At 41.2% G+C, this 141,791-nt stretch overlaps 1 protein-coding gene across 1 annotated transcript; it reads right to left on the minus strand.

Moving 5' to 3' along the window:
* Positions 1–1,540: 1,540 nt before the first annotated feature.
* On the minus strand, positions 1,541–116,464 carry LOC126456154 (uncharacterized). The gene is made up of 4 exons (XM_050091908.1): positions 116,081–116,464; positions 79,621–79,967; positions 1,630–1,789; positions 1,541–1,580 (listed from the first exon to the last, which is right to left on the minus strand). Exons 1-4 carry the CDS (start codon positions 116,443–116,445, stop codon positions 1,541–1,543), a joined length of 912 nt encoding a protein of 303 aa, XP_049947865.1. The 5' UTR covers positions 116,446–116,464.
* Positions 116,465–141,791: the final 25,327 nt, after the last annotated feature.

Consider the following 141,791-nt stretch of genomic DNA (forward strand, 5'->3'; position numbering starts at 1 on the left):
AAAGATAGAGCAACGTTATTCCATTAAGTATTGTGTTAAACTTGAGGAATCCGCGAATGTGGTGTTTGAGAAGTTGAAACACGTCTACAGGGCACATACCTTATCAAGAGCATAAGTTTCTCGCTGGCACAAATCATTTTTGGGAAGTCGAGAACACATTGAAGATGAACCTGATCAGGGAGGCCTTCAGCTTCAAAAACGGACGAAAACGTCGAAAGTGGGCGTGCTCCTATGAGCTCAGACTGGCATTTAACAATAAGGATGACTGGTGACATTTTAAACGTAAGCACTTTCACCGTACATCAAAGTTTGACCGAAATTTTGTACATGCTTTAGGTTTGTGCCAAAATTGTGCCGAAAAACTCATAGCTGAGGAGAAGCACAGTCGAAGAAACGTGTCAGTTGATCTTCTTCAGAGGCTTGCGAGTGACCACGAAGGATTCAGTTGTGTTGACACAGGTGATGAATCCTGGATTTTCGAGTACGATCCTGAGACAAAGTGAGGAAGAGTGGCACAATGAGACAGCTCCTCAACGGAAAAAAAACTCGAATGAGCAAGTGAAAAATAAAAACTATGCTGATTTGCTATTTGTAACAATAAGGGTAGCGTGAATAAAGAATTTATTGCACCGTGTATGTGAATGAAGACTTTCTCGTGTATACTGCTGATGAAATCTACTCGGGCTTCCATCCGGGTAGCTGCATCAAAATCCGCGACGTTTCGATTAGTGTCATTCTCATCATTTTCTGGCGAATATGATGAAAATGATGAGCATGACACCCATATAAACATTGCGGATTTTCGACGCAGCTACCCGGATGGAAGCCCGAGAAGATTTCATAAGTCAACCAAATATTTCACAAAGTTGTCCTTGAAAGGCTCAGGAAAAGGGTGACTCAAGTATGACTGGACATTGCAGACAAGTGGATACTGCATCAGTACAACGCCTCATGTTACATGGCCACTTCCACCACAGAATTTTTGACCTCAAAATGCATTCCTGTTGTTCCACACCCCCTATCCAACTGATCTGAGTATTTGCGTATTTTTACTTTTCTCGACTCCGGAGAATATTCAAAAGAATGTGAGGAGCGTGTCAAAGGATCTTCGGCTTGTAGTCTTTCGGCGGCGCTGTCAAGACTGTAAACGACTATTCCACTGGTATATAGCTTCTTAAGGGAAGGGAAAAATATTGGTGTTCGAAAAAAATAAAGACTTTGGGACATAAAAAAATCAGTATCATTACTTTCCTGACACATCTCGTCGAGCTGTTTCCGTACCTTAGCATGTTGGCGCTGCCTTCCCAGGAAGACACTTGGTTCCCAGTAAGGTCCAGGTGTAAAGTGCGGTTGCCCGGTCCGAGCTGGCTACAAGCGGGCATGGTGCGCAGACGGTTGTGGGCAAAGTTTAGATCGGCGGGCCCCTGGACGTGCAGCTTCGGGAACTCTCGCAGCAGGTTGTGCGACGCGTCGAGCAGCCGCAGGTCGCGCAGCTCCTTCAGAGCGGCGCCCAGCGAGGGCAGCGCGTTCCCCGACACGTCTAGCTTGCGGACGGCGCGCACGCCGCGGAACGCCGCCGCCTGCAGGCAGCAAAGGCCCGCGCCGCGCAGCACCAGCTGACGCAGGTGCGGCAGCGGCGGCAGCCAGCCCGACAGGCCGCCCACGCGCGACCCAGACACGTCCAGAACCTCCAGCCGCTCCAGGAGCGACAGGCCCGCCGGCAGTGGCCGCAGCAGCACGTTGTCCCGCAGTATCAGCTCCTCCACTCCGGGCATCATCACGTGAGCGTCTGTAAACGTAAAGGCGCCTGCCGCTGATGACTTGGAGTCACCGAGCGTAAGTTCAGCACCCTTAATGTCGACGCACAGTGGGCGTAAACGTAACGGAGCCGAAACGCAGGCGACATCACTGTGTAAGGTTGCGGGGGTTTATTATTTTTTGCTTGCTTATTCTTGAATTGAGGACACTGTGTGAGGTGAAATGACATGTTTAATGTCGCAATATTTCTCACCACGTTACAGCTTTTCACACCGTTTTCAACTCGCCAACATAAAAACAGCGCTATGGATAACGCATCTTGCCAACATCAAAAAGTGAAATAAGTTTATAAACAACAACGTTAAATATTAACTTTCTTTCTTTCTTTCACTGGTGCCATGTCCTGCGCTGACGCAGGGTCGGCATTGTTAGGAACGGATTTGGCAAGGTTAGTGGAAAGGGGTGGCCGGATGTCCTTCCTGCCGCCACCGTATACCCCCTGGGACAGAATTACTGTACCCCTGCTGTCTGCGTCTGGTGTAAGTCATGGAATAGTGCGAACATGTTCAGATGTCTGCGAGTCGTGTAACTGAGGCAGAACGTGGGGACCAGCCCGGTATTCACCTAGCGGGATGTGGAAAACCGCCTAAAAACCACATTCAGGCCCTCGTCGTTAATCCGCCGGGCGGATTCGATCCGGGGCCGGCGCGCCTACCCGAGTCCAGGAAGAAGCGCGTTAGCGCGCTCGGCTACCCTGGCGGATAACGTTAAGTATTAACTCTCTGAAAGAAAATTAATCTTAAGCACAATATTATGAAAGTTTAATTGGAAGTTTCTTTACATTAATCCTAAGCACAATAATTTGAAAGTTTAATTGGAGTTTAACTGGACTTTTCTTTACAAAACTGCTCTTACACATACGTTATGATGTTGGTCAGTACTACGAAAATCGTCCGATTCTGGTTCAAAGTTCGGTACTATTTAGGATAACAATCAAGTCTACAGTGGATGGTTAATCAAGTGACAAATTTGAGCGCAAGATTACCCAAGGCCACTCCGGTGGATGCAAGCTGGTGAGCCAATAAAGTTTACACTTCTGCGCGCAGTATTTACCTTCAGCTGCGACATGCTCTCTCCCACTGAAATTCCTACAAAACTAATCTGGCCTTTGCTTAACTTTCCAGCAGAAACTTTCCCTACGTTTCTCGTTATGCGAGAAAACGTGTACTCAGCCCTAGTCTTATTATGTGGCGATATATACGCGCACGGTTGGAGCAGCGTGCATATTATAGTGCCCTCTCAGTTCTCACAAGAACAATCAACTAATTTGGCTGGTTCGTTTCTCCACAGTTGGAGCTAAATGTTGCTATAGCTAATTTTAGCTGGATTGCAGCCGATGTGAATGCAGTGTCCACACCAATTTCTTCTCTGCATCGTACGGAGCGTTAAGCGCTCCGTTCTGCACTTGACTCCAGTTCAGAGAAGAGTCTCTACAAAATTTCTCTCTTGTCCTCTCATGGCAGAAGTGCCTCTCTCCACTTGGGTTCCTTTTCCACATCACAGCTTTTTTCGACCAATAGGAGCGTTCCTCTCATTTTGTAGAAACACCTTCTTCCAATCGTAACGTCCCTTCTATCAAACTGCATTGAAACTTCAGTAGTTCTCTCCTTCCAAGCGAGTTTCCGCCAATCGGACGTTTTGTGCCCGTTGTAGACGCCTAAAGTACACTGACCTTTCCGTTTATGACAGGCACTGGACGAAAATGCGTCACTTGCTTTTGTTCATCTCCCGTTGGAATTTCGAAACGCAGTTTTCTAAAGCTTCTTCTCCGCCCTTGTACCAATGCCCTCGCTACAGGCGGCCCTCCAGCTTGAATCACCTGGCCCAGGGTCGCTGTCCTCTTTCCTGCCACCCCTTTAAGTGGTTGCTGGCGTAACTCCCGCAGCGCGGTTTCGGTACGCCATTGTGGAGCTGGCCTTTCAAAAGTAAAAGCCACTCGACTCGCGTTCGCTGTTCTACCTTCTGCTCAAAGGCATGCATTGTATAGGAATGGTGTGTTAATTACTGTCGATTGACTACCATTCCTTTTTGCATTACCTATTGATAGGCAAATGTTCTCATAACTGTCGATTTACGTTAGGTGTCATCTTCACCTTCTCATTGAGATTTGTAAAGATCTCATGTAAGTTGCGAATCTGACCATTTATTCTGCCACCTTACAACTGTCATACGGTGGTTTGTTCACACTAAATGGAATGTCAACACAACGACACTCCACTCTACTGAATACTGAATACTGAACAGTGAAATGAGATTATGAGAAATCTGTGTTACTAAATGGCTAGAAAAATACGTAGTGCCAGTTGCAGGTCCCCTATGACGGCCATCATGGGCAACCAAAATTTTAACTTAAAGTATTGTTATACAAGGTGAACATTAATAAAACCGAGAAGCTGCAGTAATGGATTCCTGACTGGAAATGGAGAAAAAATGTCCTATGAATGTGTGTCCAGAAGCAGGCAGTGTGTGTGAAATGATAATAAATCCTCCCAGAATACAGTACAGAGCAACATCGCATCCACATCATAAAACTTGTTCGAAGTGGCCTCCATGGGACTGCAAGTGATAGGGATAGTAGTGGTTGTCATGCAGGATGCACATAATCACACTTACAGCATGTTGGCCTGCCAGTTGCCTGTGGCTTATACGAGGGTTCGTCTCAATGGCCTGTAGAACCCAGTTCTCCAAATCTGCTGTACACAGTGTGTGCCGCCTCCCTGCACGTTCGTCTATCTGAAAGGACCCCTGATCACTCAAACGCCTAAAACGAGTTATGTGATGTGGTTGTTGTCTGTGAGGGTACTTGTTTTGGTATAGCTGAGCTGCCTCTCGAACGTTTCCATATGCTTGGCCGTACACAAACACCATCTCGGCTTGTTCCCGATATCAATACCAGACTATTCCTGCTGCTTACAGCAGCTGCGTCAATCACACAGCCCGCAACACATAAGCAACATGTGACACATGTCAGAGGATCTGAAATTTGTCAGTGCCATCTACCGTGGCAACGATGCAGTTCTGGACACATGTTCATAAGACATTTTTTTCCTCAGTTTCCAGTGGGGAGTCTATCCCGTAGTTTTTCGTTTTTATCAATGTTCACCATTTATATACAGGGTATCCCAAGAAACCACCGACAAGCTGATTAGTTTTCAAGAAGGAACTGACATCCGGAAATGCACGGCTTGGGTGCTGGAGAACATCGAGCTCTGACATGGGTGTGTGTTCTACGTTACAATAACCCCACGAGAACCACATTACGCTGTCTACATTACAAATGGGTTTCAAACTGTACATGCTACAGCAATGCAGGTGGAGCTGAACCACACGCACACGAGTCAGTATGTGGGACTGTTTCTGAAGTGTTTCAGTCACTATGTAGACTCGAGCAGTAAGGTCCTCCGCTAACATTACAAGTACGTCGTACACCATATTCTTCATCGGTCCTGTTAGTCTGCTTGGCAGTAGCCATGGACCAATGATAACCAATTATTTTGGCCGATATGTAAATACTGATCCTGTGTTGGTCAGTTTCAATCACCTGTGCACACGGATTTTCTTCCACACAACCATGCATGACATGCAAGTTAATGTGCTATCTCTAGTAAACGTCCATTCATCTGTGAATAACACCAAGCTCGGTAATTTTAGACGGAGTATGCATTGTTGTAGATACTACGGCACAAACTAGAACTGTTGTCGGTAGTCCTCCATCCATACTGGCTGGGCTTTCTGCGGATGGTGTGGGTGGATGCCGTTGTTCATGGACAACATGCTACATGGCACTTTTGCCCGTGTTCAGTGCATGTGCCACCTAGCAAGTGCTTGTGGCTGGGTCCTCATCGAACATTGTCAGCACATCACCCACCAACATTGTGTTCCAGCCGATGGTGGACGACCTGCATCAGGTTTCAGTATATACCACACGACAAATAGTAGGTTGAGGATAGTATTTCGGAAGTACGAAGCACAAAGTGCTACTATTTTTCTCTACAATAGACACACCTCAGGCAGGAATACCTATGTGCAACTTTCCGGCTTCTCTGAGGCATCCCTCTATAGTCGCAAACATGGAATTATGTGCAGTACATGTGTTTGGAAAGCGTACCATATACAGTCTTGCAGCAGCTCTCCCATTGCAGTCCGCTTTGCCATACGCAAGCACCATGCTGGTCACTGCTGCTGGTACACATCACATTGCTGCCAACAACGTTATGCACTGGCAGACCACACAAGGTCCGCAGTAGGATGCGCACAAGGTCTGTGTGGAGGACTGTAGCGCATGTGCACGAATATTATTAGCCTCAGGTCGTCCACCCACAACACACAGATTTCTAAATAGTTGCATCCGTTCTGTATTCAAACACTAAAATGAATTCGAGCAGTCCGTCACAACCAATCTTTCTCATACTTCGGTGATCTCCAGCACCCAGACTCTGCATCCCCAGATATGGGTTCCTTTTTGAAAATAAATCAGTTTTTCTTCATGCTCAACACACTAAGCGCAGTCGGTTTTGTTTTCTGTGACACCCATTATACACTCCTGGAAATTGAAATAAGAACACCGTGAATTCATTTATTGACACATTCCTGGGGTCAGATACATCACATGATCACACTGACAGAACCACAGGCACTTAGACACAGGCAACAGAGCATGCACAATGTCGGCACTAGTACAGTGTATATCCACCTTTCGCAGCAATGCAGGCTGCTATTCTCCCATGGAGACGATCGTAGAGATGCTGGATGTAGTCCTGTGGAACGGCTTGCCATGCCATTTCCACCTGGCGCCTCAGTTGGACCAGCGTTCGTGCTGGACGTGCAGACCGCGTGAGACGACGCTTCATCCAGTCCCAAACATGCTCAGTGGGGGACAGATCCGGAGATCTTGCTGGCCAGGGTAGTTCACTTACACCTTCTAGAGCACGTTGGGTGGCACGGGATACATGCGGACGTGCATTGTCCTGTTGGAACAGCAAGTTCCCTTGCCGGTCTAGGAATGGTAGAACGATGGGTTCGATGACGGTTTGGATGTACCGTGCACTATTCAGTGTCCCCTCGACGATCACCAGTGGTGTACGGCCAGTGTAGGAGATCGCTCCTGAAACACGTATGTAACATAGCAGCGATGGTGAGGCACGTTAAAATCTTTGACCAGAGAGCCTATAATCGTGGTTAGTCTGCGCTTGACCGCGCGAGTGTTGCGAGCTGTTCGCTAGTTGTTGTCATGCAGAGCAGTACAGTGGTAGCCGTCATGTAGGCCAGTAATCTGTCAGTAGTCGTTGCGAGCAGTAGCTCAGTTCAGTTGCGTCCAGCAGTACGCGAGTAGTCGTCATGTAGAGTAGTACGCTAGTAGTCGTCATGCAGAGCACTCTGTCGGTAGTAGCAGCCCAGTGCGGTTGTGTGATGTAGTCTGTCGGCTATACTGGTCAAGATGCTGAATGAGGTATATTGTTAATTAAGGTAATCATCAGATAATGTAAAGTTTATTTATTGTAATTAATTTCCAACAAGTGCCCCAATAATAATTTTGATTTCAAAAGCAATTTTACAAAAAAAAAAAAATTTATTTAATTGAACTAACGATTTCGTTCCACTTCCCTTAAAGAAAAGTTTCAGTTTTCAGTTAAATTACAAAAAAAAAGAATATTATTATTTGCAATGCAGTTCCTCCAAGCCGTGCGCAAGAATAAGAGCAGAAATTTGACTAGCAGTTACAATGAGGTAAGAATTTAATTCTGATTTTTGCACAGGGCCAAAGACCGATATTTCGGTTTAATTGAATTATCATTATTACTGAGATTTTCTTATCACTGAATTGACTTTCATTATTTTCGTGACGAACTTATACTTGGGTCAGATTGCGATTCTCATTTTTTATTGTCATTAAATTTAATTGCTAGGGAGGTTACGTTTGGTTCCCATTCATTTATTATTTCTGTCTTTTTAAATTTCTGTGGGGGGTTACACTTAGCACAATGTCCATTAGCAATCTTAAATAATATTGTCACTCTTTAAAATTTTTGTGGGGAGGTTACACTTGGCGACACCCAGTCCAGGATCGTATTTCGTTGAGAGTCTTTTGAACAACAGTCAGATATCTGCTCTTATTTGCTTAAGTATAATTAGGATTTGGCGCTACGCTTTTACTAATTTTGTGACTTTCTTTCCACAGATCAACGACAATTCGTTTGCTCTGTTGTATTTGTGTGTTGTTTTTGCATTGTGCTTATTTGTTTTGTGAATATTTGTGACTATTGTAAAAATGCCGCGAAAGACTGTGAATAGTGTATCGCGAGGTATTACGAACGAAGTTACCGGCTCAAACGACTTTACCGATAGGACATGTGACACGCAGTGTAATGATGTCAATCCTGCGTTCACTAACAATCAGTGTATTCCAACCACTAATGATGACTTTTGTCTTAATGATGAACAAACGAACTCGGTTATGTCCTCTGTTGATTTGACGACAATCGATGACGCGGGACGCTCTATTGTAATGAGCGCTGCCCAGCTTAATACACCCGATTTGGAAAATTCAAGTAACGTACAGACAAATTTGTCTAATGAAAATGAACAGGATACACAAAGTACGACGGATTTATTTAATTCCGAAATAGGGACTGACAGTGTATGTTTAACTGGCAAACCTTTTTGTAAATCTCAGAATAACCAAATGGTTACAGAAAACGAGACAATTCCAGATCCACCACTAAACAGCACAGAGAATATAAACGCTAGTTTTGACTTGGTACGAATTATGAGAAGTTTGCTACAACAGCAAAGTGAGAAAATAGACAACAATTTCAAACAACAGAATGAAAAATTAGACAAACAAAGTGAAGATTTTAAACAACTTAGAGAACAGTATAAACAACTTAATGAAAAACTTGATGAGCAGAACAAACGACTGGAAGAAGAAAACAAACAATTTAGAGAACGGAACAAACAATTTTCTGAAAGTATTAAACAGCCGAGAGAAAAACACGATAACCTTAATGAACAGAACAAACAAGCTAGCGAACAGATTACAGGTGTTACCATGCAATGCCAGGACATTAAAGAACAATTACGTGTGAATACTAAGACTTGTGCTAATAACAGTAATGAAAAAGTTGGCACTGTTGCACAAGAATTAAGTAGCACACGTGTAGGCACAACAGAATCACATAAAGACGAGGTTAATGCAGTCACTGAACAATGTTCAGAAAACGCAACACTGATACACGAAATTAATGCAGTCACCGAACAATGCCCTAAAAACGCAGTACATATTCGCGACGAGGTTAATTTAGAGTCAGTGGAAGTTTCACACACTCCGAATACGGAAGTTGACGAGAAATTTGCACGACAGATTAGTCAAATTGACGAAAGTGTTACAGTAACAGAGTTGAAAACTATTTCAGTCACCAATACGTCACAGAATCCGCCACTTTGCGAACATTTGTCTGACTCACGCAGCGTGTATAATGTGAGCAATTTACAGAGACTACGAGACGTAAAATCCGAAAAGCCACGCGACTTAAAATCTGAAAAACTATGCAACTTGAAATCCGAAATGACACAGACGAACAGATCCTCACACAAACCTGAACGTATTTTCAAATTTAGAGACGAGAACGTTGATTACGAGCAGTTTTTATCCGCCAGAAAATGTAAAGAATTTAATAATGACAGAATACAGGTACACGCTTTGAACTGTATACGACAATTTATCTTTGTACATTCACCGCTATTACCTGTAATGCAGAAGCTAGCTTTGAATCTGATGCGACAATTTGCAATTGTATTTTCATCAGCATTGCCTATAATGCAGAAACTAGAATTAGCATGCAGAGAGCAATTTATTTCTGAATTTGTACCGCCATTACCTATAACACAAAAGCGGAAATTTATTTGCAGTGCGTAATAGACCTCAGGGGATTCATTACGCTTTAATGAATATGTGCCGTAGCGAGCATAGGGCCCCGAGCTGTAGTAGTGCTGTTTCATCTTTAGTTTTCTGCACTGCTGCCTTCTCTTCTACTATCCTTTATATCTATCCAAATTGCTCTTTAACTATTGCTCTACCTAGTATTAAGAAACGAGTAATGAAAACCGGATATGACAAATATTTTACCGAATGTGACAATTTTCAGTAGGCACTCCCGTAATGACAACTACCGCCGTAATTTTAATTACAGATAAAATCGTAATCATTAGTATGTGTAAAATTATTAGTAACAGGAACCACAATTTGGTAACAATAGACCTTTTCACCACAACAGCATGAAAGTCAGCCGCTTAGAATACCTAACCAACAATGCAGTCTACAAGGTCAACCAAACTTTAATGTTTCGCCGCGTGCACGTATAGTCCCAGCTCCAACAAATAGTAACGCATGGCAGCAAAGAAATAACTACGTACAGACAACACACCATTTCAATTCCTATCGCAATGCGCCATATAGAAATTACTATCATGACAGACGTAAAAATAACGAGCACAATTTTCAGCGTACATTTAATAACAGTCGATCTTATTAGCAGCAACAACATCAGCAACAACAAATAATCATGAATGAAACAGACAATAGGTGTCATCCATAGCGTAATACGTCAGTAAGAAATAACAGAGCAGTTCAAATAGTCGAAATGCCACAGCATCCTCCCTTAAATAATAACACGTACGATAAATTTTAACCAGATAGAGCACAGATTGCATATTACAGTAACGCAAACATTACTTTTGACACGCAGAATTTTGCTCACGAGAATGTTATTTGAAACATGCTTTGTTGAATGCTCCACTTTTATCGCACCCAGATCTTACTAGAATTTTTTCCATTGCCACTGACAGTTCCAATACCTCTTTAGGCGTACATATTTTCCAGGAAATTGAAGAAGATGGTTCAATAGTAATTAAAAACATCGCATTTGCAACTCGCATTCTGTCACCTGCTGAACGAAATTATTCTGTTACAGAACTTGAAACATTATGTGTTGTATGGGCTTTCACGAGATTTCGGCATTTTCTTTATGGCAGACATACCACCGTTTACACAGATCACAGAGCGATACAATTTTTACTTTCGGCTAAATTCACTCACGACAGATTAAGCAGATGGAAACTTTATTTACAGGAATTTAATTTTTCAATAGTTCACATTCCCGGCACACAAAATTTTATAGCAGACGCACTATCGCGTTCTCTGAGCAACAATCAGCAAGACGTAGCAACCAACTTCTGCAAAACAAATTTCAGTGTCATGTACATTCAGCAAGTTGCATTTGAAAATTTTATTTCATCGTCATTACAGGACATAGCACAAGAGCAAAATAAAGACAATGTGTGGAAAGAAATTAAACACCTTTGGCAAGATAAGAATAATGTTACGATTAGAAACCATTACACTGTACGCAATGACATTCTGTTTCGCCGCTCTCATCCTGACATCAACAATTGGTTATTATGCATTCCTGACGAACTGGTTAACAAATTAATTTGGTACACTCATTTAAGTTACGCACATTACGGAGCACGAAAATGTTTTCTTATACTGAGACAGAACTGTTATTTTACTAACATGGAGAAACGTATACGACGAGTTTTAGCGTCTTGTAAAATTTGCCAGAAAGCTAAATCAGACACCACTTCACATATTCCTCCATTATATCCCATTATACCTGTTAAATTAAGACATATGGCCGCAGTAGCTATTTTTGGTCCAATTCCGAGAACTAACAGAGGTTTTTGCTACATCTTTGTCGCTGTTGAGCTCACTTCAAAATTTGTTACTTTCACTCCATTACGCAAAGCTACTGCTAAAACTGTTTCGAAGGCATTTGTAAAACATTTTCTATCTCATGTAGGGCATGTGATGAGAGTAATTTCTGACAATGGATCTCAATTTCGTAGTAGCGTATGGACACGCATGTTACGAGCCAGAAACATTTCTCCGATCTATATATCCAAGTACCACGCTTCTTCGAACCCCTGTGAAAGATTAATGAAAGAAATTGGTAAACTGTGTAGAATATACTGCCACAAAAGACATATTGATTGGGATACACACATACTCTCATTCCAAGATGTAATTAATTGCATTCCAAATGAATCCACTATGCTATCTCCGTCTGTTATACTGAAAAACGTTGAACCACCAAACAAAATTAAAGAATTAGTAAACTTCCCTAAATGTCGTCGACTAAGACACCACGAAATAATTGACATTGCGCTGAACAACATCAAACGTGCCGCAGAGCGCCGGAGAAGACAGCAAAAACAGGTTCGTACACGCCGCGACTTTCACGTTGGACAGAAAATATTAGTACGTACACACTATTTATCCAGCAAATTAAAAGGTAAGTGCAGTAAATTTGAACTTCTATACGCAGGTCCATATCGGATTCGCAGCATCCCTCACCCCAATGTTGTACACGTCAAAACTTTGAGAACCAGAAAATCGAAAGGCAACCACCATATCTCAAACATTAAACCGTTTATTGAATGAAGACACTTTATGATTCAACACACTATGATGCCATTTACTAATGCAATTATATTCACATGACTAATTACTGATGATTATCGTATTTTTTCTTGGCAAGTGCCCGACAAGGTAAGGTTAGCAGGTCGCTTTTCTTGTCGTTACACATCAGACCGTGCACATTTTCCACTTTTTTTTGTGTATATGATTGTACTCCAGTTTTGTTTGTATGCACTGTGAAATAGTTAAGATATAACACACAGCAGTTGATTTTGACATTCATTTTGCCCTATGACATCTCAAGATCGTGACTGTTTTACATTTTTGCTGCTGCATTGTATTATTCTGTGTACATTTTTGTATCTGAACACTGTCAATGTCTTTGACATATTACGTTTTCTGTCATGTTATGCTGTATGGTTAATTGTGTCACCATAAACTAGTCATTATTTAGTGGGTATATGATTTAAATGCAGGACATTAATCTTTGTTCATCAATTTCAGAAAGAAATGATGCCTGTAAGAAATAAATTCAACAGAAATGGGAATTTCACCTACGGAATAAACGAAAGAAGATGCAATAACTTTATGAGGAAGAGTAAATGGATCAGGATTAACGAGCATTAACAAGAATATATTATACTCATCGTAGAATAGCAGTCTTAACTAATTTTTTCTTTCAGAATACAAGGTGATTGATGCAGGCTGTCAGACAGAACTACACATCTTAGTTTTAGTGATGAAATATGCTAGAGATAAGGAATAGTTGTGTAATGAGTAATGAAGTGATTTTTTTGCAGATGATAATGAATGCTGATGAATAATGATGAAGAATATGCTATTACGAATAATGAAGTTTTTCTTTACAGGTGATGATAATAATGAAGTTATGATAATGTGGATAATGAAGTGATTGATAATGAAGTTTTTCTTTACAGATGAGGATAATGTTGAAGTTATATTTAGGCTATGTAGTTATTTAAGTATTTGTTGCAGTTTGTTTTGACAGCAGGTGTTATATTGCATAGTAGGATGACGGAAAGTTTTGGAAAGGACAGCTATTGAACACATTTTTATACACATTTCACTACCTGTTAATTCGAAGTTCACTACTTTTCAGCATAGTGTGCGTTTCTTCTTTCAGGTCAATAATGCATTTTGTATTTTTTCCAGGAGAAGCTTTTCATGATACTTACTAAACCTGTTACTTATTATACCTGTTGTAGTACTTGCATTTTTATTTTTTACCCATTTGTGTTTATCATTTATAAATGTGATCACATATACTGCCTTGTTACATAACCTTGCTACAGCTGACTCATGACGAATGACGTTAACTATCCTCATTTACAGCAATAGGTCAAAGCAAATAGTGTTATGCCTCAGCAATTAATTATCGATCGCAACGCAATGCATTGCTAAAAGAGGTATTACCAGTCCCACATAATGTCACTAGTTTATGATAATTCTGAATAATACTGATCAACTCTGAATAGTATGTCACTTCAGTAATGACTTCTTAATGATAAAAAAATATATATATATAAAATAATGCTTTGTAACTGGTCAAGGACTGCCACTGTTTATTGTAATACGATTACCCATGATGCCAGCTAATGATTCTTACTATATTGGAATGACAAATGATTAATTAACTATGCTATGCTTTGTAACTGGAAAAGAATGCGACTGTTTAATAATGCTTTGTAATTAGGAAAAGAATATGATTCTTACTATATTGAAATGACAAATGATGCTATGCTTTATAATTAGAAGAAGGCTAATGATTCGTACTGTATTGGAATGATTAATTAATTATGCTATTCTTAATTATGCTTTGTAACTGGAAAAGAATATGATTCTTACTATAATGAAATGACAAATGATGCTATGCTTTGTAATTAGAAGAAGGTTAATGATTCTTACTGTATTGGAATGATTAATTAATTATGCTATTCTTAATTATGTTTTGTAACTGGAAAAGAATATGATTCTTACTATAATGAAATGACAAATGATGCTATGCTTTGTAATTAGAAGAAGGCTAATGATACTTACTGTATTGGAATGATTAATTAATTATGCTATTCTTAATTATGCTTTGTAACTGGAAAAGAATGTGATTCTTACTATATTGAAATGACAAATGATGCTATGCTTTGTTATTAGAAGAAGGCTAATGATTCTTAATTATGCTTTGTAACTGGAAAAGAATGCGACTGTTTAATAATGCTTTGTAATTAGGAGAAGGCTAATGATTCTTACTATATTGGAATGACAAATGATTAATTAACTATGCTATACTTAGTAACTGGAAAAGAATGCGATTATTTAATAATGCTTTGTAACTAGGAAAAGAAGGTTACTGATTCTATGTAAAACAATTAATGAACATTTTTCTGTAATACTACATACTTGGTACAGAAATGTTCAATAACTGGGCTATGAATGCCGCAAACTACTAATGTCCTTCACCTTATGAGCTAACTACCCTGAATTACTGCAATGTCCATTTGTCCTGTCTATCCTAGTGATCATGGAGCACTATATTTGGTTTGGCACTAATTCTACGTTGGTGTGCCTTGTAAGAGCGTGGTGTTGACACGACATGCTGTCCACCACCGTGAGCGATGAAGACGTTATTATGGTCCCACTGTTTGCTGTACCTAATGTACTGCCAAAATGAAAACATGGAACATTACTACGACAGTTCAGTGTCTTGGCTACACTGATAAATTCTGATGGGAAAAGAACTTCAAATTGTGTCACTTGGTGTTGTACTGCTGTGGAAAGATATGGACTTTCAGAACAGCTGTGTGCAATCTAAAGTGCTACAACCATGATGCAATCCTCCCTTTCCTATCCTAATTCTTGTCACATAGTGAAAATCATTTTTTTGCTAACGTCATTTATGTTCATGGCTATACATTTTTTTTTTTTTTTCGATTTGCTGAACTCCAGTGCGAGTACAGTTGTCACTTGTCGATATGATTTTTTGCCATTATGTTTATTTATTGCAAAAATGCCTAAATCATTTTTTCGATTTGTTCTGAAGTACAGTATATGTACACTCTTGTCTCTTATATTGTATATACATTTTTTATTTTAATGATATGTTCTGAACTACAGTGCATGTGCACTTATGTTAGGTGTTAATATGTTTTCTACTGAACTTCAGTGCCTGTGCATTTTTTCTCATTTTTCAATATGATTTGTACTCATTCTGTATGTTCAATACTTCAGTACATATGCACTTATGTCATTTGTTACTAATTGTATATACATTTCGTCAATTGCTAATATGTTCTCAACTCCAGTGCGAGTACACTCATGTCACTTATCAACACGATTTTCTGCCATTCTGTTTATTTGTTCTGAATATGCTAAAGAATTTCTTCAGTGCCTGTGCACTTTGTTTTCTGTCAAATAATTTGTATATACAGTTTTCTGATTTGCTACTATGTTTTGTACTCACATCCTGTCTTTGTCTGATATATTTTGTACTTGGTGCATGTGCACAACATTTAATTTATGTACTAAATTTGAATATTCTGTAAATTGTAAAAATTTCTTGCGATGGCAAGTCCAATTGACTCACCATCGCTGCCAAATTTTTGCCCCCCCAGTGGAGGGTTATGAAACACGTATGTAACATAGCAGCGATGGTGAGGCACGTTAAAATCTTTGACCAGAGAGCCTATAATCGTGGCTAGTCTGCGCTTGACCGCGCGAGTGTTGCGAGCTGTTCGCTAGTTGTTGTCATGCAGAGCAGTACAGTGGTAGCCGTCATGTAGGCCAGTACTCTGTCAGTAGTCGTTGCGAGCAGTAGCTCAGTTCAGTTGCGTCCAGCAGTACGCGAGTAGTCGTCATGTAGAGTAGTACGCTAGTAGTCGTCATGCAGAGCACTCTGTCGGTAGTAGCAGCCCAGTGCGGTTGTGTGATGTAGTCTGTCGGCAATACTGGTCAAGATGCTGAATGAGGTATATTGTTAATTAAGGTAATCATCAGATAATGTAAAGTTTATTTATTGTAATTAATTTCCAACAAGTGCCCCAATAATAATTTTGATTTCAAAAGCAATTTTACAAAAAAAAATTTATTTAATTGAACTAACGATTTCGTTCCACTTCCCTTAAAGAAAAGTTTCAGTTTTTAGTTAAATTACAAAAAAAAGAATATTATTATTTGCAATGCAGTTCCTCCAAGCCGTGCGCAAGAATACGAGCAGAAATTTGACTAGCAGTTACAATGAGGTAAGAATTTAATTCTGATTTTTGCACAGGGCCAAAGACCGATATTTCGGTTTAATTGAATTATCATTATTACTGAGATTTTCTTATCACTGAATTGACTTTCATTATTTTCGTGACGAACTTATACTTGGGTCAGATTGCGATTCTCATTTTTTATTGTCATTAAATTTAATTGCTAGGGAGGTTACGTTTGGTTCCCATTCATTTATTATTTCTGTCTTTTTAAATTTCTGTGGGGGGTTACACTTAGCGCAATGTCCATTAGCAATCTTAAATAATATTGTCACTCTTTAAAATTTTTGTGGGGAGTTTACACTCCCCACACCATGATGCCGGGTGTTGGCCCTGTGTGCCTCGGTCGTATGTAATCCTGATTGTGGCGCTCACCTGCACGGTGCCAAACACGCATACGACCATCATTGGCACCAAGGCAGAAGCGACTCTCATCGCTGAAAACGACACGTCTCCATTCGTCCCTCCATTCACGCCTGTCGCGACACCACTGGAGGCGGGCTGCACGATGTTGGGGAGTGAGCGGAAGACGGCCTAACGGTGTGCGGGACCGTAGCCCAGCTTCATGGAGACGGTTGCGAATGGTCCTCGCCGATACCCCAGGAGCAACAGTGTCCCTAATTTGCTGGGAAGTGGCGGTGCGGTCCCCTACGGCACTGCGTAGGATCCTACGGTCTTGGCGTGCATCCGTGCGTCGCTGCGGTCCGGTCCCAGGTCGACGGGCACGTGCACCTTCCGCCGACCACTGGCGACAACATCGATGTACTGTGGAGACCTCACGCCCCACGTGTTGAGCAATTCGGCGGTACGTCCACCCGGCCTCCCGCATGCCCACTATACGCCCTCGCTCAAAGTCCGTCAACTGCACATACGGTTCACGTCCACGCTGTCGCGGCATGTTACCAGTGTTAAAGACTGCGATGGAGCTCCGTATGCCACGGCAAACTGGCTGACACTGACGGCGGCGGTGCACAAATGCTGCGCAGCTAGCGCCATTCGACGGCCAACACCGCGGTTCCTGGTGTGCCCGCTGTGCCGTGCGTGTGATCATTGCTTGTACAGCCCTCTCGCAGTGTCCGGAGCAAGTATGGTGGGTCTGACACACCGGTGTCAATGTGTTCTTTTTTCCATTTCCAGGAGTGTATTTCGCACAGATTGTCCCAGTTGTGATGAATTAAACCGCTGGGCAATATTTTCCACTTTGTCTTTTATCTTAGCATTCATCTCTCAGTGATATGGAGATACGCGTTTCAAAATGTGGCTACAGTTTCAGGTTATCAGTTTCTGCTTCTCTCAGATTACCAATTGGAATTCACTGCAAATTGTTCGAACAATGCGCAGCGAGTTACTATCTTTAAAGTAGCGTAATAAATTGCCCATTAACGAAAAGATAACCACCTAATCATCAGGCTGTGATGTGACACAGTTTAAAATATTTTTAATCAACAATTTACCTATAGTTGCTTGACAAAAACTGCATAGCAAACACATGTGAATCCAAGATATGCCTTGTTTTATTTTTTTATGCTACAAGTAAAACTTATCTGTAACTCCAACAACTTCACTCCGTTCACATACAGTAAGTCTTTTCAGCAGCGCAGATTTCTGCCTTCCTTGAAGCAAATCAAGATGTATGTATGATTGTTTGCATAACACGGTGAAGAAACCTGCCACAAAGAGCCCATGACAAAGAACTGCGCCAATGAGTCTCAAGAAGGCATCACAGTGCTTAGTAAGCTTCTCAACAGGAATGTTGTAACATGAGCTATACATGTACATCACACGTGTTTTTTTCTTACTTTTTCTTTAATTTGTTCACCTCAGCCAGCCTTCGATACATACTGAATCACACACACACACACACACACACACACACACACACACACACACACACACACACACGATTTCCGAACGCCAAACCAATGTGTAACACACAACATGCATGCCTCCAGACAAATTTCCTGCCATGAGCTCCTTACATCGCTCCAGTTATGTGGAACTGATGATATCCAGTTACTTAACGTTGTTCTCAGAAATTTATTTGTAGCTCTAAGCATGACGCACAAAGAAAATACGCTACCATTACAGTTTCAGACATGTCCGGAAGAACAGATACCAACGACAGACTTCGCCTGCCTTACTTTCATAACTAAATGGAAATTTTTATGATACAGCTGCTTTGAGCATTGAAATAATTCAACAGCTGCACCTGAAAATTTGTGACCGGACAGGGAACTGAACCCCGTTGCCCCACTTCTCTAGAGCAGTTCCCTAAACTGCCCAGTCAATCAGACACGCCCCTCCCCCACAATCCAACTCAAATACCCAAGTGCTGCTCACCACTGATGTTGTGACCCCATTCATTTCCCCCCAGTGCTCACAGCTTCACTATATTCCCACAAATACATCCACGCTGGAAAAGTCATACTCCCATCAAGGCGTATCTACACAATTACATGTGTGGCGTATGTTCTTTCAGACCATTATAGAGAACTGGAGCATCTGCATTAGAGTCCTAGTACGGCTCAAATTTTGAGGTGCAGTTATTGAATTATTTCAATGCCCAAAGCAGCAACATTATACAAATTTGTCTTTAGTTACAAAATACGCTATGTCAGGCAAAAAAATGGTTCAAATGGCTCTGAGCACTATGGGACTTAACTTCAGAGGTCATCAGTCCCCTAGAACTTAGAACTACTTAAACCTAACTAACCTAAGGACATCACACATATCCATGCCCGAGGCAGGATTCGAACCTGCGACAGTAGCGGTCGCGCGGTTCCAGACTGTAGCGCCTAGAACCGCTCGGCCACTCCGGCCGGCTATGTCTGACAAATCATGTGGCAGTAAGTTTATGTACTTATATGCAAAGCAAAACAGGGTCACTGGTTTCACATAATTATTGTCATAATCTTTTAAGATGTATAATCTTACTTTAAAGTTTTAAAACCGTAACACAAATATGAAAGTTGGAAACTATATACACACAACAAAAAATGTTTTGCATAACCTCGGTTCCGAGAGTTCCGGAACCTGTATAGAAAATTGGAACGGAGATCAACATAAACGTCATTTCCGCCCTTTTTATCGCCCATGACAACCACACATTGCATGTTGCACTCCCATACAGCGAGACCTTCAGAGGTGGTGGTCCAGATTGCTGTACACACCGGTACCTCTAGTACCCAGTAGCACGTCGTCTTGCATTGATGCATGCGTGCATTCATTGTGGCATACTATCCACAAGTTCAACAAGGCACTGTTTGTCCAGATTGTCCCACTCCTCAACGTCGATTCGGTGTAGATCCCTCAGAGTGGTTGGTGTGTCACGTCGTCCATAAACAGCCCTTTTCGATCTATCCCAGGCACGTTCGATAGAGTTCATGTCTGGAGAACATGCTGGTCACTCTGGTCGAGCGATGTCGTTATCCTGAAGGAAGTAATTCACAAGATGTGCACGATGTAGCCGCGAATTTTTCGTCCATGAAGAAGAACGCCTGACCAATATGCTGCCGATATGGTTGCACTATCGGTCGGAGGATGGCATTCACGCGTCGTACAGTTGTTACAGCGCCTTCCATGCCTAACAACGGCGTACGTCAGCCCCACATAATCCACCCCAAAACATCAGGGAACCTCCACCTTGCTGCAATCGCTGGACAGGTGTTCAGCCTGACCGGCTTGCCTCCAAACACGTCTCCGACGATTGTCTGGTCGATAATCTATAGGTAGCGGTCATCCACTGCAGTAGTAGCCCTTAGGCGGCCTGAGCGAGGCTTGTCATTGAGAGTTACTGTCTCTCTGTATCTCCACCATGTCCGAACAACGTCGCTTAGGTTCACACCGAGACACCTGGACACTTCCCATGTTCAGACACCTTCCTGGCACACACTAACAATGCGGACGCGATCGGACCGCGGTATTGACCGTCTAGGCATTGTTGAACTTCATTCAACACGAGCTGTGTACTTCAGTCCTGGTGAAATGACTGGAACTGATCGGCTGTCGGACCCCCTCCGTGTAACAGGCGCTGCTCATGCATGGTTGTTTACATCTTTGGGCGGGTTTAGTGACGTCTCTGAACAGTCAAAGGGACTGTGCCCGTGATACAATATCCACAGTCAACGTCTATCTTCAGGAGTTCTGGGAACCGGGCGATGCAAAACTTTTTTTGATATATACAGTCTTGAGGAAGCGTAACACAAAGCGCACACATTACCCAAACTGTATACATCCAGTATTTGAAAATGTGAGTTAGCAGCTTCCAACAAACCTTCCACATAATTTCAAAGTATTCAGTATCTTTTTCTGGCTGAAACTCCCACAGAGAAAAACTGTTGCTTATTATATTTTCGATTATCGTGCCATAAATCTCAGTATTATTCACACCATCTTAATTTATTACTTCTTTTTACTAACCCTATTCCCAGCACGTTTTGCGGGTAGTATCCACATACACTGATCGGCCTCAACTTTCCATCGACCTACTACCGATATTAACCCACCCAGGTGATACCAGTATCAGCTAGCGTGGAATGACTGCTTCTCAGACACACGCATGATGCACGTAGTATCAGTGAACACGCTGTTCATGTGTAGAATGGGGAAGGCGCGTTTGACCGGAGGCAGATTGTGATGGCTTGGAGGATCGGCACGAGCGTTTCGGAAACTGCACGCCTTGACAGGTGTTCGAGGAGGATGTGCTGCTTGTCTTCAACACATGGCGAAACCAAGGTGAAACCATATCCAGACGTTGTGGGGTTGCGCATCCACCCCTCGTTACAGATGTCAGACGTTGTAGCTGGGCAGACTGGTAAAATAGGACAGGCGGCGAACTATGGGGGAACTAACATCAGACTTTAATGCTGGGCATAGTACAAGTGTGTCTGAACACGCAGTGCCCTGAACACTCCTAACGAGGGCCTCCGCAGCCGACGACCCATGCAGGTGCCAATGTTAACACGATGACAACGGTAACTACGACTGATATGCTGAAATGGGCACGTGAACATCGGCGCTGGACATTGGCGCAGTGGCATAGCGTTGCATGGTCTAATGAGTCCTGATACCTTCTTCATCACGCCGATGGGAGGGCGCAAACTCATCGTCTTCCAGGGAAACGATTCGTTGACACCTATACTACGTGATGCGGCAGCGGCTCCATCATGCTCTGGGGACCATTCTCGTGGGCATCCATGAATCCAGTGTTAATCGTGCACGACACCATGATGGCCAAGGAGTATCGTACACTGATTGCAGACTACGCACAGCCGATCATGACGATCATGGTTCCTGACGGCAGTGGCATTTACAGGAATTGGGTGAGTAGTGTGTGCAGAAATTTTGCAAACTCCCTCCAGCGCCCTATTTGTGCCTCGTTGCTTTCATTCCACGACACACCGTAACTGTTATCCGTTCCAGAGGTGGCAAACCAGTTATTAGGTAGGTGGACATAATGTTGTGGCTCCTCAGTGTATTTCGTTGAACATTTGTAATAAAATTATGTCATTGTATGACACATAGTTCCGCAGATAAGTTGTCACAAACACTGAGATGCGTGAAAAACCAGTTCTTTGTGTTTTATACTGCAGTTTGACTCTAAAGAATTGGTGGGTAGAGAGGGGGTCGCTGATGAAACACTATAGAAAAGGTAAAAAATGTACACAACTGTTGAGGCTGTTATACACTGATGAAAACATTATGTCCACTGCCCACTGGGTGGTTGTATGCTGTTTGGTGGCTCTGAGGTCCTGTGACGCGGTAAGAGAGGTATATGAGCGGAGAAAAGACGAATAGGGAATCGTTCTAGCGACGATAAGCGGTGCAAATGCGGAAATCCATCGACTTAAGCGACTTTGACAAAAGCCAGATTGTTGTGGCCCCGTGCATGGGAGGGAGCATGGAGGAAACGGCGAAGATGGTCGTCTGTTCGTGTCCGCGTGCTACTGTCATAAGGATCTGTGGAACGTGGTTGAAGAGTCACTACCGACTCGCGATCTTCGGACATTTGTTTAAAGAGTTTTCTGAGGTTTCTCCAGCAAGAGTGGTTGACATTATCAGAGTTTCAACCCCCACTTGCGTAATGGAATCGAGTCCATGGCCAGTCATTACCTGTTGCGCCAGCGTCAGAGCGTTTTTCCCTGATCGTTACCCCGGTGCTTCTACCCTTTTTACCCACGATGATCATTCACTGGAGCATGAGAATGCAGGATCCGTTTACCCTAAGGATTTTTCTTTCTTTTTTAAATTGTTGTCACGCTTGCGAATCTGTACGATTCCTCTGAACAAACGGGCGTGCTAGATTTTCTCCATAGCAAGAACCTACCTGTTAGCGTGTGTAAAACGTGCTCTGTCTCACACAGCAAATGCTCCACCACGGCCAATTTCTTTACTTGTAGTAATACTCCAAAGTCCTTAATGATAAATTCATTAGGTGTTTCATTTTATCTTTTCATTATTCGTGAACCTTAACATCCACCCATATGCATACTGGACCTGTAAGGTCTTTTTTGGTCCTGTGGAATACCCAATCAAAACGCACACACAGTTAACATATAACCATTTTCTCTCCAAATACAAGCCATTACTAGACGTTCAGGATCTATATGTACCACATTTCCATCCATAGGGCGACTGTCTACCTTTATCTTAAATTTATCTTCATACCACACCACAGAGGAGTTGTGTGCATCAACTCACTTATCTGATACAAGATGCACAGTCGTACAGAGCAGAAAAAACTACATTCGCTGAAGAAAATACTTAAGTAGAGAGAGCTTCGTGTACTGATACGACACAGGCACTGTCTGGGAAACAATATCCCTGCACACACGCTGTGTGGCACATTACCTTTAACTGCGAATTAACTAGATGTGTTAGCAGCAGTCTCAACCCCCCGAAAACTATTGCATCTGCAGCAATGGTTCAGAGAGCTCTAAACAAACTCAGACTGAAATCTTAAAAAGTAAAGGTAGTGCATAGTAGCGGATCTGTACCATTACTGACCCTCTGATTTATGACCTTTATGTAGTCAAACACCAACTGTCACTTTGAAGGTAACCTCATCACCATTCCCTCTCCCCACAGCCCACTTGTGTTCTTATCCAGTATTTATTTAGCAGTTAATAGCTATAATTTATGACACACAATGAAAACATTGTTTTATCTATATTTATGTAACCTTATCATAATTAGAATAAGTCATGACACGAAAATGGCTGACATTCTACGATATTGTTATCAGGCTGCCTAAGAGGAATCTGACACCAAGACATTACTTTCGGCATGTAAAAACAGTGGAAAATTAAAAAAAGAATCCATGTAGGATCTTTTCTACAGATAAGTACCGTTAAAAAATAGACATTGCAGATCACACACAAAACATCACCAAATTACACTAATATGCCAATTTTATAAAATGTCCTACAGTTGTGTTGTTAGTGCAATCACAAGGATAGGATAGGAACAATAACATTTCTGTTTAAACAGGTAAAACTGCGGGAGGGCGTCTTATATGGTCTGATGTATAAGTAAATCTATTGGCACCTTCACCGCCATGCCTCTACACTGGAGGCTTCGCTGGCCAGTGCCTCACCATTCCACCACATCCTGCATACCAGCCACCAGATGCTGCTTAAGTATGGTGTGATCATCAGTTTTAAACGTGATCTGATTTTATAAATGTAATATTCCCATCAATGAGACATTATTATTAACATTGCATCATCTGGACACACATGATATCCTTACAGTGTTGTCCTGTATGGAACTCTACACACATTCGGTCACAAACTGCAAGAAAAGGACCCCCTTTTATATTGTGGTATAGTTCTATTTGCCAATGTGTGATACATGATTTAGCATTATGTACATGCATTTTTTTAAGCAAGTATAACTAATGGAGTCACCACACAAGATTAGATATTAGAACTACTACTCACACAGAATCAGTCTCAAATGTCTGCATACAAAAATGCATACAGATTTGTTTCAGTTGTAGTAATAATTTTTATTCCATCCATATGATAACACAGGTGGCAAGGTATCATATCGAATCAGATGTGTAACACAGATTTTCACCATTCCATTAACAGTATATCCTCTCATCAATAGTAAATTGTATAGTAATGCCCCACATTTTAAGTTAGTAATAATTATGAATTTCTCTAAATAACATCTGCATGTAAAAAGAAAAAGTGGGATGATATGATGTGGCTAATCTGTAGAACAGTGCTAAAGCCACAGATAAATGTGAATTGTGGACAATGTTGTATTATCTGATGAAACAGAATATGTGGCAAATCTATATGAAAAGAAATCGTCTATGCAATGCCTGTCAGTTCTCTTTTAGAGTATTGCTGTATGATACTGCTTTTCCCTATATAATCGCCATTAACAAATGTTCCATTAAAACTGGAGTATTAGATATACAGAGCATATCCATCCCCAACTTTCACTTCCTGGTTTTTAAATGAAATTTGTTATTGGTTGCAGCACTTTAGCTTCTCATTCTTTAATAGTTACTGCACAGTTTTGTAGCTGTGTTGTGGATAAGCCACAAACAAATTAACTAAGTAAGGTGATTTTATTTACAATCAGAGATCTGTAATCATACTTGTATATTATGAAGAGCAATCTGTGTTTGCTTTGTACACATGCCATTACCTTCCACCCCAAAACACCTGCATGGGGGGGGGGATGTTGTGGTGTATATTGTATATGTATTGAACTTACATATTGTAGCCTATGTGTAGCAAAGGGACACATGGTACTAAGACCCAATCTATTTGTAAGATTTTTGATAATTGTCAACACATACAGAAATTAATGACTGTCTGGTAAGAGTCCTTCACTATAAAATGTGTGGAGTTGCAGGTCAGAGATGCATGTTTGGTACTAACACATTCAAAATGTACTTACAAGAAGAGAAGGAAACCATTCATAAAATAAAGCATTCGTGCTTTCTTAGTGAAAGAGCTTTGCCCCTTTCCCTCTGCAGAGAAGGAGGTAGTTTCTTGACTGCTCTGCAGGGAAAGAGAGTGAAGCTGATGTACTTTTAAAAAATTATGCATCTGCCAGTGCTGTGTATCATACAGAGACATGGTTAGAATTTTCAGTAGGTGTGGTATTCTACTACATATCTCTAAGGTTTTCGAACCAAGATTTTACTGCCAATAGTGTTGTGGGTTGGCAGGAGAGCCAACACCGGGTTACTAGAGGAAGCCGAAAGGCACGCGTTTTAGCTCACGCAGGCTGGCGTGAGGTCTGGAAGAGGACAAGGAAATTAGAATTTAGAAAAACGGACGTAGCTAGTGGCATACTTAACTTTAATCCATAAATGGTGAACGTCGCTCTTGACGGTACATGATTCAGTATCAATAGTAACTGGTAATGGCGCCTTGCTAGGTCGTAGCAAATGACGTAGCTGAAGGCTATGCTAACTATCGTCTCGGCAAATGAGAGCGTATTTTGTCAGTGAACCATCGCTAGCAAAGTCGGTTGTACAACTGGGGCGAGTGCTAGGAAGTCTCTCTAGACCTGCTGTGTGACGGCGCTCGGTCTGCAATCACTGATAGTGGCGACAAGCGGGTCCGACGTATACTAACGGACCGCGGCCGATTTAAAGGCTACCACCTAGCAAGTGTGGTGTCTTGCGGTGACACCACATTCCTCCCCCGCAAATCGGCGTATGGTTGTGGCATAAGGCTGCCGCCCGCCGTGGGGAGGACCCCATGTTGACGTATGCGACGAGGTGGGGAGCCTAACAACAGGCGAGGCTGTGCCACCCGCACCCTGCCATTCGGACCGCGGGGAGCTAGGAAACGCCTGAAAACCTGCTCCAGGGTGGACGCCAACATGCGGTGTATGCGCCCGCAGAGAGACAGGAGGGGCCAAAGGGTCGACCTCCATCGGGCCAGGGCACCCGATGGACGAAGACGACATAGGATCCGGAGCGAGCAAGAGTTCCATGTCGGTGGACAACTGGTCACGGGAAGCGATCGGCGGCGCGTGACGCAGGAAGGCGCCCGGCGGTTGCAGCGACGCGTCCACTGCGGGCGTCGCCGGCGGGAGAACAGGCAGCGGCTGCGGCGGGGCGTCGCAATGGGGCAAAATGGAAGGCAGCGTCGGTAACACCTGGGGCCGAGGCGAGCCAGTAGATGGGTCCCCAGGGCGCTGACCGGACGGCACCGTCGCTGAAAGCAGACGGGGAGTGGCAGATCCCGTACGACGACAGAGGTGCAGCTGATTGAAAAGCCGATGCATCTCACCAGAGGCCCCCAAAACCAGATACATAGCGCGGCCGAGGCAGCGAAGAATGCGCCCTTCGAGCCAACACCGTGAACCTCGATAGTGGCGGTAGTAGACAACGTCGCCTGGGGCAAAAGCAGGTGTCTACCGCTGCACAGGAACCTGATGCGGCGGATGTAGCAAAGACATCAAGGTTCGATGAGGGCGACCGTGGAGCAACTCAGCCGGCGAGCGACCATCTCGGGGCTGAGAGCGATATGAGGACAAAAAGAGCGATAACGCGTCCTCCCGAGAATGCGACTCTTTCAACTTCAACATCTGTGACTTGAAAGTCCTGACCAATCGTTCAGCGGCACCGTTTGACTGTGACGAAAACGGCGCGGACGTCAGATGTTGAATACCATTGGCCTTGCAGAATGACTGAAATTCTGCGGACATGAATTGTGGACCATTGTCGGAAACAATAGTCCGTGGAAGACCTTCAATGCAAAAGATAGCAGATAACGCTTGGATGGGGGCAGATGACGTCGTGGAAGACATCCGGACAACAAAAGGAAAATTACTGAATGAATCTACCACAACCAACCATCGAGCATTCCAGAATGGACCAGCAAAATCGATGTGTAAGCGTTGCCAAGGGGAAGTGGCTTTTGGCCATGCAAAGAATTTCCGCGGTGGTGCTGATTGTTGTTCGGCACACACCATGCAAGAAGAGCACAGATTCGTAATTGCGGCATCGATTCTGAACCAAGTACAGTGCTGACGAGCAAGTTGTTTCGTTCTCACTATACCCCAATGTCCTTGGTTGAGAAGCTGTAAGACAGAGGACTGTAACGAACTTGGGACCATGACCCTGGACTGATCATTATTAGAACGCAACAGCAAAACACCACGTCGTACAAAAAGTCTCCTTGTGAGCAAAAAATCGGCGAACCAACGGATCCCCGATCCGTGACTTTGACAAGGGCCATTGCGCAGCAACAAAACGCACAACGGTAGCAAGGACAGGGTCGGCAGCTGTGGCTGTAGCTACACGACGAAAATCAATCGGAAACGATTCGACCACGTCATCAGTTTCCGAACCAATGAACATGCAAGCAAGTTCGGAGGAATCGAACGCTCTATTGGCAGCAACAGGCAAATGGGACAACGCATCGGCGTTTCCATGCGTAGCAGTGGACCGATACAAGATATCGTAGCGGTACTGCGAGAGGAAAATAGACCAGCGAATGAATTTCTGCGCTGTACGTGGAGGTGCAGGCTTGGTCGGATGAAAAAGCGATGTCAAAGGTTTGTGGTCTGTGATGATGGTAAAGTGACGACCATACCAGAAATTATGAAACTTTGTAACACCAAATACGAGAGCCAATGCTTCTTTCTCGATCTGTGAATAATTTCTTTGTGCATACGAGAGCAATTTGGACGCAAAGGCAATAGGGCGATCGTGCGAACCATCTTTGTGCACAAGCACAGCACCAATCCCGAAATCCGATGCATCCACCATCAACAAAAGGGGCTTGCGGCTATCGAATGGCGTAAGGCAAGTATTGGAAAGCAACGCCGATTTCAACTGGCGAAAGGCGCGTTCGCATTCCGTCGTCCAGACGAACGGAACACCTTTACGGCGTGAGCGATGAAGCGGAGCTGAAATGGAAGAGGCCTGTGGAACATAGCGATGATAACAGTTAATTTTTCCCAGCACACTCTGTAGCTGCTTCAAATTCTGCGGCGAAGGCAAGTCTTGTATGGCACGGAGGTGCTCGGGAGTGGGATGTATGCCTTGGGCATTGAGTACATGTCCCAGGTAGGGTAACTCACGAGCAAAAAACACACAATTGTCCTTCCGCAAGCGAAGACCATTTTGTCGCAAGACCTGAAATAATGTTCTGAGATTGGCTAAATGTTCTTCTTCCGTCTTTTCGGAGATGACAATATCGTCCAGATAGTTTGCTGCAGTAGGGACCGACACACAAACAGTTTGTAGATATTGCTGAAACAATGCAGGGGCGGATGCACACCCGAATGGCAGTCGTTTGAATCGATACAAACCAAGATGCGTGTTAACCACCAAAACGCGCTGGGATTATTTGTCCACCGGTATTTGCAAGTACGCATCTGCTAGGTCCAACTTCGAAAAATATTTACCCGGGCACAGTTTGTCAAAAAGATCTTCCAGGCAGGGTAAAGGAAAAGTTGCAGTCACTAGTTGTGGATTTACTGTTGCCTTGAAGTCCACACAAAGTCTCAATTTTCCGGAAGGTTTTGGCAAAATTACTAAGGGTGATGCCCAGAGAGAAGCCTGCACATGTTCAATTACACCTTGTGATTCCGAATCGTGTAATGTTTTTGCGACCTCATCACGCAATGCGTGGGGAACATTGTGCACTCTGAAGAATTTTGGTTGCCCGTGTACTTTCAGTTCCAAATGGGCTTTATAGTTCTTAGCGCAACCGAGGCCCGGTGCAAAAATGTCTGAAAATTCTTCACAGAGATGAGAAACACTGTCGGAAGGCACAGTCTGGTTCATCAATAGGACCTGATTTACTATAGACAAGTTAAACAACTGAAATAAATCGAAACCGAAGAAGTTCACTGCAGAAGAAGAACAAAGGATGTGAAATGACACAAGTTTTGTTTGTCCCTTGTATGTTGCAAGAAGGCTGCACTGTCCTAACACAGGGATCTTGTGACTTGAATAGGTAGTTAACAGTTGCGGCACGCAACGGAGGTGTGCTCAGCAGTTTGTAAGTGTCTTGATTGATCAGTGAAACTGCAGCCCCGGTATCGAGCTGGAATGGTATCACTTTGCCGTTAATGTCCAAGTCCACAAAAAGTTTATTGTCCTGCTGACGACAAGAGCGACTGTCTCGTGCAGCGTGAACTGACACTGGTACAGAATCACTTGCGACTTGACGGGATTTCCGGTGATGTCGACGCAAACTTTTTGTGGGACGAACACAGTCACTGTTAGAGAGAGTGGCACTGGGCGGAGTGGAATGAACGACACTAATTTCCATAGGCGAAGTGTCGCGGGCCAGAGTATCCTTGGTTCGATTCCGATTCCAGCGCGAAGCAAAGGGCCTGGAATGGTTTTGAGCTTCCAATCTGAGCTTTTTCTGGCAAACACTTTTAACATGTCCTTTTTTATTACAGTAAAAGCAAATAGCTTGGCGTGACAGTGTCACACGAATGTCTAGTAGCACACCGCGGGCTTGATTTTACCAATGCATTTGCTTGCCGGCGCGGTACACGTGGTTGAGAGCCTGGCGGCAGCGGCGTGGCCGGGCGCGAGGACTGTTTACTGTTCCGTGCAGCTCGCCCGGCGGGCCGGTTTACCTGACACACGGGTGGCGAAGTTTCAAATGATTCCTGAGCAAAGTCAAGTGTGTCCTGCCGATCCAATATGTCCATCACATGTTGAAGGGAGGGATTGACTAGTTTCAAAATCTGTTCCTGTATACGAACATCAGAAACATTCTGTGCAGTTGCATCACGTACCATAGTATCTGAATAAGGGAGTCCACATTGACACTCAAAAGCACAATCCCTAGTAAGGCCTTGCAAGGTTGCAACCCACTCCCTATTAGTCTGACCTGCTGTACGTTTTGTACGAAAGAAGGTATACCTTTTGCACCTACATTGACTGATTCTTTGAAATATGCATCTAATGCAGACAAAATTTCGTCGTAGGACAGAGTTGCTGTGTCGGGGAAATAATTTGACTATCACACGGTATGTGGTCACCCCTACGGAGGACAACAAAAAAGGATGCCGCTCGTTACCTTGAATTCTGTAGGCGGCGAGATGGAATCCAAATTGGCGTGACGACTCCGTCCAGCTTTCCAGTGCAGCATCAAAAAGACGAAAAGTTGGTGCAACTGCGTGTTGTGGCTGCGTTAGCAGTGGAGCAGCGGCTGCTACGTCGTTTTGCATTGCACGTTGACCTTGGACGAGCTGTCCAAGGGCATCCAGTAAGGCCTGTGTCTGTTGATTCCGTAAGCGATAAAATTCGGACAGTACATCTGGAGATGGTGGCGAAGCCATTACACAAGTAAATCACGGCACTATGCTTAAGAACGCAGTGTTGCCTCGTCGCCATTGTTGTGGGTTGGCAGGAGAGCCAACACTGGGTTACTAGAGGAAGCCGAAAGGCACGCGTTTTAGCTCATGCAGGCTGGTGTGAGGTCTGGAACAGGACAAGGAAATTAGAATGTAGAAAAACGGACGTAGCTGGTGGCATACTTAACTTTAATCCATAAATGGTGAACGTCGCTCTTGACTGTACATGATTCAGTATCAATAGTAACTGGTAATGGCGCCTTGCTAGGTCGTAGCAAATGACGTAGCTGAAGGCTATGCTAACTATCGTCTCGGCAAAGTCGGTTGTACAACTGAGGCGAGTGCTAGGAAGTCTCTCTAGACCTGCCGTGTGGCGGCGCTCGGTCTGCAATTACTGATAGTGGCGATACGCGGGTCCGACGTTTACTAACAAACCGCGGCCGATTTAAAGGCTACGACCTAGCAAGTGTGGTGTCTTGCGGTGACACCACAAATAGAATAGTTTGCGACAACTGTTTTGCTGTAAGATGGCAATGTATGGAGTTATAAATGGCAGCTTTAGATGATATTCTTTAAGCAGAAAGAAGCAAATCAGAACACTTGATAACATCGAAAAGTTGGCTATCGAATCGCAAAAAGTGCTTGAAATTATGCACAATGTCCAGTCCTCCACAATTAGATACAACGTAACCATCCTTCTTAAGCAGTTCCAAATTCAAGTGGAGGTTTAAAAGTACATTTTTGTTACAATCTTTAATGTATTAATTGTTTAGTAAGGGCACTTTATAACATCGATAAATCCACTACCAAATCGTAAATAGTGTTTGAGTTTGTGTTATCGATTTTCATATTAAGTAATTAAAACTATTCTTGTGTGATGTATATTAGCGTCTGTATCCCTGTACTCTTATGTACAGAGCTAGAGTTTCTACAATTTACCAAGCAGTTGGCTGTTTTGCAGCTTACTCCACGTTAGAAGCGTTTAACAGGTGACATATTGTAAATACTGCTAGGTAGTGTGAAAAGCACATATCACGACCGTCGCAATATAAATAGCAGCTCAGTACTATGCTCCAAGCCAGGAAGATAGATACCAGATCATTTCATAAGATCACTAAAATGTGTCGGAAATGTCTGTGTCACATTGTCTTATTAAAGATTTATGTTGCTACCACAGCAGTATGTTAGGACAGGGAGGTGGATTTTCTAGGATTAAGGAGTTGTAGTTACTGGGATATTTTATATCAATTACACAAACTTCCACACATGGCTTAGACATCCACATTAGCTCTTGCAATTGCTGCACTGTGGGTTGGTGTACATAATTATACAGCATTGTGCTAACTCTGCTGTAGGATTTGTGACTGTGTATCTCTAATGCAATGTAAAGTATGAACATCCAAAATGCCTGCATAGCTTTCATGTCTCCTATGTCTGAAGTATAATGTAAAATAATGTTTAGTGCTATATGTCACAGCAGTAATGTGGCTTTTTTATTTATTTATTTTTTTGCTGATTTTTAGCTGATTTCCACACTGATAAACAGTACCACAATTGTGGCAACATATGACCCATGTATATTTTTCTACTGCCATAGAATAATTGAATTGTTATAGTAGTTCAGTCACCTTTCTGGGGAGGGTAACAACAGATTTTTAATTGTTATAATTTTATGGTAATTTCTCTTTTTTTATGATATGTGGAATAAAATTGTCCCTCGGATCAACTCCTAATTCAGAAATATCTATATTTAATGGTATTGTGGAGAAGAATGTCCTGGGCTGAGAAAAATATGTTTCTCCAGTTTTTATATAATATCTTTGTATAATACTAATGCCAATGGCATGGCAGTGTGGTAATACCGTTTCCCATTAGAACACCAGAGTTGAGCGCATTTAGGCTTGGTTAGCAAGATGATGGGTTACGCTCTGGGTGTACTGAGTGGCCGGCCGGAGTGGCTGTGCGGTTATAGGCGCTACAGTCTGGAACCGCGTGACCGCTATGGTCGCAGGTTCGAATCCTGCCTCGGGCATGGATGTGTATGATGTCCATAGGTTAGTTAGGTTTAAGGAGTTCTAAGTTCTAGGGGACTGATGACCACAGTAGTTAAGTCCCATAGTGCTCAGAGACATTTTCTACTGAGTGCTGTGGCGAGTGGAGCTACTTGGTTGAGAAGTATCGGCTCCAATCACGAAAGCCGACCTTGGCCAGGGGAGAGGCGTGCTGACCACATGCCCCTCATGACATGTCGGTGAGTTGGTACCACTACGGCATTTTCGGACAGAGTTTGAGTTTTGAGTTTAATACTTAACTGTCTTTGTTGGAGTCTGCATAACAATCTTCACACAGTTTACAGAAAAAAATAACTATAAGCAGACAGAGCATAGTTTATAATATTTCCTCGGTCTTGATACACCAGTCAACTTTCGTGTGTTCTTATTTCCCCAGCAAACAATTTGCTGGGCGTTGGTAAATACAACAAACAGCTCTTTTGTAAGCTATTTGATAATTTACAGTGTGAAGAAGTGATTGGCACCGAGTACAGCAGATCATATTTTTAAAAAATACTGTTTGTTGGCGTTTAGTATACTTAAACAGTCCTCCACAGGGTGCAACACGCAAAATCCGATTCAGAGCTATAAATCATATCCTGTAGTCCGATAATACCATGTTCTTTAGCCAAGGAAGATGTAGAAGTTTGTAGCAGATGCGTGTCAGTGCACTTCATAAAATTCATAAAATGGTTTCCGATAACTTTGTTCACTCCTGGGTCTGAGATTTGACATATAAATTAGTTATATCTTTGCTCTACACTTAGAGCTTGTCCACATTAGTCACATTTATATAACTTACAATAACATCACTGTTTTACTAGCATTCTTCTTATTGAACAGGAACTTGTGGTTTTGATGTCAAATAATCACACTTCTCCATTTTCCTCAAATTCACAGTAGATTTTTTTCTTACACGCAGATCCATAAGGTAACAGTCGTCTAAAAGTTGCTGCTGCAATAGTCCAGTCAGTTGGTGCAATGGAACATCCATTTAACGTATGCCATTTATATTTTATATGGTCTAGTCACAAAAATTTGTATATTGCGTCGAAACGGCTTCTACCCAGTATATCTCTTGCTGCTGTAGTATTGTTCCAATGTAGTTGAAATGTTAGTTTCGTCTTGACACCATGTAGCTATAGTGTTTAGCTTTTCCTCTATTAAAATCAAATGTGATGTCATGCTGCCATTATATCTAGTACTTACATTAAGGCCCATAGTTTCTTCCGCAAAGTCCGATTATCCCCACTGTATAATGCTTTTTTTCTAACTATATCTAGAAAATAGGGGTAATAATACTAAAGCAGAGTCTGAAAAGATTCTAAGATTTGGGTGTAGGTAACATAATATATAATCCGAAATCGTAGTCAATGCTTTCTCTGAAAATTATTTTGAACAGTTCGTTCAGGAGCCCAATCGAAGTGGAAATGTTCACGAAAACATATTGACCTCTTAGCAATAAATAATCTATGGCAAACAGACAGATAGAGGAATTAGTGTAACAAGGTAGTTATAACAACACTGGATACCGTAACATCCAAATCCACGAAAAACAAATGCAAAACATATATAGTTAACAAAGCAGATAAAAATTCGCAATACGCCATCCTAAGAGACACTCTCCAATCCTTCCAATCTGACTGTTTTCATAGACCAAATGTGGATTGCATGTAGAGAAATAATATCGGCGGTACTTAAGAGATATATACGAAATAAACTGATAAGAGATGGAACTGATCCCGCATGGTACACTCAACATGTCAGAACACTATTGCAGAAGTTACGAAAAAGGTATGCCAAATTTAAAAGAACACAAAATCCCCACGCTTGCTGAAGTTTTACGGAGACTTGAAATTTAGCGTGAACTTTAGTGCTTCCTGCATTGAATTCGGTCTCAAAATGTGGTAGAAAATCCAAAGAGAAACTGGTCAGTTGTAAAGTACAGCAGCGGCACTGTGTCTAATAGCAAAAGTAATGCTACTGATGAGTGTGCCACCAAATCAGTGTAACTAAACAAGGTTTCAATAATTCCTTCACGAAAGAAGACGAAATATATATTCCAGATTTCAAATCAAGAAAAACTCTTAACATGGATAACTTTGATGTAGATGTCCTCGGTGCAGTGAAGCAGCTTAAATCCCATAGCAAAGACTAGGCCCCTGTCCAGAATGTCTACCAATCAAGTTCATTTCAGGGAATGGTGACACAGTGGCTGCAATATTCAGCAATCATATGCAACCGTCCGCCTGTCGAGAGATCGGTACCTGAAGAGTGGGAGTTTGCACAGGTGACACCAATACTCAAACAAGGAAATGGGAGTAATCCGCTGAATTCAAGACCCATATTACTAACGTCGATATGCGGTAGGATTTTGGAGCACATATTGTGTTCAAGGTCTACGAATTACCTCGAGGGAAACCATTTATTGACAATTGACGGATTCAGAATATATCGTTCCTACGATACACAACTAGCTTTTTGCTGTCTCGAAGTAATGAGTGCTATCGAAATGTGGCTTTTGACACCGTTCCAGACACACAATTTTAAGCAAATAGCGTACCTACGGAGTATCGTCTCAGTTGTTCGAGTTGATTCGTTATTTGCTGCCGGAAGGGTCACAATTCGTAGTAATTGAAGGGAAAATCATCGAATAAAATATAAGTAACGTCTGGCTTTCCCCAATGAAGTGTTATAGGCCCTCCGTTGTTCCTGTTCTATATGAATGATTTAAGACACAATCTGTGCAGCCCTCTTAGATGGTTTGCAGATGACGCTGTCATTTATAGTGTTGTGAAGTCATCATATGACCAACAACGATTGAAAAACAACTCAGACAAGATATCTGTATGATGCAAAATGTGACAATTTACTCTAAATAATGAAAAGTGTGAAGTCATTCGCGTGCATACAAAAATAAATCCGCTAAATTTCGGTTATTTGACAATTTTTAAAGGCTGTGAGTTCAACTATATATTTATGGTTTACAGTTGCGAATAACTTGAACTGGAACGATCACATAGATGATGTTTTAGGGAAAGCGAAATAAAGACTGCTATTTATTGACGTAACACTTAGAAAACGCAACGGGTCTACTAAAGAGACCTCCTACACCACGCTTGTCCGTCCCTTCTGCAGTGCGATGTGGGATCCGCATCAGGGAGGGCATCGGAAATGTTCAAAGCAGGGCCGCACATTTTGTATTAACGCGAAATGGGGAGAGAGAGCCACGTATATGATCCGCGATTTGTGGTGACAATAATTAAAACAGAGGTTTTTTTTCGTTGCGACAGGGTATTGTCACGAAATTTCAGTCACCATCTTTCTCTTCCGAATGCGAAAATATTTTGTTGGAAAAGTTTTGAAGGTGGTTAGATGAACACTCAGCCCGGCGTTTAGTTGTGAATAACAGAGTAACCATATAGACACAGATGTAGCAGTGTCCGCTGAAACTTCTCTGTGGAGTCGTTTCACAGACGCTTGTCTCACTGGATTCTGTGCATCATATTCTGTCCACCGCCTGATAGCGGTTTAATTTATTAACCCTCCCAGAAAGACTGAGCAATCAAAGTAACGCTTATTAAATGATATTAAGTTTGATTTTTGACCTGTATTTGCCGTGCGGTTCTAGGCGCTACAGTCTGGAGCCAAGCGACCGCTGCGGTCGCAGGTTCGAGTCCTGCCTCGGGCATGGATGTGTGTGATGTCCTTAGGTTAGTTAGGTTTAATTAGTTCTAAGTTCTAGGCGACTGATGACCTCAGGAGTTAAGTCGCATAGTGCTCAGAGCCATTTGAACCATTTTTTGACCTGTATTTATTACGTTTTTCTTTTCACCCTACCCTATTTGTGGGTGAATGTGACTTAATGAGTGTTTATACGAGTGGTTTCGAGTTTCTTTCGTGGGGGACGCTGAGTTGGTTGTCGTCTGCTAGGAGCAGGTGATGTTTGCTTCTCGTTTGGAGGGTAGCACAGGATGACCAACTTAGGATCCCAGTACCTGGACAGAGAGGTTTACCCCTTTTACTCTGAGGTTGGTTTGTCTGTCAGGTTGGTGGCGGAAGCCTACCCCTCTGGTAGCTTCCGTTGCACCGGTAGTTAGGTGAAGCTCGGTGGAGAAAGGGCATTCTGCAGCTAGCGGTTGGTGAGTACAGTTCGTAGCTCCTAGAGAGGGTTTCTGCCTTGCCGAGTTAATTTTATTTCGTGACGGCCAAATCATTCTGCTATTGCACCACTAAAATTTCTTACATTTTTGCCTGGTTTAATATCTAATTTCTGAACAGTTATCTTGTAATCAAGTTTACCACGTACTAAAGTTCAGCCGTTCGTAAGCGACAGTTGCGGATTCCATGTCGTGTATCTACTAGACAATCCTTGCGAATTGGATAAACGTCTTTCCAAGCTAGTGCAGGAGCGTAATGGTGATAGGTATCTCTCTGAACTATTTCTGTCGTGTGTATGTAAATGGAATGATTGAATTGTTGTGGTCCACTTCCCTTTTGTGTGTGTTTCCTTTTTTAATTGCGCTATTCTACCATTTTTTGCGAATTATTTAGCTAAACTTTTTTATTCAGGCACCGGTCATGTGTATTCATAGGATGTGCATCAAATTCAGTAATGAAATAAATGTGTTGCATAAAAGATAAATTCTCCGTCTTTTATCTTTCTCATTTATGCCAGTTTTCAAATTAATTCTCTATTCCCAGTTTTTTTAAAGTTAATCTGCTTGCTTGTGGTGAACAAAAATGTGGAAGAAAATCAAAGTGAGTGATGTACTGTCTCTTAATTAAGAAATTATCAGATTTAATTAAACTCATTGATATACGATATACAATGCTGTTCATCATATTAGTTTATTTAAAAAAATTGCGTTCTTATAATTAAATTTTTAATTTAATTAAACTGATAATTTCCAGTTTGGTCTTTTCTTAATTGTTAGGAAGGGCTTAGGCTGGTGGCGACCCTGTCATTTTTAAATTTATAAGTGTCCTTGTGAGGTGGCTTAACCAGAAATTTCGCACAAGGGTTACATCTACATTATTCTTGGTACATAACATATGTCGAGCATTGGTTAGGATCCATTTACAGTTCTACTTACATATTTGACACTGCTGTTATCCATGATCTACATCCTACGGCAGCCTCAAGTCATTCGCCTAGTGTATGAGTTGATGCATGGTTTAGGGATAGCGTCGTTGACTAGTAACTAAAAAATCCTCCATCCCGGGTTTGAGTCCCACGACTACTTAAATTTCGAATAAAAAACGTCATCAATGGAGCCCAAAGACTGCTGGCGTAAGAAGTCACCCTCGTTCTGCCAACGATCTTGTCAAAGGGCGCGGAAGACAGAGATTCAGGGCACTCTTGCCGTTGGGGTGGGAAATTGCCCCTAAAATGCGGAGGCATCAGCTATGACTAATGTTATGGGGATGTAGAAAGCAATGTGAACCACTGCATCACACGCATTAGATGAATCCACAGGAAATAATGCCTGTAAATGAAAAAGTGTCATGATAATCTCTCCATTGGAAAAAGACTGTGGATTAGTCTCCCATTCGGATCTCTGGGATGGACTGCCAAGGGAAAAGTGATGTTGAGAAAAAGATGGAGTAGCCAAACACGGGATAACAATCTATAAGCCAGAGTGTGGAATGTCAGAAGTTTGGACATAATAGAAAAGATCGAAAACCTGAAAAGGAAAATGTTTAAGCTCAGTCTAGATATAATGCGGTCAGTGAACTGAAATAGAAAGAAGATACGGATTTCTGGTCTGATGAATACAGGTTACTATCAACAGTAACAGAAAATGCTATAACAGAAGTAGGATTCATTGTGAATAGGAAAGCAGGGTAAAGAGTGAGTTACTGTGAATGTTTCAGTGCGTCACCTGTTCTCGTCAGATTCGACAGCAAACCAACGCTGGCAGCAGCAGTTTAGGTATACAAGCCAATGTCGCAAGCAGAAGTTAAGGACTTCGAGAAGGTATACTAGAACACTGAAAGGGTGATTCAGTATGTTAAGGAAGTTGAAACTTTAATAATCATAGATGACAGGAATGCAGCTGTAGGGGAAGGAGAAGAAGGAAGGAGTATGGAAGACTACGAGGTTGATAGAGGATAAGACTAAGTTCTGCAATAAATGTCAGCCAGCAATAGCAAATACTCCGTTCAAGAATCACAAGAGGAGGAGGTGTTGTGGAGACAAGCCCAGGTGGATTATATCATGGTCATTCAGAGATTCCGAAATCAGGTATTGGACTGTAAGGTATACCCAGGAGCAGGTATAGACCTCAATCACAATTTAGTAATGATGAAGAGTAGACGGAACTTTAAGTGAATTGTACTGAAGAATCAGTACGGAAAGAAGAGGGATGTGGAACTACTGAGTAATGACGAGATGCTTTTGTAGTTTACTAAAGATGACAATATTGTAACAAGTAATACCATAGTAGGCAGTTACGTTGAAGAGCAGTGGACATTTCTAAAAAGAGCAATCATAGATGTTGGAAAAACAGATATAGGAGCTAGGAACGTAACTGTGGAGAAGCCTAAGGTAACAGAAGAAACATTTCAGTTGATTGACCAAAGAAGGAATTGCAGAAATGTTCAGGCAGACAGGAATACAACAATATAAATTCCTTCGAAATAAAATAAACAGGAAAGGGCAGCAAAGGAGAAATGGCTGCAGGAAAGATGTGAAGAAATCGAAAAAGAAATGATCATGTGGAGGACTGACTCACTATGTAGAAAATTAAAAAACCTACTGTGAAATGAAAAGTGATAGCGGTAACATGAAGAGTGCAATGGGAACTCATCTGTTAAGAGGAGCGAACGGATAAGTGGAAAGATTACTTTGAAGGCCTCTCTTAGGGAGACAAATTGTCTGTTGACGTAATAGAGGAAGCACTTCCAATTAATATGGAAGACATAAAGGATTCAGTGTTAGAATCATAATTTATATGAGCTTTAGGAGACTCGAGGTCAAATAAGACAGAAAGGGTGGATAATATTCCAACAGAATTTCTAAAATAATTGAGCCAGACGACCATTCAAGTTGGAGTCTAGAATCTATAAGACTGGTGAAATGCGATCATATTTCGAAAAAATTTCATCCACACAATTCCGAAGACAGCAAGAACAGATAAGTGCGAGAACTATTGCACAATGACCTTAAAAGCTCATGCATCCAAGTTGCTGACAAGAATAATATACAGAGGAACAGAAAAGAAAATTAAGGATCTGTTAGATGGAGATCAGTTTGGCTTCAGGAGAGCTAAAGGCACAAGAGAGGCTGTTCTGACGTTGCAGCTTATAATGGGAGCAAGACTAAGGATAAATCAAGACATGGTTACAGGACTGCCGACTTACAAAAACTGTTCTATAATCTAAGTGGAAGAAGTTTCAAACACTGAGAAAAATAGGAGTAAGGTATAGGACAAAGCAGGTATTACACAGTAAGTACAAGAAGTGAGAAGGGATAATAAGACTGTAAAACCAAGTTCTAGAATTGAACGGATGTAACACAGGGTCGTCGCTTTTCACTTCCACTGTTCAGTTTATACACCAAAAAAGCAATGACGGCAATAAAAGAAAGTTTCAAGAGTCGCATTCCAATTCATAGTCGAAGGATACAACGATAAGATTCTCTGAAGACATCGCTATCCTCAGTGAAAGGGTAGAAGAATTACAGGATTTGTTGAAAGGAATGACCAGTATAATGACTACAGAATGTGGATTTAGAGTAAATTGTAGAAAGACTAAAGTAATGATAATAGTGAGAAACTTAATATCAGAATTGGTGGTCACTGTGTAGACGAAGTTAAGGAATTCTGCTACCTTCACAACAAAATAACTCATGACAGACAAAGAAAAGAGGGTAGAAACAGCAGACTAGCAAAGGTAGAAAGGGCATTCCTGACCAAGAGAAGTTTACTTGTATAAAACTTAGGCCTTAAAATGAGGAGTAAATTACTGAGAATGTACATCTGGATCAGAGCATTGTATGGCAGTGAATCCTGGACTGTGAGAAAACAGAAGAGAACAGAAGCGTTTGAGATGTAATACTACAGAAATATGTTGAAAATTAGATGGACTGATAATATAAGGAATAAGGAGGTTCCACTCAGAATTGGTGAATACAGCAACACACGAAAAACAGCGAGGAGAGGGAAGTGCTCCCAAGACATCAGGGAATAACTTCCATGGTACTAAAGAGAGTTGAAGAGGGTATAATCTGTAGAGGAAGACAGAGGTTGGAGTACATTCAACAAATAGCTACAGCAGACACAAGGAAAAAAGATGCCTCTGGATTTCGATTTCGAAATTGCAAAGCACTTGTTGACAGATGCTACAGAACTGTGTAGTAAAAACCTGAATGGCTTAACGAATGAGCTCTGTGAGGAATAAAATGCAGTTTTTAACTTTGTGGAAGATTGTCTACATTGACAAAAGGTGGTATAGTCTGACAATTCTACTTTTTGACAATAAAATCATAATTCTTTAATGTTTGTCAGATTTTCGAAGGAAGTGTTAAGGTCAAGGTGGACACAATATATCACTTTAACAAAACGAGCTGTGTCCTGTGGGAAAAGAAAATAATACAGTATATAGTAGCTCTGTTCCAACATTGCCTGTCCATGAATTATTTCCAGTGTAATAATGGGTTTTACGAGCAAACCAAAGGAGTGGCCACGGGCAGCCCCCTGAGCCTACAAGTCCACCTGTTGATACTCTATTAATGGAATTTTCTGAACAGCTGGCGCTTCAGTCTGCTAGTAAAAGCCCTTTGAAGTGGTATTGGTTTGTGGATGACAATTTTGTGGTATGGAATAACAGTGAAGAGGAATTGTATGATATATTGGTGCACCAAAGTAATGTTAATCTGAAGATACAATATACTATGGAGGAAGAGAGCGACAGACAACTTAATTTTTTGGATGTATCAGTAATTAAATGGGCAGATGGGAGAGTCTAGGGCATAAAGTATTAGCAAGAAAAACACTGGACTCTCTATAAATGTTTAAATTAACGCAAAAAATAACAATTAAAAATCTGTGGTTGCTCTTCCCCAGAAGTTTGTTTGTACTACTGTAATACCTTAATTATTCTATTGCAGGAAGTAGTATCTATATACCAATTAAGGCGCAAAATGCATATATTTTAAAAATAAAGATATTAATTTTGCTGTATCCTCCAATCAAAAATTTATTTATACCCACAAAACGAAATTTTCATTTAATTAAAAATAATTTATGAAATTATAATTTAACATTCAAAAATTAAATTAGAAAAAAAATCATAAAATTTCTGATACACAAAATTAAGTCCAGTAATTTTCTCTAATTTATCATCATCTTCTGGAAAAATTTTAGTATAATGACCTGGGAGAGTAATTCTAAATTTATCATCTAAAAGTAATAAAACTTTTTCACCATATTTAGTTGGTAAAATTGTAGTGTTTGAAATGTTGTAGGTTTACCTTTTCCAGCTCTGGTAATTGAGGAAACATAACCACAGAACACTTACTATAACTGTTAGGTTCACTTACTACATTTTCAACACTACAATTCATGTTCATTTTGTTTCGCTTTTATTTATATAGAAAAAATTTAGGTTATCAAAAATTAGTACATTTAATTTTTATTTATAAATTTAATTTTTTATTTGTATTATGAATTGTAAGTCAAATTCTGTTTAACATACATAATTATTCATACAACCAATTCATTAGATATATTTTCATTAACAATACTCATTATTTCCCTGTTGTTTTGGGAGTAGTTACAACATTAATTCTTCTAGACATATTTATTGCATTGAGAGGAAAATTTTTAATAAAATTGAATGGCTTACATTTCTACTATTATTTAATTGGGTTATCCTTTTAAAATCTCTAAAAGCATTGGAAGCTTGTAAAATGATATTTGGTGGACCAAGATTCAATAATTCTTGAGGAAAAACTTCATTCCATCCATTTTTACATACATATTTTGGAACTTAACATGATCGAATAAAAAAGAATAAATTAACAGATTACTTTTTCGATTAGTATGAAAACAATGAAAATAAAGTAATGCATAACGAATTTAGCAGAATTATAATAATTAGTAGTTTTTGGGTCAAAAATTCTTTTCCCATTTAATCCAGCAAATTAAGGTGAAATTCAAAGAAAGAAATTGGAATTTTAGGATTTTTCAGTGTATATTTTCTAGGTTCTTATTTAACAACATCAACATGACTTTCCTTGTTTTACAACAATTTAACCTTGTTTTGGGAGTGCACCATTATCATAATTAGTATTCCATCGATGAAGAGAATATTCTTGATCTTCTCCAAGAGAAAATTTGTAATAAATCTCCTTCCCAAATTATTACTTTAAAATCTGTAAAAAATCCACCATATAACACTAATGGATAGAGTACTTTATTTGGTTTGTATTAAATTTTACCATCATAAAAAAATATGTCTATGATTAATTCATGTGATAGTGATGAAGTTAATGAAAGAAGTGTTGATGAAGAAGTAAATGGGTCTTCTATTCCAAACAAAATATTGCTCCTTTTGTATTTATAAAAACATCAAACAATTTTAATACATAATTATCAATTAGTGTAATATCTGAATTACCATAGTGTGCTGAATAATCTGTTCCATCTGTGTGAATAGCATCAAATGTCATATAAATTTGTGAAGAATTTGGATGAAATGAACCAACAATATTTTTGATATTAATTTCTGTTTTCTTATTAGGAAGATTTAAATTATTTTTTTGTTTCCTCATTAATGGGAAATGAGTAAAATTGATAACTCTCGATTTTATTAACGAGTTATTAAGAAAAAATTTATTGATTTATTAAAATTACTGTTACATAAAAGCCATTGAGTACATTAAATTACCATTTTCATCAGTATAGTTAATTCTAAATTCTGAACAGTATAAAAAATTTGAATATTTGCAGGATAATTTGGTTCATAAATTATTTGTCCTCCAAGTTCAGCATTTTGTTTAAATAAACAAATAATGTCAGTTGCTCTGTGAAAATTCTCATTACATTTAACAAACATTCCATTAGCTAAATTAAAATTTATGTTTGTTAACTTCAATAGAATAATTTTAGGAACATTGTTACAGTTTTTTTTATTAGCTTCACTAATTTGATTATCAAATCCTAAAACTTGCCCAATATTATCTTCTTTATCCATAACTAATTGAACATCATTTTCTATAATAACGCTTTAAAATTTTTATTTTCATTAATGCTTATATTCAGTTTTTCCATTGAATAATTTTTCCAAACTTTTCAAACTGTACTGACAGCAGTAATTTCTATCATTTCTCCATTAGCATATAATTTATTATTTTTTGATGTAATATTTGGAGTAAAAATATGAATAAAAGCCAACTAGTGAAATGTTTCCATAATTTTTCTAGTGAACAGCTAATCTTTTCTTCAGAACACATCACTTATCATTCAATTAAAATAATCTACTCATTTGTACTAGTAAAATTTATGTAAATAAATGATATATTGGGAACCAGAAGTAAGAATTCCAAAGAAGATATCAAAAAATTAACATGGTACTCTTTTCCAAATACTATTTGATGTTCAGTAATATGATCGAGTAGTTGTGGAAAAACAACATTAATAATTAATGGTTATATTCTAGCTCCAGGATGGTTAAGTGGAAAAATGTTAATCATTTGTATGTTTGTTCAAAAAGATATCAGCCTAAGTATCAAGAATTTATAAAAAGATGTGCAAAAATTGAAGATAAAATTAATGAAAAAACGACTACTTTTATTGACAATAATGATGAAATTATTGCATTACATGAATGTGAAGATAATTCAGTTGCAGTTTTTGATGACATCATTCTTGGAAATCAATGTATAGTTAGAGAGTATTTTACTAAAAGTGGACATAAAGGGATAGATTTTTTACTTAGCTCAAACTTATTAAAAATACCAACACAATAAGTTAGAGAAAATATTAATTTTTTAAATAAGTGTGATGAGATGATACAAATTTAAATCATATTTATCATGAAATTGTTGGTAGTGCTTTAAAAATTTTATGTTTGTAAGGAAATATTTAGTGAATGTTGAAGTGAAGATGAATTTTGTGTCATTACAATAGATTTGACAAGAAATATTAATGACAGTAAATATAGAGAAAAAGCTTAACAATATATTGAACATTGAACATATAAACGTTAAACAAAAGAAGCAGTAAACATAAAGACACTGAACATGAAAATGTTAAATATAAATAACGAACATAAAATAAAAATGATTATTGTTTTTTAACCTTAATAACTGCTTGCAAAATATGATCCAGAGGTTGTTAAGAAATCTAGATGAAATAGACAAAATAAACGAGGAATGGAAGAGTTTAGAAAGGAAAAACTGTTGTGTCGGTAGCTGGGCCGACACCGTGAAGTTGAGATGGCTGAAAATGAACTCTAGACTAACGCTGTAGCCGATAGGGCACGCACGGCTAAAGCAGACGGGCGTGAAGTCTGGAACATGAGAACTTATAAATGAATAAGAAGAAAAGTATGTAGATGCTTATTACTTATCTTTTTATTAGTCCTTGGAATACATCTCTCTTGAATACTCGTAAGCTATAGGCACTGATACAAATGGCGCCTTGCTAGTTAGTAGCCATTAACTTAGCTGATGGCTATTCTGTCTCTCGGCTAATGAGAGAGAAAGGCCTCGTACATCTGGTCGGTAGCTAGGTTCTCGTACAACTGGGCGGTAGCTAGGTTCTCGTACAACTGGGCGGTAGCTAGGTTCTCGTACAACTGGGCGGTAGCTAGGTTCTCGTACAACTGGGCGAGTGCTCTCTCGTATCACGAGACCTGCCTTGGTGGTGGCGCTAGGTCTGCGATCACAGTGGCGACACGCGGGTCCGACATGTACTACATGGACCGCGGCCGATTTAAGCTACCACCTAGCAAGTGTGGTGTCTGGCGGTGACACCACAAAAACTACCAAGAATAGTATATGAAAAATTTAAAAAAGAAGATCAAACAGTTATTGATGCAGTTGAACAACGAATCAAAAGATTAGGTGAGACAGTTTTGTACACAATTGAAGACAAAGATAAGTTGAAAACAATGGTTTCTTATAAGCAATATTTTTAGAATAATTTAATGATATCAAAATTTAAAAATTTTGTTGTGACAAAAGAATTATATATTCAGTGAATCAGAAATAAATGAAAGAGAAAGAACACAAATAAACAAAATTAATAAAAGATAAATATAAGTGAAAGAATATTAAGATCTCCTATTTGGATTATGACCAGTTCGACAATTTAAATATATTGGTAGATTACCAGAAGAATTCAATGGTAATAAATTAAAAATTGGTGGAGAAGAGTATGAGGGAACAGATAGATTAATGTAATTTTTAACTAAGGTACAAGTAACTATGAATGGTTTAGGTACAGAATTAGATTCTCTTGCTTTACAAAATTATGTTAGGATTTTATATCACTCAAACACTGGATATTCCATTAGTAATCCAAGTATAATTAAATCATGTAAAAGAAATAAATACAAATATTTGTTGAAACTATTGTTGAAGAATATTTTCCTAGTGTTCCAGAAAGAAATCTTAACGATTCATTTGAAAAGGTGAAGGTTTAGTATAAAAATATTCAGAAAAACCAGTTGAACATATCTGGGTGAATGGTGTTCATTAATTAATTGACAGAAATAGATAGATTAGCAGTGATCCATGGAGAAGGACTAGGTGGAAGTGAAAACTATTATAATGAAAAAGTAGGAATAACTCAAATGTTAACTAATAAATTGATGGCTTCATTACTAATAATCCAAAAGGAATTCCTTATTTAATTAGATTCATGAATAATTTACAACACAATTTTGGGAAAGTGGTAAATATGAAAAAGGAGTAGTTAATACTTTAATTAAAAAATTACCATTTGAAATGTAGCTCCCAGGCTATGGATTATGTGGTCTGGAGACTAAACTAGATGAAAGATTAACTAAAGATGATACACGAGTTAATCCATTAGATGAAGTTTGTAAGAAAAGTGATGTTGGTTACAGAGATAATAAAGATGTAGAAAAACACATAAAGGAAACAAGGAACTTCATTAGATGAAAAAATTGCTTCAACTGCAGTTACAGAAATAATGTACGGAAAACTAAAGTTAGGACTTGGATTAAATGTTGGTGAAAATGGACAGAATTTATACAACAGTTCTTTACTAATTTTTATGTATGTAAATGGATAACTTTTGAATTGATTTTACTTTACTGCCAAGTGACCAAACTAAAAAAATCAGTTGAAATTAAGTTAAATAATCAAGAATTAAACAATATCGAAACAGTCCTTAACTGATCTTAAAGACAGAAAGAAAGAGTAAAAAGGTGTTGGAAATTTAGTTGTGATATTAGCTATCCCTGTTAAAAAAATATGAAGGCACATTTATTGATTCATTTTGGCTGCATTACATATCGAGCAACTATTTGTTCACTAGCTGGTGGATCTGCAGATATCCCTAATGCACTTATAAACAAGGAAGAAGTTGATAAAAAATTATAAAAGAGCAAAAAAGATATAATCTAGAAATGGAACATAAAAGAAAAAAGTTTAAAAAAGTAAAAAAAAATGCCAGAGAAATAACTGTAAGGTTTAATAATCTCTTCTCTATTTTTGGCATAGAAGAATTTTTAACAAATTCAAAATTAAATAGTTTCAAGATGTTTTAATGACTCATGTATTAGCTGTTTAACCACGCTGTTAGAAATGTGTAATAGTAATTTGAGATTCTTCTAATCATGCTGGTACTCATTGGATTTGTTATTGTAAAAATAAAGATATAAAATTTGTTTTTGACTTGTATAGAGGAAATATAGCAAAACAACTAGTAAATTCATTCCATGTAGGCTTTCACGGCCGGCGTCTTTATCAGTAAACTCTTCCGGGCTAAGTTGCCATGGTTGATCTGTAGAATTTCTTCTCCCTGACGTTTCGTTCTCAACTACGGAGAACATCTTCCGAGGTGAGTCGACGATTGGCTGCTAGGAGCTGGGGCCGCCGCTTATATAGAGATCGTAGGGGGCGCCACCACACGTCCCATGGCGTCGATGTGCAGCTATCTCTGGCTATCGTCTGTTCTCTCGATTGCAGGCAATCGATTGTCACGTGATTGATGCAACGTCGACCGCCATATCTTATCCAATTTTAATCCTTCTTCTTTACGATTAAAATTGTATTGATGTTTGTGGATTTCAATTGCCTCTCTATACATACGTGTATAGTAGTGCGACGTCCTTGCTAGCACGCTTGTTTCACCAAATTTTATGTCGTGATCTCCATCCTTAAAAACATGTTCCGCTACTGCCGATTTGTCGATATGTCCCAAGCAACAGTTTCTTTTGTGCTCCGTCAACCGTGTATTGATGCTTCTTTTTGTAGTTCCTATGTAAACCCTGCCGCAACTACACGGAATTTTATATACCCCTGGGGTGGCTAGGGGGTGACGAGCATCTTTTGTTGATCTTAGGCATTCACTAATTTTCTTAGTAGGTCTAAAAATGGTCTCTACCTGAAACTTGGCTAGTACTTTTCCAATGCGATCCGTGATATTATGGATGAACGGAAGAAATACTTTTCCAGCTGATGGTTGTTGCTGTCTCCTATTTTTAGGCATTTTTCTATTTGGGTGAAGTGCTCGATTAATCTCATTTTTTGTATAACCATTTTTCGCAAAGGCCATTCGTAAATGGTTTAGTTCTTCTTGTAAGTAGCCTGGTTCACAAATATTATTGGCCCTATCCACTAGTGTTTTTATGACCCCCCTCTTTTGCCTAGGGTGGTGGTTTGAGTTCTTATGGAGGTAGCGATCGGTATGTGTACCTTTTCTGTAGACCTTATGGCCTAAGGTCCCATCCGCCCGTTTGATAACTGATACATCCAAGAAGTTAAGTTGTCCACTCTTCTCCTTCTCCATAGTAAATTTAATCTTTGGGTTGATGCTATTTAAGTGTACCAGAAAATCATTCAAGTCTTCTTCCTCATGATTCCATATTACAAAGGTATCATCCACATACCGATACCACTTCGAGGGGCTTTTTTTGGCCGACTGCAATGCTTGATGTTCAAAATATTCCATGAATAAATTCGCAATTGCGGGACTTAGGGGGCTTCCCATGGCTACCCCATCGATCTGCTCATAAAATTCACCATTGTACTGAAAATAGGTTGAGGATAGACAGTGTTGGAACAAGGCTACTATATCAGTAGGGAACATATTGGCTATATGGGAGAGAGCTTCATCAACTGGAACCATCGTGAGCAAAGACACTATATCAAAACTGACAAGTATGTCATTAGGACCGACAGTAATTTCCCTCAATTTCTCAATGAAGTGTAGAGAGTTTTTAATATGACTCTCAGTTTTGCCTATGTGAGGTTGTAACAAAGAGGCAAGGTGTCTGGCTAGTTCTTGGGTAGGAGCTCCAATTGCGCTGACTATTGGTCTCAAAGGAACATCAGGTTTATGTATCTTTGGTAATCCATATAATCTCGGAGGATAAGCCTCCGTTTCACAAAGATACTTTTTAACTTCTGTAGGAATTGAAGACTGTTTTATCAGACGCTTGGTGGCATTCAGCACATTCGTTGTGGGATCCTTTTTCAACTTCTTGTATGTGCTGGGTTCCAGGAGATCACTGATCTTCTTGTGATAATCCTCAGTATTCATTAAAACAGTAACATTTCCCTTGTCAGCGGCAACTATAATAACATTCTTGTCTGCATTGATCTCCCACAATGCCTTCCTTTCCCCTTGAGATAGACTGCTGCTGGGTGGCTTAGCTTTGCGTAATATCCTGGAGGTTTCCATTCTAATTTCATCAGCAGAATATGATGGTAACTGACGAATTCCTGCCTCTCTATTAGCAATAATGTCCTCCACAGGAATCTTGGATGGAGTTATTGCAAAATTCCCTCCTTTAGACAGAACAGAAAGTTCTTCCTTAGACAATTCTTTTTTCGATAAATTAATAACCGTTTGGGAATTGTTTGGAATCGCTGTTTCCTGTCGACCCTCTTGTAGACGATCAAACTTGTCCTTCTGCCTATTGGAAGACACTTCTGCACTAATCTCCATAGATCTAAATGTTAAACTGTCCACTTTGTTCCAATGACAAAACTGCATAGTATTGCTAATAAGTAAATGAAGATTTAGCAGTTGGCCATCACATACCGCCAGTCCTCGTCGTGTCTGATGTATCCGCTCACGTAGTAATGCCATTTCCATACGAGAATAAATACGGTTAGCTTGTGCCGAATGAAACATTCTTCTCACTTTTAAAAACTTGGGAACTATACCGGTATCACGACAGCGTAGCAGAAAAGTGAGTGAGCAAAGTTGTTGACCTTTCTTCTTGCGTAGGTTCTCCAGTCGTCGTACCCTAGTTGACATTTCCTCCCCGTAGAGGCGTCGAGTCATTCCATGTAGGCTTTCACGGCCGGCGTCTTTATCAGTAAACTCTTCCGGGCTAAGTTGCCGTGGTCGATCTGTAGAATTTCTTCTCCCTGACGTTTCGTTCTCAACTACGGAGAACATCTTCCGAGGTGAGTCGACGATTGGCTGCTAGGAGCTGGGGCCGCCGCTTATATAGAGATCGTAGGGGGCGCCACCACACGTCCCATGGCGTCGATGTGCAGCTATCTCTGGCTATCGTCTGTTCTCTCGATTGCAGGCAATCGATTGTCACGTGATTGATGCAACGTCGACCGCCATATCTTATCCAATTTTAATCCTTCTTCTTTACGATTAAAATTGTATTGATGTTTGTGGATTTCAATTGCCTCTCTATACATACGTGTATAATAGTGCGACGTCCTTGCTAGCACGCTTGTTTCACCAAATTTTATGTCGTGATCTCCATCCTTAAAAACATGTTCCGCTACTGCCGATTTGTCGATATGTCCCAAGCGACAGTTTCTTTTGTGCTCCGTCAACCGTGTATTGATGCTTCTTTTTGTAGTTCCTATGTAAACCCTGCCGCAACTACACGGAGTTTTATATACCCCTGGGGTGGCTAGGGGGTGACGAGCATCTTTTGTTGATCTTAGGCATTCACTAATTTTCTTAGTAGGTCTAAAAATGATCTCTACCTGAAACTTGGCTAGTACTTTTCCAATGCGATTCGTGATATTATGGATGAACGGAGGAAATACTTTTCCAGCTGATGGTTGTTGCTGTCTCCTATTTTTAGGCATTTTTCTATTTGGGTGAAGTGCTCGATTAATCTCGTTTTTTGTATAACCATTTTTCGCAAAGGCCATTCGTAAATGGTTTAGTTCTTGTAAGTAGCCTGGTTCACAAATATTATTGGCCCTATCCACTAGTGTTTTTATGACCCCCCTCTTTTGCCTAGGGTGGTGGTTTGAGTTCTTATGGAGGTAGCGATCGGTATGTGTACCTTTTCTGTAGACCTTATGGCCTAAGGTCCCATCCGCCCGTTTGATAACTGATACATCCAAGAAGTTAAGTTGTCCATACTTCTCCTTCTCCATAGTAAATTTAATCTTTGGGTTGATGCTATTTAAGTGTACCAGAAAATCATTCAAGTCTTCTTCCTCATGATTCCATATTACAAAGGTATCATCCACATACCGATACCACTTCGAGGGGCTTTTTTTGGCCGACTGCAATGCTTGATGTTCAAAATATTCCATGAATAAATTCGCAATTGCGGGACTTAGGGGGCTTCCCATGGCTACCCCATCGATCTGCTCATAAAATTCACCATTGTACTGAAAATAGGTTGAGGATAGACAGTGTTGGAACAAGGCTACTATATCAGTAGGGAACATATTGGCTATATGGGAGAGAGCTTCATCAACTGGAACCATCGTGAGCAAAGACACTATATCAAAACTGACAAGTATGTCATTAGGACCGACAGTAATTTCCCTCAATTTCTCAATGAAGTGTAGAGAGTTTTTAATATGACTCTCAGTTTTGCCTATGTGAGGTTGTAACAAAGAGGCAAGGTGTCTGGCTAGTTCTTGGGTAGGAGCTCCAATTGCGCTGACTATTGGTCTCAAAGGAACATCAGGTTTATGTATCTTTGGTAATCCATATAATCTCGGAGGATAAGCCTCCGTTTCACAAAGATACTTTTTAACTTCTGTAGGAATTGAAGACTGTTTTATCAGACGCTTGGTGGCATTCAGCACATTCGTTGTGGGATCCTTTTTCAACTTCTTGTATGTGCTGGGTTCCAGGCGATCACTGATCTTCTTGTGATAATCCTCAGTATTCATTAAAACAGTAACATTTCCCTTGTCAGCGGCAACTATAATAACATTCTTGTCTGCATTGATCTCCCGCAATGCCTTCCTTTCCCCTTGAGATAGATTGCTGCTGGGTGGCTTAGCTTTGCGTAATATCCTGGAGGTTTCCATTCTAATTTCATCAGCAGAATATGATGGTAACTGACGAATTCCTGCCTCTATATTAGCAATAATGTCCTCCACAGGAATCTTGGATGGAGTTATTGCAAAATTCCCTCCTTTAGACAGAACAGAAAGTTCTTCCTTAGACAATTCTTTTTTCGATAAATTAATAACCGTTTGGGAATTGTTTGGAATCGGTGTTTCCTGTCGACCCTCTTGTAGACGATCAAACTTGTCCTTCTGCCTATTGGAAGACACTTCTGCACTAATCTCCATAGATCTAAATGTTAAACTGTCCACTTTGTTCCAATGACAAAACTGCATGGTATTGCTAATAAGTAAATGAAGATTTAGCAGTTGGCCATCACATACCGCCAGTCCTCGTCGTGTCTGATGTATCCGCTCACGTAGTAATGCCAGTTCCATACGAGAATAAATCCGGTTAGCTTGTGCCGAATGAAACATTCTTCTCACTTTTAAAAACTTGGGAACTATACCGGTATCACGACAGCGTAGCAGAAAAGTGAGTGAGCAAAGTTGTTGACCTTTCTTCTTGCGTAGGTTCTCCAGTCGTCGTACCCTAGTTGACATTTCCTCCCCGTAGAGGCGTCGAATCATTCCATGTAGGCTTTCACGGCCGGCGTCTTTATCAGTAAACTCTTCCGGGCTAAGTTGCCGTGGTCGATCTGTAGAATTTCTTCTCCCTGACGTTTCGTTCTCAACTACGGAGAACATCTTCCGAGGTGAGTCGACGATTGGCTGCTAGGAGCTGGGGCCGCCGCTTATATAGAGATCGTAGGGGGCGCCACCACACGTCCCATAGCGTCGATGTGCAGCTATCTCTGGCTATCGTCTGTTCTCTCGATTGCAGGCAATCGATTGTCACGTGATTGATGCAACGTCGACCGCCATATCTTATCCAATTTTAATCCTTCTTCTTTACGATTAAAATTGTATTGATGTTTGTGGATTTCAATTGCCTCTCCATACATACGTGTATAATAGTGCAAAGTCCTTGCTAGCACGCTTGTTTCACCAAATTTTATGTCGTGATCTCCATCCTTAAAAACATGTTCCGCTACTGCCGATTTGTCGATATGTCCCAAGCGACAGTTTCTTTTGTGCTCCGTCAACCGTGTATTGATGCTTCTTTTTGTAGTTCCCATGTAAACCCTGCCGCAACTACACGGAATTTTATATACCCCTGGGGTGGCTAGGGGGTGACGAGCATCTTTTGTTGATCTTAGGCATTCACTAATTTTCTCAGTAGGTCTAAAAATGGTCTCTACCTGAAACTTGGCTAGTACTTTTCCAATGCGATCCGTGATATTATGGATGAACGGAAGAAATACTTTTCCAGCTGATGGTTGTTGCTGTCTCCTATTTTTAGGCATTTTTCTATTTGGGTGAAGTGCTCGATTAATCTCGTTTTTTGTATAACCATTTTTCGCAAAGGCCATTCGTAAATGGTTTAGTTCTTCTTGTAAGTAGCATGGTTCACAAATATTATTGGCCCTATCCACTAGTGTTTTTATGACCCCCCTCTTTTGCCTAGGGTGGTGGTTTGAGTTCTTATGGAGGTAGCGATCGGTATGTGTACCTTTTCTGTAGACCTTATGGCCTAAGGTCCCATCCGCCCGTTTGATAACTGATACATCCAAGAAGTTAAGTTGTCCATTCTTCTCCTTCTCCATAGTAAATTTAATCTTTGGGTTGATGCTATTTAAGTGTACCAGAAAATCATTCAAGTCTTCTTCCTCATGATTCCATATTACAAAGGTATCATCCACATACCGATACCACTTCGAGGTGCTTTTTTTGGCCGACTGCAATGCTTGATGTTCAAAATATTCCATGAATAAATTCGCAATTGTTGGGACTTAGGGGGCTTCCCATGGCTACCCCATCGATCTGCTCATAAAATTCACCATTGTACTGAAAATAGGTTGAGGATAGACAGTGTTGGAACAAGGCTACTATATCAGTAGGGAACATATTGGCTATATGGGAGAGAGCTTCATCAACTGGAACCATCGTGAACAAAGACACTATATCAAATCTGACAAGTATGTCATTAGGACCGACAGTAATTTCCCTCAATTTCTCAATGAAGTGTAGAGAGTTTTTAATATGACTCTCAGTTTTGCCTATGTGAGGTTGTAACAAAGAGGCAAGGTGTCTGGCTAGTTCTTGGGTAGGAGCTCCAATTGCGCTGACTATTGGTCTCAAAGGAACATCAGGTTTATGTATCTTTGGTAATCCATATAATCTCGGAGGATAAGCCTCCGTTTCACAAAGATACTTTTTAACTTCTGTAGGAATTGAAGACTGTTTTATCAGACGCTTGGTGGCATTCAGCACATTCGTTGTGGGATCCTTTTTCAACTTCTTGTATGTGCTGGGTTCCAGGAGATCACTGATCTTCTTGTGATAATCCTCAGTATTCATTAAAACAGTAACATTTCCCTTGTCAGCGGCAACTATAATAACATTCTTGTCTGCATTGATCTCCCGCAATGCCTTCCTTTCCCCTTGAGATAGATTGCTGCTGGGTGGCTTAGCTTTGCGTAATATCCTGGAGGTTTCCATTCTAATTTCATCAGCAGAATATGATGGTAACTGACGAATTCCTGCCTCTATATTAGCAATAATGTCCTCCACAGGAATCTTGGATGGAGTTATTGCAAAATTCCCTCCTTTAGACAGAACAGAAAGTTCTTCCTTAGACAATTCTTTTTTCGATAAATTAATAACCGTTTGGGAATTGTTTGGAATCGGTGTTTCCTGTCGACCCTCTTGTAGACGATTACACTTGTCCTTCTGCCTATTGGAAGACACTTCTGCACTAATCTCCATAGATCTAAATGTTAAACTGTCCACTTTGTTCCAATGACAAAACTGCATAGTATTGCTAATAAGTAAATGAAGATTTAGCAGTTGGCCATCACATACCGCCAGTCCTCGTCGTGTCTGATGTATCCGCTCACGTAGTAATGCCAGTTCCATACGAGAATAAATACGGTTAGCTTGTGCCGAATGAAACATTCTTCTCACTTTTAAAAACTTGGGAACTATACCGGTATCACGACAGCGTAGCAGAAAAGTGAGTGAGCAAAGTTGTTGACCTTTCTTCTTGCGTAGGTTCTCCAGTCGTCGTACCCTAGTTGACATTTCCTCCCCGTAGAGGCGTCGAATCATTCCATGTAGGCTTTCACGGCCGGCGTCTTTATCAGTAAACTCTTCCGGGCTAAGTTGCCGTGGTCGATCTGTAGAATTTCTTCTCCCTGACGTTTCGTTCTCAACTACGGAGAACATCTTCCGAGGTGAGTCGACGATTGGCTGCTAGGAGCTGGGGCCGCCGCTTATATAGAGATCGTAGGGGGCGCCACCACACGTCCCATGGCGTCGATGTGCAGCTTTCTCTGGCTATCGTCTGTTCTCTCGATTGCAGGCAATCGATTGTCACGTGATTGATGCAACGTCGACCGCCATATCTTATCCAATTTTAATCCTTCTTCTTTACGATTAAAATTGTATTGATGTTTGTGGATTTCAATTGCCTCTCCATACATACGTGTATAATAGTGCAAAGTCCTTGCTAGCACGCTTGTTTCACCAAATTTTATGTCGTGATCTCCATCCTTAAAAACATGTTCCGCTACTGCCGATTTGTCGATATGTCCCAAGCGACAGTTTCTTTTGTGCTCCGTCAACCGTGTATTGATGCTTCTTTTTGTAGTTCCCATGTAAACCCTGCCGCAACTACACGGAATTTTATATACCCCTGGGGTGGCTAGGGGGTGACGAGCATCTTTTGTTGATCTTAGGCATTCACTAATTTTCTCAGTAGGTCTAAAAATGGTCTCTACCTGAAACTTGGCTAGTACTTTTCCAATGCGATCCGTGATATTATGGATGAATGGAAGAAATGCTTTTCCAGCAGATGGTTGTTGCTGTCTCCTATTTTTAGGCATTTTTCTATTTGGGTGAAGTGCTCGATTAATCTCGTTTTTTGTATAACCATTTTTCGCAAAGGCCATTCGTAAATGGTTTAGTTCTTCTTGTAAGTAGCCTGGTTCACAAATATTATTGGCCCTACCACTAGTGTTTTTATGACCCCCCTCTTTTGCCTAGGGTGGTGGTTTGAGTTCTTATGGAGGTAGCGATCGGTATGTGTACCTTTTCTGTAGACCTTATGGCCTAAGGTCCCATCCGCCCATTTGATAACTGATACATCCAAGAAGTTAAGTTGTCCATTCTTCTCCTTCTCCATAGTAAATTTAATCTTTGGGTTGATGCTATTTAAGTGTACCAGAAAATCATTCAAGTCTTCTTCCTCATGATTCCATATTACAAAGGTATCATCCACATACCGATACCACTTCGAGGGGCTTTTTTTGGCCGACTGCAATGCTTGATGTTCAAAATATTCCATGAATAAATTCGCAATTGCGGGACTTAGGGGGCTTCCCATGGCTACCCCATCGATCTGCTCATAAAATTCACCATTGTACTGAAAATAGGTTGAGGATAGACAGTGTTGGAACAAGGCTACTATATCAGTAGGGAACATATTGGCTATATGGGAGAGAGCTTCATCAACTGGAACCATCGTGAACAAAGACACTATATCAAAACTGACAAGTATGTCATTAGGACCGACAGTAATTTCCCTCAATTTCTCAATGAAGTGTAGAGAGTTTTTAATATGACTCTCAGTTTTGCCTATGTGAGGTTGTAACAAAGAGGCAAGGTGTCTGGCTAGTTCTTGGGTAGGAGCTCCAATTGCGCTGACTATTGGTCTCAAAGGAACATCAGGTTTATGTATCTTTGGTAATCCATATAATCTCGGAGGATAAGCCTCCGTTTCACAAAGATACTTTTTAACTTCTGTAGGAATTGAAGACTGTTTTATCAGACGCTTGGTGGCATTCAGCACATTCGTTGTGGGATCCTTTTTCAACTTCTTGTATGTGCTGGGTTCCAGATCACTGATCTTCTTGTGATAATCCTCAGTATTCATTAAAACAGTAACATTTCCCTTGTCAGCGGCAACTATAATAACATTCTTGTCTGCATTGATCTCCCGCAATGCCTTCCTTTCCCCTTGAGATAGATTGCTGCTGGGTGGCTTAGCTTTGCGTAATATCCTGGAGGTTTCCATTCTAATTTCATCAGCAGAATATGATGGTAACTGACGAATTCCTGCCTCTATATTAGCAATAATGTCCTCCACAGGAATCTTGGATGGAGTTATTGCAAAATTCCCTCCTTTAGACAGAACAGAAAGTTCTTCCTTAGACAATTCTTTTTTCGATAAATTAATAACCGTTTGGGAATTGTTTGGAATCGGTGTTTCCTGTCGACCCTCTTGTAGACGATCAAACTTGTCCTTCTGCCTATTGGAAGACACTTCTGCACTAATCTCCATAGATCTAAATGTTAAACTGTCCACTTTGTTCCAATGACAAAACTGCATGGTATTGCTAATAAGTAAATGAAGATTTAGCAGTTGGCCATCACATACCGCCAGTCCTCGTCGTGTCTGATGTATCCGCTCACGTAGTAATGCCAGTTCCATACGAGAATAAATCCGGTTAGCTTGTGCCGAATGAAACATTCTTCTCACTTTTAAAAACTTGGGAACTATACCGGTATCACGACAGCGTAGCAGAAAAGTGAGTGAGCAAAGTTGTTGACCTTTCTTCTTGCGTAGGTTCTCCAGTCGTCGTACCCTAGTTGACATTTCCTCCCCGTAGAGGCGTCGAATCATTCCATGTAGGCTTTCACGGCCGGCGTCTTTATCAGTAAACTCTTCCGGGCTAAGTTGCCGTGGTCGATCTGTAGAATTTCTTCTCCCTGACGTTTCGTTCTCAACTACGGAGAACATCTTCCGAGGTGAGTCGACGATTGGCTGCTAGGAGCTGGGGCCGCCGCTTATATAGAGATCGTAGGGGGCGCCACCACACGTCCCATAGCGTCGATGTGCAGCTATCTCTGGCTAATGTCTGTTCTCTCGATTGCAGGCAATCGATTGTCACGTGATTGATGCAACGTCGACCGCCATATCTTATCCAATTTTAATCCTTCTTCTTTACGATTAAAATTGTATTGATGTTTGTGGATTTCAATTGCCTCTCCATACATACGTGTATAATAGTGCAAAGTCCTTGCTAGCACGCTTGTTTCACCAAATTTTATGTCGTGATCTCCATCCTTAAAAACATGTTCCGCTACTGCCGATTTGTCGATATGTCCCAAGCGACAGTTTCTTTTGTGCTCCGTCAACCGTGTATTGATGCTTCTTTTTGTAGTTCCCATGTAAACCCTGCCGCAACTACACGGAATTTTATATACCCCTGGGGTGGCTAGGGGGTGACGAGCATCTTTTGTTGATCTTAGGCATTCACTAATTTTCTCAGTAGGTCTAAAAATGGTCTCTACCTGAAACTTGGCTAGTACTTTTCCAATGCGATCCGTGATATTATGGATGAACGGAAGAAATACTTTTCCAGCTGATGGTTGTTGCTGTCTCCTATTTTTAGGCATTTTTCTATTTGGGTGAAGTGCTCGATTAATCTCGTTTTTTGTATAACCATTTTTCGCAAAGGCCATTCGTAAATGGTTTAGTTCTTCTTGTAAGTAGCCTGGTTCACAAATATTATTGGCCCTATCCACTAGTGTTTTTATGACCCCCCTCTTTTGCCTAGGGTGGTGGTTTGAGTTCTTATGGAGGTAGCGATCGGTATGTGTACCTTTTCTGTAGACCTTATGGCATAAGGTCCCATCCGCCCGTTTGATAACTGATACATCCAAGAAGTTAAGTTGTCCATTCTTCTCCTTCTCCATAGTAAATTTAATCTTTGGGTTGATGCTATTTAAGTGTACCAGAAAATCATTCAAGTCTTCTTCCTCATGATTCCATATTATAAAGGTATCATCCACATACCGATACCACTTCGAGGTGCTTTTTTTGGCCGACTGCAATGCTTGATGTTCAAAATATTCCATGAATAAATTCGCAATTGTTGGGACTTAGGGGGCTTCCCATGGCTACCCCATCGATCTGCTCATAAAATTCACCATTGTACTGAAAATAGGTTGAGGATAGACAGTGTTGGAACAAGGCTACTATATCAGTAGGGAACATATTGGCTATATGGGAGAGAGCTTCATCAACTGGAACCATCGTGAACAAAGACACTATATCAAAACTGACAAGTATGTCATTAGGACCGACAGTAATTTCCCTCAATTTCTCAATGAAGTGTAGAGAGTTTTTAATATGACTCTCAGTTTTGCCTATGTGAGGTTGTAACAAAGAGGCAAGGTGTCTGGCTAGTTCTTGGGTAGGAGCTCCAATTGCGCTGACTATTGGTCTCAAAGGAACATCAGGTTTATGTATCTTTGGTAATCCATATAATCTCGGAGGATAAGCCTCCGTTTCACAAAGATACTTTTTAACTTCTGTAGGAATTGAAGACTGTTTTATCAGACGCTTGGTGGCATTCAGCACATTCGTTGTGGGATCCTTTTTCAACTTCTTGTATGTGCTGGGTTCCAGGAGATCACTGATCTTCTTGTGATAATCCTCAGTATTCATTAAAACAGTAACATTTCCCTTGTCAGCGGCAACTATAATAACATTCTTGTCTGCATTGATCTCCCGCAATGCCTTCCTTTCCCCTTGAGATAGATTGCTGCTGGGTGGCTTAGCTTTGCGTAATATCCTGGAGGTTTCCATTCTAATTTCATCAGCAGAATATGATGGTAACTGACGAATTCCTGCCTCTATATTAGCAATAATGTCCTCCACAGGAATCTTGGATGGAGTTATTGCAAAATTCCCTCCTTTAGACAGAACAGAAAGTTCTTCCTTAGACAATTCTTTTTTCGATAAATTAATAACCGTTTGGGAATTGTTTGGAATCGGTGTTTCCTGTCGACCCTCTTGTAGACGATCAAACTTGTCCTTCTGCCTATTGGAAGACACTTCTGCACTAATCTTCATAGATCTAAATGTTAAACTGTCCACTTTGTTCCAATGACAAAACTGCATAGTATTGCTAATAAGTAAATGAAGATTTAGCAGTTGGCCATCACATACCGCCAGTCCTCGTCGTGTCTGATGTATCCGCTCACGTAGTAATGCCAGTTCCATACGAGAATAAATACGGTTAGCTTGTGCCGAATGAAACATTCTTCTCACTTTTAAAAACTTGGGAACTATACCGGTATCACGACAGCGTAGCAGAAAAGTGAGTGAGCAAAGTTGTTGACCTTTCTTCTTGCGTAGGTTCTCCAGTCGTCGTACCCTAGTTGACATTTCCTCCCCGTAGAGGCGTCGAATCATTCCATGTAGGCTTTCACGGCCGGCGTCTTTATCAGTAAACTCTTCCGGGCTAAGTTGCCGTGGTCGATCTGTAGAATTTCTTCTCCCTGACGTTTCGTTCTCAACTACGGAGAACATCTTCCGAGGTGAGTCGACGATTGGCTGCTAGGAGCTGGGGCCGCCGCTTATATAGAGATCGTAGGGGGCGCCACCACACGTCCCATGGCGTCGATGTGCAGCTATCTCTGGCTATCGTCTGTTCTCTCGATTGCAGGCAATCGATTGTCACGTGATTGATGCAACGTCGACCGCCATATCTTATCCAATTTTAATCCTTCTTCTTTACGATTAAAATTGTATTGATGTTTGTGGATTTCAATTGCCTCTCCATACATACGTGTATAATAGTGCAAAGTCCTTGCTAGCACGCTTGTTTCACCAAATTTTATGTCGTGATCTCCATCCTTAAAAACATGTTCCGCTACTGCCGATTTGTCGATATGTCCCAAGCGACAGTTTCTTTTGTGCTCCGTCAACCGTGTATTGATGCTTCTTTTTGTAGTTCCCATGTAAACCCTGCCGCAACTACACGGAATTTTATATACCCCTGGGGTGGCTAGGGGGTGACGAGCATCTTTTGTTGATCTTAGGCATTCACTAATTTTCTCAGTAGGTCTAAAAATGGTCTCTACCTGAAACTTGGCTAGTACTTTTCCAATGCGATCCGTGATATTATGGATGAACGGAAGAAATACTTTTCCAGCTGATGGTTGTTGCTGTCTCCTATTTTTAGGCATTTTTCTATTTGGGTGAAGTGCTCGATTAATCTCGTTTTTTGTATAACCATTTTTCGCAAAGGCCATTCGTAAATGGTTTAGTTCTTCTTGTAAGTAGCCTGGTTCACAAATATTATTGGCCCTATCCACTAGTGTTTTTATGACCCCCCTCTTTTGCCTAGGGTGGTGGTTTGAGTTCTTATGGAGGTAGCGATCGGTATGTGTACCTTTTCTGTAGACCTTATGGCCTAAGGTCCCATCCGCCCGTTTGATAACTGATACATCCAAGAAGTTAAGTTGTCCATTCTTCTCCTTCTCCATAGTAAATTTAATCTTTGGGTTGATGCTATTTAAGTGTACCAGAAAATCATTCAAGTCTTCTTCCTCATGATTCCATATTACAAAGGTATCATCCACATACCAATACCACTTCGAGGGGCTTTTTTTGGCCGACTGCAATGCTTGATGTTCAAAATATTCCATGAATAAATTCGCAATTGTTGGGACTTAGGGGGCTTCCCATGGCTACCCCATCGATCTGCTCATAAAATTCACCATTGTACTGAAAATAGGTTGAGGATAGACAGTGTTGGAACAAGGCTACTATATCAGTAGGGAACATATTGGCTATATGGGAGAGAGCTTCATCAACTGGAACCATCGTGAACAAAGACACTATATCAAAACTGACAAGTATGTCATTAGGACCGACAGTAATTTCCCTCAATTTCTCAATGAAGTGTAGAGAGTTTTTAATATGACTCTCAGTTTTGCCTATGTGAGGTTGTAACAAAGAGGCAAGGTGTCTGGCTAGTTCTTGGGTAGGAGCTCCAATTGCGCTGACTATTGGTCTCAAAGGAACATCAGGTTTATGTATCTTTGGTAATCCATGTAATCTCGGAGGATAAGCCTCCGTTTCACAAAGATACTTTTTAACTTCTGTAGGAATTGAAGACTGTTTTATCAGACGCTTGGTGGCATTCAGCACATTCGTTGTGGGATCCTTTTTCAACTTCTTGTATGTGCTGGGTTCCAGGAGATCACTGATCTTCTTGTGATAATCCTCAGTATTCATTAAAACAGTAACATTTCCCTTGTCAGCGGCAACTATAATAACATTCTTGTCTGCATTGATCTCCCGCAATGCCTTCCTTTCCCCTTGAGATAGATTGCTGCTGGGTGGCTTAGCTTTGCGTAATATCCTGGAGGTTTCCATTCTAATTTCATCAGCAGAATATGATGGTAACTGACGAATTCCTGCCTCTATATTAGCAATAATGTCCTCCACAGGAATCTTGGATGGAGTTATTGCAAAATTCCCTCCTTTAGACAGAACAGAAAGTTCTTCCTTAGACAATTCTTTTTTCGATAAATTAATAACCGTTTGGGAATTGTTTGGAATCGGTGTTTCCTGTCGACCCTCTTGTAGACGATCAAACTTGTCCTTCTGCCTATTGGAAGACACTTCTGCACTAATCTCCATAGATCTAAATGTTAAACTGTCCACTTTGTTCCAATGACAAAACTGCATAGTATTGCTAATAAGTAAATGAGGATTTAGCAGTTGGCCATCACATACCGCCAGTCCTCGTCGTGTCTGATGTATCCGCTCACGTAGTAATGCCAGTTCCATACGAGAATAAATACGGTTAGCTTGTGCCGAATGAAAAATTCTTCTCACTTTTAAAAACTTGGGAACTATACCGGTATCACGACAGCGTAGCAGAAAAGTGAGTGAGCAAAGTTGTTGACCTTTCTTCTTGCGTAGGTTCTCCAGTCGTCGTACCCTAGTTGACATTTCCTCCCCGTAGAGGCGTCGAATCATTCCATGTAGGCTTTCACGGCCGGCGTCTTTATCAGTAAACTCTTCCGGGCTAAGTTGCCGAGATCGATCTGTAGAATTTCTTCTCCCTGACGTTTCGTTCTCAACTACGGAGAACATCTTCCGAGGTGAGTCGACGATTGGCTGCTAGGAGCTATACATGTATGTATAGAGAGGCAATGATATCCACAAACATCAATACAATTTTAATCGTAAAGAAGAAGGATTAAAATTGGATAAGATATGGCGGTCGACGTTGCATCAATCACGTGACAATCGATTGCCTGCAATCGAGAGAACAGACGATAGCCAGAGATAGCTGCACATCGACGCCATGGGACGTGTGGTGGCGCCCCCTACGATCTCTATATAAGCGGCGGCCCCAGCTCCTAGCAGCCAATCGTCGACTCACCTCGGAAGATGTTCTCTGTAGTTGAGAACGAAACGTCAGGGAGAAGAAATTCTACAGATCGACCACGGCAACTTAGCCCGGAAGAGTTTACTGATAAAGACGCCGGCCGTGAAAGCCTACATGGAATGACTCGACGCCTCTACGGGGAGGAAATGTCAACTAGGGTACGACGACTGGAGAACCTACGCAAGAAGAAAGGTCAACAACTTTGCGCACTCACTTTTCTGCTATGCTGTCGTGATACCGGTATAGTTCCCAAGTTTTTAAAAGTGAGAAGAATGTTTCATTCGGCACAAGCTAACCGTATTTATTCTCGTATGGAACTGGCATTACTACGTGAGCGGATACATCAGACACGACGAGGACTGGCGGTATGTGATGGCCAACTGCTAAATCTTCATTTACTTATTAGCAATACCATGCAGTTTTGTCATTGGAACAAAGTGGACAGTTTAACATTTAGATCTATGGAGATTAGTGCAGAAGTGTCTTCCAATAGGCAGAAGGACAAGTTTGATCGTCTACAAGAGGGTCGACAGGAAACACCGATTCCAAACAATTCCCAAACGGTTATTAATTTATCGAAAAAAGAATTGTCTAAGGAAGAACTTTCTGTTCTGTCTAAAGGAGGGAATTTTGCAATAACTCCATCCAAGATTCCTGTGGAGGACATTATTGCTAATATAGAGGCAGGAATTCGTCAGTTACCATCATATTCTGCTGATGAAATTAGAATGGAAACCTCCAGGATATTACGCAAAGCTAAGCCACCCAGCAGCAATCTATCTCAAGGGGAAAGGAAGGCATTGCGGGAGATCAATGCAGACAAGAATGTTATTATAGTTGCCGCTGACAAGGGAAATGTTACTGTTTTAATGAATACTGAGGATTATCACAAGAAGATCAGTGATCTCCTGGAACCCAGCACATACAAGAAGTTGAAAAAGGATCCCACAACGAATGTGCTGAATGCCACCAAGCGTCTGATAAAACAGTCTTCAATTCCTACAGAAGTTAAAAAGTATCTTTGTGAAACGGAGGCTTATCCTCCGAGATTATATGGATTACCAAAGATACATAAACCTGATGTTCCTTTGAGACCAATAGTCAGCGCAATTGGAGCTCCTACCCAAGAACTAGCCAGACACCTTGCCTCTTTGTTACAACCTCACATAGGCAAAACTGAGAGTCATATTAAAAACTCTCTACACTTCATTGAGAAATTGAGGGAAATTACTGTCGGTCCTAATGACATACTTGTCAGTTTTGATATAGTGTCTTTGTTCACGATGGTTCCAGTTGATGAAGCTCTCTCCCATATAGCCAATATGTTCCCTACTGATATAGTACCCTTGTTCCAACACTGTCTATCCTCAACCTATTTTCAGTACAATGGTGAATTTTATGAGCAGATCGATGGGGTAGCCATGGGAAGCCCCCTAAGTCCCGCAATTGCGAATTTATTCATGGAATATTTTGAACATCAAGCATTGCAGTCGGCCAAAAAAAGCCCCTCGAAGTGGTATTGGTATGTGGATGATACCTTTGTAATATGGAATCATGAGGAAGAAGACTTGAATGATTTTCTGGTACACTTAAATAGCATCAACCCAAAGATTAAATTTACTATGGAGAAGGAGAAGAATGGACAACTTAACTTCTTGGATGTATCAGTTATCAAATGGGCGGATGGGACCTTAGGCCATAAGGTCTACAGAAAAGGTACATACCGATCGCTACCTCCATAAGAACTCAAACCACCACCCTAGGCAAAAGAGGGGGGTCATAAAAACACTAGTGGTAGGGCCAATAATATTTGTGAACCAGGCTACTTACAAGAAGAACTAAACCATTTACGAATGGCCTTTGCGAAAAATGGTTATACAAAAAACGAGATTAATCGAGCACTTCACCCAAATAGAAAAATGCCTAAAAATAGGAGACAGCAACAACCATCAGCTGGAAAAGCATTTCTTCCGTTCATCCATAATATCACGGATCGCATTGGAAAAGTACTAGCCAAGTTTCAGGTAGAGACCATTTTTAGACCTACTGAGAAAATTAGTGAATGCCTAAGATCAACAAAAGATGCTCGTCACCCCCTAGCCACCCCAGGGGTATATAAAATTCCGTGTAGTTGCGGCAGGGTTTACATAGGAACTACAAAAAGAAGCATCAATACACGGTTGACGGAGCACAAAAGAAACTGTCGCTTGGGACATATCGACAAATCGGCAGTAGCGGAACATGTTTTTAAGGATGGAGATCACGACATAAAATTTGGTGAAACAAGCGTGCTAGCAAGGACGTCGCACTATTATACACGTATGTATAGAGAGGCAATTGAAATCCACAAACATCAATACAATTTTAATCGTAAAGAAGAAGGATTAAAATTGGATAAGATATGGCGGTCGACGTTGCATCAATCACGTGACAATCGATTGCCTGCAATCGAGAGAACAGACGATAGCCAGAGATAGCTGCACATCGACGCCATGGGACGTGTGGTGGCGCCCCCTACGATCTCTATATAAGCGGCGGCCCCAGCTCCTAGCAGCCAATCGTCGACTCACCTCGGAAGATGTTCTCCGTAGTTGAGAACGAAACGTCAGGGAGAAGAAATTCTACAGATCGACCACGGCAACTTAGCCCAGAAGAGTTTACTGATAATAACTAGTAAATTATTTAGAAAAAATGATGTATACCATGATATCGAAAGATTTCAAAATTTTGATTAAGTAATATATGGTCATTTTTGCCTATTTGTTTTAAAATTGTTATGTATGAATTAGAAATTAATGATATTTTAAATTTGATAATGTGACATTTCTGGGAATAAGGTGCAGGATATATTGTATATATTGATTTTAACAATAGAAGAATAGTGTGTTACGAACCTGAGTATACAAGTATTCTAACACATTTCAATATTTGTGCCACTACAAAACAACTTACCGAACGGGTAATCAACATAATAAAGATGTTGTCACTTGTTACTTTACAAAGAAAAGGAAACTGAAAAGATTTTTCAAATTTTCCCAAAAACGGATTTAACTTCACGTTTAAACGGTTTAAGTAATGTTAAAGTGAAAACATATGATAAACAAATAACTGCATTTCCTTTTATGATTGGAGGCGAACAAAAAATGCACAATGTCAGTGAATATGATTTCATTCTTTAAAAAACTTAGGTATAAATATAACTTTACAAAATAATTCCTGAGATCCACTCAATTAAAGTAGTGCACAAATCAATTTTTTCTAACTGTAAGACTGAAAGATTGTGTTGAAGTAAATTTAGTTATATTTGATGAAATAATTAGAAATTTTATTAATTTTTAGTCTGTATAATTTGGGAATCATAAGCATATTTACTGTTTCAAGTATAAAAACTTTACTGAAACACATAAACCCCATAGATTAACAAGAAAAAATGGAAAAAAAGAAATGAAGGTATTTGTTCAATTTGAAGAACTAAAGGAAGTTAATTTGTATAAAATGTGGGTAATGGATCTCGTAGATGTGAACAAATTATTAATGAATTGCATAATGCAACATAATAAATGTAAAACAAAAACGTGATTTATTTCGGAAAAATGATTTATGCCAAACCAATTTAGTCAAAATGGATTCTGGAAAATTGAAAGAAATTTTAAAAATAAATAAAGGATATATATATATTTATTAACTGTTTTAGATGGTTTTTTTCAAAATTTGTTGTAGCTATTCCAGTTAAACAAGTATAAATTTGTTCGATACTTTGAAAATATATTTAGATATAGAAATCGAAAAAATTGGCTGATAATGTTAACGAATTTTATAATGAAGAATGTCAACAATAAATGGAAAAATTTAACATTTGTAAGTACACAAGCAAATTAAAAGCATCTTTTGTTGAACGAATTATTAGGACATTAAAAGAAGAAAATGTGAAAAAATTCTTCTTCAACGAAATTATAAATAAGTATTTTTAAATTAATTGATGAATATAGCAACACAAAACATTCAACAAAAAATTGAAACCAAAAGATGTAAACTAAGATATTGAAAAAAATCTTATTGAAAAGTGTTTATGTAACAAATTTGTTAGATAGTAATGCTAAATAGAGAACTGGTGATAAAGTACGAATGAGTAAACCAACAGGAATTTTTGAAAAAGGATATACTGCCTACTGGTCAACACAAGTTTTTGAAAAACGAAGATGTTATTCATCTAATACAGTCACACATAAATAGAAATATTGAAATAGCAAACATATAAAGGGAACTTTTTATGAGCAGGAAGTACTGAAAATGAATTTTCCAGGTATTTAATTTTAAATAACAATGGTAATAAAGTATATGTTAAATGTTTTCACACAGTAGTTGGATATATAAATGAAAGGTCTTGAGACTGTTATAGCTGTCGCAAATTAAGGTTATTTTTTAGAAATTTTAATACAAAAAGCTTATATATTAATTGAATTAGTTATTGAAACTTTAAACATGTTTTGTAGTGAATGTAATTTTCATTATGCTTATTGTTTTATTAAAAAAGATGGAGATTATTTTGCTATTCAAATGAAGGCTAATAATTATGATTTAATATAGTAATCGTTTGAAAATTTTAAATTTGAATTAATGGAGAACTGTTTTAATGAAATTTGTTTATTTGACGTGTATGAAAATAATAAGAAATGTTACTTAAAATTTAATTATGAAAAAGGTACTTGGAAAGTTAGTTTTGTGCTCTAAGAAACATTTGCTAAGATAGTTATATCATCATATGATTTTGCTCATGAATAATTATTCATAGTATTGAAATAATTACGGCTATAAATATCCACAAATTTACTTTCATTTGTTGATATAAAGATAATGAATTTGGCATATAATTTATCTAAATATTCTTCAGAATTGGGATACCTATTTCTGATAATATATATATGTTTTTGTGCATTTTTAAATTGTGTTCTGATTATATAATAATTGTAATAACAATCATATAATCGTAAAATAACAATAGTACATCTTAAATTCTCATCACTTAATTGATGGACAACATGAGGTGCTATCGTATTTGCGAATGCATTCCATTCATTTAATTTTTCTAAAGCAATATTAACTGTTTCTCTTATCTTTGTGATTTTTATATGATGTCATAAATTTTTGTACTTATTCGTCTAATTGTTCAGTGCAGTAATTTTTTTCGTTTATCTGATCTTTATAATAAGTTATTACTTCTTTTCTCATGTTATTTTCTTCATGTTTTCCATAGGATGGTAAAACTGCTTCATAAACCCAAACTTAAATATTTTCTGCAAAGGCATTTTGGATTTCATAATAACAGAATATGTACAAAGTTTGTTTAAAAAATTTGTTTAGGAATATAAGTGAAGTGATAGTTACACAACAGTTCATTATAATCTTTATATCTTTACATTTAACAATGTCATTTAAAGTTTTTCTAGTAGTTGAATATTCCAAAATAATACAAATATTTTTAGCTTAAAATCAAGGATTATTATGTTGATCAATAATAATTAAAACTTGTTTGTCGTTATATACAGTTTAGTTATTTTTCAGATCTAATAGTGACACCATATATATGTGATAAAATTTAGTAGAATTTTGGTTTTTAATTCTAATAATTTTTTTCTGTATAGAAGGGAAGTGAAAATAAAATGAATTTGCCCATTGTGCATGCAATAAAAGGTTATTTATGAAGAAATAAAAACAAAAAATTAGAATATGCCCACAAAATTGGGTTGTATTGATAGTGTAAAGAAACAAAAATAATATAGAGAAAATAAGTCAGAGTATATAGAAGGGCTGGTTAATAACTGGTACATAAAACATTTATTGTGAATATTATAAATATATCATAGATATGATCCAGAAAACGAGAAGAAATCTTTCGATTATCAGAAACATAGAATTAGTTGTTATCCAAAAGTTGAATATGTTTGTGAAAAATTTGTTTGTAAAATGATTTTGGAAAAATATAAAAAATAACCATATCATGAAAAAATTTAAATACTGCTTATTTTTGTATTTTATTTGATCTTCCCTGCAGCAGCACAGTTCCCATAAGAGTTCGCTGTCATCATCTATTATTTGGGTTTAATTTATAATGACCTTGCAGTATAATATGTATATCATCATTGAATAGTAAAACAATTTTATGACATTCAGCTGTATACAGTTCACATTTAAGTGATTTAATTAACTTAATTTTTCCAAATTTTTTTTGTCCAAACAATTTTTATATTCATAAAAACGAATTTCGCTTTTTACAACATTTTTTAAGATATTTAGTTTTTTCTCTTCTTTTTCACCAACTTTATAGGTATCCATTTTCGATCTTAAACTGATATGATGTAATGTAATTTTTCCACAATTTTCATATATCGTTTCCCTTAAAACTTTCATGTTGACTTCTTGAATTCTATAAATGGTATCTTTTGAATAATGACTTGTGTCCAATTGTTCTCATAGATTTCATATCTTTATAAAAATCTTCAGTTCTTATATCATAAATAAAGGTATATATCCATATAGCATAAATCAAAATTTTCGCAATGTTTTGGTTTCATAACATTATAATGAAAATCGTACTTTTTTATTTTCGAATTATGTAGAATACTCATTCCAATTTATCACAGTTTACTGAATATTAGTTTTATTTTTTGATATGCACTGCAACTAAATTTACTGAAATTAGTGTAGTATGTTCATAATTTGGATTGCAGATATAATTCGTATATTTTTTCGCTTTTGATATTTTAAAATTTTGTTTATTTCTAACATTTTCCATTGTTTGTCCAAGTACTGAATTATTCATTAAATTGTAGAAATACTTAGTATATCCGTTAACTGCAGTTTCTCTCATTTCTGTATTAATATTAATATATTTCTTTAAATTATCTCATACTTCAAATGATAAGATTCTATGAATTTTCGCTAATTTTAATACAAGGATTGAACATTGTTTAACATTTCTATAATGTAAAATTGTTTTCTTTATTCTTGAAAATTGTTCTTAATTATTTCCTCCTTCTAATGCCTATGGTAAATCTTCTTATAAATTATGTGATTCTAAATCAACTGCTAAATTATACCATTATTTATTATCACCTGGTACTTCAAGTATTTTTTCAAAATAAAAACGTTTTGGTTCTATCCAACTGAAATATTTAAATGGCAAAATATACATTGCCCAATCATATAAATATTTGTGTCCAAACATGCAATATAATTTGATTGTATTTATGGCTGAAAATTTTTCATGTATTGATTATTTCATTTAGCATATCTTTTTATACTTTGAGGAGTTCCCCTGTGAATTCACTTTTCAAGAGATAAAATCACATCATAATGGTTTTATAAATCTACATCAATTTTTGTCATTTTTAATATAGTATTTAAAGGTAATCCTGGTGTCGAGTTTATATTATTTAATACATGTATCTCTAAAATTTTGAAAAATGTTTGTTTGTATTAGTACCGTTAATTTATTATATAATCTCCTACACTCATCTACATTTATAATATCGGATCTTTTCCAAATGAATTTTGTATGATCATGCTTTTCTTCAGATATATCTGATTTTTTAAATCTTGAATAATATCTCCTTTTTTAGGCTATTTGGTATCATGCCATTTTTCTTCACAATACATATATTCATAAGAATAAACGCCTTTGTAATCATTAAATTTAATTGTTCACCTGTACAGTTTTTGTTGTTTCTATAAATTGTTCTTTTGTAATATTAGAAGGTGATTTATCATAACTTGAAGCCATAAATTTCTTTGTATCAAAAAATTGTAGTGTTAGTGCATATTCCACATATTTAGTAAGGAATCATATTATTTTTCATTATTTCAAATAGCAGCAATATCTGATTTCTCTATTGCTAATTCTTTAATATACAAATGAACATCATAATGTAGCTTATGAACATAAACTGGAACAAATTTAGCATTCTGATAATTAAGATTATAATCTTCATGTGCAACTCCTCAATACTTTTCTTGTGTAATGAGAATTATCTCTTACATCTCATTACACTTTAGTAAATTTTTTCCACGAATAATACAACTTTCTGAACACTTAAAACTGTTTTCATCACCTTCAGTGATTATCATCAGAATATTTTTCCCACACATTATAAGAATTTCTCGAAATTCTTCTTTTAATATTTGAAGTAATTTCTTTTGCTGCATGTTTACCACTATACATAACATGATTTTTATAATTAATTACAATTATTTAAAATATTATACAAGTTAACTGAATGGAATCAGTATATGTTTTTGATATTTATTAATATAAGCATTTTCATAATTTTAGTGACAAGTGTTAATATATTTCAAAAGACATTCGAAATCTGAATAAATTACAATAGTTATCCTCAGTGAATTATTATAAATTTCAAATTCTATTTTTCACCTGTAAAAGCCATGTCTATTTCTGCTTCTTTACTTTTTTGCAATTGTTCTCTTGTATGTAATTTTGCTTGTGCATAAAAATATCTTAAACATTTATCACAAGCGTAAATTTCACGACCGTTTTTAATTGCTTCTGAACTAATCAATCTAGATAGATTTTTATCCAACAATAATGTGAGTTATTTTTACCTTTAATTGAAAAATTAATATGCTTTTCTTGTTAGATTTTCTATGGGAAAGGGAAAATACATTAATAGTTTCTCTTTCATCATTGTTTCAAATACATATACATTGATAGAAATATTTAAATCCTTTTCAAATTTTGGTGTATCTGTGAACTGAACATGTAAATTAAACTTCTATTTTTCATAAAGTCTATCTAAATTTAATAAAATATTTCCATATTTACTAACTCTTTCTCCATCACAATTTGCTGAATATAAAGCTGACTTTATTGAATAAAAAGCATATTTGATTTGTGTTTTTCATTACGTACAGCTTCTTAGCTTTATTTACCTTTGGTAAATCGATATAAGCAGAACCAGAAATTAGTTTATGTCGATTAACACTTAACTCTAGAGTGTTTACATAAATTAAAGACCAGCTAGACCTTTTCTTAGCATTCTTCGTTCCATTTAATAATTTATTCAATGATTTGTGATAACAATTTCTAAATCAGTTTTTATCGCTAAAACTCGATTAGTTGTTTTAAACTTAAATTCTTGTATCTCTCATGTCTTTTAAAATTAAATATAAAATTTCATGTTAGCCTTAATCACCTTTCTTAGTATAAAAATGTTGTTTAATTTGATGACTGTTTCTTCCTTAATGTGATTAAAAAATTCTTGTGGATCAACAATATTATTATTATTATTATTATTAATTCTGTATGTTATTATTCTTGATTTAAAAGCACCACTATTCTCTAAATTTGCTGAGGTGATTTTAAAAATCGTCATTATGTAGAAAGTTGAAATCTGAAAATTTTTCGGATTACTTTTTTGTTTAATTTTATCTACTAGATGCTTTTGAAAATAATTCTGATTATCATTATTACTTATATTGTTCTCAAATGTATTGATAAGATCGAATAATTGTTGTAAAGATTAGTATATTATTTCAAATTTTTTGTTTTACTTATTTTATGAAGATCTTTTGAAGATTTTTCATGAAATCATTACCATTATTACTAATTTTATCATATGATTTTGTGATAAGAGCGATTATTTGTCTTTTATTAAATTTAGAACAATTTTTTTATATTTTCATATCACCGATTTCATGAAGATCTTTCAAAGATTTTATATTTGTTTCATTATTATTATTGTTATTATTAATATTTTCACTAGGATTTGGGATAAAATTCGCTAAATTTTCTTTATAAGTATGGAATACCGTTTTATACATTAATTCTCTCTTCCTCATTAGTTTCTTATTAATATAATTAGTAAATTAAAACAGTTGTTGTCTACTTAAATTTGAATAACAATTTTTTTACAATAATTTTCTGAATCATATTATCTTACATCATGCTTTTCTTTACAATAATTTTCTAAGTCTTGAAATAGCTCAGTTATGGAGTACATTTTGTTTTGCTTTCATTTATAGGGAAAAAGTGTAAGCTACAAAAAGTAAAATTATTATGACTGATATATATCCTTCAGTTTTTTAATTTAAATTACTACTGATGTGATAGATAGACAAGGTTTGACAGAGACTATTTATAAAGAGAAAAATTTATTAGACTTTCACGTTTTAAAAAAATGAAAATTTGGTTTGTGAATGTATATAAAGACAATCTTGGAGAATGTATTTATAAAGAAAAAAGAATTATTTTTTTTTTAAATAAGTGGAGATTACATTTCAGAGAGTAGTTGTATGTTGTTGGATCTTATTTATAAAGAAAAATATTAGACTTTTAAATTTTTAATGAAATAAGAATTTCGTTTTTTTGTATAAATATGTGAGTTTTCGTAGATCTTGTTTATGAAGATAAAATGTAATATATTTAAAAAATTATTTTAATGAAAATTTCGTTTTTGAGTAATTTTAATTTTTGAGTGGAGTAAAACTAATATCTTGGTTTACATCATGGAAATTTTAAAAGATATGCTCTTGGCACCTGAACTTGCATCTAAATACTACTGAAGTAGATAAATAGACGTGGCTCCCACTTTGGCACAACTGTGGTAGTGTGTATCAGTGTACATACAATGATAAGTATTGTGTATGCAGTCTTTTGGGAAATTCGTTACATTTTCAAGATACTGCAGCAAAAAAACATGGTATTACTGTGACAAAAAGCAACAAACATCATTTTGCATTGTATTTTAGACATGGAAGGTACATAGGCATTTTGGATGTTCTTCATGGCTTACATTGCATTACAGATATACAGTCACAAACCCTACAGTAGAGACAGCAAAATGCTGTATAATTATACAGACCCATGCCCAGTGCAGCGATTGCAAGACCCACAGTGGACATCTAAGCGGTATGTGGATGTTTGTTTAAATGACATAAAATATGCAACTAATAACAACAAGTCCTTAATACTAGAATAAAATATTAGTCCCTTCCCTATGCTATCACACTGTGGCAGTAGCAATGTATACCTTTAGATAAGAGCTGAAGGGTTGTTTGGGGAAGGAGACCAGACAGCGAGGTCATCGGTCTCATTGGATTAGGCAAAGAAGGGGAAGGAAGTCGTCCGTGCCCTTTCAAAGGAACCATCCTGGCATTTGCCTGGAGTGATTTAGGAAATCACAGAAAACCTAAATTAGGATGGCTGGACGCAGGATTGAACCGTCGTCCTCCCGAATACGAGTCCAGTGTCTAACCACTGTGCCACCTCGCTCGGTTTTCGATAAGAGAATGAGACACTGGCATTTACGAGTGGGTAATCAACTTATGGATGTTATGAAACGCCCTCATATATGTTTTTCTGACTGTATTAACCTGCTATTTCTGTCGTCATGGTGGTGCTGTGTATTTTTTATTTTATCAAGTAGTATTGAAAAGACATGTCCTACTATACCTACCTACACAATCATCCATTTGTTTGCTAAAGAGGTAGCAACTCTACTTCTGTATGCAAGAATATATGGAAAGGAGATGCTCAAATGGATCCACTTATAGTTTTAACTAGAGGGTGTTTATAAATTAATATCGGGGTTTTAATGCTTTATAATATTTGTTACATTAAAGTTACAATTATAAATGATATGTCAAATGCAAGAGCAACTCAAACACTTTTACCAAGAACCTTATAAATGTTCAATGTGAGCACTGGCATAGCGAAGTACATGACTGCTTGAACTTCACTGTGCCGAGGCACTGGATAGGCCGTAAGGGGCCCAATGACAGGACTTCCTTTGCATGGCCTCCACATTAACCCGACCTAACGCCATGCGATTTTTTTCCTTTGGAGCTTCATCAAGGATCGTGTGTACATGCTTCTGCTACCAGCAGACCTCCCTGAATTAAGAACCCGGATTGAAGCAGCTGTTGAGACAATCACTGAAGACACACTTATCAACGTTTAGGAAGAACTCGGCTATAGAGTTGATGTGTACTGTGTGACAAATGGTGCTCACATTTAACATTTATAAGGTTCTTGGTAAAACTGTTTGAGTTGCTCTTTCATTTGACATATCATTTATATTTGTAAGTTTAATATAATAAATATTATACAGCGTTAAAACTCCGATATTCAATTATAAACACCCTGCATTTAACGTGGAAATCGATTACACAAATTCAGGCACTATTTATGATTTGGTAGCCGATTTATCGATGTTATTGAGTGCCTTGATATGCATCTTCCTGACTAAGCAACATGATATTAAGCAGTTGTTTGTAAATCCATATGTCACTAAGCACAGCAGTTGTCACAAACTACTTTGTTGGGAATAAAAACTGGGATTAAAAAACTACGCGTTTAACAGAATGCTACACCCACTGAAGATTGGAACTGCGTTTCTGTGCATTGAAATGTAATTGCGGATGCACGATTAGAAAAAATATGTATCAGCCTCACCCTTTTTCTCTGCAGAGTGATCAGTAGCAATGTTCTGTAAATAATAAAGGTAGAATGGTTTACTTCTGTTCTTGTAACTGCGTTTTATTTGTGATAGATAGCCCTGACCATGGATCAGTCAGTTGGAACACCACACAGCATGTGTTCTCGAAGGTGACACTTGAGCAGTCAGTCAATGCTTCTTCTATGGAATTACGACCATCAGAAACGTTGCAGATAGATTGAGGTTTTGCAGTATGTATCGCTTCACTGTGCAAGGATGCAATATATTTGTGAAGCTATAATATAAGCTTCATTTTAAAACACAGATGTGTAAAATTGAAGGAGGAAAGTATTTTTGCATGATGTGTCACTGGCAAATACCATAGTTTGAAGAAACATGCAGAATGCATAAAAGAACTGCTACAGTATTGTACAAAAGGTAGCTGAACGAAATAATGCAATTAAACGAACAGAAATGCCACTGTTATTCTAAGATAAGAATTTCACTGCAATCACCATGGTTCATGATGGTCGCCTGAACTTTACAAAGGGAGGGACATGATTCTTAATAGGGTGTGTGATAACCACGGGCAGCAGTGAATGTTTTGCAACGTACTCTCATGATGCCCACAAGGTTGAGTGTGTGTGTTGGGGCTTATGGGCGCTCACAGAAGGTTGATAACGAATTCTTATAGTAGGGCATTCCATTTCTTCGCCAGTGCTGTTGGCAACTGCTCGATGGTGCATACAGACGTGCTGCAACATGTCACCACAATGCATCACACATCTGCTCAATGGGATTTAAGTAAGGGGAATAGGGAAGCCAGTGTCATAGTAGTGTTCACAGGTGAGTGTATGATGTTCAAAGATTTTGTGCTCATTACGCTCATGTAACATTATAGCTCTCCACGCCAAAACGATCAAATTCAACAGTGGTGGACGTACTCCATATGGTAAGAGGTTGGGACACATAATTCATCCATGAACACTGGGGATATTGGTTCCCAAACAAAACCGTAGAAAGCGCTAGCGTAGCACGTGGAACAGCTTTGTACTACAATTATGGCTGACTGCTCATTACGCTTTGTTGTTGCATAATGAGCAATATTCATGTAAAACCAATGAAAGCGCAATGCATCTCAAAAGACTGAATATTATACTGGTAGCCGAAACAATAAGACAGCCAGGGCCTTATGAGCGTTCTATAGCCTACGTCTTCTACAGGCAGAGAAAAAGTTTAATCGCTGCCCGTGGGCAACCTGTGACCGACCGACTCTTACTTATTGGGCGGAACCGCTCCTAGAAGAACGCGAAACAGCCACGTCACCTGAGAATTGCTCGTGACGCGTTTCCCACTTGTGTGCAGAAGTAGCTTCTGAAGGCAGAGCTAAATACATTTGGATTAAATTATAGTCTAATTCGGCAGATATATTGGTCTGTCTTTGGGCATTGAGCTAGCTTCGACATGGCGATAGCGTAATTGGTAAAGGAGGCTTTGAAGGTCTCGTTGTGTCAGTAATCTCTCTGCGGCATTAGTCAGTGTGGAAGGTGTGTGCGCAGAACTGGACGTTGTTATTGCGTCTCCTACCTGTTGCAAGGTACGTCCTGTAATTCGCTTCTTGTAAGCAGAAGGGTCAATATGTGTCCCCCCCCCCCTTCCCCTCTCCCCCTCCCCCCGATATTCGTCTTCGGTTGTGTCATGTGCATAGCCACGGGACTATGAATGATGCTGTTGAGAGGGAGTGGTATGGAAAATTCAAGGCTGGTCGCACAGATATTCATGATGGTAATGTTCGACGAAGACATTCAGATGCGACTGGTGAAATTGTGCAACATGTCTATACAAAGTGTGCGTGCGAAACGTAGATTCACAATTTCCGGACTCTGCAAAAATGTGCATCAGGTTTCTAGGACAACCCTCTGAAACACTGCTAGTGACAGGTATTATTACCATAAATTTTGTGCACAGTACGTAACAAAATATCCAACTGGTATTCACAGAACTGAAAGAATGAGTTCGTCTTGATATTCTTCATTGCTACAGCTAAGAAGAGGAGGAGTTTTTGAACAGAATCCTCCCTGGGAATGACACATCGGTCCAGTACATGAGCAATGAAAATAAGTAACAGTCCGAACAGTAAATGCACACTCATTCTTCCAATTAGTCCAAAAGTTCAAGTACACATGGTCATATTTCAAAACTATGGTTGCTTTCTTTTAGCATCACAATGTAATTTTTACAACAAATGTCGTAAGAGTAATGCGTGGTAGTACTAGGAAAAAAATGGTTCAGATGGCTCTGAGCACTATGGGACTTAACATCTATGGTCATCAGTCCCCTAGAACTTAGAACTACTTAAACCCAACTAACCTAAGGACATCACACAACACCCAGTCATCACGAGGCAGAGAAAATCCCTGACCCCGCGGGAATCGAACCCGGGAACCCGGGCGTGGGAAGCGAGAACGCTACCGCACGACCACGAGCTGCGGACAGTACTAGGACATCACAGGTTTATTGTAAGACTCTTATGAAACTCTAAAGGTCTTTCCAAAACAAACGACACAGGATTATTACCGAAGAAATCGTTCTCCTCCAAGACAATGCGCGAACGATTACTGTGTGTCGAACGAAGGATAAACGAAAACTCATTGGCTGGGAGATTATTTAACATCCTCGCTATAATCCAGACTTGGAATGTGGGTGGTGGCTATATGGAGCGTTAAGTCGTGGTACACGGCTCCTTACTTAAGCTCAGTCCACTGTTTACACACAACACAAGTAGGCTTACAACACTCTAAACCAGGTCCAAACGATGCCGACTATGCGCTGTAGCTGAGAAGCTGCCCGTCAGAGTAAACCTCAAGAAACTCCATGTCCGTCGCAGTGATCGTCACATACTTGAAGATAACAGCCCAGTTACAGTGTCTGGGCACTGATCGAGAACATCGCGCAAAAAGTCTTCCAATAGTCGTGTTGGTATCTTTATTTCTAGCTTAAAAACGGGTGACTTGAAGCCACGTGATTCTAATAGTGGAGCTGGGAGGCGTGTTCTTAACTTGCAGCATCGTTCGCAGCATAAGCGCGGTGACTGGCGCGCCACTGGTGGTGGGATCGTGCAAACCAGATCACATATCTCGATTTTCGAATCTCTGGATACAATATGGCGAAGTAATGTCATCGTGTAAGTGCAGATGGTGTATGAAACAAATTTATCCCTTTTATCGTTTTTCAATAGGCAGTCGGTTTTTTTATGACTAGCTCTCGTATTTGTAGACCAGATAAGGAGTTCCACATTACATCCAGAAAATTCATATGTTACTAATGTGACCGTGGAATGTGGAATTTAACAGAGATCGAAAAGGAGTGATGAAGAGAAAGAGATATACATTCGCAGTAGTGGTTCGTTTTGATAACAAAACGTCTGTGGCAAAAAATTACAACATTGTGTCACTCACCTTGTGGGAAGTTTTGCACTGAGGTACCGGAAAGTGTGAATTTCCTCAACTTTGGCATCTGTCCGAGCCTCAACTCTGTGTTGTTGTTCTGGTTGAATATAAGGGAGAAGCGTTGGATTGTCGTGTTTCCTAAGTGGTAGATGTTGTCGAGAGAGATTTTACAGGCCGCCGTCGAATTGTAGTAAATGTCTGGGTTTTTAAAGTATACCGAAATCAGGGAGCCCCTTGGTCCGCTGAACACGGGACTGCTGAAGTCCCAGAACCGATCATCGGAGCTGTCGTAACTAAAAGGATTCAGGTTTGCTATGCTCTCTGAGATGTGCACTTCCAGGAAGCAGTCTCGGTCCCTGTAAATGAAGGGAGAAGAATGACTTCAGAGATGTTTATGAATAACAGCATAATCGAACAAATTTTAGTCAAGCCCTTAAAAGACAATATTGGTCGATTTAGGAGCTTATGTAGAACTTTTATCAGACGATCATGCGACATTCCCACTCTTATGTAAGTCACAGCAGTGAAGCGATGTGTATATGCCAATCGGTTCTATGCAATCAGTACAGTAAGACAGGTCGACTTGGAGACGTTGCCGTGACTGCAGTGTCCATGGAGTTGCCCAGTTTGTTGGTGTATCAACGCGGAACGCGGGCGGTCCAACATATCTATGAGGTATAATTTACCACTTACAGCCACTTAACAAGGTATAAGAACATTAGTCGATTAAGTATCGTAAACAACAGCCACCAGAGACGAGCATCACCTATTGTCACTGACAATGGTCTTCAACAGGAACTGCTGCTGTCAATGGATGCAGGTCCACTTACCTGATGGAATTACTCTTTCCTTGAAACATATGAGTCTCAACTTTATCTTCGATAATGATAGAAGCAGAAGAAATGAATTAAAATTTGTGCCAAAGCCAGGACTTGAACCCATGTCTCCTGCTTATTAACAGAGGTGCTAACCACTAAATCACCATAACAGTATGGCTAAAATCGTTCCGCAGACTACCATAGTCCAGTGCTATCTCTAATATAAACTTCAGTTCATGCCTTGCAGGCAATTTTCCCCTTCTTAAATTGTCAGTTTTGCCAATGCTCTCCGGTATTGGAATAGCACCCTAGCTTTGTTTGTAATGGGGAAATCCTGCCTGTACGCCAGGCGTAGGTGATTTGTTGATCTGATGGAATTACTTTTCCTTGAGTTTGAGTCTCATATTTATTTTCGATAATGGTAGAAGCACAAAAAATGAATTAAAATTTGTGCCATGCCCGGGACTTGAACCCGAGTCTCGATTGAGACTTTTATGTCCAGGGAAAATATAATTCCAACATATCGATAGATCACCTACGCATGAGGTACAGGTTGCATTTCCCCGTTATGTACAGAGCTTGGGCGCTATTTCAGTAACGGAGAGCCGCGAAAATAATGGCAATTTAAGAAGGGGAAAACGAGATGAAGGCATGAATTGAAGTTTGTGTTACAAAAGGCATTGGAGTAGGGTAGTCCACGCAGCTGTGTTAGCCATACCGCTGTGGTGCTGTAGTGGTTAGCACATCTGCCTAGTCAGCAGGAGACCTGGCTTTGGCACACATTTTAATTCATTTCTTCAGCTTCTATCATTATCCAATTTAGGTCCATCTCAACCAATTTCTGAGTGAACATTACAAAGCGAATTGCATGCAATGTGAATTGGAGTTTTGTACCTTGCAAAAGTCCATTGATCATAGTGGCGATGAAAATACATCTTCAATGCGCCAAACCGAATTTGAGAGGAGCTGACTGGAGGAATGTAGTGTGGCTCAATGAGTAACAATGTTGCCTCTTTTTTCAAATGGTACAAGCTTTAGTGTGCACCGACGGTCCAATCAGGCGTTAAAATCTCAGTGTATGGAGGATGTAGTTCAAGCTGGAGGTGGTTCTGTGATGTATAGGGGTGTTCTTGTACCATGACTTGGGCCTGTTCATTCAGTTTACCGTGAACATGAAAACGAGCATGTTTGTTTCAACATTCTCAGTAACCAACTGTTGCCCTTTCTTCTACAGATTAATGAAGAATATGCTTTTGGAACTGTTGTCTTCCGAGATAACAAAGACTGTGTTCATAGTTCTGCGCACATGCAGGGGTGAGGGGTTAGGCGGGAGGGATGGACAAAAAAATGTTCAAATGTGTGTGAAATCTTATGGGACTTAGCTGCTAAGGTCATCAGTCCCTAAGCTTACACACTATTTAACCTAAATTATCCTAAGGACAAACACCCACAACCATGCCCGAGGGAGGACTCGAATTCCGCCGGGACCAGCCGCACAGCCCATGACTGCGGCGCCCGAGACCGCTCGGCCAATCCCGCGCGGCGAGGGTTAGACAAAAACATGGGAACACCAAAAACACAACATATTACCATGTCTCATACAGTGTAGGAAAACCGGTGGCATTCAAAACAGCTTCCAGTCGTTTCGGAATGGATAAATACAGGTCCTGTAGAATTTTCAAGGAAATCGTATACCATTCTCCCTACAAAATGGTGTCAAGTTCAGGCAACAATGACGGAGATGGATAGCGATCGTGCATCCTTGTGTCCAAAGTAGACCTCAAAGACTCAATAATATTAAGATCTTGTGACTATGTTGGCCGGATGGATGAGATGCGACAGTTTATCTTTGTACTCACAAAACCAGTCCTGAACGGTGCGAACTGTGTGAACGGGGGCCCTGTCGTCTTGGAGCACAGCATCACCACTGGGGAACAAACAATGAACCATGGGATGGACCCGTTGAGCCACATCATTCTTGAGAGTAATGCCACCTTGCAGAGTAACCAAGGGCAACTAATACCTTGATATGGCTACCGAAGTCGTCACCAAACTTCCGCCAATCTTCCATTCTTGGGTCGTAAACTCTGTCAGAAGTTGGAAACAGTGTGAAACAAGACTCATCCGACCAACTGACTTTTCTTCATTGCTCCATAATCCAAGTTTTATGACCTCGACGTCACGTTTTTCTATTACAGGCATTTCCGTCACTGATGTGTGGTTTGAAATTCTTGCTCAGTGACTTTTGCAGCTGTCATCCTCTAAATTTTTGTCACAAACGTCTTCAATGATCATTCAACACACAAGTTCGTCCGTGTCTGCGGATGACTTTTTTCCGTTTTCCCTACATACAGTATAAATCTTCCAGTGCCTCTTGAAGCAGTAAACACTTCGGTTCCCTTGGTTATCCAAGCACCAGCCATACGAGCACCAACAATTTATTCACAGTCGAAGCACCACCGCTGGTGTGCCAAATGATCCAACCTTAATCGTATTAATTCCTATTTGCAGCAGGTGTGATATCTCCGCAGTTTGGTAGTCCTACTGACTGCAAGTATCGGTGAGTGACTTCTGCTGGATACGGTATACATAAAGAAACAAGTAGACGTTCTTCCTCCCCAAATTAAGGCCGCTGTTAAGCCAACATGCGGTGTTACACGGCAGTAGCGTGACGTCCCCTGGAGGTGATTAAAATTTTGTCTTGTGTGTTTATTTGCTGTATGAGGCTTGTTGGTTGATTAGAGGGAGGAGGCCAAACAACGAGGTTTCCGGTCCCATTGAATTAGGCAAGGATGACGAGGGAAGTCGGTCGTGCCGTTTCAAAGGAACCATCCCAGGATTTGCCTGAAGCGATTTAGGGAAATCACGGGAAACCTAAATCAGGACGGCCGGCCGCGGGTTTGAACCGTCATCCACCCGAATGCGAGTCCAGTGTGCTAACCACTGTGCTACCTCCCTCGGTTATAAGGCTTGTAATTACACTGAAAAATAGTGTACGATTGGTGGATACCACTAGAGAATACGAATTTAAAAATCTTTCCAAGGAAAACATATTTCATACGTGGATGATTCCAATATTGGGTTCTGAAATGTAAGGTGTTATCGAAAGACACTGACTATGCTAATAGTTATCAACTGAAACTTACCTAACACTCATTTAAGCAGCGTCAATATGTATTCCTGTTGCCTATTACTCAGTGTCCACAATTAATTGTAAGTTGTCATCACACAGACGTGAAAGACATTTGGACTTGCTTTTAGAGAATCCTTCGATATTCAGACCATAGATCGTCGAAGTTGTAAATATTATCAAATCTTTGGGGTCTTGAAAAAAGACCATTTGAATTTAATGTTGTAGTGATCACGTTTGCTGTGTTGCAGCAACAGTGCTCAGCCGACATCCGATTGTGAATATTATGTTTAACTCAGATACTCTTCGTACTGCTCTGCTACACCACTACTAGTTTACCCTAAGCAGAGTACTGTGCTCTACTATGGAAAAAAGTGCACATGTCCGCAATGTTGACGTGAAGCTAAATCATGCAATGACAATAATTAGCGACACTACTAAATCAGTACTTCTTCCAAGGCTGCCTGTATTAAGTAATATTGCACCATCATGAACTAGAGGAGAAGCAGCAGCTGTAAGAGAGTTCCAAACGTGTGCTGCTCGTCAAAACTCACGTCCGTATAACCAGCCACTGAATTTACTTGGCAGCAGATTCAAATCCAGAAAACTACCCTGGACAACGCTAGATTCTTCTGTTATCCACGATGCGTGTCAACAATGGAAAGAAGTTTGGCAGTAGCTGCCTCTACAAAATTCTCGCCTTATTGCTGATCCTACAAAATGTGCAAATGGATTCGATCTTTCCAGGAATCTTGAATAGATTCCGTAAGGGCGTGGAAGACATGGTGCCTGTTTGTATGACTAAGGGTTCAAGGATGCCCCAACGTGCGACTTCGGGGTCGCTGTGCAAACTACGCAGCACCTGACTGAAGAGTGTCTATTGCGAAATTTTCCTGATTTACTGCATTTGGTACCGCCAAGATCTATGACCTGTTAAGAGACCTAGATATTCAGTTATAATATTTTCGAGTGTGTTTGTTTTTGTATTATGTTTGCCTGTATACTACCTCTTTTTATATATATTTAACAATTATACAGGAATGTAAAATGCCGATGCACACCATACTAATAACAATAACAATTTCTAGTGTTGTTATGCAAAATTGTATTTACAGTTGCTAACAATGCAAGAACCAAATGTCGAAAAGTGATTCAAAATTTTGTTTTCAAAGTCTGTCTTCGAATTCTGGATGAATCGTATACAGATTCTAGAAGCTTGTAGAAATACCACCCAACTGTGTTCGTACTTACGCATTTTTAGATTACATTTCTAGCGATGTTTTGAGCGTTTTCATGGAGAATGGGTCGACCAGCCCCATGCAATTTTTTGCGCCGCTTTAGGATGAAGTCACAGTGATAAACAAATGTGGCAGGGGCTCTACTAGAAATTCTGTCTCTCATTATATAATAATGGTAAGCAACAATTGTCAGCTCTCTTTTTTTTAGCTCTGACAGATCTCTTTGGAATTATTTTCTCGTGGAGGAACTGAAACTCTCAATTCGACAGAATCTTTTGTCTTCAACGTTGAATTTTTGCTTCAGGAACACTGCAAATTCCAGCTGTTTCTCCGCTCTATGGTTTCGTAAGGTTCTTCAAATGTCAGACAACGATTTTCTACAAGAACATCTCTTATACTATGCACACTTGCTTCATCTGCTGATATTTCCTGCGTTCTTTGTTTTGGCTTCTCTTTGTTTTTATGCTGACACGAGAGCCATGTGGACTAAGAGACCAGCGAATACGACAGTCAACTATTGTCTTAGCAAAAACTTAAGTTTAGTTTTGTAAAGCCCGTTATATGAAGATCTACACAAAGCTTGATAAATATCTGCGTGTTCCTTTTTCGTGTAACAATATCCATTTTATCGAATCCCTATAATTTTCACTGTCCTGTCACCCAATCCGGGATGCTCAACACCTGTGAATTACGATTCAGATGTGCTACTTACGAAATGAACCTTGGTATTGCTGCTTAAACCACTCTAGTGCGCAGCATATGTTTAAATGTCAGCGTCTTGTGCTTTAGCTTTCTACCAAGAAAACGGCCTCCGCATCACGGTGCATAAAGGAAAAGTCGGTGCCACTTTACGTTTACTGGGAAGTGAAGCGTCTTCCATAACTCTCTAACTGACCACGGAACTTGGTAGTAGTTACAAATTAAGACTTTTGGGAACATAGTATTGCATTTCGACGTCCTATGAGTATCACGAACACGTTACTCGTCGTACGATTTGTAGCAATTAACGTCAGTTAATGACATCTCGTAGGAAAAACACTTCAGGACATCCTAAGATGAAATGTGCCATGAAATCCTAAGATGAAAGTCAGAACTAAAAGAGTTCACCGTGAATATAGAGATATTATTAACGTGGATATGTAAGTGCCAGCTCGCGTTATGCCTTTTAATGCATCATTTGACAGAATCAGTTACGAATCTTTGTTAGAACTATAAGGAAAATAATTTTTGCTGTCAAACTGGTCCAGATTATTCTAAAACGCGTAAGTGGGACCTTCTCAAAGATAAAGATGAACGGTCAATTAACTGGGCCCGTATAGGTCAAGTAATCATTCCGTTAGGGATGTCTTCTTTCAGTGACACTGTATGCCACTGCCATTGAAACCTTACTTTGGAATTTGCATACGGCATTAAAAACGTCAAACCTGTACGTCATGCTTATGCACACGACTTAAGTATTATTAGACAAATGAAGATAAGGACGAGCTCAGACGAATTTTGTGAAAATATACTTGTTCTTCCGGTGAAAGTCGTAATACTCAAATTCTAACGTAGTGCATCTGGGCCCATGCGGCAGCAAAGAGGACATAACCTGGTCCTGGCAACGGCAGGAAGATTTCAACTAGGGATGGACTCAACGTCAAACCCACGTGGAATTGTTAAAACTATCTGGTTAAAGAAGCTATACGCTATTCGTGGCACGTTCCGAGAGAACAACCTTTGAACTTCAGATCGCATAAAAAAGTAGTGTTTATTAACGCTTACATGTTAAATAAAATCAATAACTTAGCAGCTGAAATATCTATACCATCGCACGTCATACACAAAATTTGGCAGTCGTGTGCCTGTATGTGTGGAAGGCAACATTTTCAAAGTTCCCTTCAACATGGCAATGCCAGAGAGGGCGAAGGATGGCTCGGTCACAAAACCTCCAGATTTTCAGTAATGCCATTTTCCTAAAGCGGGTCTCAAAACAGTGCATGCAAACAAGTCGGGGATGACGCAAAGACTACCTGAAACTTTGAAACCTCTGCGGACACCGTCGCGCCATGCAGAGTCGGCAGTATAAATGCAGAGCTAGACTACACGCTCAGATTTCGCATAATTTATTTATATTCATCTAGTCTTGAAGTGAGTCACGACCAAGATGATCTACGAATCACTCACATTACAGTGTTCGCAAACTGCCCTCGAGGTGAAGTAGCCCAGAAAAAACTGGAAGGTTCCAGAATGAGATTTTCACTCTGCAACGGAGTGTGCGCTGATATGAAACTTCCTGGCAGATTAAAACTGCGTGCCGGACCGAGACTCGAACTCGGGACCTTTGCCTTTCGCGGGCAAGTGCTCTACCAACTGAGCTACCCAAGCACGACTCACGCCCCGTCCTCACAGCTTTACTTCTGCCAGTATCTCGTCTCCTACCTTCCAAACTTTGCAGAAGCTCTCCTGCGAAATTTGCAGAACTAGCACTCCTGAAAGAAAGGACATTGCGGAGACATGGCTTAGCCACAGCCTTGGGGATGTTTCCAGAATGAGATTTTCACTCTGCAGCGGAGTGTGCGCTGATATGAAACTTCCTGGTTCGCACGAGGGCTTCTGTAAAGTTTGGAAGGTAGGAGACGAGATACTGGCAGAAGTAAAGTTGTGAGGACGGGGCGTGAGTCGTGCTTGGGTAGCTCAGTTGGTAGAGCACTTGCCCGCGAAAGGCAGAGGTCCCGAGTTCGAGTCTCGGTCAGGCACGCAGTTTTAATCTGCCAGGAAGTTCCAACTGGAAGGTTGTCTCCACCGCCGTCCTCCGTGCAGGAGGAAGCGCCTCTTGGCACAGCGTCGTCAATAGTACCACCCCTGGTGAGGAAAGACTCCATAAAATTAAGTTGCAAGCCGCCCGCCACCCGCCCTTACTTCTTTGGGGAGGTAAATTACGATTTGGGAATTGGACCAGGAGAAACCTAGCCTTCGTGAACAGAACCATCGCGAACACGTATGTGATGCCCTCTATCTCGTATGGAACCTGTACCCATGTGCAGAACAGAATAACTACACATGCCTAATGCGACATTTTCTGGACTTCATCGTAGTCCACGAATCACCAGCTCTAGAGGATTTTATATTCTGAATATTCTGTATAATTATGGGAGATCATCAGAAACTGGGAAAGCATCCCAGATATAAGACTCGCTTTCAAAATTATCTAACAGTTTGCACTATCGTACAAGGCGCACCTAAACCAAGTGATATGGGTCAGTTAGTGCGAGTCACAGTTGTGGAGTGACTATTAACCTTTTAGTAGCCTCTACCGAAAAACGATTCTTCTATAATCGAAAATAGGATTTTAAATTCATGTGGAAACACGTTTATAGCACTTATTGTATAATTTTGTAAGGGTCCAAAAACTGAAGATGACGAGGCAATCATGAAGAGAATGACAGAGTGACGAGTCGTTCACTCCGCTTGCATATGGATTTCTAATTTAATTATAACATATATGGTCTACGACTCGGGAACCCGGGGGAAACTACTTTATATCTGCAGAAGACGCAGCATTATGCAGTTCGCGAACTTAACTTAATTGCATCCTTCATTAATTCAGCACATTCCTTGTTCCTGGACATCAAGATCAACTATTATAAGAAGCTTAACCGCAAGCCAATCTGTCGCTCAAGTTAACTTCTTGTGTTGAAAGTAAAAAGTTCGGTTCTTTCTTAAGTTTTTTTTATTTTTATTTTAATTTCCAGAAAAAATACAAAGAGCTAAAAAATTAAAAGCAAGACGAAGAAAAAAGAGGAAAAAAACGTAGTACGATGGATATAGGTGTGCAGGTACGATGTCTTAAGCAGGCAGATGTTGTTCTGTCATATTCACATAATTTTATACGCTTTCGCGTTGTAAAACATTACTTTCTATAATGTTCGATGTTGTATACATATCAGAGTTCTCGATCTCACGAGTAATTTTGACGTATTGACGTAAGCAGTTTCAGACAAACTATGTGATCAAAAGTGTCCGGACACCCCCAAAAACATACGTTTTTCATATTGGGGGCATTGTGCTGGCACCTACTGCCAGCTACTCCATAACAGCCACCTCAGTAGTCGTTCGGCATCGTGAGAGAGCAGAATGGGGCGCTCCGCGGAATTCACAGACTTCGAATGTGGTCAGGTGACTGGGTGTCACTTGTGTCATACGTCTGTACGCGAGGTTTCCACACTCCTAAACATCCCTAGGTCCATTGTTTCTGATGTGATAGTGAAGTGGAAACGTGAAGGGACACATAAAGCAGAAAAGCATACAGACCGACCTCGTCTGAACCGGCTGGAGTGCCCGAGCGGTTCAAGGCGCTACAGTCTGGAGCTGCGCGACCGCTACGGTCGCAGGTTCGAATCCTGCCTCGGGCATGGATGAGTGTGATGTCCTTAGGTTAGTTAGGTTTAAGTAGTTCTAAGTTCTAGGGGACTAATGACCTCAGAAGTTAAGTCCCGTAGTGCTCAGGCCGGCCGCGGTGGTCTAGCGGTTAAGGCGCTCAGTCCGGAACCGCGCGACTGCTACGGTCGCAGGTTCGAATCCTGCCTCGGGCATGGATGTGTGTGATGTCCTTAGGTCAGTTAGGTTTAAGTAGTTCTAAGTTCTAGGGGACTGATGACCACAGATGTTAAGTCCCATAGTGCTCAGAGCCATTTGAACCATAGTGCTCAGAGCCATATTTTTTTTCGACCTCGTCTGTTGACTGACAGAGACCGGCGACAGTTGAAGAGGGTCGTTAAGTGTAATAGGGAGACATCTATCCAGACCTGCACACAGGAGTTCCAAACTGCATCAGTACCCACGGCAAGCACTATCACAGTTATGCGGGAGGTGAGAAAACTTGGATTTCATGGTCGAGCGGCTGCTCATAAGCCACACATCACGCCGGTAAACGCCAAACGACACCTCGTTTGGTGTAAGGCGCGCAAACATTGGACGATTGAACAGTGGAAAAACGTTGTGTGGAGTGAGAAATCACGGTACACAATGTGGCGATCCGATAGCAGAGTGTGGGTATGCCGAAAGTCCGGTGAACGTCATCTGCCAGCGCGTGTAGTGCCAACAGTAAAATTCGGAGGCGGTAGTGTTATGGTGTGGTCGTGTTTCTCGTGGAGGTGGCTTGCACCCCTTGCTTTACGTGGCACTATCACAGCACAGGCCTACATTGATGTTTTAAGCACCTTCTTGCTTCCCACTGTTGAAGAGCAATTTGAGGATGGCGATTCTACCTATATCTATATCTACATGGTTACTCCGCAATTCCCACGTAAGTGCCTGGCAGAGGGTTCATCGAACCATTTTCATACTACTTCTCTACCATTCCACTCTCGAATGGTGCGTGGAAAAAAGGAAAATCTAAATCTTTCCGTTTGAGCTCTGACTTCTCTTTTTTTTATTATGATCATTTCTCCCTACGTAGGTGGGTGTGAACAAAATATTTACGCATTCGGAAGAGAAAGTTGGTGATTGAAATTTCGTAACTAGATCTCGCCGCAAAGAAAACCGCCTTTGTTTCAGTGACTGCCACCCCAACTCGCGTATCATATCAGTGACACTCTCACCCCTATTGCGGATAGCACGAAATTAGCTGCCCTTCTTTGCACTTTTTCGATGTCCTCCGTCAATCCTACCTGGTAAGGATCCCATACCTCGCAGCAGTATTCCGGCAGAGGACGGACAAGTGTAATGTAGGCTGTCCCTTTAGTAGGTTTGTAGAAGCCTCTAAGTGTTCAGCCTACAAAGCGCAGTCTTTGTTTCGCCTTCCCCACAATATTATCTATGTGGTCTTTTCAATTTAAGTTGCTCGTAATTGTAATTCCTAGGTATTTAGTCGAACTGACAGCCCTTAGATTTGTGCGATTTATCATATATCCGAAATTCATCGGAATTTTTTTTAGTACCCATGTGGATGACCTCGCACTTTTCTTTGTTTAGTGCTAATTGCCACTTTTCGCACCATACAGAAATTTTCTCTAGATCATTTTGTAATCGGAACTGATCGTCTGATGATTTTACTAGACGGTAAATTACAGCGTCATCTGCAAACAATCTAAGGGGGCTGGTCAGATTACCGCCTAGATCATTTATATAAATCAAGAACAGCAGAGAGCCTATGACACTACCTTGCGGAACGCCAGATATCATTTCTGTTCTACTCGATGATTTACCGTCTATCACTACGAACTGCGACCTCTCTGAGAGGAAATCACGAATCCAGTCACACAATTGAGACGATACTCCGTAGCACTGAATTTGATTAATAGTCCCGGCGGAGGTTCGAGTCCTCCCTCGGACATGGGTGTGTGTGTTTGTCCTTAGGATAATTTAGGTTAAGTAGTGTGTAAGATTAGGGACTGATGACCTTAGCAGTTAAGTCCCTTAAGATTTCACACACATTTGAACATTTTGATTAATAGTAGTTTGTGAGGAATGGTATCAAAAGGCTTCTGGAAATCAAAGAATATGGAATCGATCTGAGATCCCTTGTCGACAGCACTCATTACTTCATGGGAATAAAGAGCTAGCTGTGTTGCACAAGAACGATATTTTCTGAATCCGTGTTGGTTATGTATCAATAAGTCATTTTCTTCAAGGTGATTCATAATGTTCGAGTACAGTATATGCTCCAAAATCCTGCTGCACATTGAGGTCAATGTTATGGATCTGTAATTCAATGGGTTACTCTTATTTCCTTTCTTGAATATTGGTGTAACCTGTGCTACATTCCAGTCTTTAGGAACAGACCTTTCGTCAAGTGAGCGGTTGTATATGATTACTAAGAAACGCGCTATTGTGTCTGCATTCTCTGAGAGGAACCTGATCGGTATACCATCTGGACCGGAAGACTTGCCTTTCTTAAGTGATTTTAGTTGTTTCACAACACCTAAGATATCTACTTTTATGTCACTCATGCTAACAGCTGTTCTGGTTTCGAATTCTGGAATATTTACTTCGTCTTCTTTCGTGAAGGAATTACGGAAAACTGTATTTAGTAACTCCGCTTTAGTGGCATCATCAACGGTAACATTTCCATCGCTATCGCACAGTGATGGTATTCACTGTTTTTTGCCACTGGTGTAATTTACATACGACCAGAATCTCTTTGGGTTTTCTACCATATTTTGAGATAACGTTTCATTGTGGAAACTATTAAAAGCATCTCGTATTGACGTCCGCACTAAATTTCGAGCTTCCGTGAAACTTAGCCAGTCTTGGGGATTTTGCGTTCTTCTGAATTTGGCATGCTTTTTTCGTTGCTTCTGCAACTGTGTTCTGACGTGTTTTGTGTACCATGGTGGATCAGTTCCGTCTTGCATCTTTCAATACGATCGAGCACCTGTTCATAATGCACGGCCTGTGGCGGAGTGGTCACACGACAGTAACAGCCCTCTAATGGACTGGCCTGCAAAGAGTCCTGACCTTAATCCTATAGAACACGTTTGGGATGTTTTGGAACGCCGACTTCGTGCCAGGCCTCACCGACCGCCATCGATACCTGTCCTCAGTGCAGCACTCCTTGAAGAATGGGCTGCCATTCCCCAGAAAACCTTCCAGCATCTGACTGAATATATGTCTGCGAGAGTGGAAGCTGTCATCAAGGCTAAGCGTGGGTCAACACCATACTGAATTCCAGCATTACCGATGGAGGGCGCCACGAACTTTTAAGTCATTTTCAGCCAGCTGTCTGGATACTTTTGATCACATAGTATATTTACTAGTAAATATATATTAAGACCTGGAGTTGTGTGACAATCTCTTTTCTTTTTTTCTTTAGAATGAAGGGTGTACTTCGCTATAGATCGTCTTGTTTCTTTTTCTGCCAAAGGAATTAAACAGGTTTTTAGATTCAGCATGCAATGTTTCTGGTGCACATGTACTAAAGCCGCATTTCTACTGAGGCGTGGACGGCGCTTAATATTCTGTAAATATAACTGGAACACACTTATAGAATAGGTTTTGTACCAAGAATGAGTCACAAAACTCAGTACAATTAATTCTTTATCATTTATCCAAGTATTAATTACATGTTTTCGTTCTGATCACGTCAAAATGAAATACGTCAGCTCATACAATTGCCAACAGTTACCTTCCATCTTAGGATTAACAGGAATCTCTTACCGGCGATATGTCATTAACTGACTTTTAATTGTAAGCTTAAAGTGATGCTGGTTTCTCCGTTCCCCACGTGCTAGCGTTCCATCAACACGACCACAGTGCCTTTATAGTTGGAGGGGAGACCTGGTTACTGCCGAGTCAGGTTTGATCGAAGCCCCCCACCCACCTCTCTAAAGAACTTACTTCTATACAAGGAAGGCTTTCACTACCGGATGTTTCAGCTGCCGAGAATTCTTCCCGTTTGTATGGCCGTGGTCCATGGAACTCCTCTATCCCTGACGTTTCGTCCAAAGCTACGTTGGACATCTTCGGAGGTGCTCCTGGTTGTGCCGAGTCTTGCCGACTGATGAGTCGGGCGTCGAAGAACGGCCTAAATATCATGGAAAGTGGGCGTGGTCTGGATTTCACGTGATAACAGAGATAAACCTTGTCAAGGATAAAATATAAATATCGATCATAGTACGTCAAAGATAAAAACTTCTCATAGATTCTGTAGCGCCAGTGTCCATATATCGCTGAGTTTTCTGTTTTCTGTTAAAATTATCCCCATGTTTATATATTTCGATGGCTTCTCTATATAGCCGTGGATAATAATTTGTCAGAGTACATAAAACTTCAGTTTCTGAAAATTTCATTACGTGATCACCCTATTGAAGAGCATGTTCCTCCACGGCTGACTTGTCTGTTTTCCCTAGTCGACAAAGACTTCTGTGTTCTTTCAACCGCGTATTCACACTTTTCTTTGTAGTTCCAATGTATACCCTACCACATGTACACGGAATCTCGTGTACACCACTTGCAGACAGAGGGGGACGTTTATCCTTAACGGAACAAAGTGCTTGACCTATTTTCTTAATTGGTCTGAAAATAGGTCGAACGTTATGTTTCCTTAAAATCTTGCCAATTTGATCCGTTACTTTTTTGATGAAGGGTAGAGAAATCGTGCTCTTCCATCGCTGTGTCCCATCGTTGTCCTTAGGCCTCCTGTTATTCGGTCCCAAAACTCTATTTATTTCCTTACTAGAGTACCCATTCTTCTCAAAAGCCTCCGAAGATGTCCAACATAGCTTTGGACGAAACGTCAGGGACAGAAGAGTTCCATGGGCCACGGCCATACAACCCGGAAGAATTCTCGGCAGCTGAAACTTACTTCCCCTCTACACATACCTTACTTCGGTAAAACTCGATCCGACTAAGAAAGTCGATAGCAGGCGATAAATGTTTTGGACAAGTACACGTCATTTGGACGTCACTTCCCAGACAGCTTCGAATGAAGCTATCTTCTCTCCAGTGCATAAGCCTCAACTGCAGTTTCCTTGTCGTGTCACTTCCTCAAGCGGAAGAGGTAGTTACGCTTCCGCAGAACGTGGTAGGCGTGGAGCAGCTGTTCGTGGAAGAACCTCCAGGCTAGGGAATGACTAATAGCGCACACTTGTGCTACGCGTCTCTCAGGTTCCTGGATCCGATTCGACTGGCGTTACACCGGCTCATATAATATTATTATACATTTCTATGTGTGTGAGACGGTGGTTGTTATATTTAATCGTTATAGCTTAGTAACATTCAACACATTTTGAAGCACTGTTGACATAACACAGGAACTCGTTTAGACTCATCATAGGCCATCTGTGTTAAAATCATTTCACGAAAACTACTAAAGCGTAAATGAGAGCCTCTAATCTTGTAACCGGTCGCTGGTGAACATTGTTGTTAAGTGTATTGTATGCTGTTAAGCCTTAACGAGCCGTTCACCTGCCTCAAGAGCGTAGTTTCACAATATTCCTGTCTTCGTCTCCAGCTCGTAGTGCTACAGAGACTTTATCCTCCAAGAAGCTGGCCAAAATAGGCTGAATAAAGCAACGGATTGTACCTTCCGTTGCATGTTTTCTAGCGTACAGGACACAAGTCTGCAAAGTGCTACCATCGGCTAGCCAGTTGCTGAAAATAACGTAGAGTTTGCGTTCCCCATATTGAATGATAAGCGTGTATTACTAAACGTAGGGAAGGTAATACCGTAATTCAGCTAACTTTCTGCGAGAGCGGGAAACATCGTTAAGTCCTGGCAATGATGATAAGCATGGTCCTTGTAACAGTTTTATTCCAAATTCCAGATACAACGGACGTGAAGCTGTTTGTAGGCAGCTGTTTGTAACAGTCATTATTGTTGATGGATTGGAAGGTGGAGAGAAATGAGATTTGTGTAGCAATTAAATGTGTTTATTTGAAGAATCAAAGAGATGTGCAGCGCAGTATGGAATTTTATCAAACTAACACTGCAACGAGGACACAGAGGAAACCATCGAAAAGACCCAGCTGAATGCGTACACTACAAGCTGCGCCAAGAATTGGATAAAATCTCTGTTCGAAAGGGCTTTCGATTTGCGCGTTCCATTCTATGTGAACTTTCATCATATCCGAGCGTTCTGCGATGTTTTACGTGCGCGAAACTACGATTGATTGATTTCTGTCGTATTCTGTACGGCCTGTCAGTTTTCTCATAATGATTGAAACACTTAGAAGTCGCTAAGTGTTTCACAAACAGGCCAGGGACCTTATTTTTAAGGCGTACTCGTTCTGCGAGGTTCAGAAGTGGAGGAACGTTCTGCAGCGGCCTGTGCGATATTGTACGAACCGCCAGGCGAATTGTGCAGGAGGGCAAGCTGTATCATCAGACAACTAAAAATGTGGAATATTGGTCTGCAGGGAATAAACATAGCATTCCAAAGCGGATAACAGAACTGACAACTTCGGTCAAGATGTTTTACGTCGAAAGTTTTTGGAATTTTATCAAAGAGGCGATTTCCCCACGGCAGTGAAATCGTTCCCTGTACTGTGTGAAGATGCTAAGTTTGCAGGAAGTGCAGTGTCAGTGCAAAGAATATTGAAGGACATCGGATTTAAATATGTAAAATTTCATGACGGAGAGAAATTTTACTGGAGCTTAGTAATATTGACGCTGCTAGGATGACGTTTCTAAGCAAAATGCATGAATTCAGATGAAAAGCAATATCAACTGTGTATATATTGCACGACACTGGGGTAAATTAAAACCACACTAGAATTTGTATTTCGCAAACAACGGAGGGACAAGGTGGCTTGAAAGTGTCAGTGGGAAAATAAGGGTGTCTTATAATACGTCACGCAGGTTCCTTTGCTATCGGATTTGTGCCTTGAAGTAAACCAACTCTGACTACCATTCCGAATGAGTGCAGAAACATTTCGAGAATGGTTTCAGAATCAGCTGTTGCCTTACTTGCATTCTGGCTGTCATTGTTATGGACAATGCAAGCTACCACTTTGTAATTCTCGACAGGCCTACCTACCACTACAAACACAAGAAAGTGGTATTCTTTCATGGCTGCGAAGTAATAATACATGACATATTGAAACACAAACAAGAGCAAATTGTTATACACGGAATAAGGGGTACCTTAGTTGTCAATCTAGCATCAACATCCAGCGACTCTAGTTCAAAAATGGTTCAAATGGCTCTGAGCACTATGGGACTCAACATCTTAGGTCATAAGTCCCCTAGAACTTAGAACTACTTAAACCTAACTAACCTAAGGACATCACACACACCCATGCCCGAGGCAGGATTCGAACCAGCGACTCTAGTTCTGAAGGCATCTACAGTGAAACATCTGAATAAATAGGTATGTGAATGGAATGTAAATTTATTGTATAATTTTCATGGAATATTTACCTTATTGTCAACCTTTCCGAGCAGTAGAAAGTAGTTCATAGCATAATCTGTTCTGTAACGAAAATTTTATTTTACTTATCTCGCTATTTTGACTACAGTAGAATGCAGTTTAAAATGCTGTTCATTCTTCTACGGATATTTTATAATTGATTCTTTAGTCGTTTTGTTATTAAACTAAGAGGCAACGGAAGGTGTAATCCGTTCTTTTAGGTTTACTGTTGAATCTATTCTGCAGTGCGAGAATCCTTTTCGCTAAGTTTTCTTAATGTCATTATGGCTGGGAAACATTCTGTAATGTGTATCTCGTACTTATTAGGTGCACGTAATAATCTATCACGAAGTAGTTTAAAAAGCACAATGAACAAGACCATAGTGAGGTAGGTTAAACTTCCGCTATTGCAGTTGTCCATAACGTATTTGCTGTCTAAGTACTTTCAGCCGAGTTGATAGTGCAGCATTCCTTGTGAGCTGCGCAGCTAAAGGCCATAAACGCTGTCGCCGACTGTAATTGCACTCTGACTGTGTACCTCATGTGATAAAAATATGTGTTGCGTTTCACATGATCGATGTTTTCACAATCCATGCTGTTTGACATGGAGGAGGTCATTCTGTTCGAGATACCACACTGCGTTTGAGCTCAGAATATGTTCTAAGATTATACAACAAATCGATGTCAAGTATGTTGGACGGTAATTTTGTGGATCACTTCCACTACCCTTCTTGTACACGGGTGTGACATGTGCTTTCTTCCAACTATTGTGCACGATATTTTGTTCGAAGGATCTACGCCAGATTATAGTTAGAAGAGGGGCTAACTCAGCCGCCAATTCCGCATAATTCAGTGTAGTATCTGACAGGGATTCCATCAGGCTCTGGTGCTTTGTTGAATTTTAAAGATTTCAGCTGTTCCTCAACACCACTGACTCTAACACGTACTTTGAGTGGTATGAGGATTAAATTGGATTTTCCTTTGTAAAGGAACATTTGAAAATGGAGGTAAGCATTCCAAGTTTTGCTTTGTTGCTCTCAATTTCGGTTCCTGTCTCATTCGTGAGTGACTGGACACTTTCTTTGGTGCCATTGCCTTTACGTATGATCATACTTTCTTTTTGTTTTGTGAAAGATCATTTGACAGTACTCTGCTACAGCAGTCATTGAAGGTTTCACTCATAGCTCTCTTGACATTAAAACGCATTTCATTCAAAGTCTCTATCTATCTATAGTCCTATGCTTTGTTTGACATCTTACCACAACAATGGCGGATCGGCATATTGTGCACCAAGCGCATTAAGACCCCTTCGCATCTGCGGCTGTCATCCAGAAACAACATTCTGTCATCCTGCGACACTAGTCGGAGACTAGCACCAGCCGGACTAGCAAATTACCGTCCCGTGCGTATGCTGCCGTTAACATCACAACACAAACAGCTGCGTTTCGAATGGTGTCTGACCGGGGAGCATGGACTGCTGGTGAATAGCGTCGTGGTGTTCAGCGATGAATCGTGGTTATGCATCACTCTGGATGATCATCATCGGCAAGTTTGGCGGAGAGAGGAGAAAGGTGATATTCTTCCAGTGTTTTGGAGAGGCACAGCGGTACTACTCCTGACATCATAGTGTGTCGAACCATCTGATATTACTTCAGGGCACGACTGGTAGTGACTGAGTGACGCTGATGGCACTATGGTACTTCACGGACATCCTGTGTCCTCTTTTGTTAGCTTTTGTGCGACAGTATCGTGGTGCGATTTTTCAGCAGAACAATGCTCGTCCACACATGGCAGGTGTCTATAAGAACTGTCTGCTTGATGCTGAGGACCTCCCGTGGCCAGGAAGATTCCCGATCTGCCCCGATAGGACATGTGTGGGACAGGCTCAGACATCAACTCTGTCCCTGTACCACTGTCCACTGATTTTGTAATCAGTGAAGTAACACCACATACTCTCTCAACCCGTAAAGCTTCACTTCGTTTCCTCCTCTCCTTCTGCGTTCTTGTATGCGTCACTTCATACGTTTGTTCTAATGACTGCTTTCGATTCTTGCGAGTGGTCCTATTCAGGTCCAAATATAATTATTGCGAATCAATGTTCACCATTTATATCATTATTAGCAATCAGCAACTTTGCACTAGTGGACGTTCTCAAGTTACATCTGGGCGAAAATTATGGTACGCTTTCAGCATGTTATGGTCCACAGAGCAACGTGAAAAAATATTTGCCGTAGTGTGCTTCGTAATCGTAGTAGATACGGGTACAACAGCAACAAATTTGAAGCTTCATATGAAGAGTGAAAAGGACAACACATGTGCAGGATTTTTACCGTAGCAGCAAATATGGCACATTAAAATAAGTAAACATAATTCTTTTAACTGAATATATACATGACATGCTCTACGTTTAAAATAAAATAGGATACACTTTAATAAAAATTAAGAACGTAACCACGTCGTCAGATATTAATTTAAAACATATATATGCGAAACAAAAGCTATTTCATTATGTTGCTTATTTTATTATTGTTTTCATGTGAAGCATGTTGCAGAGTAGTACGTGCGACGACGTTGAATTCATTTGGCAGTTCCTTAACTGTTTCACAAAGATAAAGATACTCAATATACTAAATTACTTTGACGATAAATAGTTAAAAAAACAACGTTGAAATGGCACTGTGTTTCAAAACGGTAACTTTAAAAAGCTGTTAAAACAAAATTATTCTCCACATCAGGTTGAAACTTAACGTTTACGCGCAATATATAAAAATAAAACAATAGAAGTACGATGATGTAGCCGCTATCTCTGGCCTGGATCAAGAGGTTTTACCTTTGTCTCTTCTACAAAATAAGCCGCTTCTTAACATAATATCGTAACACATTAAGATACTGATCTTAGCGACAGATGAGCATCATTTCTAAACTTCTGAGTAGCTATTTTTGGATATAAAAATGACCACTCGCAAGAATCGAAGCAGTCATTCGAAGCAACATAAAAATTGACCCAGACGGTGTATTTCTTTTTCACTACATTAAAAGCAGTCACGGTGTCCTCACACTTTGTGCCACGAGACGCTCACCAGAACCGTACACAGTTGTGAGCTACGTGATCGCGAGCGGATCTTGAACCGCAGGTACCGCAAATGTGTGTGCATCTTAGATACTCAGAATGCGTTCGGCTCCCATGTTTCTGCTACTGACTGCAGATGCAGGTTGTCGCGAATGGGTCGCGGATGTGAGTAGAAATGCATAAGACTGCATAAGATGAACATGTAGGAAAGCAACCTAACGTCAGCTAGGGCGCTAGGAAGCAGGAGAGGTTGCGTTTTTGTGGCAAGGGACGCTGGAGCTACATGACCAGCCACGATAGAATGTTCTGGAAGGATGACAGGACACGGGAGACGCGCGTGATCGCGGGGGATTGCATCAGACGAGCCCATATAAGCAGGGCCGCTGGTACTGCTAAGGTGATTCCTTCGACAGTTGCCTCAGACGCTGGACCTGAGTTACTCTGCCCTCGGGACGGCACTTAGCTGCGCAGGGTACATGCAGGATTTCCCAACTTTCATTCAATGTGTCGGTGCCTCTTAGGGTTCGACAGTGGTCTTACTATACCTCGTGTTTCATCTCAGTTATTTCATCCCTTTTGTGACGGCTCCCAAACCCAAGGTCCTCGACGGTACTTTTGGGGCAGCCACCACAAATTGTATAAAGCGTGGGTAGTGACCAGGATGTAACTATGTCTGTTGGTCGAAAAATAATTAATGACAAGAACTGCGCCAGCTAGAAGGAAGAGATAACTTATCTTTATTTCTGACAAAACGTGCACCAGCAATACAAGTCCAAGTACTATCCAAGACTAATCTGTGTACTGAGCCTAGTCAAATACAATAGCAAATATCACACTGCAATGGCTCCGCTATAAACTCCACGAAAGGCTAGCAATAGACAATCGACAATAGACTGTCCGTCTCGGGGCCAGCGGCTCCTCCTTATATGCAAAAGGCAGAGGGCGCTGCGGACCCGAGCTCAGCCATGGCGCGACCTCTTCCGTCGGCGGTAACGCCCTGAGACGCCGACGGCCGCGACAGGAACTGTGGCCAGCGATGTCACGGTCGGGGCGCGCGTGCGCGAGTTGATTGGTTGGTTGGGTCCGTGGGTACAACACTCCCACCGAGTTCCCTTATCTACAAAGAATTTCCAGCTTGTTTTCCAGCACAAGGACTTTGAGCTGGATGAGCCAGCTCATTACTGGATTTAGCGTCTAGCTCCCATCCCGATCCACTCGCAGGAAACTGCAGACATGACAAGGTGATCATTTTCTCGATCTCATTGTCTAGTGCACTGGAAAGGCGTTCGTATGATTGAATTTATTCAGTAACTCATGGTTCTTGCGGTAGGCGTGGTTTGTCTGCACGACAACGCTCGGTCAGGCGCTACTGCGAAAACTGAAGGCCTGACAATTTTCTAACGCGAGCTGTTGAAGCATCCTCCTAACAACCTTAGTTTTGCTCCTAGTAACCGTCACCTCTTCTTAAAGATGATTAAATGGCCATCGTCACACTATTTAGCTTCAGGACTAAAGTGACACCATCAGTGGCAGCTCAGCTCGCTGCTGGTAGCTCCCTACAGCGATGGCACAGAGAAACTCATCTGTTGCTAAGATCAGTGTCTTAATGTGTTACGATATTGTGTTGAGAAGCGGCTTATTTTGTAGAAGAGACAAAGGTAAGTGTTGTGTACATAGTTCCGCGTAGTCAGCTCGTACACAACTTTCCCAATAAAGCGCGCCTCGCTAAGCACAACAGCGCAGGCGCAGCGCTCGTCCGTCTCCGCACTACGAGATGGCGCTGTCTTAGAGACGGACCAAATTCTGCTTCCGCCGATCCGCGTATTAATATGTAACGCAGCCAATGAGATTGCTGCTAACGTAGACCTTTTCTCCTCGCGGATCACACTCGCGCAGTGATACCTGAACGCGCGAGGTATTATAACGAGTGTAAAGACCTCCGATTAGTGTCTGTATCAGTCTGCATTAGTCTGCATTAGTCTATAGTCAAGTTTCAGTCTGCGCCTAATAAGATTATCATATTCCTGTACATAGCCATGAAGAGAAATGTATAGACACTTTGTCAAGTATCAGAGATATGTGAGAAAAAGATTAACATACCAAGACCAAAGGAACTTCAGATTGTCAATTGTAAATGGCATCCAGAATCAAGTTAAGTAAGGTTTATGATTTTTATTATTTTAATAAATGTGTGTGAAAATTAATCAAGTTCTGTTTAAAGTTGGTCACCGCCAATCTGCTACTCTAAGCGTGCAAGTGGCGTTTCTATCGTCTGACCTAACGGCAGACGATAAACACGCCACGATAATACCACGAGACATATTGCTGACACTCGCCTACTTCGCTAGAGCGACAAGTCAAATAATCTGATGGTGTGTGTACCGTAGGTCTTACAGTACGCACACCACAGGAAGACTTCTTGATTCAGGCCAGAGATAGCGGCTACATCATCGTACTTCTATTGTTTTTCTTTTATTTTTACATATTGGGCGTAAACGTTAAGTCAAGTTTCAACCTTATATGAAGAATAATTTTGTTTTAACAGCTTTTTGAAGTAACCGTGTTGCAACACAGTGCCATCACAATGATGTTTTTTTCACTATTTATCGTGAAAGGAATTTAGTATATTGAGTATCTTTATCTTTGTCAAACAGTTAAGGAACGGCCAAATGAATTCAACGTCGTCGCACGTACTACTGTGGAACATGATTCACGTGAAAACAGTAATAACACAAGCAACATAATAAAATAACTTTTGTTTCACATAGATAGGTTTTAAATTACTATCTGACGACGCGGTTACGTTCTTAATTTTTTTAAAGTTTATCCCGTTCGACTTTAAACGTAGAGCATGTCATGTGTATATTTAGTTAAAATAATTATGCTTACCTTTAATGTGCCATAATTGCTGTTACGGTAAAAATCCTGCACATGTGTTGTCCTTTTTTCGCTCTTCATATGAAACTTCCAATTTGTTACTGTTATACCCGTATCTACTACGACTACGAAGCGCACTACGGCAAATATTTTTTCGCGGTGCTCTTTCGATCATAACATGCTGTAAACATACTATAAGTTTCGGCGAGATGTAACTTAAAAATGTCCACTAGTGCAAAGTTGCTAATCGCTAATAATGATAAAAGAGTTCATTGCACATTATAAAAAAATACTCAGTTTATGCAAAAAATACTTCTTTTAAGAATGGTTAGAACATAGCTAGAAGGAGCATAATGTGATAATGGGAGATCAGCAATAAATGTGCTCGAAGTAACTGAAGTTACAGATGTACCACAAGAAAGCTACACGTTTTACATGAGGAACCATATATGAGACAATCCATACATGACACCTTCAGCATGTGTAGAAAGCTGACAAATGAAATGTGACAAAGCATTTCTCGCCGTGCCGACCGCGGTGGCCGAGTAGTTCTAAGCGCTTCAGTCCGGAGCCACGCGACTGCTACGGTCGCAGGTTCGAATCCTGCGTCGGGCATGGATGTGTGTGATGTCCTTAGGTTAGTTAGGTTTAAGTAGTTCTAAGTTCTACGGGACTAATGACCTCAGATGTTAAGTCCCATAGTGCTCAGAGCCATTTGAACCATTTCTCGCCATATTGACAATAATCAAACAGACTTTGTAGATGGTTAGGTAGACATTGGCATCTATGACACACTAGGAGGAGGGTCGTTTTGGTACCAGTAACTAACACTCCGTCTTTATTCCACTCGCGAATGATAGATCTACATCTACATATATACTCCGATAGCCACCAAGCGGTGTGTGGCGGAGGGCACAATTCGTGCCAAACTCACATTTGCCCCCTCTGTTCCACTCGCGGATCGCGCGAGGGAAAAGCGACTGTCTGAACACGTCAGTACGAGCTCTAATTTCCCTTATCTTTGAATGATGATCATTACGCGATTTGAAAGTTGGTGGTAATAATATGTGCTCTACATCCTCGGTGAAGATTGGATTTCGGAATTTAGTGAGCAGCCCCTTCTGTTTAGCGCGTCGTCTATCTGCAAGTGTGTCCCACTTCAAACTTTCTATGAGATTTGTAACGTTCTCGCGATGGCTAAATGTACTAGTCACGAATCTTGCCGCTCTTCTTTGGACCTTCTCAATCACTTGAATCAGACCCAACTGGTAAGGGTCCCATAGAGACGAACAATACTCTAAGACTGGACGAACTAACGTATTGTAAGCTATTTCCTTTGTTGAAGGACTGCATCGCTTCAGGATTCTACCAATAAACCGCAATCTAGAGTTCGCCTTACCCGTTACTTGTGTAATCTGATCATTCCATTTGAGATCATTTCTAATAGTCACACCCAGATACTTGACTGATGTTACCGCTTCCAAAGACTGATCATTTATTTTGTACTCATACATTAATGGGGATTTTCGCCTTGTTATACGCAGTAGGTTACACTTACTAATATTGAGAGATAACTGCCAGCCATTACACACGCATTTATTTTCTGCAAATCCTGATTGATTTGTTCACAACTTTCGTGTGATACTACTTTCATGTAGACTACAGCATCATCGTCAAACAGTCTAAGGCCGCCGTCAATACCATCAACCAGATTGTTTATGTAAATCGTAAAAAGTAGAGGACCTATTACGTTGCCTGGGGCACTCCTGAAGTTACTCTTGTTTCTGTTGAAGTTACCCCGTTCAGGACGACATACTGCTCCCTGTCTGTTAGAAAACTTTCTATCCAACCGCATATGCCATTGGATAGACCGTAAGCGCGCGCTTTTCGTAGCAAGCGACAGTGCGGCACTGAGTCGAACGCCTTTCGAAAGCCGAGAAATATGGCATCATCCTGGGAGCCGGAATCTAGAGCCTGTTGTATGTCATGCACAAAGAGGGCCAGCTGTGTCTCGCATGACCGCTATTTCCTAAAACCGTACTGGTTTCGGCAGATGAGCCTCTCAGAGTCTAGAAAGGTCATTATGTCTGAACACATAATATGTTCCATAATTCTACAACAAATCGACGTCAGTGAAATTGGCCGGTAATTATGTGCATCCGATTTTCTACCCTTTTTAAAGATTGCTATGTCCTGGGTCTTCTTCCAGTCCCGTGGAATTTCCCGCCGTTCCTATGATCGCTGATAGATGACGGATAAGAATAGTGCTATATTTGTAGCATAGTCAACATAAAAGCTTACGGGAATACCGTCTGGGCCAGATGCCTTTCTGGCGTCTAAGGATCTTAACTGTTTTACAATCCCAGAAACACTAAACACTATGTCAGCCATCCTTTCGTTTGTTCCATAATTGAAAGGGGGAATGGTGCTGCAGCCCTCTATCGTAAGCGTGTTTTTGAAAGCTAGGTTTAGAATTTCGGCCTTCTGTTTATCGTCATCAGTTACATTACCCGTACTGTCAGCAAGAGAAGGTATTGAATTATTTGTAGCGTTCATAGATTTTATGTACGACAAAATTTTTTGGGGTTATTTTTAGAATCTGCAGATAAAATATTGCTTTCAAATTCGTTAAAAGAGTGTCTCATTGTTCTTCTGACAACTGCTTTCATTTCGCATAATTTCTGTTTGTCAGAGGGGCAGTGACTACGTTTAAGACGACTGTTCAAAATTCTCTGCTTTCTCAGCAACTTCCTAATATGTTTGTTGTACCAAGGTGGATCCTGTCCCTCCCCTTTCCTTTTGCTAGGCACATACTTCTCTAACACATGGTGGACAATACCTTTAAATTCTGACCAAAGATGCTCAATATCTTTGTGTCCCGTGTGAATGTTTGGAGCTGACTATGAAGATATTCATTAATGACACTTTTATTTGCTTTCCTAAACAAGAAAACTCTACGCTGTTCCTTTTTTTTATTTTTTTATTTATTTATTTATTTATTTTTTTTTTTTTGCAACTTCCACATAGAAGCCACAACGACATTATGGTCGCTAATACCTTCTTCTAGGTTAACTTCCTCACAAAGGTCAGGTCTGTTTGTCGCCAAGATATGTAATATCTTCCCATCTCGAGTTGGTTTTCTAACCAATTTCTCAAGGTTGTATGTTGAGAGCGCTCCTAGGATAACTTCACACGAATCTTTGCTTCTGCCCCCTGTGATAAACGTATAATTTTCCCAGTCAATGGATGGCAGATTAAAGTCTCCACCTATAACTAATGGATAATTTGGGTATTTACTTCCTATGTACTCAAGACTTTCCCTGAAACGTTCTGCGATGTTTGTTGTGGATTCTGGTGGTCTATAAAAACATCCTAACACAATGGTCAGTCCTTGCCTGATTGACAGCTTTATTCAGACTATTTCACAGTCCGACGCAGTATCATTCTCAACTGCGTTTAAACAGCTTTTAACTGCAATGAACACACCGCCTCCCATAGCATCAGTCCTATCCTTCCTAAACATTGTCCAAGCAGAGTTCAAAATTTCACTGCTTTTTATGTCTGGTTTCAACTAGCTTTCGGTACCTAGCACAATATTGGCATTGCCACTGTTTATTTCGGAGATTAACTCGGGGATCTTGCTACAGACACTTCGACAATTTACTAACAAGAGATTAAGCATTTAAATTCTTTGGAATGGCCTGTTTAGGCGAACTAACAATTTTTACAGTTGGCATACGCACATCAGTGTCATGAACTGGTAATTTTTCGGGCCAGCGGTTTATTTCCCATGGGGAGGAACCTAATCTCAAAAACCCCCATGTGCACGCTACAAGTACTGTGGTACCCATGTAGCTGTTTCCCGTGTGTAGTGCACCCCTGATCTATCGAGGGACGTCCTACAACCTTCCACCCCATAGCGTAGGTGGAGGAATCTACAACCATTTTCCCTCACAGAGTCAACGTAGCCTCTGGTTTAGATTCTCCACTCGACTCCAAACCAGAGGACCCTGGGTACGATGCTGCAGATCGTCAACTTGGCTTCCACTTTTCGAGAGATGGAGGCCGCCTTCACCAGTTTAGCCAGCCGTCGAAAGGACCCAAGGATTTCCTCGGAGCCCCGACGACAGGCATCGTTGGTGCCGACATGCGCAACAAATTGCAGCTGGCTACACCCCGCACACTCAATAGCCGCCGGAAGAGTTTCTTCCACATCCCGTACTAGGCCCCCCGGCAAGCACACCGAGTGAACGTTGGGCGTCTTCCCCGCCCTAGCCGCTATGTTCCTGAACCTCGTCGGAAGAACGATTCTTGACAAGCCTCCGCATTAGCTCCAATTCTCGTTGTGGCCATTTCTTGAGACACATATGGGAGGAAGTAATATGTTGCCCTACTCTTCCCGGAACGTACTCTCTCGGATTTTCAACAGTAAACCTCCCCGTCTCTTGTAATATCTGTCAGCGGCGTTCGTTGAGCATCTCTGTAACGCTCTCGCGCCGACTAAACGATCCCGTGACGAAACGCGCGGCTCTTCGTCGGATGTTATCTATCTCGTCCATTAATCCAGTCTGTTAGCGTCCCAGACAAGAATCGGTCCGAGCCACTTATTTCGTGTGCCAGTTTTAAAGTGAGCGATTTGTAATGGGGTAAGAGAAACTTTATTTATGAATGAAAATTGTGTCACAAACAACAATATGCACATTATTTCACTTTTCAACATTGTCACATTGAATATTCAAACATTTGTCAAGGCGTGGCACCAGCTTTTGAGTTGCAATATCAAAGAATTGTGCCGCCTGACCGTTAAACCAGTTAGTAACAGTATCTTTCAACATGTTATTTTCCTAGCGCTTTCCACCAGGAAATTCCTGGTTTTGGAAACAGATCTACATCTACATCTACATGATTACTCTGCAATTCACATTTAAGTGCGTGGCAGAGGGTTCATCGAACCACAAACATACTATCTCCCTACCATTCCACTCCCGAACAGCGCTCGAGAAAAACTAACACCTAAACCTTTCTGTTCGAGCTCTGATTTCTCTTATTTTATTTTGATAATCATTACTACCTATGTAGGTTCGGTTCAACAAAATATTTTCGCATTCGGAAGAGAAAGTTGGTGACTGAAATTTCGTAAATAGATCTCGCCGCGACGAAAAACGTCTTTGCTTTAATGACTTCCATCCCAACTCGCGAATCATATCTGCCATACTCTCTCCCCTATTACGTGATAATACAAAACGAGCTGCCCTTTTTTGCACCCTTTCGATGTCCTCCGTCAATCCCACCTAGTAAGGATCCCACACCGCGCAGCAATATTCTAACAGAGGACGAACGAGTGTAGTGTAAGCTGTCTCTTTAGTGGACTTGTTGTATCTTCTAAGTGTCCTGCCAATGAAACGCAACCTTTGGCTCGCCTTCCCCACAATATTATCTATGTGGTCTTTCCAACTGAAGTTGTTCGTAATTTTTACACCCAGGTACTTAGTTGAATCGACAGCCTCGAGAATTGTACTATTTATCGAGTAATCGAATTCCAACGGATTTCTTTTAGAACTCATGTGGATCACCTCATACTTTTCGTTATTTAGCGTCGACTGCCACCTGCCACACCATATAGCAATCTTTTCTAAATCGCTTTGCAACTTCTACTGGTCTTCGGATGACCTTACTAGACGGTAAATTACAGCATCATCTGCGAACAACGTAAGAGAACTGCTCAGATTGTCACCCAGGTCATTTATATAGATCAGGAACAGCAGAGGTCCCAGCACGCTTCCCTGGGGAACACCTGATATCACTTCAGTTTTACTCGATGATTTGCCGTCTATTACTACGAACTGCGTCCTTCCTGACAGAAAATCACGAATCCAGTCGCACAACTGAGACGATACCCCGTAGGTCCGCAGCTTGATTAGAAGTCGCTTGTGAGGAACGGTGTCAAAAGCTTTCCGGAAATCTAGAAATACGAAATCAACTTGAGATCCCCTGTCGGTAGCGGCCATTACTTCGTGCGAATAAAGAGCTAGCTGCTTTGCACAAGAACGATGTTTTCTGAAGCCATGCTGATTACGTATCAATAGATCGTTCCCTTCGAGGTGATTCATAATGTTTGAATACAGTATATGCTCCGAAACCCTACTGCAAACCGACGTCAATTATATAGGTCTGTAGTTCGATGGATTACTCCTACTACCCTTCTTAAACACTGGTGCGACCTGCGCAATTTTCCAATCTGTTGGTACAGATCTGTCGGTGAGCTAGCGGTTGTATATGATTGCTAAGTAGGGAGCTATTGTATCAGCGTAATCTGAAAGGAACCTAATCGGTATACAATCTGGACCTGAAGACTTGCCCGTATCAAGCGATTTGAGTTGTCTGATGGTGCTAAGTCAGGGCTATATGGTGGATGATCCAGTAATTCCCAATGAAACTTGTCCAGTTGCGTGTTTGTTGGTGCCACAACGTTAGGCCGAGCGTTGTCATGAGGCAGAACGACGCTGCTAAAGAACAGTCCCCGCCGGCGATTCTGAACAGCGCGCCTAAGCCTTAATAATGTTTCACACTACCTCCCAGCATTTATTGTCATTCCTCCTGGCAAAAAGTCTAACAGGAGAATGCCTTTCCGGTCTCAAAAAACCGTGGCCATGATTTTCCGTGTTGGATGTTCTTGTTTGAATTTTCGTGGTTTGGTCGGGGTGTTTGAATGATGCTATTCACTGGATTGAAGATTATTCTCTGGAGTGTAGAACTCAAACCAGTTTTCATCATCGGTCACAATGTCACCATCTTTGTGAGAGTGCTCCAAAACTGACCAGGAATGTGCAATTCGTTTTGTGTTGTGTTCTTCTGTCAACATTTTCGGCACCGTCTCGCACACATTTTTTTGTAGTGAAATTTACCAGTAAAAGTATGAAATACTGATCTTGAAATTTGTGGAAATTTCTGATGCAGCTCGTCAGTAGCGGAGCGCCTGTTTTGGGTAGTTACCACAGGAACTTTTTGTGTCATGTCATCATTCATGAGAATAGGCCGTCCAGATCATTCTTCATCATGAACATTTGTCCTTCCTTCATTAAACAGCCTACACCATTTACGCACGTTTCCGTCATTCATTACACCTGCACCATAAACTACAACGAGCTGCCGGTGAATTTCCGTGGGACGCACTTGTTTTGCAGAAGCAGTATAACCCTACAACCAACACTGGCAGAGACGTGAAATTTAATGGCGGCGTAGTGAGACACTGGCCAAGAGTTATGGACCGTGAACGGACATAGCGTGACAGTATGCGCGGAACCGATGTGTTATCGATTCTTACTTTAAAAACGACTCTCGTACATTACCTTATGGGGTTCCATGCATCAGCCTGGCGTCTGCTTTTCCTACCACGAGGGCGAGTCAAATGAAAACCTTAAATATTTTTTAAAAATATTATTTATTGTGCACAGGTGGTACAAAGCTGTATCACTTTTCAACATAATCTCCCCCACGCTCAATGCAAGTCCTCCAGCGCTTACAAAGTGCATAAATTCCTTTAGAAAAAAAATTTTTTTTGGTAGTCCGTGCAACCACTCATGTGTTTTATGTGTTAATTCCACTTAAAGTTGCTCCGGAGGGTTACTCCTAGAGATTTTACGGAACGTACTGTTTCCAACAATTTGTCATCAATAGTGTATCTGTGCAAAGTGGTGTGTTCCTTGTCCTGTACGCTCATTGTGTCATATTTATTTACGGTCAGGGTCAACTGCCAGTCCCTGCAACATTCATCAGTCCTCTTCAGGTCTTTCTGTAGTTTCCTACTGTCGTCCGACCTTGCTACCTTCTTGCAGACAACAGCATCGTTTGCAAACACCTCGGGGAACTTCTGACATAATCTACTAGATCATCTATGTATGTGTTATCAATGGTAGCGGTCCTACCACACTTAAGAGCGACGTGCTGAGAATTATCTGCAGGTTAATCCTGAACAGTCGCACAACTGACCCGATACTCGATAAGCTCCTATTTTTTCCCACTAAACTACAGTGCAGGATTGTATCAGATACTTTCCTGAAGTCAAGGAAAACGGCATCAACCTGAGCACCTATGTCTACGGTACTGTGGATCTCGTAGAGGAACAGAGCGAGCTGAGTTTCAAAAGATATCTGTTTGCGGAATCCGTGTTGATACTTATAGAGCAGATTTGCGTTCACCAAGAATGCAATACGTGAGCATAAAATATGCTCCATAATTCTACAGCACATTACGAGCATCTGCTCTATAACGCTCACTGAAAACAGGGACGACCTTCGCTTTTTTTCCATTCGCAAGATGCCCTAGTTTCTCCACCGGCCTACCACAAAAAGTGCACCTCTGTAGGTACGCGGTCGGCGCGGCGGTTGTTAACGCAAGGGGTCCGTGTTCGATTCCTCGCCGGCTCGGAGATTTTCTCCGTTCGGGGACTGGGTGTTTCGTTCTTCTTATGTTCGTATCGCCAGAAGTGACATTCCACCGTTGGAATGTCTGTACGGGCACGTCCTAAAAGCCAATAAAAATAAAAATAATAAAGAAAATAATACTTTAAACAAACAATATTTGGAACTGGAGCGAGTTCTTTCGTATAATTTCTGTAGAACCTTGCGGGTATCTCATCTGCTCCATATGTCTTTCCACTTTTAAGCGATTGTATTTGTTTGTGTGTTACACACTCACTCACCTCAGTATCTGCTATTTCGACATTCGTGCGGTGATTGAAAGGAGGTGCCGTATTACGATCTTCTGCGGTTAAACAGTTTCGGAACACCGAACTGATTGTTTCGGCCTTCTCTCTTTGATTTTACGTTTCGGAGCCAGTATTTTCATTGAGTGAGTGTACAAATGATTTCGATACGTTTACCGATTTTACGTGAGTACAAAATTTCCTATGGGCTTTAGTCAGATCGGTTGGTAAAATTATATTTTCAAATACGTCGAACACTTCTCTCATTGCTCTCCTTATGCTCATTTTCGCTACGTTCTGCTTTTGTTTGCCAGCTATTTTTTGACCTCGCTTAAACCTCTTATTACGCTCACTTTGCTTACGTAGCAACTTTCTAACACGGCTGCTTCGTGCGTCTTTCCCACCCGTTAAAACCTCTCTTGGAAAATACTACTTGTATAAGGCGTGTCGAACGATTCTTTTGAAAATCAGCTATTTATGCTCCACATCTGCATCCTGTGAACTGAATATTTGATGTTAGCTGCTCAGATACGGTGCCGGTTTAAGGCCCAAGCGACACATTCGCCCAAGCAGTTAGGGGCGCCAGAGGCACTACAGCTCTCGTAAGATCTCTACACACACAACGTATCACAAGCAGTAGCGGCTGCTTTGGGTGCCACTCTTGAGAAGTGTGCCAGAAGCGCTGTACTGCATGATGTGTGCACAGTGCATACCGCAGTTATGAAATGAAATGAAATGATCGTATGGCATTGTTGGCCGGGAGGCCCCATGCGGGGAAGTCCTTTTTAGCTGACGCCACTTCGGCGACTTGCAAGTCAATGATGATGAAAGGCACACAACACCCAGTCATCACGAGGCTGGGAAAAATACCTGACCCCGCCTGGAATCGAACCCAGGACCCAGCGCGCGGGAAGCGAGAACGCTACCGCAAGACCACGGGGTGCGGAAACTGTCAGGGGTAAAGGCGCGAGAGGGAAAAGGTGCGAGGAGGGGTTCGTCGAATGCTGAGTCGCTTGTATGCAAAATTATCTCGAACCTGCCCTGCTCAGATACTCTGAAAAGTAAAAATATTTCCTACCTTTCTGAACATTCCTTACAACACCCGTAGTCATTGGTGCTATCACAGCTTCATGGTGACTGATGCTCTCCTGTGCGTTACCTAATTCGAAAAGTTCAAGTCGTTTTGTTGCTAGGAGGTCCAAAGGGTTACTCTCTCGATGATTCTCTATTTCCTAGATGTAACTTTCGGGTGAGACATTCGCAATAATGGCACCAGTTACCTGTTCTATAACTAGTAAATTCATATCACCCCCTATCACAATAGCGTGATCAGAATACATACGGTATTTTCCAAGTTCTCTCTGAAGTGTTCTGCCAAGACATCTGATGGTTCAAATGGTTTGAGCACTATGGGACTTAACATCTGAGGTCATCAGTCCCCTAGAACTTAGAACTACTCAAACCTAAATAACCTAAGGACATCACACACGTCCATGCCCGAGGCAGGATTCGAACCTGCGACCGTAGCAGTCGCGCGGCTCCGGACTGAAGCGCCTAGAACCGCTCGGCCACCGCGGCCCGCTAATACATCTGACGCAGGCGCTCTATATGTGCATTCAGCTGCCATGTTTGACCCACCTTTGACGCTTAAATTCAACCAAATAATTTCATATTCAGAATCTGTAATAAGCTCACAGATATTATGCACTTCTTCACTGCAATAAATACGCCGCCACCATCGTCAGTTGTTAAATGCTTCTGATATATAGGGTAATTCAAGAGGAATGTCACACAATTTGTGAGGTGATTCTGCATGAGAAAGTAACCCGAAAAAGTCTTGCGAACAAGTGTCGGTTTTTTCATCTTTACGGAACTGGAGCAGGTTGAAGACTACACACATCCATCAATCATTATGAAGACAAGTGTGAATATTACTTACCGAAATACTATGTTGGCGCTGTGGTGGGCAGAATAATAGTGGGACAGATGACTGATCCAACCAACAAGAGGCGTTCAAAAAGTCCCCCACCCATCTCCTCACAAATTGTGGTCTCTCTGCATATTACAATGTGAAAATAGCATTTCGTTGCTGTTCACTTCCGTTTTCAACAAAATTTCTGTTCCTAATACTATCTGGACATTATTATCTTTAATAAGCAATACTGATTTTGGGATCTAATCATGGATGCTCCTGCAGTTTACTAATATCATATTGTTTGTATTGTATTGTATGTTAACCGTGGGCCTAGAAACGACGGAGAGGCTCCGTCCCCACAGCAGCCGCAGTGGTCCACAACTCCATTACGAGCCGGCCTCTGTGGTCGACCGGTTCTAGGCGCTTCAGTCCGGAACCACGCGGCTGCTACGGTCGCAGGTTCGAATCCTGCCTCGGACATGGATGTGTGTAATGTCCTTAGGTTAGTTAGGTTTAAGTAGTCTAGGGGACTGATGACCTCAAATATTAAGTCCCATAGTGCTTAGAGCCATTTGAACCCCACGACGACTACCGCAGTCCACTTCACCCTCCGTCGTCCCACACCGAACCAGTCTTTCAGGGTTATTGTGAGGACTAGCCCCCATAGGACACCCACCCCCCCACCCGCCTCCCCCACCCCCCAGGAAACGTCTCACACCAGACGAGTGATAGAGACATGGTGGTATACGCGTACGTGTAGAACTTGTTTGCGCAGCTATCGCCGACATAATGTAGCTGATGCGGAATAAGGGGAACCAGACCGTATTCGCCGAGGCAGATGGAAAACCGCCTAAAAAGCAGCCACAGACTGGCCGGCTCACCGGACTTCGACACAAGTCCGCCGGGCGGATTCGTGCAGGGCATCAGGCTCTCCTTCCCAATCCAGAAAGCCGTGCATCAGACCGCACGGCTAACCGGGCGGGCAATATCACATTAATTTCTTTTATTTGCGATGTGCGTGGACGATCGTTCTGTGAGAATAATGTAGTTGATTTATCTTCTATTTCGGATGGCAATTCATAACCTCAAGGGATTTCTGTAACTATAAAATCCCGTGCTCACACGAGACCTATCCGCTAACCCAGTAGCCGCTATTTGCATATAGTGGCTATTGAGGAGTCATTACAGTTCTCCACCTGACAGCGGACATCGAGAAATTCGCATTCGGTATCGTCGCAGAATAGCCTGAGTCTCTGGTGTCAACCTTATATTCCAAACCAGAGGACCACGATCGACTCTGGGTGCAAAGCTACAAATTGAAATAGAATAACTACAGTGTTGGACTGATCGCGAAACAACACAAAAGTAAAAGCAAATGTAATTTTATTTTAATTTAGGCTGGAATATATTTTTCCAGATTTTTCCAAACTTTCCAGTTTTTTTTGCGACTGAAAACATTCAATAGATTTATTCCCATCCCGGGAGCACAACAAACAAAAATGAATAAACTAAATACGTCCTTCGTATCGTCAATAACGATCATGAATGCATACAAAAATTTTAATTTTTGCAGTTTGTCCAAATTTTCCGACTTTCCATTGTAACGGTCCCGCATTTTGTGCCCTGAGAACTTTCCCAGGACCTTAATGAACACAACGAAAAAAGTATTACACAAATCCATGATTCAAATCTTAAGTTATGGTCTTGAGTTCATAAAAAAATGCCACAGAAAAAAGCACTTTCGTGTTTTCCCGGATTTTCCAATTTTCTGGGTTTCTTTTCCAATTTTTCTTTCACTAAAAACCTTACTCAGATTGTTACGAGTATTTTTTTTTAAATTAGCGATATCAGTACAGCCATTCTCAACTGATGCGCTTCCCAACGAACAGCATTTAATTTCTATTTATATGCAGGTTGTTTCACAATTCATGTTGCACAATTCTAAATCTTGTAGAGGGGACTTACTAGTTTTACACAGGAACCCATGTCCGGAAACGTTATCCAACGACGCTACAGATCGTCGATGTTACGTATGTATGTACAGGGGAATTTATTGATGATGTTACAAACTTCCTAGGGTAATGGTGAAGGATAAATGTATCACATATTGTGAAAGCATGGTGTTTCTTCTTTTGGACATGTCCGAAAGAACAGATACCACACACTATCCACAGCTGTGATTCACATCATGCAGATTGAAGGTGGAGGGGAGAGAATGGAAAGGAAAGAGGAGGAACTAATGATATCACCTGCATCGGGACTTTATGCAAAGTCAACGGCGACCGGGGTTGGTATCCTGGATCTCGGCACGCCTCTCTACTGACCCACGTTCCCACTTAGCGCCACATATCCGGAATCCCCGTCCATGTCCTCCATGCTCGCTACTTGAGACTCGCGCTGGAGGTCGAAGGCACTTGTGCATCCGCATTGAAGGCACTGGATTCATTGCCCGTAGAGGCGAATCAGTTATATGAGTGTCCTTGTACATACATACATTTGCAGGTGCCGGCACCTATAACTTTGCCGCTCTATAGCGTCATTGAATGAAGTTTAGGAACATGGCTTCATAAAAATTTGATCTACTAAGTTCCCTCTACAACCTCCAGAAGCGTGTAACATGAATTGTTAAACACCCTGTAGATATTTCGACCGAGCCTTCTTCTCGCAGAACCTGAAAAAGATGACTGGGTCTATTTTAGAAGCACTGTGCATAAAAACTGAAACAATAACGCGGCCATAAAGCACACTATTAATCACTTCACAGTGGTTTGCCGTGTATTTATGTAGGCGCAAATAATAAACAGTCGTTTGATCTGTGAACGTTTTCTTAGTAGCGAAATTGACGTTAGTTTGCGCCTTGCCCTCTCAGAAAAGATTGGTGCTTACCTGCACGGACGAATGAAGGCGGCCCAGCCCACGGTGAACTCCTCGAACCTAAGGCCATCCGTGCAGTGGCCGTAACAGAACCTTTCGAAGCCGACAAGCGAAGTGCAATAGCGTTCCGTCGTGGCGTTGCCCCAGTCGCCGTCCTCGTACTTCAGTCGCAGCGTGAGTACGCCGGGGGAAGGCGGAAACCCTTTGCATCGGATCCAGTCCCGCAGCCCGAATGTGCAGCCCCGCAACTCTACCGTCTTCGCCCCTTCTGGCGTGCAGCTGGCGGCAACCACTGCGGCTTCTGTCGAATGCGGCTCCCTTCTCGTCCGGGCCGCCCCCATCAGCAACACTAGCCCTGCCAGCAGCCGAGCAGCCATCTCCGCGGGCTAAGGCAGCACTGTGCCCACGAGGAAAACCGCGCTCTCCGCTGCTTATGAACAACGGCTTCTTCCCGGAACTGCCGGAACTTGGACTGAGAAGAGGCTCTTCACAAGGCGACACGTGACGTCCCAGTAACCTTCTGTTGTCTGCAACAAGCAAGGATATCAAGAGTCGGTTTTGAAGCTCATAACCAATATACCTTAATCACTTGAAAAAGGTGCACACTTCTCGCTGTATATGGTGGAGAAAGAAAACTGGCGCTCTACGGATCGGAGCGTGGAATGTCAGATCCCTTAATCGGGCAGGTAGGTTAGAAAATTTAAAAAGGGAAATGGATAGGTTGAAGTTAGATATAGTGGGAATTAGTGAAGTTCGGTGGCAGGAGGAACAAGACTTCTGGTCAGGTGACTACAGGGTTATAAACACAAAATCAAATAGGGGTAATGCAGGAGTAGGTTTAATAATGAATAGGAAAATAGGAATGCGGGTAAGCTACTGCAAACAGCATAGTGAACGCATTATTGTGGCCAAGATAGATACGAAGCCCACGCCTACTACAGTAGTACAAGTTTATATGCCAACTAGCTCTGCAGATGACGAAGAAATTGAAGAAATGTATGATGAAATAAAAGAAATTATTCAGATTGTGAAGGGAGACGAAAATTTAATAGTCATGGGTGACTGGAATTCGAGTGTAGGAAAAGGGAGAGAAGGAAACATAGTAGGTGAATATGGATTGGGGGACAGAAATGAAAGAGGAAGCCGCCTGGTCGAATTTTGCACAGAGCACAACATAATCATAACTAACACTTGGTTTAAGAATCATGAAAGAAGGTTGTATACATGGAAGAACCCTGGAGATACTAAAAGGTATCAGATAGATTATATAATGGTAAGACAGAGATTTAGGAACCATGTTTTAAATTGTAAGACATTTCCAGGGGCAGATGTGGACTCTGACCACAATCTATTGGTTATGACCTGTAGATTAAAACTGAAGAAACTGCAAAAAGGTGGGAATTTAAGGAGATGGGACCTGGATAAACTAAAAGAACCAGAGGTTGTACAGAGATTCAGGGAGAGCATAAGGGAGCAATTGACAGGAATGGGGGAAATAAATACAGTAGAAGAAGAATGGGTAGCTTTGAGGGATGAAGTAGTGAAGGCAGCAGAGGATCAGGTAGGTAAAAAGACGAGGGCTAGTAGAAATCCTTGGGTAACAGAAGAAATATTGAATTTAATTGATGAAAGGAGAAAATATAAAAATGCAGTAAGTGAAACAGGCAAAAAGGAATACAAACGTCTCAGAAATGAGATCGACAGGAAGTGCAAAATGGCTAAGCAGGGATGGCTAGAGGACAAATGTAAGGATGTAGAGGCCTATCTCACTAGGGGTAAGATAGATACCGCCTACAGGAAAATTAAAGAGACCTTTGGAGATAAGAGAACGACTTGTATGAATATCAAGAGCTCAGATGGAAACCCAGTTCTAAGCAAAGAATGGAAAGCAGAAAGGTGGAAGGAGTATATAGAGGGTCTATACAAGGGCGATGTACTTGAGGACAATATTATGGAAATGGAAGAGGATGTAGATGAAGATGAAATGGGAGATATGATACTGCGTGAAGAGTTTGACAGAGCACTGAAAGACCTGAGTCGAAACAAGGCCCCCGGAGTAGACAATATTCCATTGGAACTACTGACGGCCGTGGGAGAGCCAGTCCTGACAAAACTCTACCATCTGGTGAGCAAGATGTATGAAACAGGCGAAATACCCTCAGACTTCAAGAAGAATATAATAATTCCAATCCCAAAGAAAGCAGGTGTTGACAGATGTGAAAATTACCGAACTATCAGCTTAATAAGTCACAGCTGCAAAATACTAACACGAATTCTTTACAGACGAATGGAAAAACTAGTAGAAGCCAACCTCGGGGAAGATCAGTTCGGATTCCGTAGAAACACTGGAACACGTGAGGCAATACTGACCTTACGACTTATCTTAGAAGAAAGATTAAGGAAAGGCAAACCTACGTTTCTAGCATTTGTAGACTTAGAGAAAGCTTTTGACAATGTTGACTGGAATACTCTCTTTCAAATTCTAAAGGTGGCAGGGGTAAAATACAGGGAGCGAAAGGCTATTTACAATTTGTACAGAAACCAGATGGCAGTTATAAGAGTCGAGGGACATGAAGGGGAAGCAGTGGTTGGGAAGGGAGTAAGACAGGGTTGTAGCCTCTCCCCGATGTTGTTCAATCTGTATATTGAGCAAGCAGTAAAGGAAACAAAAGAAAAATTCGGAGTAGGTATTAAAATTCATGGAGAAGAAATAAAAACTTTGAGGTTCGCCGATGACATTGTAATTCTGTCAGAGACAGCAAAGGACTTGGAAGAGCAGTTGAATGGAATGGACAGTGTCTTGAAAGGAGGATATAAGATGAACATCAACAAAAGCAAAACAAGGATAATGGAATGTAGTCTAATTAAGTCGGGTGATGCTGAGGGAATTAGATTAGGAAATGAGGCACTTAAAGTAGTCAAGGAGTTTTGCTATTTGGGGAGCAAAATAACTGATGATGGTCGAAGTAGAGAGGATATAAAATGTAGGCTGGCAATGGCAAGGAAAGCGTTTATGAAGAAGAGAAATTTGTTAACATCCAGTATAGATTTAAGTGTCAGGAAGTCATTTCTGAAAGTATTCGTTTGGAGTGTAGCCATGTATGGAAGTGAAACATGGATGATAAATAGTTTGGACAAGAAGAGAATAGAAGCTTTCGAAATATGGTGCTACAGAAGAATGCTGAAGATTAGATGGGTAGATCACATAACTAATGAGGAAGTATTGAATAGGATTGGGGAGAAGAGAAGTTTGTGGCACAACTTGACCAGAAGAAGGGATCGGTTGGTAGGACATGTTCTGAGGCATCAAGGGATCACCAATTTAGTATTGGAGGGCAGCGTGGAGGGTAAAAATCGTAGAGGGAGACCAAGAGATGAATACACTAAGCAGATTCAGAAGGATGTAGGTTGCAGTAGGTACTGGGAGATGAAAAAGCTTGCACAGGATAGAGTAGCATGGAGAGCTGCATCAAACCAGTCTCAGGGCTGAAGACCACAACAACAACAACATGGTGGAGAACTGGTACCAAGATGTCATGGGAACCTCCACGTCTGTCATTATAGTTGAATTCTTTTATCTTGGCGGCTCGCGCATGCCCGCCGAGACGCGGGAGATTGCTGCGTTGCCAGTTGCACACGACGCACGCGCCGAGAGAAACAGTGCCATAGCATAGTATAGTTCGCAAGCTTACGTTTAGGGGGGAGCGCGCAGTTTAGGAAGTAAAGTCACCCCAGCCGCATTAACCCTTCCGCTGCTACAGAGACGTGCTCCCCGCATTCCGCGCTGTGCGCGATTTTGTCACTGCACTGCTCGCCTGTGCTGACACATGGTGTTTCCGACTGCTTTGACACACTTATCATTCGATTCCACAAAAACTATTTGGCCCAAAAATTAGATTTTGACACATCTTCTTGACTGATACCTTCCCCCGACTTCCTTTAACTGACTGAAGTGCTTTAAAATAAAGCCAAACGCGCCCGGTGTAAATAAAACTTTTATTACAGTCGCGAAAGACGGAATATTTCTCAATATTACATACGACACCTATGTGGTACTTAAATTAAATGAGATATTGTTATATAGTAAATTTTATATAAAATTTAGGTACCTTGTCCACATTTCATTCTCAACATTGTGGCAACTAAAATCGACCATACGGAAAGTATACGCTATGGACTTTTACCTCTGCAAACTCTTCAAAATTTCGTGCAATGGTTTACTACATTTAATGCTGCACAATAACTGGGTTGAACATCGAAACAAAATTAAGTCATTTATGGGGGGAAGGTATCAGTCAAGAAGATGTGTAAAAATCTAATTTTTGGGCCAAATAGTTTTTGTGAAATCGAATGATAAGTGTGTCAAAGCAGTGGGAACACCATGCGTCTGCACAGGCGAGCAGTGCAGTGATGACAAAATCGCGCACAGCGCGGAATGCGGGGAGCACGTGACTGCAGCGGCGAAAGGGTTAATGAAGAGACAAAGCACTAGAAATTTCAAAAAATTGCATTCAAACGAATAAAATTCCTGAAGTAAAACACTTCCATATTATTTTAAAATAAAAAAAAATATATTTAGCATCGCACAAGTTTGAACTCTTGACCAATCACTTATCAACTCAACGCCTTAACCGTTACGCTACCGCAGCCCATCCTGCAATTTTTGTACATAAGGACTATACCAGACCACGCAAAATTCTGACAAACACTGTTGGTATGCCTATGAATTACTCGCACTTCGTCGAAGTACAATAGGAAATAAGCAATTACCGCTGTTCTTTATTGCAAAAAAGCGGTTCGTGAAATTGATACAAACACCTTTCCTTGCTATCGCCTGAATTAAGAGTCTTATTGCTTGTTTGGTTTAATTAATTAATAGAAAATTAAGCAATTGGTATAAAGAATGGTTTTTCCAAACTTTCAAAAAACAAGGTCTGTTATCAAGACATTACTTTTGTTCTATTACTTTATTTATGACTGAACGTTTCTAAAACTGAAGACACTCGTCCGTGCTCTGCTCTGCAGTCGAGATCTGGCAACGTCGTTCTCTGTTCATTGGCTGACTGTATTTTTTGACGTCAGATGCGCAGAACGAACCTAAACTCGGCCGCCAACATAAATGACGCGCACTTTAGTCGTGGCAGCGAAATAGTATGTGTGTGTTCCAGTATGCTGTATTGGAATCAGCACAGCCAGAATGACAGAAATGAACTACTGTGTTTGGACCTATCCATGACCACATCATGAATGAACTTACCCGAAATCGTTCGTCTGTCAGTGGGGAGTATACAACGTGTCTACATGTATCTTTCGCAGCCATCTAATAAGGCGGAAGAACCGTACTCCCAAAAACACTCTAAACTACCGGGTGATCAAAAAGTCAGTATAAATTTGAAAACTTAATAAACCACGGAATAATGTAGATAGAGAGGTAAAAATTGACTCACATGCTTGGAATGACATGGGATTTTATTAGAACAAAAAAAACCTCATATTGCTAGATGCGTGAAAGATCTCTTCCACGGGTCGTTTGGTGATCATCGTCATGCTTGGCCTCCAGGTCCCCAGACCTCAGTCCGTGCGATTATTGGCTTTGGGGTTACCTGAAGTCGCAAGTGTATCGTGATCGACCGACATCTCTAGGGATGCTGGATGACAACATCTGACGCCAATGCCTCACCATAACTCCGGACATGCTTTACAATGCTGTTCACAACATTATTCCTCGACTATAGCTTTTGTTGAGGAATGATGGTGGACATATTGAGCTTTTCCTGTAAAGAACATCATCTTTGCTTTGCCTTACTTTGTTATGCTAATTATTGCCATTCTGATCATATGAAGTACTATCTGTTGGTCATTTTTTGAACGTCTGTATTTTTTTGGTTCTAATAAAACCCCATGTCATTCCAAGTATGTGTGTCAATTTGTACCTCTCTATCTACATTATTCCGTGATTTATTCAGTTTTCAAATTTATACTGATTTTTGATCACCCGGTACATGGAGGGGAAGCGAGTGCCACACAGAGTTACGCTAAAAAAAGGAGTGGGGAGAGCAGGACGTAGGAACTATCCGAACGGAGAGTGGAAATCGGTAAATTTGTTGTACATATGCAGAAAAACAAATAATTACAGTTTCATAGAAACTGAGTGATTTATTCAAGAGAAAGAGCTTCACAAATTGAGCAAGGCAGTATCTCTTTGGTCCACCTCTCGTCGTTGTGCAAACAGTTATTCGGCTTGGCGTTGATCAATATAGTTGTTGGACGTGCTCCTGAGGCGTACCGTGCCAAATTCTGTCCAATACCCGCGTTAGATCTTCAAAATCCCGAGCTGGTTTGTGGGCCATGTCCATAATGATGCAAACGTTCTCAACTGAGGAGAGATCTGGAGACCTTGCTGGTCAAGGCAAGGTTTGGCAAGCACAAATACAAGCAGTAGAAACTCTCGGAGAGTGCAGGTGGGCATTACCTTGCTGAAATGTAAGCCCAGGATGGCTTTCCATGAAGGGAAACTAGACGGGGCTTAGAATATCGTCGACGTACCTCTGCACTGTAAAGCTGCCGCGGATGACAACCGAATGGTTCCTGCTGTTAAAAGAAATGGCATACCAGACCATCACTCCTGGTCGTCGGGCCACATGGCATATGACAATCAGGTCTCATTGACTGGATTAGAAGTTTCTTTAGTGACGAGTCCAGTTTCGAGTTGTCCCCCGATGGCGACCGAAGCCATGTCTGGAGACGTCCCAGAGAGTGATGGGATCCCGACATGACTGTCGTCCTCCATACGGCCCTACAACCACTACCATTTCTTTTTATAACAGGACCCATTTCGTTGTCATTCGCGGCACCCTTACAGCACAACGATACTTCGATGATATCCTACACCCTTTTTTGTTGCTCTTCACCTGGCGCTTACAGTTCAGCAAGATAATACCCGCCCGCTCACGGCGACTGTTTCTACCGCTTGTCTCCCTGTTTGCCAAATCCTACTTTGGCCAGCAAGTTCGCCCGAACCCTCTCCAATTGAGAACGTTTGGAGCATTATGAGCAGGGCTTTCCAACCAGCTCGGGATTTTGACCATTTAACGCGCCATTTGCACAGAATTTGACACGATATCCCTCAGGAGGACATCCGACAATTCTGTCGGTCAATGCCGAGCCGAATAACTGCTTGCGTAATAGCCAGGGCATTACTGACGTGCTCAATTTATGAAGCTCTTTCTCTTCAATAAATCACCCAGTTTTCCTGAAATTGCAGTCAGTTGTTTGTCTGTACATGATCATCACATCTACTGCTTTCCGTCCCATTCGAATAATTCCTTGGTGGAGCGTCGTTATTTTTTCGTCTCTCAGTGTATAAGCGAAAATCCTTCTGATGTCTCTGACAGTGGACTACATGTGCTGTAGCTGCTGTTGCCAAGTTTGTAGACTAGACAGCTCTCAAAACAAGAAAAAAAGTCCTGTAAAGAATTGCTCTAAAGTTCAGACCTGAAGAGCTACGACCACTTATTCAGCTCTGCTACTGCAGAACATATCTCGTCTACTCATTAAGTGCCCAGAGCTCTTAAGGTGTGAATTTCAGATCCAGTATTCGCTAAACGTTTTTTCCTTGTTTTGATCGCACTATTACCTCTGAAACTCATTTACCGTACAATCTTAGCAACAACAGTACTGATATATATTTTTCACTATAAGAGGTGTCAGAACGATTTTCGCTTATAGATTTAGACCCGGTCGTTTCCAGACCACGGGCTTTACATCAAATTGATACTTCTAGTTCTGGAAACATTCAGGCAGCTTTTCACCAAGCCGAAATAGACGGTGTGGTCACACTCTGAAATAAAAAATTCTTTCTTAGCTTTCCACTCAACTTTGTCAATTTTTGAACCCTGCATTCGTCAGGTTAAAAAAACGCTTCATCTGTTTCGTATTTTTTATTAATTTTGTAGCTGTTGGAACACTAATTCCAATTGTTCAAAAATGAAAATAGTTCTTATTACCCACAAAGTATACGAAACATTTATTTACCTTCACATATTCCCTCTTCAGCGCGTTAAAAACCATTTCTCATGTTTCTGAAATTGTTTTGATTAATGTGCAGTGTGATATTCGAGTGCTGTGCTATAAACTAAAGCAGCTCTCCTGCATCAAGAAATCACAGTGTCACTGTCGCCTCCCTTCTGCACATATAGAAGTTCTCAAGAGAATATTGAGAATATTGGTTGGGGTTGTTTTCCGGGGGGGGGGGGGGGGGGGGCAGACCAAACAGCGAGGTCATCGGTCCCATCGGATTAAGGAAGGATGCGGAAGGAAGTCGGCCGTGCCCTCCTCAAAGCAACCGTCCCGGGATTTGCCTGAAGAGATTTAAGAAATCACGGGAAACGTAAATCAGGATGGACGGACGCGGGATTGAACCGTCGTCCTCCCGAATGCGAGTCCAGTGTGCTAACCACTGCGCCACCTCGATCGGTCAAGAAAGTATTATATTTTGTAATATGAGAATGCACTTTACTGAGCAAATACTGAAATACACTCTCATCCACGCGTAAGTAATTTATGTATAAAACTTGACATCCTCCACTTGCGGCTCTCGTAAGAAATTTTCCTGAATCTTTTTACTATCTCGACGTAATACCTATGGCTTCATCCAAAGTATGTTTCCTTTTTTCCGCCGCTTTCCTTCCAAATACACACACAATGCAATTGTGGTACCAGAAAGTGCAGCGCATAGTAACAAGTTGTTGTTCAGTATCTTGAAATTTGACGAAAAATATGACGACACAGTAATAACCCTTTTAAGGGCCAGGTCAAAGATCTTTGACAAAGAAATTTGACAAGTATTTGATCATATTTCTTTGTCAAAGAAATATGATGTGTAATACCGGCCTTACGGTATCAAAAGTACTTTTCGACAAATATTTAAAAGATGTTCTAAGTTACCCTAATTGCTTGTCATCTGGGATTGCCTAACTCATTGCCTTAGTTTCTTTTTATATTATTTCTCGTGCTAACGTTAATAAATAATTCTTTTTCGCTGTGAATGTAATAGAACATTGCAACTGTTGAAACTGAAAATAACTTACAATGAATTAGCTGCAACCAATTGGTTTTATAGGCATTTAGGTTTATGATGACATTGCAACATGCCACGCATCCCACCTTCAAATGTTTACATTTCTTTACATGTTGTGAATATTGTTCCTTTCCTAACAGTATTGCAAAATATTGCAACAGAAATTTTGAAGACAGCTACTGTAAAATATCTTACATAAAGGAACAATGTTAAAGACGCGTAAATAAATGTAAACATTTGATGATGGGATGAACGTAAAATGAATGTACTCATAAAATGCATGTTTCGAGGCACAACTTGTCGGTATGATGCGTCGGAAAAGGGTGTCATTCATATCATCTACATCTACATCCACATTTATGCTCCGCAAGCCACCCAACGGTGTGTGGCGGAGGGCACTTTACGTGCCACTGTCATTACCTCCCTTTCCTGTTCCAGTCGCGTATGGTTCGCGGGAAGAACTACTGCCTGAAAGCCTCCGTGCGCGCTCTAATCTCTCTAATTTTACATTCGTGATCTCCTCGGGAGGTATAAGTAGGGGGAAGCAATATATTCGATACCTCATCCAGAAACGCACCCTCTCGAAACCTGGCGAGCAAGCTACACCGCGATGCAGAGCGCCTCTCTTGCAGAGTCTGCCACTTGAGTTTGTTAAAGATCTCCGTAACGCTATCACGGTTACCAAATAACCCTGTGACGAAACGCGCCGCTCTTCTTTGGATCTTCTCTATCTCCTCCGTCAACCCGATCTGGTACGGATCCCACACTGATGAGCAATACTCAAGTATAGGTCGAACGAGTGTTTTGTAAGCCACCTCCTTTGTTGATGGACTACATTTTCTAAGGACTCTCCCAATGAATCTCAATCTGGTACCTGCGTTACCAACAATTAATTTTATACTGTATGATCATTCCACTTCAAATCGTTCCGCACGCATAATCCCAGATATTTTACAGAAGTAACTGCTACCAGTGTTTGTTCCGCTATCATATAATCATGCAATAAAGGATCCTTCTTTCTATGTATTCGCAATACATTACATTTTTCTATGTTAAGGGTCAGTTGCCACTCCCTGCACCAAGTGCCTATCCGCTGCAGATCTTCCTGCATTTCGCTACAATTTTCTAATGCTGCAACTTCTCTATATACTACAGCATCATCCGCGAAAAGCCACATGGGACTTCCGACACTATCTACTAGGTCATTTATATATATTGTGAAAAGCAATGGTCCCATAACACTCCCCTGTGGCACGCCAGAGGTTACTTTAACATCTGTAGACGTCTTCCCATTGATAACAACATGCTGTGTTCTGTTTGCTAAAAACTCTTCAATCCAGCCGCACAGCTGGTCTGATATACTGTAGGCTCTTACTTTGTTTATCAGGCGACAATGCGGAACTGTATCGAACGCCTTCCGGAAGTCAAGAAAAATAGCATCTACCTGTGAGCCTGTATCTAATACGAGGGCCGTTCAGAAAGTAACCTCCGGTTGATTTAAAAAAATACACCAAGTTAAATAAAAATATTTTAATATATACATCTTACAACTACATCTTTGCACTATTTTTCTACATAGTCTCCATAGCGATTGAGGCACTTATCGTATCTCTTCACAAGCTTTGAAATTCCTTCTGCATAAAAATCACCCGCTTGTGCCTGGAGCCAGCCTGTGACCGCATCTTTGAGCTCTTCGTCGTCATCAAACCGCTGTGACCCGAGCCATTTCTTCAAATGCATGAAGAGGTGATAATCACTTGGCGCCAGGTCTGGGCTGTAAGGTGGATGGTTGATAACGTCCCACTTGAAGGACTCAAGAAGGGCCGTTGTTCTGCGAGCAGAGTGAGGACGGGCGTTATCGTGCAAAAAAACGATACCGGAAGTCAGCATACCACGGCGTTTGTTCTGTATAGCCCGTCGTAACTTTTTTATTGTTTCACAGTACACGTCTTGATTAATGGTCGTACCACGTTCCATGAATTCAACCAACAACACCCCTTTGGCATCCCAAAACACCGTTGCCATCAGTTTTCTGGCAGAAAAATCTTGCGAGGCTTTTCTTGGTTTGGTAGGCGAATTTGAATGTGCCCACATCTTTGATTGTTCTTTTGTCTCAGGGTTCACGTACTTAATCCAGGTTTCGTCACCGGTCACGATTCTGTTTAACAATGGTTCTCCTTCGTCCTCATAACGTGACAGAAAGTCTAATGCAGAGGCCATTCTTTGAGTTTTGTGGTGGTCGGTAAGAATTTTGGGCACCCATCGTGCACAGAACTTACGGTAACCCAATCTTGCTGTCACTATCTCGTACAAGAGAGTCTTAGAAATCTGTGGAAAACCAGTAGACAACTCCGACATTGAGAAACGTCGATTTTCACGAACTTTTGCATCAACTGTCTGAACGAGTTCGTCAGTCACCAATGATGGTCTACCATTCCTCTCTTCATCATGAACGTTTTCTCGTCCACTTTTAAATAAACGTACCCATTCACGGACAACTCCTTCACTCATAACTCTTGGTCCGTACACGGCACAAAGCTCACGATGAATAGCTGCTGCAGAATATCCTTTGGCTGTAAAAAACCTTATGACAGCACGCACTTCACATTTGGCGGGGTTTTCTATTGCAGCACACATTTCAAACTGCCACAAAAACTAAACTAGCGCAGGTACGACGTTCACTTGACCACGGCTTGATGCCGACTGACCTGTTGAGTGCGTGAACGCACAGATGGCATCGCTACTCCCCCCACAACCCGCACTGTGACCAATCGGACGTTACTTTCTGAACCGCCCTCGTATATTGTGAGGCTACAGTGAAGATCCCTAGCTCTTTAAATACACTCCTGGAAATTGAAATAAGAACACCATGAATTCATTGTCCCAGGAAGGGGAAACTTTATTGACACATTCCTGGGGTCAGATACATCACATGATCACACTGACAGAACCACAGGCACATAGACACAGGCAACAGAGCATGCACAATGTCGGCACTAGTACAGTGTATATCCACCTTTCGCAGCAATGCAGGCTGCTATTCTCCCATGGAGACGATCGTAGAGATGCTGGATGTAGTCCTGTGGAACGGCTTGCCATGCCATTTCCACCTGGCGCCTCAGTTGGACCAGCGTTCGTGCTGGACGTGCAGACCGCGTGAGACGACGCTTCATCCAGTCCCGAACATGCTCAATGGGGGACACATCCGGAGATCTTGCTGGCCAGGGTAGTTGACTTACACATTCTAGAGCACGTTGGGTGGCACGGGATACATGCGGACGTGCATTGTCCTGTTGGAACAGCAAGTTCCCTTGCCGGTCTAGGAATGGTAGAACGATGGGTTCGATGGCGGTTTGGATGTACAGTGCACTATTCAGTGTCCCCTCGACGATCACCAGTGGTGTACGGCCAGTGTAGGAGATCGCTCCCCACACCATGATGCCGGGTGTTGGCCCTGTGTGCCTCGGTCGTATGCAGTCCTGATTGTGGCGCTCACCTGCACGGCGCCAAACACGCATACGACCATCATTGGCACCAAGGCAGAAACGACTCTCATCGCTGAAGACGACACGTCTCCATTCGTCCCTCCATTCACGCCTGTCGCGACACCACTGGAGGCGGGCTGCACGATGTTGGGGCGTGAGCGGAAGACGGCCTAACGGTGTGCGGGACCGTAGCCCAGCTTCATGGAGACGGTTGCGAATGGTCCTCGCCGATACCCCAGGAGCAACAGTGTCCCTAATTTGCTGGGAAGTGGCGGTGCGGTCCCCTACGGCACTGCGTAGGATCCTACGGTCTTGGCGTGCATCCGTGCGTCGCTGCGGTCCGGTCCCAGGTCGACGGGCACGTGCACCTTCCGCCGACCACTGGCGACAACATCGATGTACTGTGGAGACCTCACGCCCCACGTGTTGAGCAATTCGGCGGTACGTCCACCCGGCCTCCCTCATGCCCACTATACGCCCTCGCTTAAAGTCCGTCAACTGCACATACGGTTCACGTCCACGCTGTCGCGGCATGCTACCAGTGTTAAAGACTGCGATGGAGCTCCGTATGCCACGGCAAACTGGCTGACACTGACGGCGGCGGTGCACAAATGCTGCGCAGCTAGCGCCATTCGACGGCCAACACCACGGTTCCTGGTGTGTCCGCTGTGCCGTGCGTGTGATCATTGCTTGTACAGCCCTCTCGCAGTGTCCGGAGCAAGTATGGTGGGTCTGACACACCGGTGTCAATGTGTTCTTTTTTCCATTTCCAGGAGTGTAAGTGTCTGCTCGATGATCTTGGATGAGCTCCAGCAATTATTCTGATTACATGCTTTTGTGCAATGAACACTCTTTTACTCAGTGATTAGTTACCCCAGAATAAGATGTCATACGAAAGCAGAGAATGAAAATAGGCGTGGTAAGCTACTTTACTGAGGTGTATACCGCCGAAATTTGCATAAGTAGCTGAACTCAAACGTTTCAGCAGATCCTCAGTGTGTTTTTTCCAGTTCAACCACTCATTAATGCATCTTCTTCTTCTTCTTCTTCACGCGATCAGGCCCAGAGGACCGCGCGCCACCACAGTTAGAGCTCTCCATCCGTCTCTGTCTTCTGCTATCTGTCTCCAGTTTTCCGTGACTCCCAGCTGCAACAGGTCTTCTCTCACTCCATCGATCCACCTCTTTCTAGGTCTTCCCACTGGTCTGCTGCCTGACGGGATCCAGTCCATTGTGATTTTGGGCCATCTTATTGCCTCCATTCTAACAACATGTCCAGCCCATTGCAGTCTTTTGCTTCTCATCACTCCCAAGATGTTAGGCTCCTTGTACAGCTCTTCTAATTCAGTGTTATGGCGTCTTCTCCATTCTCCAGTAGTCTGATCTCTGACTGGTCCAAATATTTTCCTGAGGACTTTCCTTTCAAATGTTAGCAGTCGCTTAAGGTCTTGTTTTCGAGTGCTCCAGGTTTGAGAACCATAAAGTACTACTGGCATTATTAATGTCTTATACAACCGTAGCTTTAGTTGTTGCGAGACACTTCTACATTTTAATATAGGGTCTAGAGAGTGATAGTATCTGTTTCCCGCCTGCAGTCGTGCTATTATCTCTGCTTCAGTTGATGTTACTTCTGTAAAAAATGATCCAAGGTATTTGAACTCTTTCACATGTTTATACCTGGTGTTGTTCACAATTAAATCTTGAGAGTTCTGGATCTTTCTTCCTATGGTCATATACTCTGTCTTTTCAGAGCTAATTTGTAGACCGATCCTAGCTGCCAATAACTCCAAGGTCTGGATACTTCTCTTCAGATCTTCTTGTGTGCATGCTAATAGTGCAATGTCGTCTGCATAGGCCAGATATGTAATGTGTTCATTACCAATTTGAATGCCCTTGATGTTTTCTTTGTTGAAATCCCGCATTACCTTCTCAAGTGCCAGGTTGAAGAAGACAAGTGATAGCCCATCTCCTTGGCGTAATCCTGTTACAACTTGGAAGCTTTCTGTCATTTGATTGCCTACCTTAACCTTAAGTTTTGTGTCATTTAGGCATACCTCTCATTAATGTATACACCTAGAAATTTTGAATATTCTACCTTAGCTACCGATTTCTGATCGAAGTCTATATTTATTAATGGTGCCATTCCATTCACTGTGTGGAACTGTATATACAGTGTTTTGTCAAAGTTTAATGAGAGCCCATGTGCAGAGAACCACTTAATGATTTTGTGAAAAACATCGTTTACAATTTCATCAGTTAATTCTTGTCTGTTGGGTGTGATAGCTATACTTGTATCATCTGCAACAAGTACCGGGTTTGCATCTTCGTGAGTATAGAATGGCAAGTCATTAATATATATTAAGAACAGCAGAGGACCAAAGACCGAACCTTGCGGCACCCCATTCTTGATTGTTCCCCAGTTTGAGAAATCACCAGTTTTTTGCATGTTATGTGAACTGCTTATTTTAACTTCCTGCACTTTTCCAGTTAGGTGTGATTTAAACCATTTGAGCGCTGTCCCATCCATAACGCAGTACTTGAGCTTATCTAGAAGTATTCCATGATTTACACAATCAAAAGTCTTTGAGAGATCACAAAAAATCCCAACGGGTGACTACCGGTTACTCAGTGCATTTAATATTTCTTTAGTGAAAGTATATATAGCATTTTCCGTTGAAAAACCTTTCTGGAAACCAAACTGACATTTTGTTAAAATTTTATTTTTACAAAGGTGTGAAGCTACTGTACAATGCATTACTTCTTCAAGAATTTTGGATAAGGCAGTCAGAAGAGAGATTGGGCGGTAGTTGTTGACATCAGACGTATCCCCTTTTCTATGCAGTGGTTTAACAATGGCATACTGCAGTCTATCTGGGAAAATACCCTGCTTCAGAGAGCTGTTACATATGTGGCTAAGAATCCCACTTGTCTCTTTGGAACAAGCTTTTATTATCCTACTGGAAATGACATCAATTCCATGTGAGATTTTATTCTTGAGAGAGTTTATTATCTTCCTAATTTCAGAAGGAGAGGTGGGTGGAATTTCAATTGTATCAAATTGTGTGGGTAAGGCTTCTTCCATTAACTGACTTCATTCTTCTAATGGACATTTAGATCCTATTTTCTCTACAACATTTAAAAAATGATTATTGAAAATGTTTTCGACTTCCGGCTTATTGTTTGTCAAGTTTCCATTCGCTTTGATGGTAACGGCGTCATCCTGTACTCTTGGTTGCCCTGTCTCCCTTGTAATAATATTCCAAATTGTTTTAATTTTGTTATCAACACCTTCAAGGAATTAAATACAATCTCATGGAAGTTATTCGTAATTCAAAAGTGTAAGAAATTCCAAATTATCCAAGTCAGCATCAGTCACTTAACTGATGTGAACAAAACACGTGTCCAGTAGTACAATTTTTATGTCTCTTTACAGGGGAGGACCAAGAATCTCGAAAATGTCTGACATAATTTTTAGATACTGTATCTGAATGTGGAAGATTTGGTGTAGGCTGTCGCTGTTTGGTCATGTTGCTTTCCCTCTCAAAACTTAGTCCTACAAACGGATATATCCACAGACTTTCCGGTACACATTTACAATCTGATATTTTTTGAGGAGTCCGTTACTTTTTCCGTATTGTTTAAACAACCAAACTTTACGCTTCCGCTGAAGCTAATTGAAAACCGTTAACTATGTCCCCGTTCACTGAAACTATAGTGCATAAATAATAATATGTACTACGAAACAGTAAAATACGTAGCATGAACACCTTTAGCGGGGTAGCTTGCGAAAGTATAAGACCTTTAGAAGAGCTAGAGAACCGTAGGCGCTACACAATTATCAACTGCCTTCAACAGCTGCCCAGCCCTCCCACTCTCTCTCTAGAGGAAGCAAGAGAGGGGAAGGACTGTTAATCGCTGTTGCCGGGAAGTTACAAGAGTGTAGTATGTAGCCGACGAGCCCCTGCGACCTTCCAAACTGGCGCCTGTCACACTGACAGCCTTTAAATGTCTTAAGTGCACCTGGGTTAACGGCGCGTTTCCCTGTATGATGTATGTCCGCAGGAAATTGTAGAAAAAATATATACCAAGAATGTATAAACGTAAAAAAGTGCGTCTTACCTGAAACTGTAATAAGCGATTACGGCAGTTATTAGCACGCCTCGCCCCTGGGAGCACAGCTGTCAAATCACCAGACAAGACGGCACACGAGCTGAAGTAAGTATGTGAATCAGGAAACATTGCTGTGGTTGGGTAAGGTGCAAAAGCTTCACTTAGAGACTATAAATAAAATGAATTACTCGTTGGATCGCCACAAATCCTTTCTGATAAGGAATTGCAAGAAAGTGTGTGGTGACAGTTTATTGCAAGAAAAACACAGGAACACTTAATTATCAAAAATCAATATTAGTTTGTATACTTTATTAATTTCTGACCAAGTGACACTGGGAGTCAGCGTACACATTAAGGGTCACCCCATCTCGAGATGTAGCCAAGAAGTCCCCGAGAAGTTCAACCTGTGCCGAGTGAGCCGTTGACAGCCCGACAGCTCGCCAGGGCAGCTCACAAGGGAGACCCCCCATGCAACCCCCTCAGATTTGGTAGTAAGGGGGCCCAGTGGGCAGGCCATCAAAACCTGAACACAGATCAAGCATGAAAACAGGAAGAAGGTGTACCGAACTGTCAAGAAAAAAAAAAGCGAAATAGAAACAGTGAACGGTCCAGCATAACAAGTGCAACCTTGAGGAAGAAGAGGAGAGACACCATGATGGTTAAGTGGTCCCCGTGTTGAACTGCTAAGCGGACGAGGCGTCTTCAAAGCTCGCTTGTGCCTTCTTTTTTATTTTATTGACTTTTTTTGCTGTTCACTGTATTCAAATTTGTGTCTGCGTCGCGGTGTAACGTCCGTTTGCAACAGCGAGTTGTAAGGAAGATACCTGTAATGAAAGTTGGTTCTGCACAACTATTCTATTAGCAGCAGAAAGCAAGTGGCTTTCGAATGCCAACCGGAAACCTTTGATGACAAGGCAACCAGCTAGCCGCATCATCTACTGGAAAACACGTGTCGTGTGTCACACACGGCATTAGTGACAGTACGTGTGCCATGTGATAGACCTAATTTGTACGCCTGGTAAGTGAGTGAGGTATGCCTCCTTGCCGGACGTATGTGTTCGTACACTCCTGGAAATTGAAATAAGAACACCGTGAATTCATTGTCCCAGGAAGGGGAAACTTTATTGACACATTCCTGGGGTCAGATACGTCCCATGATCACACTGACTGAACCACAGGCACATAGACACAGGCAACAGAGCATGCACAATGTCGGCACTAGTACAGTGTATATCCACCTTTCGCAGCAATGCAGGCTGCTATTCTCCCATGGAGACGATCGTAGAGATGCTGGATGTAGTCCTGTGGAACGGCTTGCCATGCCATTTCCACCTGGCGCCTCAGTTGGACCAGCGTTCGTGCTGGACGTGCAGACCGCGTGAGACGACGCTTCATCCAGTCCCAAACATGCTCAATGGGGGACAGATCCGGAGATCTTGCTGGCCAGGGTAGTTGACTTACACCTTCTAGAGCACGTTGGGTGGCACGGGATACATGCGGACGTGCATTGTCCTGTTGGAACAGCAAGTTCCCTTGCCGGTCTAGGAATGGTAGAACGATGGGTTCGATGACGGTTTGGATGTACCGTGCACTATTCAGTGTCCCCTCGACGATCACCAGTGGTGTACGGCCAGTGTAGGAGATCGCTCCCCACACCATGATGCCGGGTGCTGGCCCTGTGTGCCTCGGTCGTATGCAGTCCTGATTGTGGCGCTCACCTGCACGTCGCCAAACACGCATACGACCATCATTGGCACCAAGGCAGAAGCGACTCTCATCGCAGAAGACGACACGTCTCTATTCGGCCCTCCATTCACGCCTGTCGCGACACCACTGGAGGCGGGCTGCACGATGTTGGGGCGTGAGCGGAAGACGGCCTAACGGTGTGCGGGACCGTAGCCCAGCTTCATGGAGACGGTTGCGAATGGTCCTCGCCGATACCCCAGGAGCAACAGTGTCCCTAATTTGCTGGGAAGTGGCGGTGCAGTCCCCTACGGCACTGCGTAGGATCCTACGGTCTTGGCGTGCATCCGTGCGTCGCTGCGGTCCGGTCCCAGGTCGACGGGCACGTGCACCTTCCGCCGACCACTGGCGACAACATCGATGTACTGTGGAGACCTCACGCCCCACGTGTTGAGCAATTCGGCGGTACGTCCACCCGGCCTCCCGCATGCCCACTATACGCCCTCGCTCAAAGTCCGTCAACTACACATACGGTTCACGTCCACGCTGTCGCGGCATGCTACCAGTGTTAAAGACTGCGATGGAGCTCCGTATGCCACGGCAAACTGGCTGACACTGACGGCGGCGGTGCACAAATGCTGCGCAGCTAGCGCCATTCGACGGCCAACACCGCGGTTCCTGGTGTGTCCGCTGTGCCGTGCATGTGATCATTGCTTGTACAGCCCTCTCGCAGTGTCCGGAGCAAGTATGGTGGGTCTGACACACCGGTGTCAATGTGTTCTTTTTTCCATTTCCAGGAGTGTATGAATGTGAATGTGATCACTCCCAACGAAATGATGAAAACATTTTAGTTTGTCACATAAGCTACAGTAAATGAACGCAACAATTTCCAATCATACAGTTTCTCTGTGCTCTATCAAAACAAAACGTTTTCGAAGTTGCGATCCGTTTTGGAAATTTAAACTCTTGAGTTCCTTTGTTGTAACATGGTTGACATCCGTTTATTTGTTTTCTCGTTTGTGTGAGACCTCTATGTGGTATCACGCCTGCTCTCACTACTCATCACACTTACTTGCGATGGTAATATATTCTTACCACCTGACTTATATTCGGTAGCCAACGCATAGTATGACAACTGCCAAGACTGCAGAAACAAAACAAATGTTTCAATGACCAGATGGACAGTTCATAAAGTTGTGAAAAAAATGGGACGAGGTAGTTTAGTACCCGGCTCGCCCACTTTGGGGTCCAACGGTTTGACCACTTAACCACGACGCCATGGCTGGTGTACTCTGCTCAGTGTTACATTTGTTATTATTGGACCGTTCACTGTTCCTGTTTTGCTTTTTTTTCATAGTTCAGTACACCCTTCGGTTCTTGGTTTATGTTCAGATTGCTGCGATATCTGCAGGGCCATAGTACCACTAAATCTGATGGGGGGGGGGGGGTGCGATGGGGAGGTTCTCTTGTCTGTAGAACAGAGCCCGGCGAGCTCAGTCGTAGAGTGTACCATGGCAGCCCAGGCTGGGTTGTGTCCACTTGCTCTAGATGAGCCAGTCCGTTTGATGCACGCTAGCACGGGTTGGCAGCGGGCGATGCACGCCCCTGGTAAACAGTATGAATTGCGCTGTTAACACACAGCGCTACATACCTTCAGCGCTCCCTAACACCATGTGCTGAAAGGAATGTTCACAGTCAAGCTAATGTCAACATGGTTCCGCATAATGTATCATGAATGATTTTCTTGCCGTCTCTTTAAATCCGACTTCAGACACGTCATCCAGTGCCTCGTGTTTCATCGACGCAGCCTGTACTCAGTTTGTTGAGAGGGGATCCACTGCTGAAACACGCCATCAGTCTGTTACTCACCCATATTGGTCATATCACTGTGGGCTAGTATTTGTTTGGATGCCGCACCTCACTTATATTTTAACTTTAGTCAACTGACGAGCAGTTTCTTTTTTGGCTAATGGATACTTCTGCTTTCTACTGAAAATTAAGCGGGTGCAAAACCATATGATAGTAAAATTCATCTAGGTATCTGCAGTTCACTTTGTGGAATGACTGCATTTAAATAAGGCAATTCTGCAGCTGCAGAGACCATTACAATATTGATTTCTAGTTCTGTGTGTGTTACTAATGTCTTACGTTTGCTTTCAGTACAGTACTGTACAGAAATCACTGGTCGCATGCTTGGAAACAGACAACTATGTTATTCAGAATGAAATTTTCACTCTGCAGTGGAGTGTGCGCTGATATGAAACTTCCTGGCAGATTAAAACTGTGTGCCGGACCGAGACTCGAACTCGGGACCTTTGCCTATCGCGGGCAAGTGCTCTACCAACTGAACTACCCAAGCACTTGCCCGCGAAAGGCGAAGGTCCCGTGTTCGAGTCTCGGTCCGGCACACAGTTTTAATCTGTCAGGAAGTTTCAACTATGTTATTTACTGGTAGTTTTACATCAGGCGCGGCCAATATTTTTGCTCGTGAGCCTTGCCCAGGCACGAGTGCCAAAGCGCTCAGCCTCGCTTCACATTTCCCCCATTGCCACGCCGTGCCGCCTGGAAGTGAGGAGGATGAAGAGTGAGAAAATGCGAATGCACCGCATTTAAATGGCAGTGCAGTCGCACTGCATCCTATTTGGTTTTATATTTCACATTTCTCAAAAACAGGTAACAAACGAAACACATTGTCATTATTATTTGGTTATTTTGGCGTGCTGGAGACGTAATATAATTTTTGTCTGGTACAAACTGTCTACTTACGGACAGACACAGACAATTACAAGGAGTTTCGCACTCAAGTTGCCACGTAATCGTCACTTATTTAGTTTCACAATCGAAAAAAGATCTTTCGCGCAAATATGTCGATCGAAATATTATAACGCTTTTGCAACTTTACTATGGAGACTTGGAAAAGAAAAGTAAGCATCCTTGACGGTTTTAACATAAAAACATTTGTCATTAAAACTGGAATTACCTTTCAGATCAATCAATTACATTGGCATATGCACAGGAGGGCTTTTAACTGAAACGGCAAACGATCTCAAAAACAACACAGAAACAGATGTAAGATTGACACCGTCCTCAAAATCTTTATAAAATTATTCTTGTAATTCTTTCAAGGCCGCAATGAATTCTTCAAGCCTCGTGTTTTCTTTAATAGCAGTGAGCTTAGGGAAGTGGACTGTCTCTATCAGAATGTGTCCCTTCTGCAACTTGATTTTCTTTTTATATGCATCTCCATCAAGTCAGAAAGAAGTTATCTTGCTGTGTCTTACTGTGGACAGTGTGCAGTCTAGTGCACTTAAAATTTGAAGTCTGAAATCCAATCTGGATGTTCTAATTTTCGTTTGTGCGCTCTTTCTTCCTTCATAAATTCTGCAGTAGCAATTTTTATATCGAAAAATCGTTCTAAACATGCCCCTTGACCTAACCATCGTACTTTATAGTAACATATGAAGTCTCCAAACTCTTCGTTCAGTTCCACTGAAAACGGTTGCAACTGTCAGTGAAATTTTAATTTTTTTACGACTAATTTCTTCACGTGCTACAGGCCTGCAAATTTAGCACATAGTGCTTTTTTATGTACTGTACAATGAAACCTGTCTGTCGATCGTTGTGATTTTTTGCTCTTTCATTGTCATTTAAATCTTTAAATTCTTTCTGCATGGTACTGTAAAGTCGTTATGCGAACTGAGAATTCTCATCCTTCCCTTCTGTCATTACCATTCATTTTAGAGGATTGCGACGAGAGATCACTAGACTGCCTCTTTTTGTGCAAACAGCCATTGGACCTGTGAATGTCCTTCATACCACGAACAGACAGCGAAGGTTAAACAGCGCTGACAGCATGATTCTGCTGAACTCCGCACCGCAATGCTAAATGAAATGTCGAGCTGTTCCAGGTACTTCCGGAAAGGAACAAGCCGTGGCCCACCCTTGGCTCGCGCACGCTGCTCTATTTTACATCTTAACTGGAGATAAATAAATATTACTAGAAAGTATTGCTGAAGAAATACTTACAGAGTGATTTATCTTGTTGAGAATGTTTTCCTTATTACGCCCGTACGGAAATCTTGAAAATGGTTCAGGTATGCGTATCTGTCAAACAGGAACTAGATGGCTGTTTCACGATAACTGGGAGAGTTAAAGTTAGACATTATGCACTAAATGATTTGCCAGAACGTGGTTGTTGAAAAAATGTGCGCTTTTAGGGTTATCTTTATCGACAAAGGAGAAACAAGACTGGTCGCAATACTAAGCAACTCTTTGTCATGTGGAATTATTGTGTGACTGTTTATTCAACTCAGACTCTGTTCTTAAGCTGAGAAACTTTCATCAAAATGTGTCAGCTGAGTACCAGTGTACGAGCCTGATGAGACTTTTAACTCACGGTGTGTGGAGTGGTAGTTCAGGACGAAGGTGGCTCTGTGTACTTTGAACTACTTTTTCGTGCCATGAATTTAACGTAAACCACGACGTTTATTTCAATAGTCTCGATCACAAAGTGTTGCTCTTTCCGCTACGTGATGGAAATGGTGAAGACACTCCAATCTTCCACTGTGACGCCACTCATGTACAGAGGACTGCAGGCATACGTTTCTGGTTTGATGAACTCTCAGGCTCAGCTGATTTACTTCATCTTGTAGTCCGATTCGAAGTAACTGACATTAGACAGCTAGCGTGCTGAGGAGCTCCCGCTCGCCAGTGAGAGCTTGATGGCTTCCACTGTGTTGCAGCTTCCGTTGCGTAGCGGTTTTTGCCTGCCAGTCCTTAATGAGCTGCTGCAGCGAGACATGTAACGTCTGGTTTTGCTTGCTTTTCAATGCGTGATCAAAGTAGACGCTATAGAGGTCTATGGGATATGTGTATATAATTTTGAGGGGCGCCAAGTGTAGATACCTCTTCATTGTCAGGGTGGTGATGTGGACCTGTAGACGTCTTTCAGCGCTAACGAAACGTGATTAGCGTGTTAACATTTGTTGGTTCAGATTTACAGTTCAGTGTCTTCTCGTCGACCTCGGCTAACACCTTGTGTCAATGATACATTGGAATTCCGCTGACTCCCGTGGTTAGCATGGCTGGTCATCAAGGCTGCAACCCCACCAGTTAGGCCCAAGTCTTGCAGACTGCCGTCTGGCTGTCTATAGGCAAAGTTGTGGTGCGGCCTGTGGGCTGCATCCAGCCCATGACTGGCTTCAGTTCAACTCACTAAAGACGTTCTGGGTGAACCTAAATTGGATATTTCCTCAAAAACACGAGTTTTGAGGCCTAATTTGTTGGCATGACATGCTGGGAAAGAGGTGGCATGTGTATTGGTATGTTACCTCATAAACATTAGCGCTAAAGACACTGCATTTTTGAGTTTATGCGGTAGTAGCATTGTTCTTGTGTTATATTTATGTGGCCTGTGAGCTTAGGTAAGTATGTGAATTAGGCCCTTGTGTCACTAAACATTGCCCATGCTTGGTTTAGAGCGTCCTTGATTCCCCTCTGGAAGATAAAGGTGACCCACAGTGACCCATTAAGATGTCCATAGTCATGTAGTCAGATAATCTTAGTCTCACGTGACAGGTGGGTACCCAGAAAGGCCTGCAGCGATGATCAGGAGCAGAGGCACTGGATTGCCTGTGGTGTCACCGCCAGACACCACACTTGCTAGGTGGTAGCCTTTAAATCGGCCGCGGTCCATTAGTATACGTCGGACCCGCATGTTGCCACTATCAGTGATTGCAGACCGAGCGCCGCCACACGGCAGGTCTAGAGAGATTTCCTAGCACTCGCCCCAGTTGTACAGCCGACTTTGCTAGCGATGGTTCACTGACAAAATACGCTCTCATTTGCCGAGACGATAGTTTGCATAGCCTTCAGCTACGTCATTTGCTACGACCTAGCAAGGCGCCATTACCGGTTACTATTGATGCTGTAAAACATGTACCGTCAAGAGCGATGTTCACCATTTATGGATTTAAGTTAAGTATTCCACAGCTACGTCCTTTTTTGCTAGTCTAATTTCCTTGACCTGTTCCAGACCTCACGCCAGCCTGCGTGAGCTAAAACGCGTGCCTTTCGGTTTCCTCTCATAGTGGGTTGGCTCTCTTGCCAATCCACAACATTGCCCTCTCACCAAGCAGTGACTAGGAAATTAGTGTCATAAGAGCCGCTAGAATTACTGATTTGGAGGATCCTCATTCTCGCCATTAACCATGTGGTAGGCCGTGACCAACCTAAATTCCTCTAGTGGCAAATCGTGGTTACCTGGACGTTGCCATCTTGGGAATAGCAACCAGCATGAGGAATGCTGAAACATCTAACATATGTGTGTCACCACACAGTAATAATAACTGAATTGAGTGCTATCAACACGAATGCCATCGGACCTAATGGCCAACTGAATTCAGAACTGGAGAACTGGGATGTTTATGAGGACTGGCTTGTGGTAATGACGTGGCAGCCTGTTTCTTATGACCAAATGTGGCCCGATTCTTTACCATCGTCAGCAGTTCTCGTTCGACTGTGTTAACTTAACAAATTGTTGCATGCTCTTAACTCCACTGTCTGGTCTGGCTCTGAGCATTATGCGACTCAACTTCTGAGGTCATCAGTCGCCTAGCACTTAGAACTAATTAAACCTTACTAACCTAAGGATATCACACACATCCATGCCCGAGGCAGGATTCAAGCCTGCGACCGTAGCGGTCGCTCGGTTCCAGGCTGTAGCGCCTAGAACCGCACGGCCACTCCGGCCGGCTTTCTGGTCTCTGAAATACGTTATAGTGTCTTGTTGCTTCATGTCACAAGACTAACAAATACGTGTGCATGCCTCTCTCTCAGCTGACTTTTTGCTCATTGTGTAACTTGTGGCGATTGGTGCTGAAGTAGCTGTGTGTGCTCATGTATGCGACTGACTTACAGTGTTCATTGCTTCTGCTTCATAGCTACAGGGTATGTTACCACCACTACTTGGTGTTGCATGTGGCTGTCTTAGTGTGAACTTAAAAAAATTAGTTTCTTGCCCTTTTCTGTTCCGTGTCTTAACATTATGTTTCACGAGATTTTTTCGTTGGTAGAAACTTGAAAGCAATTTTCTAACACCTAGGATGGTGCAACTGTAAGGCGGCTGCCTGTGGGCAGTACTTGTGATAAAGTACTTCTGGCCTTAAACGTGACATGTTAACTAATTTACATCAGACTATAATACCAGTGAAAATGCCTGATAATATTTTGAACAACGGGAGAAATGTAACTCCAAGGGGTCTAGTCATCAATGATTTGCTTCAGCTGGATTGTGCATACCTGAAGTAACATGTGGACTGTTCTCTTCGCCGAGTTCACCTCATCAGCAAGGCTAGCGGCAGTGTTCC

This window comes from Schistocerca serialis, chromosome 2 (assembly GCF_023864345.2).
Source record: "Schistocerca serialis cubense isolate TAMUIC-IGC-003099 chromosome 2, iqSchSeri2.2, whole genome shotgun sequence".
In the NCBI taxonomy this organism is placed as follows: domain Eukaryota; kingdom Metazoa; phylum Arthropoda; class Insecta; order Orthoptera; family Acrididae; genus Schistocerca; species Schistocerca serialis.

Excerpts from the sequence above, each read along its gene's own strand:
- LOC126456154 (XM_050091908.1), bottom strand. The coding sequence starts at position 116,445 with ATGGCTGCTCGGCTGCTGGCAGGGCTAGTGTTGCTGATGGGGGCGGCC. Across the intron at positions 79,968-116,080 it reads GCCTTCATTCGTCCGTGCAG|GGACCGAGACTGCTTCCTGG; the intron begins GTAAGCACCAAT and ends CTTCATTTACAG. Across the intron at positions 1,581-1,629 it reads GGCTGGCTGCCGCCGCTGCC|GCGGCGGCGTTCCGCGGCGT; the intron begins GCACCTGCGTCA and ends TGCTGCCTGCAG.